Here is a 144,179-nt window from a genome sequence, read left to right on the forward strand (position 1 = left end):
TTTTTGATATTTAGTACATCATTACTTTCTGTGATAAGACTCTTAAGTATTAAAGCATTAACTGTTATAAGTATTATAACTTCTTCTTTGGATACATGGATTGATTTAATGCTAGATATTGAAGTGTTGATAGTCGAGTATAGAACAATAGAACATATTATCAATATAAATGATGAATGATATAAATAATATTATTATGATAATATGTAAAGTTCCACTCGCTAGTCGCTATGAAAAAGTGAGAGATTACCTTTTTATAAGAACGTATTACGCGGAGCTGCAATAACTATAACCGCAGACGTTCAACAACAAAATATTATAAGTAACGAGATTGAAGTACAGAAATAAACAAATTTTGTACACCAATTAAATAATCAAAAATGTAGTATATTATTGTTACAAATATATATTATTATTATAAGCAATTTCGAATTAAATTAATTTTATATTATTTCATTTATTGAATACAAATTTTGATGTCACAAACGTATTTTTAATAATGAGCTTATTTATTTATTAAGTTTTTAATTAAGGTATACAATAAAAATTAGAAGCATGATAATATTATAAGACTCGTACAACAGTAAATTATTATCTATTAGTTGATATGTAGCGAATTTTCCACAGAAATGTCCAAAGCTCACGATGTAACAGTATTTCATTTTTTTTACTTCTTTTTTCTTATTTTTTTACTCGTTCGAGTACGAGTATATCCCTTCTTCTAGTGGAAGATAATCGTAATCAAAAGGTTCTTCATCCACTTTCATATTTCCTTAAAATACAAACATATATATTATTTTAATATTTTTTTAGTAATATAATTCATAATACTATAATTATAATGAGATTAGATCTAAAACTTTTTAAAATTATATGTGTATGATATTGAAGATTACGGGCTATGCATTTTTCAGTCCAACTTTTCTTAGTAAGAATAAAGCTATGAATTGCACATAATCCTAAGTTACGATATTACTCATAATCATGTATAAATAAAATGAATATAATTCCAATAATTAATACAAAAAAGGCATGTGAGAGTCGCTCTGGTGTACATTAGGTATTGGGCGAGTCACTAATTAGGCAATAGCGAAAAACGATTAAGAACGGAGACAGCCGGTCAGCTTATTAAGTATATTTTAATGATATGTCATTATATTCAAAAGTAATACGGTATAGGTTGATTTATTTTTTCCGAAAACATATAGTAATTATTATATTATTATTTATCAGTATTTAATTATTGTAATATATTTTTATTTTTTACCGTATTAAATTATTGTTACTGACTTTTGAGTTAATAATACTTTACTTTAAGACAGTAAAACAGTGTTAATAGTATAAATAAATAACATCTCAACATTAATCTACATAATATTTTGGAAATTTCATTGCGTATAGTAAAATGTATAATTTCATAAAAGTGTTAAGTCCCCACGAATAGCACGAATAATGTTTTTAAATTATAACAAAATAATTAACATCGTTAAAATACGTATAATTTCGTCCAAATTTGAACTTAAATAAATGTAAAAAAAAAGCCTGTATCTATGTTATTTTATAATTTGTACAGAGATATGAGAACAGCTTATAAAAAACCATGTATTAAATTTTCAAGAATTTTGAACAACAGAATAATTTTTTATTGACATTTATAGCAAAAATAAAAATAATTAAAGATTTGAATATTTTAAATTGTCTATAAATAATAGTAGAATAATAATAGTAGAATATAATAATAATAAGATAAATACTTAGTAATACATTAAATCAAGATTATACAAGATTAAAAATTTAAAATAAGATTACAAGGTTTATAAGGTTTTCAATCTTTCAATTTTAAATCTTTTAATTTTTAAGTAATTTACACGTAATATTTAAGTTGCTTTTTAAATACAATTACTAAATTATTTTTTGCTATATATACATATTTATTTATTTTTAATACATTTTAAGAACTAATTGATTATTTATTTCAATAAATTGTAAATAACTGGGTCAATTTTCTGATAGTATCATTTGTGTTAAATAGCTAATTATGACAAAAATGTTTTATTTTTAATAAGTAGTAATTTTGTTTCGAATCATAGTTATTTATTTGGTTATAGTTATTTAAAATAGCCAAATAATAATGTATTTTAATAATTATTGTCTTTTGTGGTTTTTAAATAAAAATTTTACATAATTAATAATTCCATATTGTTGATCGTTATTATATTAATTTAATGTATTGACCACATAATTATTAAGCTTTGCAATAATATATTTTTATTTTTTTTAAATAAATTTTAATTGAAATGAAGTTACTTTTTTTAACAATATTAAAATTTCCAAATAAAAAAAAGTAATAGAATAATCTAATTAAAATTGTTAAACATAATTCGTAATGTAATTTAATTACTAAAATGAAAAGTAACTTCCCCATCCCCAATATTGTTTGATACCTAAATCTACAGACTACAAGTGTTGTACCTATATAATAATATATTTCAATGGAATGCTATTATATTATTATATCAGTGCGTTTTGAATCAAAATAACACATTGTTACGGCCAGAAAAGATACTATTGTAATGCTTCCACCTGCAGAACAAATATGTACCCTAAACGTGCAGTTTTTCAAAAAGAGAAATCGGGCGTATACCTTATTATACGATATTATAAAACGGTTCGAGTCTTCGAGTATATTATATTATTATCTGCAGTGGGTCACAAGATTTTTAAGCGACGACCCCAAATATCATTATTTCGATGAGATACCTACAACTCAACCAAAACATTTATTTTATGTACAGAGTGTACCGCGAGAGGATTACCCATTGCAATATTTCCTGAAATAATTGAGATATCAAAATTATGTTTTTTTTAAAAGATTCACAGGGACAAAGACTACAAGTATTTCATATTTTAATACAATTTAATGTTTTAATGTTTTCAAAAGAAATCGAAGTTAGTCATCACTTTGTAGAGTTTCTGAAAAAGTTGACTTTTCGACATTTTATTTTCATAAACATCGTGATTTTTAATACATTTTTTTATTTTTGAGAATATTTTTGTATTATTATACATATAATTTATTTATATTTTTATATTTTTTTAAATGATTAAATGAAAAAATATTTTTTAACTTTTTACCAAAACATTAAATTAAAATATAAAATACTTGTATACTACGGTGCCTATGAGTCTAAAAAAAAAAACAAAATTATAATATTTCCATTATTTCAGGAGTTATGACAATGGGTAAATTCTCGCACGGGACACTGTAAATATACCGTCATATATATTCATAATATATTTTATAATATGTTCATATTATACACTAAAGTTATACAAGAAATTCCTTGGCCAGTTAATATTAGTAAGCCAATAACAATTATGTGTATAGAAATCAAGAAAATCGTATTAAACTATAAGATATATATAAGATATAACGGATATGAAGAGTCAAAAGTTGGTTTTCCTCAATGCATAGGACCTTTTACTAAGACCCCGCAGTATTAATAATTGTATTCGTGTACATCAAAGTAATCGTAAATTTTATTAATTTGAAATTTTTTTTGTTTATTACAAACATATTTTTACAATAATAATAATTAATATTTAGTTCTTAAATATTGTAATACTTTTTTTTTTTAGACCAATATTAGTAATTAAATCTTTATATTTACCGAAATCAACTAATATGTTGGCTGCTTCGTCGTTGGTTGTAGGGTTGTCTTTTTTCATATATTCAATGTATTTTCTAAGAGCTACAAGTTGCTGATTTTTATGCTTTAGTGTCTTTTCTAATCTTCTTACTTCCTTTTTCTTGAGGTCCAGTTGTCTAACCAATCTAAAATTGGCCATGACCAACGGTCTACTTGAAACATCATGAAGAACATTGTTGTCAAAAGCAGCCAATACAAAAGGTTCCATATTTTCTAAACAAAATATAAGTACCTATGAAACGTTAAAAATTTTAAATGCATTAAGAGTATACGTAGTACCCGCGTGTGTTGTCTCCGTCTTACATACATACGACATAACAAATGTTCATTCGCCAGTTTCAATAATGTGCTGTTAGTTTTGGTATATGAGTGAATTGATCTATTATACAATTTAAAGGTAAGATAATTATCTATAGGGCCCCGCGTAAGATTTTATTTATATTATTATTTTTAAGTAAGTTATAGTCATTTTAAAATATACAATTTCAAAAAGATCATAAACTTACATAATAATAATAATTATAATAATATCAATAAAAGACTTCGCAGGGCCCTAAATAATTATCTTAGCTTTAAATTGTATAATAGGTCAATTCACTCTTATATCAAAATTAACAGCACACTATTGAATTGGTGAATAAACACTTGCTATGTCGTACGTGTGTAAGACGGAGACAACGCATATTATGGGTATTACATCCTCTTAAAAATAACAAGATTTTCTATTAAAGTAATATTAATAATAACAAATTAAAATAAATTATAACCAACTCAAATTTTTTTCTCTATAGTTATTATAATACTAGGAACTGCTGCTTTTGTTAATATTCTATATTTTGTATTTCCGAGAAATCAATGTGGATCAAAATGTCGATTTTTAATACTGTTAATATCCAAACTATTTTCTCTGAATAGCAGGAAATTTGTTAAAAATCAACAATTATGAATTTATTCCACAATAATAAAAAATATTTATTGAAATTAACAATAAAATATAAAATAATATGGCGGTGACCTGTGAAAAGCAATATTCTTTAGTTTTTTCAAATATTTTTTTGATTTACTACTCACCAAATTACTCGATATTTTAAACAAATTAAACGTATATCACATAAAATACCGTACTGACCCAACGCTCGGCGATATACTAAACATATATATTAATAAACGAGGTATCGCAATTATTATAATGCACAACCAAAGTGATAATGTAAATCAATAAATTACAGGTTTTCCGCAAGACCGCACCAGACAAATGTCGACAAGCAACTGATCGGCGGAGACGTTCGAGTTCGATATCTGACCGTGCACGCACTGCACAGTACAACAATCAGAACGATGGGCACGCGGCCGCACAGGACGGCGGCTGGAATCGGTCGGCCGTTATATATGTAGTGTAGCGCCTGTACAGTAGGACAACAACTTGAACTGGACAGTATTACTATGTATATTACATGTATATACCACATGGACCAAAAAGGACGTGTGGGTAATCGGGTTTGGCGGGGTGATGGTGCAGATCACCCAAAATGTTGGTTGCCCCGCTACTCCGCGCACGCCCACCCGAGATTTCAAGGTTTCAAACGCTATCTATACTGTTTCCCAATATTGAGAATAACAGTCTACGTAAATATATATATGTTATTTATCCATTATTTATCCACAGAGGGCGTTAAACGTGTCGTATAAAATATGAAACTAATTTTTATACGCGTTGTCGTGTACCTATAACAACCACGGACGTATATAAAATAATATGTCCCAGTCGTTCGTGTGTCGTTCGTATATGTTAACAACAAATATGTGCCAGAACTTATATGTATTTAATATAATTACCTACTCTTTGTGTGGGAGTACGAATAGTGTCACTAGTAATATTATTATGCTCGTAGTTTGGATATAGCACGCTAGGATTTCTATAACAGGAGTCTCGGGAGCTTTCTCGTGTCCACGCATTAAAGCTCGATAAGCTCGTGATTGAAGTGTATTAGGAATTCCGGTTTAAAAATTCCTATTAACTAAGACTCGTAATGAAAATCAATAATGCTCTTTTTCCTTCCACAACTCTGAATTCAAATTTATCTCTCTTAAAATTTATTAGCTTTAGTAACTAGGATCTATCGTTTTAGTTTTAATTATTGTTAATTTTCTCTATAAGCCGAAAAACTGTATAATTTAGCAATAATGATTGCTTATAATTATATTGTATCTTAGGTCTCATCCCGTTAAGAATTATTAAAAAAGGCGTGTAAGTATCGGTTCCATTCTGCTGTACATTGGTGTAACAGGTGTCAAGTAACCTACACTATTATATAACCATTTATGATTCTGAACGAAAACGGTCCATCAGTCTACATTTCGATCACCAAGTGATATGTTTTTTTGATACCTATTAAAATCATTTATTTTACTTATAGTGTATCATATAGTAGGTTGACATAAATATTTCCAAAAACATTGTATTTATTATATTATTAATATTTAATAATTATAATAATATGAATTTATACCATAATATATCAATTAATATAACTCAAAATGTTATAACAATTTTCTATAAATACCGTAAAACAGTAAAATAGATTTAAAATGCCTATAAAAAGATTAAATTTAAAAAAAAAATCAAAAATGTAATTGCGTATAGTAAAATTCATAATTGGCAATATAAAAAACACCATAAAAGTTTAATAAAAAGTTTATAATATATAATATAATTTATTTATTATATAGAAAAATATTGTGCTTATGTATTTTCTTAATACTTTTATTCAGATTTAAGAAAAACTTATGTACAATCTTTTTTTACATTTTAAAGAATTTTAACACTGTGAATGATTTTTTATACACATTACAAACAAACAAAAAATTGAAAATGTTCTTATCAATTATTACTCAAAAAGAATTAAACAATATTGAACATTTTATTGAAATAATGAAAATGATAATATACACATTTGGTGAAAATTTCAAATATCTATTATTAGTATTTTTTTTTAAACAAATAAAATATATAACAATTATTGATTGAGGAGAAATAATATTTTATGGGTAAATATCAAATGTCGTAAACCTTGAACTAAAAATGTTCATAAAAATTGAATTAATTTTCCGGTAAAATTTTAATACATAGGTTAAAAACTAATAAAGAATTTTGTATTACATTTTTAAATCTTTTAGTTATAAAAACAAATTTTTATGAATTTTATTAAAATTCTAATTTTAAATGCTTGTAAAAAATATCGCGACTATAAATTTTCAATATTTTTTAATTGAGAAATAAACAACTTATAGAAGATTTTTCTATCTTTTCGAGTAATAAAAATGCCTCGGTTTAAAAATAAGAGTAGTTTCCGATAGCAAAGTAGATCTATAGTTTATACTTCAAGAACCAGAAGTAAAAAATACTCTTTTTTATAAATGAGATAAATTAAAAAAAGATAAGTAAATGAGTACCGCTCTTCCGTACATTATAGGTGTCGTATGGGTCACTATTACAAATTATAGGCGTGTTAAATTCAAAAAATAAATAATATAAACCCATAATGATAAAGTCAATACATTCATCACTGGACTCATCAGAATCTAATATACAAACAGAAATTGTTACGCAAATCCACGTTTCGACAATATCGATTTTGTTTTTTAGTGCACTATCGAAAACGAATTACTGTAGATATTTTAAAAGTTTAAGTTATCGATAAAATATCTCGACTATTTTCAAAAATCTAAAGGCATGACAAATAGTTTTTTTCTATAATTGTTGATAAAAAAATATTCACTTGATCAAAATTCTTGAAAATTTAATACAAGATTCCACATAAATTTTTCTTATGCCGTTATAAAAATATTTTGAAATTACATATCTACAATATTTTTTTTATATGCGTTTGAAGTTAGAATTTGGACAATTTGGTCAATAAAATTCGTAAAAATTATTGTTTTTATACTAAATAATTAAAAATTGAATAAAAGGTTTTTTATAAGTTGTTCAATCTATATACGAAAAACATTCAACCAGAAAGCCAATTCAATTTTTCATAAGCATTTCTAGTTCAAATATTTATTACATATATTCATCTGTAAAATAGTTATTTCTCCTCAACCAATTTTTAATTATTTATTTACCTATTTCAAAACAAAAAAATAATAATAAATACTTGTAACTTTCAACATATGTTTAAGTAATAACTGATAAGAAATTTTCAACTTTTTTTTTCGTTTGAAATGTCGATAAAAATTTTTTGTCGTGTCCAAATACTTGAAAAATTAAAAAAATATCCCACATAAGTCGTTCTTATACTTTTAAACAAATATTTAAAATACATAATCACAGTATTTTATATATATATATATATATATATTTGAAGTTATGATTATATTATTATTATTATATTATATATTATATACGATTTTAAGAATGATTATATATAAATATATAAGATATTATAATATGGTAAAAATATTAATAAGTTTTAATAATAGGTACGAATAACAAATAAATCCAATATTTTTGAAAACAATTATCTCAACCTACCGTAGTAATAAAAGTGAAATAAATGGCTTATAGCTATGTACTTATTTCAAAAAATATATAACATGAAAATATATAGTTTGTGTATAGGCTGACAGTTCGTCGAAGTTTAAAATCGTAATGTGCGGTACCCACTTTTTTTTGTATTTCCTAATTATTTTGAAAAAAACCAAACATCATGAACTAAGTAATCTAATTTGGATGTCTAGAATTTTTAAATTTAGCTCCCATCGGTAAAATTAAAATTCAATTTGTTATCTGCAACTATACACGTCCAAACTTTCAAAGTTGAAAATTGTAGCATTTTCGACTACTTTCGATATATAAACATCAAATACAAAAAATCCACATCATTGTAAAATTATTATATTTATCGCTCCACTCAGACTCTTAAATATAATTATTAACTATCTTGATTTAAATGTTGTGATATTTTCATAAAATTTGTTCTTTACTAATGATGAAGTTATTAGAAAAATATTTACAGTTTAAGTAACTAAAATATCATTTGTTACCATAAGCCTCGGTGGCGCAGTAGGCAGCGCGTAAGTCTCATAATCTTAAGGTCGTGAGTTCGATCCTCGCCTGGGGCAAAATTTTTTTGCAGTTTTTTTATATATAATTTACCTCTCCCAGGGAATTCGACTTTAAAATGTAATTCAAAATAATTCAAAAATAATATAGAAATTAATAAATACCGAGCGAACATATTATAACGCATAACAATAATGTATTACAGACAGTTTTTAGTCAATTATGATATAAATTTAAAAATTTTAATGCAAAATACATTTTAATATAATTAATCACTACTAATACTCCGTCTAAATATTCTTGCAATAATAATGAATTGTACAAGAATTATTTTCATTGACTTTAACAAATAATATAAAGTATAAAAGTACTTATATTATATTATTCAGTGTTATATTTTATTTTAATTATTATATTATTTATATTAATATGATAATTTTGGATCCACATAGAAATTCTTGTAAGTAATTTTGGTACTCATATCTATTATGTAAAGTAAACGCCGAAACGGATTTATATGCTCATAAAACTTAAGTGATATAATTTAAACAATTATGATAATAATATTATCATGTTATATCAGTAGCGTACCGATAGGATGGCATGACGGGCAATGCGCCACGGGTCAGTGACTCTAGAGAGCCCATCAAGAATAAATGTCATGAATCCAAAAACAGATTACTATTATAGTGAAACTTATAATTACAATGATCTTTTAAAAAAAATGCATATACGTACTCGTAAAACGAAATTGATTGAAAATAAAATTAATTTAATATTTTAATGACTGATCAGTGATCATGATTATATTTATAGCTTATATTTTGTTTATTACTTATAAGCCCGTCGACCGTTGGTGATAATATTATAATATTATTATTATTATATTTTTTATATTAATAATAATAATAATAATTGTGGAACGGACAACGAAATGCACCGAAATCGCATATCACTGGAAGCCATGCGTATGCATTTATATTTAGAATTTCAGATACTAGATCATAGATATTCCAGGAAAAAGTAGCCGCCGTTGTTACTCGATGTGTTTTTGATTTATTTTGTTATATAATATGACATGTCATTGACTGATTCCGACTTCGTGTTCTGCCGTGAATCAGATATAATCGTATTCGTATTCGTTAAACGACTTTTCTTTTGTTTTAATTCAAAAATGAATATCAAAGTAGTTTCTTGAAATATTTCGTTAACATTATCTACAAATAGTATAATTTTCTAAATATTTTAACTTATTTTTAGTTATTTGTAAACGTTTTAAAATTTTAATTTTTTTTTCTTTAAATGACAAAATTATTTATCACTAAGTCAACTTTTTTTTTAAACGTAATACAAGATCCCTTATAATTAGTTCATCTATAGGACAAATAATTTGAAAAATATGTAAACAAAATTATTTTACTTTCACGTATATTATTATGAATTTAACTATTCGCAATGACATTTTCAAAATATGTAAGTAGATTAATTTTAATATAATAGTGTCTATATATATATTTTATACCACGAACCTATTCACGCTGATTTAGGGTAAAGTGGTATTGACTCAAAAGTTAATAACAACTATTTTATAATAATAGATAGGTATAAATTAAACATTATTATTATAATTAATGTAATATTTTTGGAATTGAATCAAGCTATCGGCTATACCGCAATACTACTAGTAAAATAAATTACATTAATAAAAATTGAAAAAAACATTTTATGAAATAGTATGTTACTACTACTCACTACTCAGTACTCGACATTTAAAAAAATTAGTATTCAAACGTTATTTTACTATAAGAATATAAGATATTCATATATAATATTATGTGGTTATAAGGTTATTACTTGTTAGTTGTTATATAAAAAAAAAAAACTTAATAAGAATGAATAAAAAATAAATTACCTGAAGGTTTAATTTTTCTTCATCACGGAATTACTTCGAAAAATCTGAAAATGTTAAGTAATATTATACTAAATCTTTTACTGTACAGACGGTGCGTATGTCATTCCGTAATCTAACAGTCAAATAGGTATGTATATGTTATTAATAATAAAATCTAACCAGAATATCAGATAAAATAAGGTAATTGACCCCCGTATAAGCGAGTGATGACACAAAAAAAAAAACCAAAACACATTAACATTATTATACAACCAATACATTCAACGCTCAGAATCTAAAATAATACCTATAGTACCCAAGTCCCGTTAACCTGGCTGACTTGAATTTCAGAGATTAAGTAGTGAACCGTTTTCGGGTTCAAATATTAAAATTAGTATATTATTATTAAATATTATTATTGTACTTATAATAAACTTACATTTTTTAAACTAATATTTTAATTATTATTACTTTTGATAATCCACTTTTAGTTTTCATGTTGTTATTATGAAATGTTTATACGATATTGCAACCGCACTTAATAAAGAAGCGTTAATACGTATAATTAATCATTTTTACAGATTACCGTAGCTCGTAGGTACTTACAAAAGTATACAAACACAAACGATAAGCGTGTTACGTAACTTTTACTCGACGTATATTCGCGTTATAGACCATAGTAATAGAATGATTTAAGTTTTTACGATAAATGTTTTTTTTTTAATTATAAAAAAATAGCGGAAATAGCGTTATTAGTAATTATAACGTTTGAATACGTAATTATTAAACTTCATAGGCTCATAGACAAAAATTGGGCTTGTATATTTAAATATTTTACATATTTTTTGTTTACTTAATTAGCAATTATAATGAAGAACTATGTATACATTTTTAAGCTTTTTATTGAAAATATCTAAGTAAGTATTGAATATTCTCGTTTTTCTCAATGCCACAATTGAGGGGTAGAAATCCATAACGTACTATTGTCAAAATTGACAAAAACGATATCGATTTTTATAAAAAAAAACGTCGACAAATCGATTGATGTTGTCAGAATAGACTAAAACGTACTATTTCCCATGGTAAAAGAATAGGTACCAATCATTAACTATACCAAAACAAACTATTTCCATAAATTATTCTAAAACGTATTTTTTTTTTATGTTATGTCAAAACGTACTATTGCCCGTGTTGTAGGTATAGAGAAATAAAATAGTTAATCCAAAACGTACTGAAATATAATTTTAAATTTATAATATTAAATTATTATCACAATCATTAAGTTTGAAATTAAATTAAAAATATAATCCTAGATTATTAAACACATTTGAATCGTTTTTAATAGAAATACTATATATTATTAAATACATAATTTAAAAAAACATCCTTGTCTAAAATGACTTGTCAATTTTATGAAAGTCATGAAGTTACTAAAAGTTGGTGTCATGAAAAGGTTTAAAAATCTTCAGAACATCAGTCAAGTCGATATTCTGCCTAAACAAAATCATGTTAAGTTAGCAAAAAAGGAAAATAAATTGTTTTAAATACCAATGGTTTCTGAGGAATTTTATAATGATATCTTTCAAAATGTAAATAATAATAATATTGAAAATGACGATGGCGGGGTTTATGAAGAAGACCCTTATTAAATAAGAATTTTCATTATTTTTATTGAATTTATTATTTAAGAATTAATAATAAATTAAATTAGCTGAATCACAATTCAAATCATAACATAAATTATCCAAATCATATGATTAACTGTATTTTATATACATTTCAGGCAATGCAAAAAAGTAAAAACCATTTAAATATGTATACCAAAACTATAGTCATTGATTTAAATATCTACTTATTATTCATAAACTTAAGATCAATATTATTTTATTGTAATATAATATTATATGAGTTATTAACTACCAATGATCATAAAAAAACGTAAAAATTTTAAAACAATAAAATAATTAATAATATTTTTATTTTGGAAAAAACATATTTTGGAGTAAATTTTAATATTATATATACATTTTATAGTGCTTCAGTTAATTGACACTGGTTATAGAAAAGGAGATACAGAAAATCGCTTCTCTGGAAAAATCAGTATTTTGGCAATAGTACGTTTTGTATTTCCACCCTTCAATTATTTTAACATTACTCTTAATAATCCATTCTCGATCACCCAAAGTTAAAGTACCGTCGTGTACCAAATTTCTATCTGAAACCCGCGATCAAAATGTAAGATTTAAATATTTTTTCTGCTCCAAGAAGTGCGTATTTAGACACTCACAAAATAAATAAATAAATAAATAACACATTGTAAAATCATTATACTTTTTTTGGTCCGTGCACTTGTGTATTTACACATATAGGTGCCTAAAAAATTAACATTTACTCTTCTGAGAGAACATATTTCGTTTTCTATGGTACTTCAAACATGTAGGTACTATACACTACTGCAGCCACTACGCTCCTCGCCTCGCGTCCTTCGACTCGTGTTCACACAAACCCACTCCGAGCGGTGTGCCGTCCGAGACGAGACGCGATCGCTCGAGTGGACACCCAACGGTACTCGCGTTTACTCGCGCCCCATCAATATCATTACTATTACTATTATTATTATTATACCGTCTGATCGTAAGGATCGTAAGCTACGCCCAAAATCGATATTACGTTACCAGGAGCCCATGATACGGATCGTCGCCGTCGATCGCCGGCGGCCGGTGAACCCGTACCTGTTCTGTTACAATCGGTCCACTCGTCGTCCTCCGATAATAATAATAATAATAATAATAATATTATGACACTCGCGCGCTCGCGTTTACCCCCCCCCCCCCGCGCCGCCGCCTCGCCTACACGTCGTCACGACCACAGTGGTGGGATCGTAAAGGGATCGCGTAAGCAACGCCCAAAATCGATATCGTGTCAACAGGGGCCCATGGGTACGCGGGTCGTCACCGTCGATCGCGGGCGGCCTGGCCAACTCGTACCTGTCCGGTAAATTCGGTCCACTCGTCCTCCGATAATAGTAATAATTATTGAGACACTCGCGCGCTCGCGTTTACCCCCGCGCCGCCGCCTCGCCTATGTGCCGTCGCGATCACCGAGATCGGACCGTAAGCAACGCCCAAAATCGATATCGTGTCAACAGGGGCCCATGGGTACGCGGGTCGTCACCGTCGATCGCGGGCGGCCGGCGAACTCGTACCTGTTCTGGTCCATCGGTCCACCGATAATAGTAATAACTATTGAGACACTCGCGCACTCGCGTGTATGCTACGCCCAAAAACGATATCGCGTCATCAGGAGCCCATGCTACGCCGTCCGTCGCCGTCGAATTCGTTTGTTCTGTAAAATCTGTCCACAATGTCGCCGAACGATTATTATGATGGCGACGCGGCTGCACGGTCTTGCGGGAGCTGCGGGAGAAGGCTATTCATAGGCCCCGTGTACCCGAAGCGACGGATGACGGTTAGTGTTTTTTTAATAATTTTTTCACCGGCAGTTCAACGATTCAACGAAACAATGTCAACATTCGAATTGCACGATATTATGAAAAGCAAAACCTAACAATGCGTTTTTAAATCAAATTAATTTGTAAATTTTCGTTACTTTCACGTATGGGTAGTACTAAAACTGTCTTTTGGCTTATTTTAACCAATACCCAGTATACCGATGAATTCAGGGGCGTATTTAAGGGAGGGGAACATGGGGCCCGTGCTTCCCCCATTCACCGTATTTCATGTTATAATTTTTATTATACGCGAAATTTTACAATTCTATGCCCCATGTACGCAAATTTGAACTTTTTGTTTGTGCCCCCCCCCCTTAAGAAATTTCTAAATACGCCCATGCCGATGATTGTACCTACATCAACACACTATCTATGATGCGCAAGTGTTATTAGTTTATGATGACAATGGTCGCCATACTACAATCGCATAACGCGTTATTTTGAATTTTAAAAGACTAAAATATAATTTTTAACAAGATTATATAATATCTATAAATAATTGTTTAAATTTTTATATTTTTTTTCGAATGCAGCGTTACATAAAAATTTGTTAACCGAAATAACTGATAGGCATTAATGTTACATAATAGCATCTCTATTCATTTTGGTTCAAATGTTTTTTTCTTATCGCTTAGAAGCTTCTGTGCGAGTTAAAACCATCGTTTCTCTCTACGCTGGCCAAAAATTGTATACCTATATTTGTTTAGTGAAGATAAGAATAACGTATATATATGTTTAATTTACATACAACGGAAATTTAAAATTATTATTTAATATTATACCTTTATAATCATTATTCATTACACAGTCAATAAGCAATCATACAATGTAATAACAAAAAAAAATATCGTGTATTAAGTATATAGGTATGTCAATCAGTAATTTTGTATTATTATGTATGATTATATATTGTTTTGAGTTTAATTAAACCATTTAAATATACAAAATAACAAAATTATTTATAATTTTTTGGATGTGAAAATTCAACTGTATTAAATCAATATTAAAATTTTACTTTAATTTTGTTCAACTTAAACATTTTATCGTTTCAATGTATCACATTCTATAATTTCACATATAAATGATAATCTATGTATTTAATAATTAATGTAAACAGATAAGATAATGCTCTAATGGCTTTCGTATCTATAGAGTTTCCTGTATAATAATTTGTTTAACATAATACAATAAAAATGATAAAATAGGTAGGTACCATTTAAAAACGAGGTATTTATTCAGTTAACCATTATACATATTTAAACTTCTGTTTGATTAATATTTAATAGACTAAAGTTCAACGCATTGTTAACAATGTTAACAGACATTTTACTTCATAAGTGAAAAAAAAATTATAGAATATTATGTTGTAGACCGGAAGATCAATATTCAATTAATTGATGATAAATTATTATTATTCGTCAAATGTCAATGTCATCAAATTAAACTTCAAACGTGCATAAAAATGTAATTGATTTTACTCAAAACATTTTTTTTTAAATTTAAGTAAAAATAATTTATGAAGAAAATCATTTTACATCTTCAAGCAATAAGGGAATGGATCACTATTATGGTTGTGTTAAATTTGAATTCAATGATATATCATTGTATACAAAAAAAAGATTCCGAGTGGAGACTGTTTGTAAACCTACAGAAAATGATAATATAAATGCTGGCGAACATTTCAAATTTTTATGGTGAATAATTTTTGGATTAGTTATTACCTATAGAGTATAGGTATAATAAAATAAAGAAATACATTTTATCAAAAACTGATTCACGTAAAAATTCTTGTTTCTCCTACATTTTTTTTCCGAATATTGAGAAAATTACTGAAAATTTTACCATAAATTACAAAAAAAAAAAATATTATTTTTCACCATTTGTCAATTATTAAGTATAATATGAAAACACATATTATACAGTAGAAGACCTTTGATCCGAACTTGGTGGGACCGGACTCTATCTGGATTATTGAAAGTCCGGCTTAAACAGAACGACGTTTTGTTTTAATTTATATACTATTAGATAATTCCAATTTCGCAAAGGTACAGTTTTGCTATAAATAAGTACATATGTACTTAAGAATATATGTATCAATTATGTATCAATAATATACATCTTATAGTAGGTATATAACAATTGATATAAATCATTTTTATATAATATTTATGTGTAATGTATATATAAGTACTAAAGTACGAATTATAAATTGTCCGGATTATCCGGATGTCTGGACCATAGCGATGACCGGATAAATGAGATTCTACTGTAATATTGTTTTGTAAATTTGCCTTAATTTTTTTTATATAATTATGATAAGTTCTGAAAAAAACTACTATATAAACTATGAATTATCATTGACAAATGACGAATATTCATCAAATTTCTAAATACTAAATAATATTGCAATGATGTTTACCTATATTATAATAATAATTATTGTACACATATCTTGCTTAAAACACTTATTATAACGACGAAAATACTTACATCTTATCAGAATTATTTGATGAATACTCCAAACTGTATCGGCCTCGCTATCATAAATGACTAATTAATAGGTACATTAAATGATGAAAATTAAAACATTTTTTTATTCCAAACCGTGATGATGAACACAATAATAAAAAAATGGGTATTTACGCGCACACGTCATATTATGTAAAATCAACACATTATCGGAGCGCTAATGTCTCATAATCAATAAATAATATATATTAATATTATATTATACTACTAATTTACTGATTGTATGATTCTATGTAACATATGGTACCTGATTAGTAAGTCTATAATTATCTATTTATTTAAATGAATACATTATTATGATATAAGCCAAGTGCCAACCAACTAATCAGAACGTTGAAAACAGCTCCAAAAGGTTGATTAATGATCCACAAAATAAAAAGTTATACAATATAATTGTAATAATAAAATATCATTTATAATTCTTTATTGTTATTTTGAACAAATAATATAATAAAAGTAAATTTTACTTTTGCTCTATATATGATGTGTATAACTGATTTTATTTCATGTTTTTGAATTTAGATAAATTATTTGTCAATGGATTATTATGTTTTTATGGGGTTTTATGAAATTGTTGAGGTTAATAAGTGAATCGACCAAAATATAGTTAAGCGTTGATTGATTGTTATTTCGTTTTGTATACATTAGTCAAAAGGAATGATGTAATTCAAAAACACCGTTATCGTCCATCTACTCAACCAAATGTATTAGTTCTTAACCGGTTATAGGTATTTAGGTTCTATTATTTTGGATGTTCGTTTATTGAAAAAAAAAATAATTTACATATTATTTGAATTACAAAAAAATGTAAAACTTTTAAAATAAATTCAATGCGCAGGTAAATCCATCCTAATTCCCAGTGGACACTGTCGTCGAGTGCTACAGCCTATTTTATTATATCATATCATCGTATACGATTAGAAAAAAAAACAATTCTAAAATCTGAGTAATCGCGCATAATATTATATGTATATTGTTTAAATACAAACCACTACAATACTGTTTTACCTATACCTATGACCTATACCGACGGCCGACCAATACTTTTGACCTATACCCCATTGCATCATGTCGATAAACAATCATATTGTGTATATATATGTATAATATATACATAGAATACTAATTTCAATAAGAGCTAATGATTTCCGATTAACGCTGTACCGTTTTCAAATCTTCCAAACGTACTCGTTACACAGTGTTCGTATTATTATTATATAGGTACACTGACCGCTAGGCGGTGTTGAGAGAACTCGAACCTTCGAAACACGTTATTCATACTCGCGGTGCTGTCAGTGGCGTTCAGTCCAGCACTCCAGCTCTGATCGTTTCACCAGTATACTCGACAGGGATCGTTTTGGACTTAGTTCTGGTTTGGTATGTATACTCATTTTATTGCCGTTATTATAATACTCTATTATTATAGATTATATAGAAAAATACAAGACATTTTGTTGTAATTTCGAATAGTATACGTACATATTATTATATAGAGACGTATATACGTATATAGGAGACATTTTAATTGCTATTTAAATCTAAATTACTCAACTAAATTGTATTTTATAATGAACTATTATTACGAGGAAACAGTATTTGCAGTAATATTGAAACGGCAAAACATCCCGCTAGGTATATAATATATTATTATTTACTCTAAAAGTTTAAAACCTATTAGACTCGTTGAATTTACATCGGCATTGTATTAATTACGTCGGTTGGCTTTATAATACAGTAAAACGATTTCAAAGGGACTAAAGCAGCAACAAGTTTTTGGAAAGTAGTATATATATATATATATATATAGACATTAACGTGTACTTAGTATATTTTTTAGAAATTTACTAGAAAACAATTTAATTTGTATTTAATATATGTATGTTTTTAATTAGTAAAACAATCAAACTATACCTATTTAATATTTATTTTCGATACAAGTTTGAACTTTGAAGTTACGTTATTAAAATTCGTTTGTCGAATTATTAGCAGTATACGAAATGATTCCATGTATAGTAGTATTTCAATAGACGGTATCACTTGCTTACTTCGGGTTAATGTATATTCCACCGGCACAATTTTTCCACCCGTGAAAAACGTGTAGATTCCACCGATATTAAATTCTGAGCTGTAAAAATAAATGTAAATTCCACCGATATTATTTTCGATTCGTTTAATTTAAACTTTATAAGTCGAAATTAAATTTGATCACCTATAATGAAACGCCATTTCTTTTCCAATTTAAAGCTAAAATTAGTCAAGTTACACAATGTGATCAATATTAGAGACCGCAGTGCTGTTCAAATTTTGTAATTTTATGTAAATTAAATTGAATGTTCAATATTATAATGGCCCTCTAAATCGTTGAAATAATATGAAATATATTTGTTTTACTTTATTATATGCTACATTTCTTAAAACATTTTAAATACCCAGATTAAATAAAATATAAATAGTAAATAATATGTTTTTTAATAACTTTGAAAATCATTTTATAATAATTTTAATGTGAATAAATATAAATAAATTAGTAATAACTAGACAAAACGAGAGAATATTCTTGTAAAAAATGTAGGTGATGAGTGGGATAGTATATTTCTATATAATAAATAAATGTCCTCTTGTGTGATATTTGAAACTAATAAGATGTGAAAAATGCAAGTATGCTTCTAAAGTTTATATAAAAAGACATGATCAATATTCAATGTATATGCATGATGTTTGAGTTTTATTATTTTAGGTTGTGAAAATAAATACGGATATGTCGATGCAAAGGGAATACATATAACTAAGAAAACGTTTTGTTTATTCCAAGTTATAGATATTAAATTATTTTCTATTGTCTGTTGATAAAAAATCATTTTTTCATAACTTGTTGAGGTTATCAAGACATTGATAAGTATTTAGTTTCACGCTTCCTTTGAAACATTTTCTCATTTTTAGTTTTTAATAATTTAACGTATTACATAACACGCAATACTGATCAAAGAAACACGAGTAAACTTCTATGGACTTGTAACTGTGTACATATTAGTAAATGCTATACTATTTCATATATAATTAAATGGCATACTTTCAAGAGGATGTCAGCACACTTAAGCGTAATATTAGCAAATTTGTGTTTAGCAGAACCACCAACCATATATTGTTAGCTTTGTTTTAGAGTGAATTAATCTACTAAGAAACTTTAAATATTAGTCTTCTTGTGTTGGCTTTTTTACGATATTTAAATTTTTTTTAAAGTTATATGAGTATGTAAAATGTTACAATTTATAGATGATAATATACCTCGCTTTAAAATTTAAATATTGTAAAAACCGATATAAAAACACCGTGTTTTTAACGTTAATTTTGATAACAGGTCAATAGTCTTAAAACATAAAACTAACAACAAGAGGTTTATTGTACTGAATATAAATTTGCCATATTATTATGCGTGAGTTAAAGAGTGAAAATAAGCAGTGCGCTGACAACCTCTTATGATTATCATTGTCGATAAAGTCTAAAATGAGATAAACTTCTTCGATATAATAATAATTGTATTATTCCTAAACGACTGGGTCATTCAATTTTAATAATCTAAAATAATAATAATTTTTTTTTTCATAAACTCATTTTAAAATAAGTGATAAAATAAATATATACAAATACTAAACACCCCCTCTATAGACCTTCAAACACTAATTCGTATTATACACAGAATTTAATACCTGTGAAGTTCAACATTTTTTCAAAATCGAAAAATGTATCAGCGGAATTTACATATATAATAATTAATAACTAATAAGTCAGACTCTGAAATCGACTATTTGAAAATCGGTTGAATATACATGCGTCTGCTGACTTCGTACATTGTTTTTTAAACAGTTTTGGTTTTCCAGGTAAGTAATATAACATTTTCCACATTTTTGAAGTGTCATAAAAAACAATAATACAGTGTCATCTCAATTTAAATTTGCAAAATAAATTATACAATGCAATGACAAATTTGACATAAATGTTAAATTTATTAAATCTTTATATTATGTAGTTAATGTCTGTAAAAAAAATTCAAATATAGCTGTCAAGACGAATTTAAAAAAAATGACGACACAGTAAAAAATGACAAAATGAAAAACGTTAAATGTGATTTTATTTAAAAAATTTAATATTATTTTAAGCACGTTAAAATATTAAAAATATAAAAATCACAAATATAATTTTTTAGTTAATTAAAATGTTAAAAAGAGAGAAAATAGCTAATTACTTTGCTATTCTGTATTTTGTCGAGTATACAGTCATTGAGAAAGTCACTGTAATGTACCTATGTGATTTTTAAACTTAAATTTTTCTCACAAACTATTCTAATGTCGTAAAAATGTGTAAAAAAAAATGTACACATTTTTGGTAAAATGTTGAAACAAATCAGTTTTTAAAAATTTATTTATGTTATAGTAGTTTCAATTCACGCATTATAGGTGCGTACAACGATATAGTACCTATATAGTACTATATAGTAATTTTGTAAGCAATTCAAGTACACGCAGTGTATTGGATCGCTTCAAAAGTAACAAAAATAATAACAAATTGTATACATAAATATTATGTTATAGTACATAGCAAAAGAAAGTTAATATTATGTATAATAATTATAATAACTAATAAATATATTGTAAAATTAATAACTAATTTTTGTTTTATTCGTTATCCCCACTTTTCACAAAAGGTTCATTTTTAAGGGAATATTATACTTATTATTAAATAAAATTCCATATTATTTTTACAGTTTTATAAAAATGTTCATTTTAAATTTAATTTGTACTTAGTGGACAATTTTCAACGTTCACTGGAATACCATAACTAAAATGTTGTAAAAAAATTCTTGATTTTATCTTATCAATGAAAGTATGCCCTTCATATAGTTGAGTCAAATTATTATTATAATATTACTTAATAATTATGTTTTTAATACGATACAATACTGCAACTTTTTTGCTAATAAATGCAGATCACCATCAATATTAATTGTTAAAACATTTAACATTTAGTTTTAACATATTTTGATTATACACATATTACAAGAACTATAGTATATTGTCACCAATTCGCTTCATTCTAACATGTTTAGATTTTTCCTATAAGTTTGTAGTGTTTGTACATATGTTTAATATTATGTCCTACGAGTATAGTTTATACTAGGTATTAAATATTTAAATGACAAACAGTTTTAATAAAAAAATCATATTTATTATTTTAGAAGAACAGATTAGCTAACAATTATTCTTAAATTTAGATCTGCTTGAAATTTTAAAATATGATTATCTTTATAGGTCATTTCACCACGTTTGAGTTGTTTTAGGGGCAGTTAACCGATTGCGCTTTAAACATTTGACAATACCTGAGGAAAACTTATTAGTTAGTTATACATTTTATAATTTTATAAGAAATGAATACATTAACCAACTTTTTTTGGAAGTATTAATATATAATATAATTTAAATAAATACATAGGTAATTTCTTTTCTTCACATTTAATTAATTATTTTACTTACGTGATCAAATGCGTGTAATAATAATAACGTTTCATAAAATTCCCGAAACAGTTATAAAATATATTATAGCCAGTCACTTTGACCATTAATCAATTGATCAATACATACATTTTTAATTTTCAAGAATTTTTGTGTGTATATTGTTTGTAATAATGTTGATTACAAGTGTAATTGGTATACTGACCCTAAAATATAAGGAGCACAATTTTGGTATACACTGGCCCTTTGTTTTAGGCACAATCGGTCCTTCCCCGTTTTAGGTTTTCTTTAAAGTATTCCGATGTAGAAGTTATTGATAATAAATGATTACTAGTCATTAGAACCGATTAAAATATATAAATATTTAATATTAAATAGGTGTAAAAAATGTAAAACCAAGTAGATTGAAAGTTAAAAAAAAAAATTTAGTTAAAAGTTTAAACCACATTTTTATTCAATTTTTTTAAGTATACACTTTTCAGATAGTATGAAATATTTGTTTGAATCCAATTGGAAATTTGATGATGATTGATAACAATTGTGATGTAACACTAATCATCTATATTATAGTAACAACCCTACGCATATTTGCTATGTTACGCAAGTAATATTAGACAAGTATTCTATGACAACATGTCACGAGGGTGGAGCGAGCGCACTCAATTGACCGACGACCGAGCAAGGACGCGTGAAATACATTTTATAAATCGTTTATTAAAATTTCAGATTGAAATATCAAATTACTTGTTTGAAATTCATTTTTTTTATTTTTTATCTGTTTTAACTTATTTTTATTTTTACGACTCAGTTGTTGTAATACAATGTTTTAGATACTGAGCGTATTAGTGAATAAAACATTTGTCTTACAATGAGTGATTTTGTTTTTTGTATGTGAGATCACCATTATGAAGTAATAAAAAATAAACTTCATAATGAACGAATATTTCCACTGTATGCAGATAAATCGGACATGCATATGTCATAAACCTACAACAGGTGGTTCACCTACAGGTGATTCACGTATAGGCTATAAGTGGTTCATTACGTCGTGGTAACGCTTTCCGTGTCGCACAAATTTATAGAATACCCAAGCTATAAGACAATAAGACACAAATACATAATACACATGTCAAAAATTATTAAGTATAATATTTTGAGTGGGTTTTGGTAGCAAATTGGATGTAGTAGGTATTTGGGAAGGGAGAAAACTGAGTTTCAAAATCGATTTTGTTCTTTTTTAATTAAAAATAAATAACCCTAGACTACATTTTTGACGCAATTTTGCATTAATATCTTGACATGATACAATTTTTGATCTTTTTGTGTTATTTTAATTTTTTATAGATATTTGACATTTTCTATTTTTTTTTTTTTATTTTATTAATTTATTTATGATAACATTTTTTTTTTTGGAACATCATTACCGTATTTATATTTTACTATTGTAATATACATACATATTCTAGGCCCTAGACGACTAGATACATGTGTCAACATACATTCATTGTGTATTATCACAGCGTCTCGCCATATAGATATAACTTTATTTTGATTACTTATAAAAATGTATAATTATTATAACAATATAATCTTTTGACGTGTTACAAATTCGTGTGCCAAAACAACCTCCTATTATCGCTTGTACCGTGTATTGCTACCAGGTCATCGGTAAAGCAAATATATTACATTTTATTTAAATATTATTTAAATTGTAAACGGTATTACTAAGTGTCTTGTCTAATATTATTAATTTATACTGATCAGACCACATTTTAAGATTTTTTATTTAAATTTCGTACAATCAACATTTAAGATTTATGACATTTTAAATATTTGAACCAAATTTGAAATTTATAGGAGCTGGAAAACGAAGTTTGAAAAATGAACTTGGCCGATTAGACATAAGACATAGTTCATATTAGTTTTCATAAATATCAAAACTGTTACCTATTGGATTCTGAACGGATTGTTGACTGTATTAATTTAACAATGATGTGTCTTTTTCTGTCTGTCATAGTGTCATCACCTTTGGGGACAATTAAAAAATACTACACTTTTCGACTTATTTGGAAGTTTCTAGTACCTAGCAAAATCGGATCTATAGTTGATACTCTGGGTACTTTATTATTATTTCTTATGCGTGGCATTATTTTCAAATATTTTAACTCACTTTTATCTATTTATAGACGATTGCAATTTTCATATATATTTTTTTAGCTTTCTTTATATTAATATACTGATAAAACATTTATCGCTAGACTAAAATCTTTGAAAATTTACAAGTATTTTGTAGTAAAAATGTTATAGTCTTCATTTTATTTTATATCAATGGTTTAATAACATAATTTAATGTTCATTATAAGTAGGTTATACTGGAACTAAAAAATCTAAAAAATATACAATTACTATTAGTTTTTATAGATATTTGTAGTTAAAATTTTAACAAAATTACATATTTTAACAATAAAACACGACAACAATTTCACCTGTATTATGAATTTTCAATATATGCAATGGCATTTTCAAAATATGCAGATTTATTTGAAATTTTTAAGAAGTTATCTATTTTTATATAAATAAATATAGCTGTAAATCTGTAAATCATAAAATATAACCAAATAGTGTAAACATTTTTTTTTACAAAATTAAAGTATATTTTATTAAAATTATGTTCATTAATAATTGAGCATACAATGATATTAAAATGAGTTAAAAATAGGAAGTAAAAAAATATCAAAAAAATCAAAAAACATACAATTAAATATACATATGTACTTCGTGATAATATAGTCTGACAAGACCGTCTCTACTCAAGTGTATGTACAATGATATTGATGTATAATATCATAAATATATTAATATGATACTTCATAATCATAACAGTTCTATTTTAATATCAGTTTAGTTCATGCTTGATAATATAATTCTACAGTATAAAAATCGAGTGTATTTATCACTTATTAATGGTTAAAATGATTATTAATTATTTTTATTTTTCCCGCTCTTACAGTTGCGAGTTTCTTGACTTTCTGTGAAATGGACAATAAACGCAAGCAGAAAGCCACTCAAACTCATACTGATGTCGACTGCAACGAAATTCAGTCGAAAAAACCTAATATTACAGGTACAGGAATACGTTAAATTTTTCAATCCGTTATTATATCATACCGCGATTTAATAGCTCTGTAAACTTAGATAAATCGAAATTCTTAACAGTCGTAATTTGTTTCATTTCTACCTTTACTATATAGTCAATCGAAAATCAACCTTGATAATATCAAAACACACTTTATTATGTTTATCAGTCATCACTGATATATAGGAAAAAACAGCTTCAACTTTTTGTTATGCATGCGCAGAGGCGTTTTTAACGGGGAGGAGCAAGGGGGCATTTGCCCCCAGGCGGCAAAATTTTAAAATATATCATAGGCGGCATTCAGTACCTACAAATTTCTCCTACATTTATTGATTTTTTCGTCATTTATAAATTTCTCAATCAGTGATTAAACATTTTATAAATATTAATATGTATACAGATTTAAATAAATTAAATTCAAATAAAATTAATACGTAAAAATATAAAATAAAAAACATATACAGTCGAAACTCGATGGGCGAGGACGGACTTACGGTTATAATAATTGTAGTTAACTTATTATACTATTAACTATTGTTAATAATAGTTCTTGGTAAGGTATTAGCGATCCCGCATTATTGTAAATTCATGAAAATCTAGAATCTAGATACAAGTGATACGATGCAAGTACGCATTTTCATTTTTCCAGTCGTGGTAAATTATTAATTTATTTTTGAAAATCATTTACAAATAACAAAATTATCAATATATTATTATGGTAATTGCTTAGTAGTTAGTGGAGAGTAGACAGTTTGTTGTCATACTACAAATTATATTGTTATTTTTCTGTATTGAAGAGAGTAAAAAATTATTTAAGATCATCATTAGCAAATGAAAAATTGTCAACACTATTCATTTGAATTTTTATGTATTGAAAAAAGTAATATTTAGAAAGAAATGGATTGAGAAAACGATATTTATAAATTCACTACAAAAAAAGTTATGAGAAAAGGGTAATTTAAAAAAAAATAGTTTGAATTCCTAAAAGGCTTGAAAATTTGTATACATATTATTATTTATTTCTACGGTTTATGTTTTATATTATTTTTTAGAATAAAGTGTAATAATTTGTTGTTTTTATGTTAAATTTTATTAATTTATCATAGTGCTTTAAATTTTATATTTAATTTATGAGAAATTTTTCGAAATGATCAATTGTTTTATTTATTAAATATATAGCCTTTATAGCATATTTTTTGTAACAAGTTGTTTTTATTAGTTTTCATAACAACCTATCAAAATATAGATTATATTTTATATGATTGATTTAATTATATAGTATGTAAGTACGTAATTGATTACATAGATATATAAATGCTAAATATCACCTCCCAACACCTATATATTGTGTCCAAGGAGAAAAAGTATCTTTACTGTATTCATTTAATCAGTATATTATACCAGTATTTTTAATGATTGATATAGTGGTTATGGGGTGACAAAATATGTGTGCCACTGTCAGGGGCGGAGTGGGATCTAATTTCAGGTCTGGAAAATAAATTTTGCCGGCCCATTTGTTCATCAGCTAATTGTTTCAGAGGCTAACATGTAGACATAAACTTGAAAAAAATTATATAGTATACTTTGATCTATAAAATATAACTTATAAAAATAACAAATACATTTTTTATTTTAATATTTTCATTTAATATTTTATAAATAAAAGAAATATATACATGGAAATGTCACAAAGTGTACTTTAATATTTAAAAACTATAAGAGTAATATAGAAAATAATTTGGATTTTTCACCAACTGTATTTATAATCCTATTATTATTATCCAAACTGTATAGAGTTTGTTTTTCAATCGCCATCAACATGAATGTAACTTGAACGCCAAGTGTTAGGTTGTCATTGAATTTCATAAACGGTTTTGTAAATATTTTAAAGTAAAAAATGACCTTTCACAGGCCTTTTTGGATTACTGGCAAAGTTAGTAAATACTGATAAGCATACTACATACGAATATACGATTCAATTCTATAATTAAAATTTAAAATTGACACGATAGACCGATAGATAGGAACTTTCGGGAATCGAGCGGCACCATAGAATATGCGCTGCACTCGCTATTCGTGCAGTCGTATTTACGAATAAGTGGAAATATCATAGATGACAATAAATTATCGACATTCGATATTTCATAATATATTTATATATTTCATAAATCATGATATCAAATTGATACGATAACATCACGTACACTGGTACACTTCATTTTAAGACTAAGATTTGTTTGCGTAATAAAGCTCATTAAAATATATACTAATTTTGTTACCTATTTCATGAAATAAATATTTTTTTTTTTAATGTCGTGGGTCCGGCCCATATAATATCCGTCAGTACCGGTCCATCTGGAAATCCGGATGGGCTACTCCGCCCCTGGGCCCCCTGGTGACATTAAACCTTAACACGGCGCACTGTGCGTGCATATTAACGAAAACCTGATTTATAATATAAATCTATCGATATTAGTGATAATTAAGACATTATTATTGATTAGTAATTATATTATATTAATTATTATGATATTCTACAGAAAATACGTTTAGTGTACTGTCGCTTAATTTAACTAATAATCAAGGGAGTTTGCCAACAATTGTTTTAAATATGATCAATCCGGAACAAATCACTGCACACGCGCGTCATACACGGTTAAACGACTACACGGTACGCGAAGTAAGTATCATGAGGAGATAGTGAGACGTGTTTGTAAAAATAATGATAATTTATGAATTATGATTATAGTTTATAGTTTCAAATTGTAGGTCCGTCAGCCTGGCACTCCGGAAAAATTAACCCTTTTTTCGGGGCTAAATCTTGTGTTACAAATTCTAATTTTTGCGTTACAAATTGTTACAAATTAGGCACTAATTATCTAAATAGGTTTGAGTTCAAAATTTTGAATTCCGGGTGCCAGGCTGACGGACCTTCAAATTGTTTTTTATTTTTATTTTTTAACATTGTTCAGTTTAGAGATTAAGTTAGATTCTATACACACGATACGTCGATACATATCTACCTATATAATAGTATTGACTATTGAATCGTATAAACATTACACATTTATACATTCAATTCATAAACTCGAATATATTTTATTATTTTTATTTCAATTACTATTTTTTGTTTAAATTTCAAATGTAATTATAGACCAACTTGGAAAAATCAATAAGATCGACTGTAATTACTTCGGTTAGTCTGCAGGATAATGGATACAGATATTACTGGACTCAAGAAAACGAAAAAATAAACGATAACACTTCAAAGGTATTATCATATTGAAAATCTACAAATTCTGTACTATTTAATGATATGTTGTTTTTTTGTTGAAATTAGTAATTATCTATGTTTTATTTTATACGTAAACTAATCTGAAAATATTTTAAACGTGATTTATAGTCTACCGCCTGTAATAATACGACTAACGTTATCGCCTGTAATTGTGTTATTTGTGATCCAAGTGAATATTATTCGGATGATTCAGTAAGCACAATAGATAGCTCTGACACTACCGAGCAAACCGATTTGTTTCAGTACAGCGATGATGAAATAAACATGGTGTGTATTAATTTTATTGAATAAAAATAAGTGTAGTACTGTGAATATTTATTATTTGAAATATTATGCGTTACTACATTCCAATGTTTTTATATTTATTAAATTATTATTTATTTTATTTTGTTTTAATTTTTAATTTGATTAGACTGACTCAGAGTGTTCGGACGAATCAATAAGATCTACTGTGATTACTTCAGTTAGCCAACAGGAAATTAATGGTATCCGTTCAAAGGTGTGGTGATGTATTATACATTTATATACTCGTATTTTGTAAAACTACAAATTTAACACTATTTAATGATATATATATATATATATATTTCTTTTTTGCTGAAGTTATCTATTACGTTACATATTATGTAAACTAATCGGAAAATATTCTAAACGTAATTTTTAGTTTACCGCTTGCAATAATTATGATCCTAATGAATATTATTCGGATGGTGAAGTTCAACAAACAGATGACTTTGGAACCGCTAAATGTTTAGATACGTTTAACTGCAGCGATCATGAAATGAACACCGTGCGTATTATTCTTTTTTAATATCAATAAATGTATAAGTGTAAATATTAAAAAAAATTAAGAGTATGTATGTCCAGTGTCCACATTCTAGTGTTGATATTATTACCATAATAACATAATTATTATTTTTTAAATTTTACGTCTTATTAGACTAGCTCAGAGTGCTCCGACGAATCAATTAGATCAACTATATCTCAGCAGGATAATGACTATAACTACTATGACTCGGCCGAAAACGTCGAGGAGATGAATGACACACGTCCAGAGGTATATTGCAAATCTACAAATTCTAAATTACATATTTTTTTTACAAAAATTATTTAATACGTTAGATTAATAGAACAATTTTAGTTTTGAATTGTATACAAGTCAAGTCAATATATAAATAAATTTAATTAGTTTAATAATTTCAAATATGAAAATACATTTAATAGGTAAACTCTGTATGATGTGTATCATACATATTTATTTACGTAAACTAATCAGAAAATATTTTAAACATGATTTATAGTTTACCATTAGTAATAATACAACAAATGATGTTGCTTGTAAACGTGACGACCTCGGTGAAAATTATACGAATTATGAAGTAAAAATAGCAAATTGCTTTACCACCAACGACAAACAACATTCGATGACCAATTCGTTACAGTGCAGCAATGATGAAAAAAACACAGCAGTGCGTATTATTCTTATTTAATAGAAATAATTGTAAAACGTGTACGAATATTTAAAAAAAAACCATGTTTGACAACACTCTCGTGCTGAAATTATAATTATTATTATTATTTTTTGATTAGTCGAGCTCGAACAAAATAATGGCGTCTACTATACTTACGTCGGTTAGACAGCAGAAGAATGGACGATGCGTTTACGTGACTGAATACGACAAGGAGATGAATGAAATCCGTTCAGAAGTGTATAATATCGTAAACCCAAAATTTGTAAGCACACTATTTCATCATAATCTATGCAGTTTTTTTTTATTGAAATTTTAAATTCGATTTTATAGATAAGCCCAGACGAACAGTCGTTTATACTTACTCCGGCTGATCCGCATCTGAATAATGGATACAACGAAGAACGCCGTACTCAGCAACCTTCCGCATCATGCGAGTACCACAAAGATCCCGAAGTACTAATATGCACATTAATTCCAGACAATATACTTCCAAAGAACACGCCCAATGACGATGACGAAACCCATCCAAAGGTGTATACTAACCTATAATAGGTATATATTGCATATTATTTGATATTAGATATTTATTATTTGGATGTAAATATAAAATACTACATTCGTAAGTTCAATCATTGAGTGTTTATATGTGCGTACATGTTCACTAACCTATAAGGAGAATAGGTAGAATAATTGACTTGATAATATTACTTAATTGAGATGCTGCAAAGCGATGACGTAGCTATAGGTATGCCCATTTTCGCCCTAAAGGGGATTTGATACTGACCTTTTTCAATAGGAGTTTAATATAGACGTTTTTCTAAGTGCGTTCGTGTGTATCGTTTAAATGTGTGTTTAAATGAATAATGAATATTGAATATTATCTTTACCACTATCATATTGCACGTGTGTGTGTAAAAGAAATAGCGATGCGCCTCTACTATATAGTGCACGAACATATCAAAATAACTTTGAAAGTACATCAATGATCAATATTATATTTATTTTGGTTGTTTTTTTCAAAACTATCATTCATTTGCTAATCGTATAAACTAACTAACCGATTAACGCGATGATATTTCTGAATACATGTTTAAATAAATTCGTTGACATTATAACCTTTTTAAATTAATATTATTAAAATTCTAAAATTCTTAATATTTAACATTCATAAATCTTATTTTGAAATGTTTCCAGAAGTTTTTAAAGGAGGGGGTTAACCATACGATGCTGTATCCTATAGGTACCTACCACCTTACAAGTTAAACAAATATAAATATATTATAGGTAATAACTAACAGGGTAAAAAGAAATGTATTTCTTAATACGATTTAACTGACCTTTAAAAAGATTAATATAACTTAGAATTAAGAGTGATCCCTCGCTTCAATACCTAGTCATAATAATTATTATAAGTATTAAGTATTGATTATTATTTATAATTATTTTATGTATTAAACATTACGAGTATAGGTATTAGGTATTATACTACTATAGTACTATAGAACTTAGTTCATAATATCGATTAATAATAAATAATTATAATTTATAGGTACCTACAATGAAGACCATTTGATGTTTAAGTATACGATTGGTGGACTCTTAACCAAAGTCCGAAGTCATCATTACAAATTTGACTAAAACTTTCTGAAAAGCAAATAAGAAAGATAAAAATAACAAATTAGCTTAGTGTGTTTACTATTTAATTAGTTTCAAATTAGTATTTATAGTTATATTAATAACGTAATGAAGCGTTACATTATTTATGTTTACAGTTTACAAAATATATTTTTATTTATCTGTAAACGTGTTGTTCATAGATTAATATAATTAAAATAAGTATTATTATATTTGCTTATTGACTACATTGGTCTATGTTTACGTTTTATTCATATGTTTAAAGTTTTTTAGACTTAAGATATTAACTTTTAAAACTAATAAAAATCATCCTGAACTTGGGTTCACACATTTTTATACATTCTACTTATTTAGTAAATAGTAAAACAGAATCAAAGCTGCGTGTATTAAATATTATTGTCTTAAAAAAAATGTAGATACCTGTGATGGGTTTTCAATATTAACCATAGTATTTCTGGATTGTTCCACTCAATCCACTCGTAGTATCGAGTAATAGATTAATCGTTATTAATGTTTATTACGTTTTTGGGGAAAATATATGCATTATTTTGAACAATGGCCTTTCATAAATCGGTGCAGCACGTTTGGGCATTTTTACCTGTTTAGTATTCAAAATCCACACAACGTTTGAGCACTAAAATGTAAAATGTATATACGTTTGTTTAAAAAGTATATAAAATATGTACATACATGCATAATATATGTATACATATATATATATATCAAAATCATACAGGTAGATAACATACTATATATAGGTGTAAGTATATACTGTATATCTGTATGTACCTTTAATCCAGCGCGACGGTAGTGGCGCGAAGCTAAGTAAAAAAAAAAAGCGAAGCGGTCACTACCGTAGTACATTACACGAGCACGATAATAATAACCGCCTTCGGGACTTCCTACGATAATAAATATTATAGTAGAAAACAATAAAATGCGTATTCACAGACGTTATCGAAAATATCGAATATCTATTTATCTGTAATTTCCAAAGTAGTATTAATAGTGTAACAAACAAAATGCAATAAGTCCTATCCATATTTATTTCACCATAAGTCCATATCAGACAATCAGTCCGTAGTCGCTTGTCGAGTGTGTAGTGCCGTAGTCGCTCAAATATTCTTACCATGAACTCCATGGATGATATATTTGTAACAAAACGAGGAAGACGATGTGTTCTGATACAGGGATATAAGCTAAGTGAAAATAAAACCGAACTTTTCACTTCAGATGTACAAATCGTAACGTAACAGCAATCATTGGTGAGAATCTTGATTTAATAATTTCACAAAAAAAATGATCACAATCATCCGGCCACTTCTGAAAATATTTTAAATCGATAAAAAATAATGTCTACACTTAAACGAAAGGCCATTGATGATGTGTTTACTAAACCAAACAAAATAATCAGAAAAGTACTTGTTGTACTTCGTGTTTATTTACCACGAGTATAAATAACTTACGTATTTTATAACACTTTGTAGCTACATTATTTTATATTTTTAATTACTTATATTACTTTATTATTTACATCATATCATATTACTTATATTATTTTGATTAATTTGATTATATGTATATTTGTATATGTATATATATATATATATATATTATTCATGTATGTACATATTTCATATACTTTTTAAACAATACACATATACAATATACATTTTACGTTTTAATGCACAAACGTGGTATCATTTTAGGGATATAGAGTGCCCAAACGTGTTGTGATTTTGTGCTCAAACGTGTCGCAATTTGGGATAAAATGCCTAAACGTGTTGTAGCCTCATAAATATAGCAAATAAAATTTCTTATTCGTACATATATAATATACGATACGTATATATGAAGCCGTGAACGGGGCCCGGTTAAATGCTGGAAAAGGGCTGTCCCATCTGCGGCGTAATTTTTTTGACAGCGAAAATAAAAATTTCTAATGTATTATAATGTTTGGGAAATATATTGTTAATTAATAATTATTGAATAACTTGCATGACAAATAACAATAGAAATAATATTATATTATATTATACCTCCTATCCGCAGCTATTACATCAGTGATATTATTATAGCACTCGGACCGACACACTTCTATTTTCGTTCATTTAATTTTTGGGTATAAAATATATTAAATAAAATATTTTTACAGTAGCACACACTAACACATATTATAATTCATAATCATTAAATTAGATTATTAAATTTTGTATTAATAGTTTCAAATGGTTTATTTATTTTGTATGTACACTATCGAGTAATATAATTGTTGTTGCTCAAATTTGGACGAAATTACATGTTTTAATAATTAATAACAAATAAGTAATAACAATGCTAATTATTTAGTTATAAATGTTATAATTCAAAAACATTATTCGTGGGACTGAAAACTTTTAACCCGTCGTTGGTGTCGCTAATATTTTTACACCGTTAGTATCGTGTTAGCGTTTCGCTCACATATTAAATACACGTGTGAGCATACAAATATACCATTGGTACATTGGTACAGTCAAATGTCAATATTAGACTGCTATAGTATAATAATATAATAAGATAATAATTATTTTATTAACAAGATAATAAAGTATAAACCGCAAATAAAATCAATATAATTATAAAATATACGGTAAGGCGATCAGTGACGGGCGAGTACAACGCTATAACTAATATATAACTAATATATTATAATATTTGAATATGTCTGGTTGTGATTTGTGATCCTCGAGGAGTTTGTAATAACTTTAGGCACAGGGCGAACGCCAACCAGAGTGTAAATATTTTCGGATGCTATTTGGGTAGTATAAAACTACGACAAATAAATAAACCGAGAAACGAATATACGGGCAATATAAACTACAGTTTTATTCGGAAGTAAAAAAAAAAATTCGAAAATATAAATTAATTAACGGTTGTCTATAAATATATATCGGGTAATAGAAATATTTTTCGTCGGACATTGTATTTTAATAACTTATTATAATATATTAACAGAGTGTAAACTATTACAGATTGAAACGAGTGTTGACTGCAAACTGACACGAACACAAAGCTGCTGATCGACACTCAAAAAATCCAATTCTGCTAAAACATCATACGATAATAATAATAATAAATATAATCGCATAGTGAGTAGTATATTTCATCTAAATATTTAGCTGATATACCTAGGCAAAGCCGCATCGCTGCTTTCGTCGAAAAAAAAACTGAATAATACTTAACACACTATATTATTGTTTCAAACAAACGTTTTAAGCTGTCGGCTAACACACTATTAGATCAATCGTACGATCTTATCGAGGTTTATATACGACTTATTTAAATGTCAATAATAATAACTGTACTGTGATAATATCGTTACAAATTTGTACTAATTTAATAAAATAAATATGATCAAATTAATCATAGCCATAAAATTATGAGTCATTAAACAAATATATAGTCGATAATTGAATGTAAAATAAATATACAATTATACTTCGGCTTTCTATTATTATACTTCTGTTTGTTGTAGACATAAAATCGTGTACTATGCAACAATGGGTGTTCAAGCACTCTTCTTTAACACAAGCTGCAAAAACTAGGAGCGTAAACAATTGGCTTATACGACGGTACCACGGCCTAACATTAGATTGCGGCGATGTGGAGTACACGGAAATAGAAAAATATTTCAATCGATGATCAAATACAACACAATTTACGTCAAAGGTTTGCAGAAAAATACAATTATTAGTGAGTTTATGCCTTATGCCAACGTCATCAACGTGGAAGACCTATAATGTGTCCTCGTACAGATAACTTGGCTTATGACAATACACTACCTCGATGTATTTTACACACGGAATTTAATACTACCAAATGTACATTTGTATTAAAAAAATGGTTTATAAATAATACTTAAAATTTTAATGCATACCCAATATATTTGTATTATTTAATAAACAATAATAATATTTTAACATTGGCCTTTTTTTTTTTTTTGCTTTATTTAAGTATTGGTAGACATTATAAAATACTTATATCCGGTCTCGATTATCATTTCAGTCAACTCTACGTCCCCGTATAAATTTAGAAATATTAAAAACTATTTTAAAATAATTGCATTTTATAGCTTACTCTAGTCTATAATGACCGTGGGCTAAAGTGTGCACTTTATTACACTTAATTTTTGAAATTTTTACTATTACATTTCTAGTTACTTTGTGTAAATCGAGTAACCTCATTAATCGTGTTATATGAGTTATACCTATTGAGATACGTATATCCATATAATGGGTTTTTAAATGTATAATGATAAAATATTTTGTAATTAATATACTGTCTTATTGATGTAAGTAATTGAAATAAAAAACAATATCATATATATTTGTCTATGTACTAATTTCGTTGATATTATATATTGTTTCCGTGTAATAAAATAGGATAGTTATTGTTGGTAACTGTTGGTAATTTTAAACCTGCAGTATTTTATATTTGGTTAAAATCATACAAATGAATAATTAAGTTGTTAAAAATTTGAGTTATTTATATTTAACAGAATTTAAGAAAGGGGTAAATACAATGGAATTATTAATTTGACACAGGCCACGCCGTACAGGAATTAAAGTTATAATTTTATTATCCATGACCTTTATAATATTATATTCAGATTGTATTGATTTATATTTCTTCGGCAATTAATTAAAAAAAAAAAAATTATCTTAAGAACAAATCAACGAAAAAATACTACAAAATATGTAATTACATAAATGTCATTATATACACAATTTAATCGCCCTCTATATATTAACTAATTAATTGACATTTTATGTACATGACGTATAGCGATGGTATTTTAACCAATTATAACAAAAATTAAAATTCTTGAACTAATTGTTTTCCTTTAAAATTAATTTGAATGATTTTAGATTTAAATATCATGTTCAACGCTTAGAATTTATATAAAATAAACATATTTAGCAAGTCCCATAGTGGCATAGGTTGATAGGCTACTATATATTACTTACTAATTACTGTTTAACACATAATATATGGTTGTTATAAATGAGTTACCAAATAACTAACATTGTTTTATTTGATATGAATATAGTGTAATATTTGTTCTGTATTTTAGATATGGTCAATAACTGTGTTATAATAATCTGTGCAGTTAAAATTGTACATATAGTATATAGTATAATAAGAAGGCACGTAAATCCACAGTATTTAGAGTGTTATGCCTTGGTTTTCATTGGAATATGCATGTATATAATTACAAAAATAAATATACCTATAATACCTATACCTATATATATAATATCTGATTTAAAATCAAAACAAAATATTCTAATAAAGTTATTTAAGTTCATAAATGGCATTAATATATTTATAAATATTTATAAGTACAATTAATCACAACAAATATCTAAATAAATTAGTTCATTGGTATCATAGATTCTAATATTCTATCCCAAAAGTCCTGTATTACCCTTAATATCTCCACGGTAAAACAATATATCTACTTTAACGTTTCAGTTCAGAAAAATAATAAGTATTAGTATTGAGTAAAAGTATTAAAAAAATATGTATAATAAAAATAGAAGTTTGCGTATGATTTAACAGCGTAATATTTAGTTACACGTTACTGATTTTCAAAATATAATTTTAACTCTTAATGCTAATGTAGACATTGTCGATTATTGAAATATGAAATTTCAAGTACATCAAAAGCAAAACATATTTTGTGTATATTATTATGTAGCCAATGAAGGTATCATTAGGCTTAGCCCCCCCACCCAAAAAAAAGCCCACCAAGCCCCCTCAAACATAACAATTTTGTAGTTTCATTTATATTTATTATATTAAAAAACAAGAAATATAACACATAATAATTTTTATATTATAAGTTTGTTTGTATAATATTTTATACAAAAATTAAAATTATAAGCTGGAACACTGTCCTATAATAATTTGTTTTATCGTCTGTCGAATAAAACAAAATATATAAAATTATATTAATTTGGAAATACAATATTATTATGTAATATAAATTACTTCAATATCAATATTAAAAAAAAATATGGGTACCTATTATGAAACGTATTATTTAATGATGTAGGCTGACAAACCATCTCTGCTCAAAACAATTGTTCGAGGATACAATGATATATCATCGAATTCAAAATTAATACATCCATCCATCACACAGTGATCCGCTTAATGTAAGTATATGTACAGTAAGTACAGTAAGTACTGTACAACAAAGCAGTAGCCATTACCTACTTCCCCATATTTTTTTTTTATACCTATTATAATAATAACTATTTTTATTAATGAAAAATTTGATTATTGAATTAAAAAGTTCAAATGATAATTATAGACCCTAGTTCAAAATTCTAAGTTTTAATTTGCTTTTAAACACGTTATTATTTAACTTATATACTCGTAATTTATTCTTGTTCGCTATTAAATAATTTGTGTAAATATAATTTTAGTCTTAATTCTATAAAAATATGGTATAATATATTGTAATATATTGTATTATTTTACTTTTACATTTTACTTTTTTAGCAAACCATGGATACCTTTTCATTAATATCATCTTTTGGAGGATAGTCAGGCGTAATAAACTAAATAATTGTTCGTATGATAAATATCATTAGCACACATAAATAATCAATATTAACCGTCGAATCTTTGATTGTCAATATTCTGTATTAATTTATAAATAAATGCAATAATTTAGATCTGTATGCCTGTAATATTACAGAGTTATAAAAAAAATGTGTATGATGATGAAGTAAAAATAGTTATGATCTGCAAAATCGATACCATACACTACGCTTATAGCTCAGCTCCCAGCCATAACCTTTTCAAAATGAGATCCATTTTTTTCACTTTTAAGCATATATTATGGAACCAAAACATTAGGTGTAAAATTATAATTTTTTTTTTACGTTTTTTTTCAGCCGGTATATTATATACAATATTTATGTTTATAGTCACTGATAACATCTAAAATTTAATTTAAAGAATTACATTTTTAAATAATTTTTACTTGTTAATTTATATTTATACAATAAATACTTACCTATACTGTATAAAATTTTCATAAATATCGTATCATTTGTATCATATAATGTAAAGTATAATTTTATTTATTTTAAATTGTAGGTACAACTATTTGTATTTTTATTCATTATTCAAATTATTTCATTTACTTTTACTACAATTTAATATGAACCATCATTGATATATTTTATTTGTAAATAGGTACTCAAAAATGTGTAATCATGATGAGTATATTCAATTTAAGTCTTAACCTAACCTTAATAAACTAGTAACTACTTATAATAGTTATAATATAGGTAGTGATGTATAGTTGTCAAACTATAAGTTATGTACTTAATACTTAGATATATCTATAATACATTATTAATGATTACTACATTCAATATGTCGACATAAGTATAGTTCTGAATATTATGATTACAATAAATATAACTACAACGGAATCTTATAAAGTTATAAATAATAAATATTTTAAACGATTACAATAATCAGTTGCTGTGATTTTATTAATTTTAAAATTTTTCCAATTATTTAATTTAACCTTCAAAACGAATTAAAATTGAAATCATATTTGGATAAGGTAATTCATACTATTCATAGTATTACTTGTTTGTTGTCAAGAATGTAGCAACTACTAGTTTCTTGTATGGTATGTTTCTTATCCTATTATTTAACATAAAACAAATACTAAAAATGTAATCATATTAATTTTATTGATTAATATATTTGTAACTAAAATATTATTACGTAGGTAACCAAAAAAAAAAAAAGTGTACCATATAAATATTTTTCTTAACTAGTGAATATGTTTACAAAAAAAAAAAAGTTTTTTTGTTAAATCGTGCGTCGTAACATTAATCTTTCTCAAAATATTTTACTCATAGGGACCGAATAAACAAACTTTTATAGCTCATATTTTGATTTATATAAAATAACAATTATTTTTAACGCGTTCGATAATTCAAATAACAATTCTATCACATTAACGATGGACCTGTTTGTTATTTTTTACTTTGTATCCGCCGTCATATCATTGGTGCTGTTCCTTTTATATCTAGATTCTGGGAAATCCGACAACGACAAAAAGACTCTGTGGTCGAGACTAGAGCTAATGAGAGACGAAGGCATATTTAAAAACAAACCCGCGCCACTGTCCAAGGATGTGATATATGCTATGATGCAGAGGGGAATTTATTCATTAGACACTGACGTTCAAACGTACAACGATGGCGGCGAGGTCCACCGGTGGACGCGCGAGCTGCTCGAAAATTCGCGTTATAAGCTGGAAGAAAATCAACCGAATATTTTGACGTATAAGAATATGGCCAACAATTTTTTAGAAAACGTCGAAAGGGAAATCGAAGAATTCGAGGTTATTGTCTTTATTTTATTAATAACAGGTATTATTTTTAACAATACATAATATATGATGCCTGTTATAATACTATATTATCGTAAATTATGGCCGTGTATTTGAAAACAAAATAATTAAAGAGTTGACAATATAGATAATTAAATTCCCTAATTTTAGGGGAATCGTATAGCTTTGTAGGCGTGTGTTTAAGAGGGCGTCACACCCGCATGCGTTGTCTCTGTCTTACAACAGTACCTATACGTAACATGGCAAATTCACGCTCAGCAGATCACGTCTAGTGATCTTAAACTAGTTCCGTCAGTTTAATAATTAGAGTGAATCCGACCTATTATGAGACTCGATGGTAAGAAAATGATCTGTGTTTGTATGTTGGTTTTTTACGATAGTTCAATTTTTAGCGAGTTATGCGTATATAACATGGCGTAAATTAAAAATGCTCATAACCCACTTAAAAACTTAATACTCGTAAAAAACCAACATACAAACACAGATAATGTTCTTACCAGCAAGTTTCATAATAGGTCGATTCACTCTAAATTTTAAACTAACGGAGCTAAACGTGATCTGCTGAACATAAATTTGTAATGTTACGTACTTGTAAGACGGAGACAACACATGCGGGTGTTAGACAGTAGCCTATTACAGTGGCGTACATTCAAATTTGCTCTGGGAGGGGTTTAAAAAAAAAAACTAACACTAAAACCTTCTCTTTAAAACTACCCATTTTTCTAACAATCAAACACATAACACGTAAAAAAAAGATTGAATTTTCGATTGTTTTTTTTTCAGCCATGATTACTATTTATTTTACCTTCAAAACCTAAAATATATCGAATGATAATGATGAATGATGATAAAACATTATTAATTGCCTATATATTATGATATAATATTATTGTTATCGGCGATCGACGATGCACGACGCCGTCATTTCGGGAAAAAATAAATACCAATACTAAAATCTAAAATCTAAGACTACTATACTTAAAAATACAATATATACTATATGTGTATGCATATTAACTTTACTGATAAAAAAAAAAAAAATCATTAACTTGCCCATTCTTGTGTGTTTATGATTAATTTTAATATTTTAAATTTTAATGTTTAATGTTTTCTTAATAAACAATTTTAATGTTATAAACTCTAACTAATCTTATCTAAATACTTACCTATGATTTATGGAGTTTAATGAATAGTTATTAGTTTTTGACATAAACTTCTCCAACGGCAGAATAAAACAGAATGAACGAAAAATTCATAATTTTATTAAACGAAAATGTTTAACATGAATACATGATCATTTACGATAGTGCTATAAAAATAGAATCCATTTCACCGTATTATTGTTCACGCGAAATTTTACGATTATAACGTAATCGGTTTTTTCTCCGTTGTCCGATCGAGTCGGTCGAGATAACGACAATATTAATATGTATTTTTGTCTGCACGCAACTAACTGTGTACAATCAAAATTTTTATGACATTTAATGTCTATTTTGATTGATATATGGCACCCATAATTTCGTTATAAAATCTTTTTTCGTTGTTGGTAAAGTATAGTGTATACTCAATAGTCATATTATTATTATTCATCAATAATATCAATTTTTTTTGGTCCTAGGGGGGGGGTTTGAACCTGACCCTCCCCCCCGTATGTACGCCACTGGTGGCCTATTATTATATAATATAATACATTTTCGGAGTAGTTATTCTCAAGGAGTTGGGTCTTTGTATATAGTAATGATTATCTGCTTTTAGAACGAGAAACACAACAGAATGTAAACAAATAGGAAAAAACTGTATTTCATTATATTTATATCATACCTGCTTAAATTGTAATGGGTACGCTGATAATAGACATAAAATAAAAATCATGTACTTACATTATATTATTCATCTATTATTATATATTTTACTATGTGTACGTTACGGCAAAAGTACAAATACCGGTAAAACCTAGGATACACATAATAGTGTTTGGTCAAAGCCCGCGAATGATTTTCGTAGTCCGGACTTTTACAAACGAGGTTTGGTAAATCTTAGGATAAACGACGCGTTGCAGCGTTGGTAAAAGTCAGATATTTTTTTACCAATTATGTGATATATTTTCCATTGCTTTATACTCGTGTATACAAATAATAATTATTATTTTAGAGATTACACCATTTAAAAGTTCATAAAACTGTCGTTTAAGTGATGTAAATATTATATAATTAATAATAATATAAATGTGTGTACCTACCTATATAATATACTAGTAGGTGATATAGCTAATGTAGTACCCAATATAATAAATATTATTTTTATGTACAAGTATAAAGCATGGGAAAACATATCAAATAATTGGTAAAAAATTCACTACTTATACTAACACTGCAGGTTGTTTATCTTAATTTTTAAGATTTACCAAATCTCGTTTATAAAAGTCCAAACTACGAAAATCGTTCGGGCTTTGACCAAACACTATTATGTGTATCCTAGGTACATATACATATACATATAATAATATATATATATATATATGTCGCTCGTATTTAAGTGTGTATGTAATATATTATTTTTACATCGCCTTTAATTATAATTATTTATATTAACATAAAGGATAATCTTTGCAAACTGAACAACGATTTGGAACAGATTATTGAGGCGCATCAATCCATAAAACATGAAATCGATAAACAATTGTGCCAGGGCACAGAGAAGAACGTAGTAGTTCGCGACGACTGCAACCGCTCCTGGATACCACCAGTGTCATCCTTTCAATGCCCCATAATTGCAGACAGCCAAGGTGAAGACAATTTCCTGGCCACGTTAGATCGATTTGAAAAGGAAAGAGGAATAGCATAAGTCTTTATTAATTGTAAAAAATTCGAATTTAAATACATGACCGATTTTAAGAGGATGTCAGCGCAGTATTGTTTTCTCTGTTTTCCGAGTACAACATAGATAAAAAGTATTCACGCAAAATTATTTTTTCTTATGTTTTTTTAGAAATCTAAGAGTAAAATTACTTACCATAAATATTTAAAAAAATAATATTTTTAGAATATGGGTTATTGATGTCTAAATATTATCATAAAACAATTAAATATTCATTTAAATTTGCATACAAATAAAATAATAAGTAAATAAAAACTGATACATCAAATCCTCAAAAATATTATCCTCTATAATTTACGTAATAGGTGATTTTACTTTAAAAACGAAAAAATTGATCTTTGTAAATGCGTTTTATTTATGTTGCCCGTGGATCTGGGAGAGAAAACCAATACTATGTTAGCATCCTATTAATAGCTTAATAACTTTGATGCTTTTAATTTAATAATTGATAATATTTATTATTTAATACAATTATACATCTTAAATTTAATAATTTAATATGTTATCAATTTATCATTATTACATTTAATTATAAACATATTAGAAATAGTAATACAACGACGAGATCCTCGAAGGCTCGAAAATAGAATTCTGATATTTTATTGACGGAAAAGTTGTGTCCTATAGTAAGTTACACGTCACAGCTAGTGACTATAATATGTAACATAATATGGCTATAATGTGTCTATAATATGTAACATAGACTATAGAGAGTATAGAGTATTAACTAATAGTACTATAGTTACTTTATAGTCTATACCACGTATTACGTATATACCTCATATTATATTTTACATTGCAAGCCCGCAACACGTTTTATTAAATATTATTTTGATTTTAATTTATTTGAAATTTCTATCAATAATACGTTTGATTTATCACATAATTTTTATAGTTTGTATATAATATTGTAAAAAAAAATATTTATATACAGTCATACGTCACTCGATTTCAGAGGATATTCCACATTTCCACATTAAAGATGTGAAATATATTGAAGCATACATCAAATGCTATATTAGCAGAAAATATTTTGTACTCACACCGTTATCAGCAATCTTTTTCAAAGTTAACTCTATCTCCACTGCTGGACTGCTGTGCTATTATTTTGGGCCCAACACAAGTTTTCTTAGTGGGACCCAGACGCCGCCAGTATTCATATGTATATGAAATAAAAAAAAATAAATAAATAAATAACATAGGTATAGGAGTTTTAATGTTTGAATTAAAAAAATAGGTATTTCAAAATAATTACCAGTTGATATAAAATATGTCATATCTTGCATTGAACTACAGATTTGTTCTATAGTAAATTTTTGCTTTCACAATCCCTGGCTCTCCTTCAAAAAATTTAATAAATTATCCATATTTTCTCCAAAAACTGTTTTGAAATTTCAGTATTTTTATAGAAAATTTGAAAATCTATATCGACCTAGAATAAAATTGTCAGTAATATTTTTTTTTAGTTAGAACAAACAATACTTCAACATATGTTTTATTATTTTATAACGATAAAAATTATAGACATGTAAATTAGTTTTTCTGTTATTTTCAAAGCCTATACGAAAAACGATTCTGAACGGAGATGATTTGTCAGTAAATGATAATTAGCAGGATTTATCATATTATTACCTATATTTAAATTGTAGTATATCGTTATTTTACGCGATTTCGTAAAAAATTAAATTTCTTAAGCTCATAAAATTTTTTCTTTATCGACGCTACAATTTTTTTTTTACGGTTACTTGAAGGAAAACTTATGGATAACCTAGTATTGGATTTTTGAAACTTAAGTATAAATCACAAAAATTTTATGAATTTTCAACTTCAAAATTCCTTGCAAATTTTCGCGATTTTGATATATTATGTAAATATTTGAACTTTAAATGCTTATAAACAAAAATTGTGACTAACGATTTTTGGTTTTTTTTTACTACGATAAGTACAACAACTTATAATAAACCTTGTATTAAAGTTTAAAGATTTTTTGGATAGCCAAATTTTTTTTATCGGCATTTTAAGAAAAAAAACTTAGAAAAGTCTAAAATTTCAATTGTCTATAAGTAGCTTAAAAAATGTCAAAATATTTTGAACATTTTATCGTAAAGAGATAACGCTAATGTAAACATTTGGTGAAAATTTCAAGTATTTACAATGATTCGTTTTTGAGTTACAGCAAAATCAAAATATCGATTTAGTCAAAAAGTGGTTATGCGTAAAAATTCCCGTTTTTCCGTAATTTTTTCAGGGTTTTTCCCGACGCTTTTGAAAACTAATGGAAATTTTCCTTTTCAAAGAGGGGCTGAAGTCAAAAATCGAAGCATTATTACTACTCCAAAAAGTGATGACAGACAGAAAAATCAAAAAAAAAAATCAATACATTCATCACTCCGTTCAGAATTTAAAACTCATCGTCTCGCCCTCCAAAATATTGTCATCTTTTAATTTTATTATAGGTACATTTACTCTAAGACCAAAATTGAGCTAGTTCTACTCAGACTGCGTAAATGCGTTTTGTTTATGTCGTACGTACGTGTAAGACGGAGTCAAACGTCATGCAGGTGCGACGTCCTCTTAACGTTCTTTGTGAAAACATAATACCTATAGAAGTAATACTTTCGTATACTTTTCGATCTTATGATATTCCTTATTTTAAATATCAAAACCTTTATTTTTTTTTTTACAACTATATATTTACTAATATTTTGTAAAATGTAAAAGCTAAATTATTATTTTAAACATAATAATGTTTATTAATCTAATAATATATTTGATCGAAATAATAAAAAAAAAAGTTTCATTTTATAAATTCAATTTATTAAATTATTACTTAAATATATTGTAAATTCTACCAACCGAATGTTTTATTATAAATACATTATTTATTAATTTCTTAATATTTTTGTATAACTAATAAAATTAATATTATTTCATTTATTTCAATAAATTTATGTTTATTAAAAATTGATAATTACGTATGGTGATATTTGGTTCAGTTTAAGACAAGTTATCCGATTACTATAATACTATTAAACAAAACAAAACAAACAATATAAAAATAAGTGTTTTTCAATCTCCAAAGATATTACCCTTACTCTTTAGGTAAGTGTAAAATATGTATTATACCATATAACATAATCTATATTAATAACCGTGCTGCAAAAAATACTTATGCGAAGTGCCTATTTCAATAAACGATTATATTATAATTAGTAATGGCTTTTTATTTTTTTTTCGTAACAAAAGTTACAGGAACATAAAGTAGACGTAGGCGTGAACATACATAATATAATAGTAGGTGGATTTAGGATGATGTAGAACGACAGAACATATAGTTAGTACTTAGTAGTTACTCTGTACTGATCCATACATACACAGGTTACGGGTAATGGGTTTTGGGTAATATAACTTACTTACTTACATTACATTACCTACGAACATAAATAAAACAAAATAACAATAAATTAAGGAGATGTAGGTAATATTTCGTAAACAAATAACTTGTAGTACTGGTGGATTGAAAGTTCACATTACTATGTATACGCTGCAAAATATTACTATTTTAATATGAAAAATTATACAATTACAATATTGATATCATTAAAATGTATATAGGTATAGGTGTTTTAAATGCAGATTAAAGCGTCTTATTTCATCAAAATCAAATATTAATATACATATTATTGATTTTAATAATTCTACATTACTTCGTTTACTCAATTAATTGCTACGGAAATCGAATTTTTCACGCCAAAATGTTTACCTATTTCATTCAGGAATGTCATTATTTATTTACATTCAACATTGATATAAGTAGTTTTGTATCTTTTCACGGGGGACATTTATTCTGATTTCGCATTCGGTTGGTATGTTTATGTTTGTACGAATCAATTAAAATATATTTTTTTTTTAACAGAACGCTAGCTGATTTTATTTACTTTTAATTCACGATAAAACGCAAAATCATTTTATTAATACCTAGTGGTTTATTTAGTAAGTTAGTCTTAATGTATCGGTACGCACATCAATTTTACGAGATGTACAATATTTATAACGGGCCGTGGACTGTGGTTAAAAATGTTTTAATAATTCCCGTTCGAAAATAATATTATAACGTACGTGGGCGCGTCTGCGTAGCAACATCTGCGTCGCAACCGGTGGTTGTTTGGCCGAGCGCACAGCTGATTTCGGTAGATACATTATTTCAGAGTGTGCGGCGCGCGGCGGTAGAGAGAGTCTACCGATTTGTCTTCTCGTCCTTGCCGCCGCGGATAAAAATATTACAAAAACTTAAACATAACCTACAAATAATGTCAATATTTTTTTGGTTCGCGGACGAAATTACGTCGCGGGCGCGCGACGAGCGTTAAACAGCCGACCGCTCGGACCGATGCGAAAATTCACGTTCGCCGTGCGGTTGGTTACACCGATCGCCAGCCGTCGTCGCGTGCCCGCCAAATCGGGAAAATCAGCAAATTGCGTTTCGAGCGCGGCGGGTAACTCAAACGTCGTATACGATATCACATATTTGTATAGAATATGATTATACCTAAACTCTACAGGTTGCTCACCGATACGCATTGCTCACGCTGTGCATACTCCAACTCGCCGGACGTCCCGGTGGTTTGGCATTTGCCAATATTTATGTCAGTCGCTGCCATTGAATAAACGTAAGAGTTTACGGTCCGCGGTTATCTCCGAGCGCCAGGCCGCGGACAAGCATACAGTGATAATAATATAATATATTCGTAATTCGTTTACGATTTGTGTACCTATTATTTTAGTGCCAATACGCGGACATTGCACCGTGGATTCGGTTTTCGCAGTACCCCTCACGAAAAGGACAGCGATGGACCAAGTTCAAATAAACGCGTGAGATATCAATGATTAATTAATTACACAGTTATTGTATCGGATAATTTTACCATCGCTCGCATGAATCTGTCAAATCCTATCTAGACAGGATATTTTATTAGACCCGTCTAATAAAAATAATAATAATAATAATATTGTCGTTCACCAATTGATTTTATGTCGATATTTGATTGTTATAGATATAAGCTTTTGTTGAAAAACGCCCGATGTACTTCATTTAGTACCAATTTAAAAATGATGTTTGAAGACGCCATTGAAATCCGTAAGTATTATTAGACCATATCTATATCTATTGTGTTATAATGCTCTGACAATTCTTTGATTTCAGTTGTTAGTACAAAAATTTGTTTACCGGTTTCTCGAGAGGTACTTAATAGTTTTGTCACAGAAATCGTGCCCGCTTTAAAAGATAAACTGGCACTCCATTTGGCTAATTTCATACTGGATAAAGTAAGACTTTTTTTTCCACGTACCTACTTAATTTGTTTAAATTACCATTTCATTCAATTATTAGATAAGTCATAGGAAAACATATTTTGATCAAGTAGTAGCCAGCACATATCTATATTTATATAGGTTATTAAATATAAAGGAAAAAATTGGAAAGAAGGACTCCAGAAGCTGATCTGTATTCCACTTGAATCGGAACAAATGTATTTATTTTATTTTTAATAGATAGTTTATTACAATTTATATTAATTTGTATATAATTTTTAGACAATTTTCAATGGAATTAAAAATGGAAATATTTATTAGAATTGTACATTTTTATTTGGAAGAAAATAATCCAAATCTAGCAGAATTTTATATTGTTAAAGCTGCAAAAATACAGGTTTGATTTATTCAAATAATTAATAAAGTTTGCATCCTTATGTATGTGGTTTATCAATGTGTTTTATTTATAACTTGATTATAGAAATAGGTATGGGTAGTGGTAGGAAGATGTGATCAATTTTGTTGCTATTGATTTATTTATTTATAGTGGTGATGGATTATCAAAACATTTTTACAATACTGTTATATTGTCATCGTTAGTTTAAATTTTAATATAATTTTCTCATCATTGACAACTTACTGGGCGAGTGTAATTGCAAAATTATTTAATTTAACTAAATAAAGAGGTCGTAATAATGGAATATTTTAATATATTTGAAAAGTGGTGGGTTTTGTTTAAATAATGTTTGTATTTAAGTTGTATAAATCTTTTTTGCTTAGTCTATCAAATTCATTAAGAACTATATCTGATGATAGTATTGATTTTACTATTATTATTTTTTTTTTTGGTAGTCTTGACTTTTTTTTAGCTTTTATAAGTTTAAAAATGTCTCTTATTTACCTCACTGTAATTATGAAATTTATAACTATTATTTTTAGTAGTTTATAAGTAAACAGAAAAGTAAGTGTTACATAAAACATATTTTAAGAGCTTGATAGCTGATATGTATTTTTGCTTTTTCAGCGTTACACACTATAATTGTGTTCTTGTTGATACATTTTCAATTATTAACACATTGACTCCGAATGTATCATAGATATGGTATATAAGTATTTTTATGGACGTTAGTAGTTGCACTTTGTTATTTTTAGAGCACAGATTTTTAAGCACTAAAAAGTATTAAAATATGCCATATAATATGTAGTAAAAATCATGAAAATATACAAAAAAAAATTTTTTCAAAATAATTTATGGTAAAAAGATGCATTTTTATTTGATTTACAAATTTAACAACTTATAAAAATTAATAAAGTTACTTAATGAATTTTGCTGTGTACTGTATTTTTTTTTTCATTAAAAAATAATTCTAAAATATATTTATTATTTTGATTTTAGGGTGACTTAATGTTTGATTCTAGTGGCTAAAGGTGACATGAATAAAAAAGGTTGAAAATCACTGCCCTAATTTTACCAATAAATTTATAGTAAAATATGTTACATTAGTAGACCATATACACAATAATCATATTTAAAATTATCTAATTAAATAATATTTCCAAAATTGTATTTATTTTTATTCTTCTAGTTTCTATTAGACAGTGCAAATCTTAGGATTTGGTATAAAGTGTATCATGCACGCGTATTAGATCATCGTCACATGTTTATTGAGGCTGCACGTGAATATTATGAAGCGTCTCATATAAATAATCTAAATCAGTGTTTCCCAACTTCTTTTACTCACGGAACCTTTACAGGAGCTTGAACATTTTGTGGAACCCCCCATATCATTTTTGGAGTTATTCTATGTTAGAATCATAATTCAAATCAAAAATATTATTAATTCATTTATATTTTCCCAAATTTCTCACGGAACCCTTGGCACCGGCTGACGGAACCCTTAGGTTCTGCGGAACACCAGTTGGGAAACACTGATCTAGATGCAATGGTACACTTAACATTATTGAAAGCTGCTTTTGCATGTACAGTACTATCTCCATCTAGTAAGATACATGAGCAATACGGTTTATATAATATTATTCATCTATGTACTTTGTATTAGATTATGCACGATCCAAAATGTTAAAAACATTTTATGATGAAGACATGCAATGCTGAACATGTTACCTGTTCCAATTTTAAAAAACTTTGCCTGGGTCATCTAATTCAACCAGACGATATTGAACTTATACGAGAACTCCTTTTGCCATATCATAAGGAAATAATAACAGACAATTGTAATTATCTACAATAGAATATATTATTTAATATCTAAATATGTGTTACATGTCTAAATATCTTACAGCATTATCTTTATTGGCTGAAACTTTAATTGAACATAACATTTTTGCGGTCAGTAAACTGTATAAATATATTAAAATGAAGTATTTAATATATTTATGGAAAATTGAAAAAATAGCAAGAAGAATGGTTTCTGAAGAACGTATCAAAGGTTGTTTAATTGATAACATTGGCGGTTTTATTTACTTTAGATGCTGTAAGTTTTATGTTTGTGCTATTCCAGTGTTTTCCAACCTTTTTGTAATGGTGACCCACAAATTTACTGTTTGTTGGGTATGCAACCTCCACTAAAAAGAAGTTGTCTAGGTTTTTTTTTATATATTATTATCAATATAGTTGCCAAATTAGCTTAAAAACGCCACAAGTTGTAACCCATAGGTTGGGAAACACTATTATTCCATGTTCTATAATCCTTTTATATTTTTTTTGTTTATAGCCCAAAATGTGGACAATTCAATATCAACTTTTAATATCAAATTTGACTCTGTGCGCTGTCATGAAAATGCTATTATTCAAATCATGTTTACTAACTCGCGAATGTAATAAGTATTCTGATAATCAAACGTCATAATAAATTAATAAAGTAATACGATAATACTTTTCTAAATTATGTTTGTTACAATTAATTTTTAAACCTTTGTAAAAAAAATTAGGTATATATAAGTGATCATAATTGATATGTAACTAATTAATAAAAAAAAAAAATGAAACTTATTAAGCTCATAAGAAAAAGTATTTAAATCTATGAATATTGTATCTTAGTTCTTTAGTTAAGTATTAATCAAACGTTTTAAATATATTATTACAATATCCTTTACAGTGACTTAGTGAAGACTAAGTATGTTTAGTTGAAACTCATAGATGTAACTATGAATCCCCACTCAATGATCGGTTTCACTATGGTAGGGTACACGTCTAGTGGTGTATTGCTAAAAATATTCGGGGGTATATGCCTTCTAGATCTTGGGTGTCAATGATATACCTATAACATTGAATCAAAAAAATTTTTTTCTCGCTTCGCTCGAATTAACTAACAATCTGTATTCTAATTATCAGTACCTATCACTTTGATCAAAGATAACTTAAAAAAAATTGTACAGTCTAAGAAATTAGAATGGTTACTAACTACCAATAACTTAGTGATTAGTGCACTAATTATGATTGCTAGAGCCCGGAACTTGATGCATTTGCATCTTTTTTTCTAACCATTACATTCGAGACTCGTCTTTACAGAAATTTAATTCATGAAATATAGAATTTAATAGTACAGTTTAAATTTTGTATTTTTAGGGAATTTTATGCTTTAAGGTCATTTTTATAGTATTTTTAGTGCATTTTATTCATTTTTGAAAATTATAACAAGTATACGGGGCTATACGGCCGTATACCCACGTATCGTCGTTTATTTAGAGAGTATACGCTAAACAAAAAAATTGAGAAGTAAGTATATGCCGTATACCCTCCAATACACCACTGGTATACGTAGAGATGCTCAGACTAGGTTAGGTCATCTAGGTCTTTATCAGACCTTAGTGTGTTTTATCGCTGAAGAGTGTAGGGCTTTATGTTGAGAAGTTTGAGATCTAACCTATTTTTTGTATTTGTAATTAGTGTATGTGGTACTTAAGACAATAAATCACAATGTGAGAGGTATACAAATTCCTTAATTCAGCAGTTTCCAACCCATGGGCCGCGGACCATATAATATCAACATTACTAACATATATTTAAAATAATATTATTATATATCTAATTATATTTTATATATTATATACATACGTTTATAGGTATTCTATTAGTCATTGATTGTTCTCAAAGATTTTTTTACAAAATTGGTGATCCACACAACTAAAGGGTTGGGAACCGCTACCTTAATTTATGATGATTATATTAACTGTCGATTAACTGTAGGAATAAATTTATTTTATTTTAATTATTTTTACTAGTATCAAATAAAGGTATAATTATATTTTCATGTGAATTTAACCTAGTTAGGTTACATATATACTGTAGAAATACAATAATTTTATAATTATTAAATAAGCAATGCATTTTTAATAATTTACCCTTCACTTTTATTGATCTTAACCATTTTTAGCATAGGTGACTTGAAAGGGTTTTACAAAAACCACTAATATTTCTTCAAAACAATTAAAACCTGTGTATTATATCTGTATTACAAGATATTTACATATATATTTTGAAAAAAAAATACATGCATTTTATTAGAAATATCAATAAAATGAACTTAAATAGCCTTTAAAATAATGTATTAATTTATTTTTCTTTCAAATAACTACAATTCAATCTTAAGTATTTCAAACTTAACAAATTAAATATATTATTTATTTGTATCAGTTGTATTTTTTACAAATAATTTATACATTTAACTTTCTTCCAGAAATTAAAAAAAAAAAACTGTGGGTGTATTCCAACTCCAAAATGTATTGTAGTATTATAATAATATGTAAAGACTGGATTTAGCATAAAATGTGTATTACTATTTTCAACATTAAATATACGCAGTCAATGAGTATCTATAAATCATTACTTGACTTAATGGCAAACCCAGGATTTTAGTACAGTGAATCAGCCTCACTTACGAGAGGCCACTGTGTAAAAGGTTTAACCAACTATGCATCACTAAGTCACTCGCTGCGCTCGCCATTTACCTTATTTATATAAATTTTAATACCAACATTTAATATAACTATAAGAGATAAGACACAAGTCACAACTAAGTTTTAAGTAAATATTATAACTTACTTACAAGCTTGGGTATTATTAATTAATTGTTATTTTTATTTGTTGCTCTAAAACTGATATTTCATTAACAAATTTACTTGAAATATTTAATTAATTTTAAGTATTTCAGATTTTGAGAAGGATTTATTATATACATATTATTATTTTATTAATTGTATACATATAGTTGTAGTATATTTATTTTATTTTAGTTTTCAATAACTGTTTTCATTCTCACAGTAGAAGGTAGTTCTAAATTCTAATCCAATACAAAAATAATTCATGTACAAAGTTATATTTTTATTATAAAAATAAAAGTATAGTAAAGAATATTACAGTAATTTTCTGTGCTTTTTCATTAATGCAAATGTACTTATTACGTTATTAAAATTGGTTATTTGTGCTATGTTGCTTTCTAGGCTCAATGTTGCTAAATCATAGTTGAGCAAAGGTATATTTTAAGAAGTTTTAGCCGGCTAAAACGCATACGGTCTACGCTACTTATTATACGCATGATTTTGTACTCAATATTTATACTTCAATACCCAGTCTTTGCGTCTTTCTATACATCATTATATATTTATACATTTATAACTATATATTTTATAGAAATGTTCTTGAGTTTGTGTACATTTTATAAATTATTATTATTTAATATTATTTCATTTTTGATTATTATTGTGTTGTCCATATTTATGTAGCTTGTAATTTTGAGGGGCCATATTTTACTGAGAAAAAAACTGTGGGTCATCTGATCTACCACTGGGTCCGCCCCTGACTTGACTGATTAAATATAAAAAATTAAAAATTATCATATTTTAACAAAAATACTCCTCACGGTCCATAAATTGAGTTTATTTTGAAAATAAATTGAGTTCTAAAATGTAAGTAAAAACTTGGAAGATGAAGCAAAATGCATTCAAAATTGTAAATCAATTTTAAATAAAATAAATGTGAGCTATGATCCTGCTTACATTAAAGCACATTTTTCATGTATTGTTGAAAATATCAAAAAGCTTCAAAATTCAAATTTGTCATTTGTAAACTCGTTAAACGTTTTAAAACAAGTGGAAAATTCTATCAAAGAACTTCCTTTAATAGAGAAAATATTACAATAATTAAAATAAAATGTAAAAATGTTTTTGATAAAAATAAAGAACTAATAGTTTTTAAAGATATTTCGAAAATACTTCAAGGTGACAGCAGTAATTCGAACAATTTGTCTGTTCCAAATTATTCACAGAATATATTAGCAAATTTTAAATATAAGTAAATAATTACTTATTGCTCATGTAAGATTAGATAAATATTAAAATAGTAGTTTTAGGCATTTAAGAGGACATTATACCCGCATGTATTGTCTCTGTCTTACTAATGTAGATCATACCAAATTTTCATTCAGCAGAACACATTTTGTTATGTTAGCTTTAATATTAGAGTAAATTCTAACTTAAATATCAAACTTAAAGGTAATAATGTTATCTAAGGCATCTCAAAGGCTTTTATTGGTATTTTAATTTATAAGCGAGTTACAAGCATTTTAAAGTTTTAATATTTTACATAACCATAGCTCACTTAAAAATTAAGATATCAATAAAAGCCTATGAAATGCCCTAATAATATTCTTACCTTTAAATTTGATAAATTTACTCTAATATTAAAGCTAACATCACAAAATGTATTCTGTTGAACGAAAAATGGTTATGATCTACATTAGTAAGACAAAGACAACACATGAGGGTATAACGTCCTCTAACACCATTTTATATTTAGTTTTGTTTAAATTTAGTTCTAAAATGTTAGGTGGTTAAGATAATATTATCAGATTATCTGCTTTATAGTATAAATATTTATAATTTACATTCTTTAGAACAATTACAGTGTCATCTGTAAAACATTACATCAGAATCAATTTCATATATTATAATATATACAATATATATATATTATAGTGTATAATATAATATAATAATACTATACTTATTGGTAATTTATCTTTCTAGTGTAGAAATTAAATGTTAACTTAGACTACCGTCAATACGCTTTATCGGGTATAAGATTTACATCATTGTATTTCCATCTTTAAAAGTTATTATAATATTGTTATACATCTACAATAATGTTTTGTATCCTTATGTGCTAGCAAAAATATTATTTTGATTATTTTCCCTATAAGATCATGTTTTTAAAATTGTATTTCTAAAAGTTAATTTTAACTATCAAATTCACATTATATAATAATACATAATATAATATATATTATAATGTAAAAATGATCATGTATTACAATAGTTATGTTGTTTATAATTTAATTATGTCATTTTTCAATACTTAATAACCACATTTATGTGTTACTATTTTATAATCTATTTAAAATAATCATAATTTTACAGATAATTTGTATACTTAAGTAACAAAAATAATTTTTTTATTTTTATGAATTCTTTATAGTAACTTGTACCTTATTACAATTAATAATAATAATAAAATTGTACATTATAAAACTCCCTAAAAGCTATGCTTCTGCTCAATTTATTGAGTACCTTGTTCAGCCTTGACCATATACATACTGTTTTCCTTTCAACCTATATATTATAATAATATGTAGCCTTATGGCTAATAGACAATTTAAATACATATTTTAATTGGCACCGTATTTTTGACGTACTATTATGTCTGTGTAATAAAAATAACAAATGTCAATTCTAAACCTTTCATTCGTCATGTAAAATTTATTTTAGTTTTGGTATAAACACTAAAGAAATAATAGTGCAATTAGTGCAATTTGATTAATATAATATTTATCATACCTAAAGCTTTTTCAAGTGCACACGGACATAGTATGGTTTAACTGTACACAACTTCTCAAGACTAGAAAATTCATGTGGTTATAATTTGTAAAATTGTATTGCTTCCTGTAAAATAATTATATAATTCATTTATGGCATACAATGAGAAATTTTATCAAAATATTACATTAGTGTCATTTAAAAATGTACAAATTTCAGTTTATTTTTGATTATTTTTTAACAACAGGTACAGAGTAAATATTATTAAATAATTTATATAAATGAAAAAAAAAATAATAATAATAATAATAATGTCTTATAATAACAACTTATCATGATTCTCAAATTGAAAAAGTATTCACATTATTTTTTTTTTTTAGATAGGTACTTTGGTACATAAGATCTTTTTGAACCCTGTGATGCCTTTTTAGGACGCCCAACTCTACGACGTGTAACACTACCCTCTTTTTGTAAATGCGACACATCTGTAGCAACTGTTTGGGATATATTATTATATTTCTCATGGAATTTAATTGTAGCTTCAGTGTACAATTTTGAAGCATGTTCTGATGATAGGTAACTTATTTCAACTTGACGCTTCCACTTCATAAAGTATACTATTTCGCCATTAAAGTTACAAGCTCCTATGATTTCTTCTGGTTCTAGCGCTTTAGCAAGTGCAAAATCAAGTCCAACAGCTAGTTCATATTCAAATCTATCATAATCAAACACAATATTGTATGGTTTTAATGCTTCAACCCTGTGAACATTCCATTATGGAACAAAACTTTATAAAAATATGTAAAAGTAAACAAGCAAAATAATAATAATAATAATAATTGGAATTAAGTTATTCAAAGTACTAAATATTTAAAAAAATATATATATACATTTGTTGTCACAATGTCAACAACTATAAAAAATATTCCTTTCATCACATATAAGTTCAAGAGACTGCTACACCCACATGCGGTGTGTCTCTGTTCTTACAAACGCATTGAGCATAGAAGAGTTAAATGGATTATTTAAAACAGGGATGGCAAATCCATGGCACGCGAAAATTTTTACTATTATATAATATAATATAGTATTATAGTTTATAGGTAATAGGTAAAAATATTTTGAGCATACGGCTTTTATCGGTCATTAACGATTATTCTTATCTGTAGATAAAATTCATTAGAAATGAAAGCCATTAGAAAAACTCAACTTAAAAGTGTTAGAATGGTTGAATTTAGATGATTTTGAAATGCAGCTTGTAGATTTTCAGTCGAGTACCATACGGAAAGAAAAATTCGTTATACTGAGAAATGAATTAGAAGAAATTCAGCGTGATAGGGCGATAGGCAAATCAGTCGTAAACATAGGGGACAAGATTTTGAAAGTGTGGAATGAAATTCCAAAAGATTATTCCACTTTAAAAATAGTAGCATTAGCTGTTTTGTCTATTTTTTCTTCAACTTATTCATGCGAGTCACTATTTTCAGAAATGAATTTTATAAAATCTGATTAAAGAAACCGACTAACTGATAAATGCAGTGCCGCATGTACTTTATTAAAAGTTACAAATTATAAACCAAATATCAATAAATTGGCATCAAGTGTTCAACAACAAAAATCACATCAAAAAAAATAATTAACAAAGCAATATTATTATAATTTATTATTATTATGTACCTAAACTAACCTTTTTATACATTAATTATATAATCGAATTATAATATAACAAAATATAATTTTTTTCATGGCACGCTCTAAAAAAAAAAAAAAAAAAAATGTAATTTTGGGCACGCAGTGTTCAAAAGGTTTGCCATCCCTGATTTAAAACAAACAATTTGCTATGCTATATATTTTTAAGATATGGAGACAATGCATTCAGATTTAACGTTCTCTTAAAATATTTATTTGAAACTATAAAAAATATACTATTTTTCTCACTGTAAAAGCAGAACATCATCTACCGAATAAAATAAAAATAAAAATATTATTATTTTGTACAATAATCGTCTATAACCATGTTTTTAATAACAATATCAAAAATATAGAAAATAAGTTATCAACTAAGACAAACACTCTGAATCTGTAATCAGTGTTATTTGTCATCAATAGTGCCAAAAAAAGTTCTTTTTGAGGCAATTACCTATAAAATGTATAATAGGTAGATATGTGATAAATGTAAAAAATACAGAAATATGTAATAAAATATAAGAATTTTGTTTTTGCAATAAAAATATTATTTAAAGGACAAAAAATTGATATTTTAGGTAGATGGATCCTTAATTTTTTATCTTGTATCAAGTTTAAGAATTGTTGAGTACATCACTGCCTATAAATATTATATAATCAATATATATATACGAGGTGTACCTGGTCTATTTAACAAATATAGTAACATTTGTAATGGAAGTTTGTTAAATAGTCTTGGTACACCTTATATATATATTATGTTCTTGTTTTCTATATGTTTATTGTTTATTATTAGTATTATATATTAGTATATTACTATATCTATCAATATTAAAATATTATCTTGTACTAACAATTTACTCTACTAAAAGATTTTCTTTTAATCTGTTTATTATAAAAAGAGAAATAAAAATTTAATTATATTATTATTATTAAAAACTGGATTTATATGCATTTTAAATTATAAAATATAAAATATGCATGCAAACATGCACTAAAAAAGTCAAAATATTCGGTACTTTCCTGTTATATGAGACTACGGCTATTTTCGCGACTACCTCCCAAGATTACCTCCGTTATATAAGACTACCACGCTTGTTTTGTGAAAACCATGTGAAACACCACAATCCTGTTATCTAAGACTACCAAAATTTGCACACTTTCCTATTATCACAGTATACCTTAGTTTTATTTAATATTTATATTTGTATAATACACCTGCATATTTAATTCTTTGATATTTTTTTAATCAGTAGGTATTGTTGGGATGGTTATATTCAAATTACATATACAAAAAAAAAGGATTTAAATACCCAGTAATCATTTGTAATGTATAATGTATACCTATGTATTACACAACACGTGCTACATATATGGCATAGGGTCACTAAAAACAATAAAATAATAATTATAATAAATACAAAAATAATAGTGGTAAAAAATGGTAAATCCACAAATAAAATAATAAATCATGATTGCCACATTTATGAATTATATATAAAAAAAAGGTAATAATATTAGTGTCGTATAATCATTTTAGATGTTTTTACATCAAAAAACTTTTGTATCATAAATTGTTCTCTATTTTGAATATCGATGTGTTAAAATGGCTGTAACATAAATTTTGAATCACCCTGTGTATATATATATATAATAATACTATAATAGATAATATAATAAATGTGAATTGCTACGCTAGAACGCAGCGCGTGGATATCGTACAGCTAATTGTGTTAGTCGCGATAAAGGAGGTAATCTTGGGTGGTAGTCATGAAAATAGCTGTAGTCTCGTATAACAGGAAAGTACCAAATATTCAAGAAAAAAAATGCATAACATGCAAAATAAAATTTCAATTTTTATTAAATTTTATAATTGATTTTAATTTTGCAGTAATAATTATTTAAATTTTCCTAAACAAAAAGTATAAAATGTATAATATAGCAAATATGCAATACAAAAATGTAATTTGTTAAATTGTAATTTAATTTTTAATCATTAGGTAATACATTGTGAAAAATATTTTATTAAAATTAAATAATAGATACCTACATTGGTGATATAAATAGGAAAAAAGTACGATTTAATGTAGTATGTTAATTTGAAAAACAATAACTTATCAAAGTATGTTCCATGTTTATTTCTGTATATTATTGAAAATTTTTAAAACCTCACCAGAAATATTGTAAAAAAAAATAATTGATGCCAGTTTTGAATTTGGAATTTTGGATATTTTAAAAATTAATTGGTAAATTAAAAAATAATTTTTAGTAAAAATACACATGCACTCAAACTATACTTAACTTGGCTACAACGTAATTCTTAATAACAAAAATTGTCTTGTATAAATGTATAGCAGTAGTTGTAATAATGTACCTACTTATGTTGTTCAGATATTTGATCAACAAGAATAGATAAAATAGGTAAAGCCATGTTCCACTATTATACAACTCATACAACCAACCTATATGGAAGTTTAGTAACTTATTTTTATCGTCTGAATATTCTTTGAGACGTAAAATATTTGATATTATATAAACATTCCTATAATCTGTTTTTTTTTGCTCAACTCTTTTGTGGATCGTTAGGTATATATTTGTACAGTTTTTTGTTAAAATGCAAAAATATTCAGAATATGCACTAACGTCAGAATATGTAAAAAATATGCAATATGGAATTTTGATATTTAATCAATCAATTAATAATTTGTGGACACTCTTTGACTGCATGTATATGATGTTGAAAATAACAACATGCATTTTATGAAAAATCCGGTCTTTAATTATTATAGGTATAATTTATTCATAGGAGGAAGGAGATAAAATGATGCAATTTATCTTCCCACAAACTCTTTAAAATCAGACACAAGAAGTATTGCAATACTTTTCATCGAGCTTTTCATGCCATGTTATACTATATTAAGCTATATGTCAATCTGGCACTATGGCCTACTCGACTACCCGTCAATAACACAGTTTTCTTTATTGGGTGGTCTATAACCAAAGAAGAAAATATATATTTAAATCACTAATAAGTTGTGACTCGGGTTCCAAATCAATTTGTAAACATTAAACGTTGTCGAGGACTTGTAATAATTGAAATCTAGTTTATTAGCATATTAATATATACATAACATTCAAATAAATATTTACTTTCTTTTACTTTCATACACACAAATATAAACTAGATTTTTATAACACTTAACTGAGATTTTTATAAGCTAACAATATTTAGAAACTTTAAATTGCATGTTCAATGAAGAAAATCATCATTCAATTAAAAAACAAGAATAAAATTACTAAGTTAAAATCTTCCAGCAATGAAATTAAAGTAATTACTATTGTAATAGTAATTTAAATTTATTTAATTAAGTAATTTTGTTTATGTTTAATAAGTACAATTTATTTTTTACAATAAAGAGTATAATTGTGTGTTATATGAAAATATGTCTACCTCCTAATTTTATTGTTAAAAAGTATTATGAATATCGTTGATTACCAATAACATTTTTTTTTTTTTAAAATTATTATAATAACAAATAGGTAGTTTCAAAAGTAACAAATTAAACGTGCGGCAGTGTAGTGGCGCGACGCGATCTGGCACGCGTTATCACACATAACAACATTATTATGATTTATAACAACTGATATCAAACATATGGCAACAGACAGACGGCAATGCTATCTTTACTAAACGCGCGCGTTTTCGGTCGTCGCAACGAAGAGAGAAACTGGTCGTCACCGTCACCACACGGGAAATGCTTCCGAACGATAACGAAAACGCCAATAACGGGAGCGAATAGAGAGAACTGACGCAATTGCGTCGCCGCCGGTCGTGGGGCAACGGCGATGGCTAAAAAGCGCATTTACAAATACGATAACCCGTAGCCGAGTCTAATACGTCCTGTACCGACGAAAACACGAAAAATACATTTAAATCGGGCGTACGTACCGTGTGTATTACATGTATATTATCATAAAGTGCTTACCCCGGAAACACCATCCATCTGCTGCGTTTGCGTTTCGCTTCTTCGTCCCCGTCGAGATGTTTGCATTTCGTCGTCGCGCTCGACATTGCGACGCCGTGTGCAGGCTGCTGCGATAGAGCGCACGAGTTAGATAACATAGACACTGCTCGATCGCGGATAATACTCTGTGACCGCGGCGACTGTATAACTGTTGAACTCGTCGAGCGGTATCGTACGGCGACGCGACGTTATCTGTATTATTATTATTACGTCGACGACTTATCAACGGACGGCCAAGAGGTGCACGAGCAGCTGCACTGCTGCTGCAGTTTATCGGAGGGAACTTGGGAAACGCGCGAAACGACGCGATGACGTTACAATTATTATTATTTATTATTGTTCACGACAGGGTATGTCGCGTAATCGTTTCTACTAACGCCGGCGCATCGGCGTAGGTTAAGAGCGCGGAACACGTTCGCACACGGAGGCTACGGCGGAGTAGCGGAGATAACGTGTGACGACCGGAAATGGCGGAAATCCGGGGGTAAATGGGTACGTGCGTGCGGTCAACGCGAAATGCCGCGACGGACGACAACGACCGATTTGTACACCACCCGACGGGGTTATACGATAATATAATATTATCGGCGAACGTTTGTGGATCGACCAAACGACAAAGTCGGTCGAGTGCGTATTTCTCTGTATGAAAAAATAAAAAGGTGTGGACTTGCGCGACTGGGCGAGGAAGGCGAAGCTCTCGTGATTCTAACGCTATTTTGATTTTTATACGAAAGTGCGATACCGCCAGCTGAGAGAGAGACCAGTGGCGTCATTTCAGTTTTCAATAGAGGGGAGGCAAAGGTTTTGACCAGCCCGAATGGGTAAAATAAAACCGCTCGCAAACAAATAATATCTACTTACATTTTTATCGAATTACCATTCCCACCTCACTTATTCATAATTATACTTAATAAGATTTTTTTTTTACTCTAATTGTTACAAGCCTTTTTAATAACTGGGTAATAACATAATTTGCAAATATATGATAGTAGGTTTTTTATTAATTAAGAAAAATATAATTAATTTATTAAAGGATATATTCTTTTTTCAATCTAAAAGATAGGTACATAAAATCGAATTTAGAAATTAATATTATCTTAAGTTATATTCATTTTTTATTTTTTATTGCTTGATAACTGGTTCAGGTTTTGTTTGTTTATTAAACACTTCAGTAATTGTTTTTGATTTTTGGGCGATTTGCTGTAGTTTTATTTTTTTTTTGCACGATGGTTTTTAGCCGCACCGTCAATTTCTTTTTTTTTTAATTAATGTTTTGTCCATATCAAAATAATAATGAAAACACACGTCACGAAAAATATTAATATATGTAGAATAAGCGGTTACTGAAACTGAACTAAATTAACAAAATAATAGTTTACTGTGAATGGTGAATTGTGATACACGACTGTCGCAAGTTAAGAAGTCTGAGGACTGATAAATAGGAGTGTCAATCGATTGTTATTTTTAGAATTTGTAGATTTTAAAAATAATACTATACGGGATTATGATCTTAATTATGATTTATTATTATTGTTGTGTTGTGCGTACAACAATAATATTGTGTTCCTACTTCCTTTTTCTTCTTAAAACACAAACACACACCACACACGTACACACAAAACATACATGCACGTCCCGCATGCGTCTAAATATAAATTTATTCCAACTATCAATTAATTATATGTGTATCATTGTGACAAAAGACAATAATTTTTTAGTAGTTAGACTGTAAAATATTTTCTGAAAATATTATAAAAATAATTACGTTTATTCACTAATAAAATATAATAATGGTTAAATGGCAAAAACCGGACACCGGCCCATAGAGCTGCTTTTAAAATCAGACAGCAGCAAATGCCCGCCTTGCCTCCCTCAAATGACGCCACTGAAAGAGACGTCTTCACGACGACGACGGTACGTTAACACCACACCGGTTGCCGTGTAACGTGTACCTGACTTGGTGTTACGAGTTTATCAGAGTTTAAATTGTTTTTGGATCGCGACACAGTAAAGTTGACAGTTCGTTCGATCACACGGGTGACAGGCGACTTTTCAAATTACTAAAATATAATTTTTCGTTTTCATCGACATTACATACAATCGATGATTGATCACTGAATTCGGTCCGCAATAATAAAAATAAAATAATTAACCGACAAGACCGATACCGACGTTAATCGCAATTCGCAGCACAGTCATTCAGTCTCTCATTTAATCGCTTTTAGATATAATATCTTTGTATCTGTTTCTTTATCGCTCGGAGCGAGTGAAAACCGCAGTGTCTCTCTGCGTTGGCCGAAAAGCGAATGTTTAGTGAAGATAAGAATACCATAATATTATTAATATTCATTATTATTAGAGCGGTGTAACATCATAATATTATTATATACCCTTATAATCACTGTTCGGACGCGGATATGCTTCCCGCAACCAGGTCAACCGCCGGTCCCCCTAAGGTGGTGCGACTGTAAAGCGAAAGTTCGCAAAGTTGTCAACGCCGCCGCCTCGTCGCGCGTCGCAGCCTACACCACAGTGACCGGTTGTCCGTCGTTTGTTCTCTTCTTTTTCGGCGTTCGGAGTGTTCGGACTTCGCGGAGCCTTTCCGCGCGTCCTTCCTCGCTCCGCACCGCAACACAGCGTGTGTGTGCCATCTTTTGACGTGACCGTTTCGAGTGCAAGTGCAGTGGCGTGTTTACAGAGTAGGCCGACTAGGCCCGGGCCCAACCAATTTTTATTTGACTGTTTGGTTTTTTTTTTTTATTAAAAATGAAAACGATACTATTAAAATATATTGCTATTATTAATATTTATTATTGAATATTATTATCATACCCATATCCCATACGATAGGACAAATCATCCCTAATAAGCAGTAATAGTTGTAAACACACTCACACGCTACAGAACAAAACTGGCCTACCCAATTATTTTGTTCGTCGACGAACCCTTTCGTTCGTTTTATTCGCGATATTACGGCGTGATAGCTGTGTTAATTAGTTCGACCCCGTTCGAACGATACGTTTTTTTCGCCAACGACAAATCGCACAAACCGCGTGGTTTCCGTCACGCGAATAATAACGATTTGAAAATTCGCGTAAACTATCGACTACATATATTCGCGCATCCGACGTATATTGTATGCATGTCGCCGTAATCCGTCGATTTAAGCCGCCGCCGTTTTCGTGTGTGCCGCTTCCGCCCTAGTCGCGATCGTCATAAGGCGTGTCGTCTCAAGTCGCTGTCCGGCTGTCGCCTTGCCAGCGTGCAGGACCCCGTTCAGCAGCCTTTTCAAGCAACCAATCATCATCGTGTCACTTTTTCAGTCGTCGTGGTCACGGGTAACGTCGGTCTAGTTTTTTTTATATAAATTGTAAGTCCCCTTTTATGTGTTAAATTATTTATTATTATATATTTTTGTATATTTCGGGCGCCCGATATTAATTATTATTATTAGTCATTGTATATGTCATTATATTTATTATTTATTATAATAATTGTGTGCGCATGGCGCTGTAAATCGTCTATATACATTATTGTGACACCAACCGGTGGGTAACCTTATTTCCAACACCCCGCAAGTCGCGGTCGACAATCGCCGTCTTCGTAGGAGCGGTCGCGGCGCAACATTTTCGGTATCGGAGCGTGGTTTTCCGACCTTAGTAGGGGGTTCGGTAGCGGTGTGTTGGTTTGTGTTTTTCCCTGGTATTTTGGTGCTGAGTACAGTGCTTGGGTGTTCACCGGACGTTGACATTTATTGGTGCGTTTTTGGAGCCTTATAGGTGTATTAGTTGATCAGCCTTCCCCGTGGATGATTATTATTTTTATAATTTAGGTACTGTTAAATTAAATTAATTTAATGTGTGATGCGCGCTTAGTGCAGATAGTATAGCTCAGTGGTACTTAACCTTTTTTGGTTCAGCATCCCTTTTATCGTAATAACTAACTGCTAACGCCCCCCTCCCTCATGCAAAATCAAATTTTCTTCCTATATATAGGTATTTTTATTTATTTATTCGTTCATCAGTTATTCATTCACTATTATAAACAAGACTTTTTTTCCTATTTTTACACATAAAATCCGATTAGATAACATTCCGTATGAAGTTGTATAGCGTATTCAATTACTACTATCATTCTGATTTCACGTTCAATTATTCGTAGTGTCAGTATATGATATTGAACAATTTTATTATTTTTAATCTCCTAGTTTTAAAAAGCTCACCGCCCCCTCAATGCTATACTATAGCTGATGGTAATCGGTAAAAATATCCACGGACAAAATATTCAAACCAAAATATCCAAGGACAAAATATCCAACGGTCAAAATATTCAAATGTATCCGTTTTTCCGAAAATAAGTGCATTACACTTTATTTTCTAATAAATCTAATAAAATATAAATATACTATATTATAATACATAAATTAATAAAATAATATAAAATAAAATGTAAAATAATCTTATTTTTTAATAAAATGAATAATTAATTTATAAAGAAAATAAGTGCATTACACTTTACTTGCTAATAAAATTAGCTCAAATACTCAAATAGTATAAGCATTTTGACAAGAAAAATAAAATTTTATAAATAAAAAAATGTATAATATAATAAAAAAGGATCTAATAAAATATAAATATATTATATTATAATACTTAAATTACGTTAATAGTAATAATATCACAAAATATACTGTACACACATTAGTCAAATAATATAAAATAATTTGTTTTTATAAATACAGTATACTATACACACAATAAAATTAAATATTAAATAATTTGCTAAAAAAATAAGTTTTTAAATTCGGTCCCCTGGAGTTCGTTGTAACCGTATTTTACTGTATTATAATACATAAATTACGTTAATAGTAATAATATCACAAAATATACTGAACACACATTAGTCAAATAATATAAAATAATTTGTTTTGATAAATACAGTATACACACAATAGTCAAATAATAAAATAATACAAAATAAAATGTCAAATAATTGTTTTTATATATACAGTATACTAAAATAATAATTAAAAATTTAGAAAATGTTTTTAAAAATGTATTGGTAAAAATGCCAGGCTGTCTAGCATGCCACAAAAATGTGAAAATTCTTCATTTGATCTATATAATTGCTCAAGACCTAACTGTTGTATTTTTCTGTGTGTACTCTGGCAGAGATGAAAAAAGCATCCCTGGATTTGCACATCTTCCCCAATAACAGTTTTTATGGAATTTATAACTGCCTTTTCAAAGTCCACATTAATAATTTGTGGGTCTGGAAACAATTTTTTTTCGGCGCATTTATGTATTATAATTTGAAACATATTTTCGTAACTTGATTCGGTTTTGTTTTTGAGTAAAATGAAAGCGGCAGTTATAAAAACACTATTTATTTTAACGCGAATGACATACAATTGTTGAAATATTACTGGAGCCATTGAAAAATTTCCATCCATATACCAGGTCGAAGCTTCAGTTAAATATTTCAAACCATTATCTGTTGCAAAAATAATTATCCGGTCAGTTTTGTCAGTCCCGTTATCGTGCAACAAAAAGTGTGTTGACTTGTCACCCAAATAACACCATTCATCCTCTATAACTAACTCACTGAGACAATTAGGATTTATTGGATTAGTTTTAGATTTTTGTCTTCTTAATCTTCTTTTTACAGTGTCTTCGGCTGGCATCAGAGCTTTTGTGTTATGGTCCACTTTTGCTACAACTTCGGAAAATATTTGTCCCGGCTTTTTTTCACTATTTTTAGCAAGTTGAATCATTTCATTCACATATTTTGTTACATTAATTTTCTCTGTATTTTTGATTAATTTTACGCACTACCTGGATATTGTCGACACGAATTAAAATATATAATATTTTAATTCGTGATTGTCTATATATTCAGTAAGTTAGTACGTATACGCGACGGCCGTTAGTTATGATATCGTCGATATCTATATCTAGAGTCTAGACTACACCTAATTAGTCGTGTCGGCTGCAGCATTGATATCTCCGATATATTAATTGCACTAACGTTAGTAGGTACGTTACGTAATTGCGCCCGTCGTTGAAGTGATATCGCCGATATATCATTATTATTATTTATTATTCGTGCCGGTCGCTGTGAAATATTTTATATAACATTTTGTGTTTATCCGTTCACTCCGGTTGTTTATACCATGTCGTTATTTAATTCGTAAGAATATTTATTCGGTTGTTGTTGTCCATAAAAGTGTAGTGTGGCATCCGCTACCATGGCCGAAGATGAACAGCGTCTCCGTCGTCTTACGAGATTATTGCAATTGAATACTCTGAAGCGCGCGACTGTGATCTCGCAAATTCGAAGTATACATGATATGACATTACGTGTCGGTACCGATAATAGTTTAGCTCCCCTATACTCCCTTTATATTGCTGATCTATAAGCTAGGTTAGTTAATTCCATGACGTAGAAATATATCATAATAATATAATTTTGATTTTGGTATTATTTTTTTTTTTAAGAAGTTAAATTTTAATAAGGTAAACAATAATGCACGAGCATCTATAATAATAATTATTTTTATTATTATATATTACTTACCGAGTCATTGTCACAGGTATTTTTACTGTACATTATTTTTCATCATCTCTTCATAAAAGTCAACAAGCATGAGTCTTGACTCGATTGGTCTAGTTGCACTGTCCTCGGTCTTCCTGACCTGATATTATATAACATCATTCTCTTCGACTAAATGTCCGGTGACAGCTTCTGGCTCGAGATTTCTAGCGAATCCGTTGAACGTCACACCACGTTCAAATGGTGTGCGCGCGGTTCTCGTTGCTGTGAACAGTAAAATTTGAACGTGATTACTGTTGCCCTATTCTTCATTTTCTTCGAAACTATAATTGATTTACACAATGATTTTAATAACTTAAAATAGTATTTCAGAATTTTTTTTTCATAATCTCAAGTATATTTATGTGCTTAAGATACAAGATGGTGTGATTTAAAATTGAATATATCTTGTTTTTGCATACATATTATAAATTATTATTTAGTAAAATTATTGACTTCGCGACTCACATTGTATTGCCGCGCAAACCAAATTTTACGAAATTGACTAATATGTATTTATATTTACTAAATAAAAACTAAAAAGTATATCAAAATTATAATCACATTACGTATATTTATTGTGCCATCGTTGGCACCTGGTGACTTGTCATGCCGACCCGCGAGTGCTTACCGCGCTTATTAGTTATTTCACGTTGATTTTGGATCGTATTGCTTCGATCGGTGTTACATAGTATTATAACAAACTGTTCGTTATGTGTGAGATTTGATGCCAAGCGTGTACAGCCGTTAAGGGACTCGCTATTGCCGTGAACTTGAGCTCAAAAGACGTAAAGTTTTGACAAAATTAAAGTTAGTTTAAGATGTCCGATTTGTCGACCGACGCTTTTCTAGCCGCGTTCGATCGTCTTATTGCCCGTCGAGGTTTACCGATGTTCTCGGACTGCGGCACTAATTTCGTCAGGGCTGATAATAAATTACGCGCTTATTCACAGCCCGGGAGACCGGGCCGCTATCGCAAATTCGCGTGCTATCTGCGAGTGCATTTCTATCCGCCTATAGTGCCCACACTCCGGAGTCTTGTGGGAAGCGGTGGTGCGATCGACGAAACGACTTTTAATACGAGTCATAGGAACACATATCTTCACGTACGAAGAGTTAACGACTAAATTAGCGCGCGTATAGAGGCCGTTCTAAACTCGGGTCCGCTCACGCCCGCCTCGACGGACCCGCATGACCTCGAGTGTTTGACTCCTAGTCATTTTTTAATAGGTCAACCGCTCCTCGCCGTTCCGCCTAGATCAGGTCCAGAGTCATCCGCTAGTAGTCTGTCCGACCGATGGAAGTTAATGGACCAGTGCCATCAGTCCTTTTGGCGCCGTTGGTCCTCTGAGTATTAAGCCACGTTACAGGAGAGGTCCAAGTGGACGACGGGTGTCCCCAATGTTAAAATAGACGATATTATCGTGGTAGTAGACAACCAAAATCCGCCGCTAATGTGGCGACTCGGCCGTATAGTAGAGTTGTTTCCCGGTACTGACGGTCATGTTTGTGTCCGACCAGTGGTCAAACTCGTGCTGTTACACACCAAGTAACGCACATTCTGTCGCACTAGGTACCAGCTAGGATCACTGTAGGTACAACGCGTGCTGAAAATATCAGCGCATCGCTCCAATCCATCAATTTTTTAAATTTTTTTATACTGGGCGCGCTCACCTGCAATTAAGGTGTTGCCAAACGCTTAGTGTTGGCTTTGGGTGCTCCATGGGCTGATATATATATATATATATTATATTGTTTTTTATATATTATTAATTATTTTATATTTTTTTCATGTTGAACCATATGTTTGTGTATTTTTTTTTTGTATTATTTATATTATAGTATTTTATCTATTTGTTGGTTGAATTTTGTTATGTTTAAATAAATGTATACCACTGACTCACATGTATTGATGATCGACTGAGGCAATATCAAGATTTCACCTTCAGCAGGGACCTTGTGCATCCGTCCGCTACATATATTCAGTGATGCGAAGCATTACGGGGGGAGGATGTTCGAACGCGGATATGCTTCACACCACCCGGTCAACCGGTCCCCCTAAGATGGTCCGACTGTAAGGCGAAAGTTCGCAAAGTTGTCAACGCCACTGCTTCGTCGCGCGTCGCAGCCTACACCACTGACCGGTTGTTCGTCGTTGTTCTCTTCTTTTTCGGCGTTCGGAGTGTTCGGACTTCGCGGAGCCTTTCCGCGCGTACTTCCTCGCCGCACGGCTACACAGCGTGTGTGTGCCATCTTTTGACGTGACCGTTTCGAGTGCCAATGTCGTGCCTCGACAAACGCTTTCGTTCGTTTTATCGGTTTTCACGTCATTCGCGATATTACGGCGTGATCGCTGTGTTAATTAGTTCGACCCCGTTCGAACGATACGTTTTTTCCCCAACGACAAGTCGCACAAACCGAGTGGTTTCCGCGGTCCGACGTCGTCATCGTCACGCGAATAGTCAAGTAATAAATTCGCGTTATTCGCGATAGTACAGCGTGATCGCTGTGCGTTTAATTAGTTCGAACGACACGTTTCGTCGCCTACGATAAGTCGTTCAAACCGTGTGGTTTCGAGTGTTCGCGATCCGACGTATGAATGTCGCCGTAATCCGTCGATTTAAGCCGCCGCCGTTTTCGTTGGTGTCGCTTCCGCCCTAGTCGCGATTATCATAAGGCGTGTCGTTTCAAGTGTCAAGTCGCTGTCGCCTTGCCAACGTGCAGGACCCCCTTCAGCAGCATTTTCATACGCAACCAATCATCATCGTGTCACGTTTGCAGTCGTCGTGGTCAGGGGTAACGTCGGTCGCTTGTCTTTTTATATAAATTGTAAGTCCCCTTTTATGGACGGAGCATTTATGTGCCAAATTATTTATTATTATATATTTTTGTATATTTCGGGCGCCCAATATTAATTATTATTATTAGTCATTGTATATATCATTATATTTATTATTTATTATAATTGTGTGCGCATGGCGCTGTAAATCGTCTAAATATATTATTGTGACACCAACCGGTGGGTAACCTTATTTCCAACACCCCGCAAGTCGCGGTCGACAACCACCATCCTCGTAGGAGCGGTCTCGGCGCAACAATCACTAACATAGCAACATTCAATTAGCAATTTATTATATGTAATGATAAGAGAAAAATTAAGTCCAATTTAAAGTCGTGCATTAGTACCTACCTACGTACTTATCAGTAATATTGTGTCATATTATATGTATTATGTATAATTTACAATTTTTAATTGGTTTTCCAAGTTTAATTGTACCATTTAAACATAATATAAACAAAAAAAAAATTGTAACATATCAAAAGTGAGTAGGTATAAATGGCATAATATTATGTAACCATAATAATTATAATTTGTAATTTTTCGATATATTTGGGTACCTTTTATTTTTTTCTTCTACGTGTTTATGTAAATGCGTATACTATTGTTATTACTCGATAAAAATATAATATATTATACTCGTATTAAAAGTCATGTAGATTGTAGGTATATTAAAACATTAAATTGTATTCTGGTAATACAGGATGTTTCTTTTAAAGTACGACACTTATTATTTTAAAAAATTATCAAAAATATTCTACAGTCTACACTGCAGCATACATTATTTCCGTCTTACAAATGCATAACATAGGAAATTTACTTATAAATATCTCCATCGACCTTCATGCGTATTTTTATAATTGTCAAGTTTAATAATGTTTTTATTCTTTTTAATTGATACATACATTTTTAATTTCATGTTCCGTAGTAGAATTTTATTGAGTGTATTTCGAAACGTAAACATCGAATTTAATTACGATAAGTTTTATATAGTTATGAGTTATGAGTGTTATGACATTTATTTAATGTTAAGGTACACCGCAATACGTCACTCAACTTCTCCACTCGTTTAGACTTTAAATACTTAAAACTGATTAATTACTTTTTTATTGCTATTGAATTATAATGTGATATGATTGTAAATTGAATTTTATGATAAAATAAAATAAACATTAAACAGTTTTGAAAAATTTATTATAACATTAATAAACCTATTTCAAGTCAACCAACTTAAAATTTGGTAGTTTTTCACATTTATATAGAATATAAACAATATTATTGTAATAATATTAAAGGAATATATTACCTATGTGTAATCTATTAAAGAACTTTATAATATTTGTTATGTACTTACTTTAAATGTGTTTTGGTCAATTAGCGGAAGATTAACAATTTCCCGATGTTCAATTTTAATTTTAAATTGACATAATATGTATTGAGTAATTTCTATTTTTTCCTTGTAATATTGATAATTTATATATACCTATTATAGTTTTCGTTTATTTAAATCTGACAAAAAATTATTTATATTTTTTTTAAATAAAAATAATTTGCTGTGTAGTTAAAAGTTTTGACAAATGCAGATTTGTAGACAACAGTCATAAAAGTTCAAAATCTTCAGCTAGGATTTTAACACAAATATGAAATAACTCAATTTTAAATTTATTCATAATTTATTATTCTTTATAAACCTAAGTTTATTATTAAGTCGAAATATTCGTTAGAGTAAAATTATCATTTATTTTTAGGGAATCATCAATACTACTAGCACACTTAATAATAATAATAATATTGTTTTATCATTTATTATTATACCTTTTTATATTTAATTAAAAATGTTCGTAAAATTATTTTATTACTCCTATTTTTTTAATTTATTTTTTAACATAACCTACCTACTATACCAGTACCCGAGTAGCAATTTTCATGTTCAATGTCGGTTTCCAATTACCGTGTTAAAATTACGGTGCATACACTGTTTATGAACCGATAATTGAACTTACAACGGTTCACTAAAAGTGTTAACCATTTTGAATAACTAAAATATTTTTAAATAATTCAATGTCAGTTATTCAGACCTTGTACGGCGCTTATTAGTCCAGTCATTTAAGCTCCAAAATCGGTGTTTTGAGGAATTAAATCGGAAAGTTTGGTTATAGGCTCTTGATTAACCAAAAAAAAGTCGCCATCCCTCTGAGGTCCTGAAGTCTCCGTCATCTTGGATTTTATGTGCGATTTTTCAGTTTTTTTAAATTATCTTTGAAAATCCTAATTTTATCTCAAAAATACCTCTATACAAAAATGTAGCTGACAAAATTCTGAACAAATATGGTTTCATTATTTTTTTTTTGTAACTTAAATAGGTGAAGAGCAAAATTTATCCATATGTTATAACTTATAAAATTAGGCGCGGCGAGCTATAATACTATAATATACACTATACAGGATGCGAGTTAGCGCCGGGTAAGTTCTAACGTGTCGCAGGAAGTACTAATATTAAATGACACAAAATGTACGAAATTTGTTGGCACTATATTTACTAAAATTAATAGGTATTATTCTTATTTTTTTTTTATTGTGTCACAAAGTATGAACAATTTTAATAGTGTGTCGCCATAATACAAAGGTTGAGAAACACTGCACTATAAAACACAATATTTACGTTTATATATATATATTAACATATTAGTATATTATAGATAAACATTATTATTTATATACATTATATTATAATCATATTATACGTGCACCATTATATGATTATTATATTTAGTAAAATAATAAAATATAAATATAATTACAAAAGTAAAATTAAAACCACGATAGCGATAATCAAGAATGGACTGCAACCAATATTTTCATGGAAAGAACCAGCGTCAAAATGTATTTTAGAAAAAATTACAGGTGCGTGTATAAAAAAATGTGGAGCAGCTGCGACTGCAGAAAATATGGATTTGAAATGTTCTGCTGCATACAAAACATGGTCTGATTCTTTCATGTTTAAATTATGAACAACAAATTATTGAAGACGAGTCCGATGATAATTCAAATGATGACGAGGATGAAATAATATTTCATCCAAACGTAAAAAATGAATTATTTAATGTATTATAATATAAATAATAAATTAGAATAATAATATTAATAATAAAAAAAAAATGTGAACAGAGTAATTTACACTAAAAAATATTGTGTTAATTCTGTAAAATATTCAATGTACCTATATGTCCTATAAAATGTTATAAAATAATATTTATATTTTAATAAATAATATGCGGTGCACATATAATATGATTATAATTAATAATATTTAAATTATTTATAATATAGTGTATATCAATAATAATGTGTATCTGTAAAATGTTAATATAATATATAAAAAACGTAAATATTGCGTTTTCTAATGGACACGAGTGCGGCACTATATAATTATATAGTATTATAACTCGCCACGCCTAATATTATAAGTTATAACTTATAACATATGGATAAATTTTGCTTTTAACCTATTTAAGCTACAAAAAAAAAAAATAATGAAACCATATTTGTTCAGAATTTTGTCAGCTACATTTTTGTATAGAGGTATTTTTGAGATAAAATTAGGATTTTCAGAGATAATTTAAAAAAACTGAAAAATCGCACATAAAATCCAAGATAGCGGACACTTCCGGACCTCGGAGGGATGGCAAATTTTATTGGTTAATCAGGAGCCTATAACCAAACTTTTTGCAAAGTTTCAAAACTTTCCGATTTAATTCCTCAAAAAGTCGTTAAATGACTGGAGTATATAGTGTGCTGTAAAACTGATACAAGTAAATGGTGCTATGAAAATGTTCATACATATTCATTTAGTTAAAAGCTTGTGTTACTGCAGTACCGTGCCATAAACGGTTCTATGACCGTACTTAATAACATTGTTGCTCAGTGCCTGGTCAGTGTTATCGGCAATTTATGTTCAATAATAGAATATACAAAATTGAAAATAATAGTCGCTTATATTGTAATATATATTTATATAATATATATATTATGCAATTGGTGGCAACTAATAATAATATTAGGTTTTAGATCACTGGCTTATTAATATCCAATCGCTGTGCCGTCAACTATTTTAATCGCCAACAATTAAATACAGTAGAACCCGTTTAAGACGATTTCCCGGCTAATAAGCTCATTTTTACGAGGCCCTTGATTTTGACAGCATTTAACATGACGTAATTAACAATGGATAATACGCTCTATGTTCTCGGATAAGACTTCGTCTTCAGGGGCGGATTTAAGGCACTGCGAACTATGCGGCCGCATAGGGCTGCAAAATTATGTTGAATATTTATTTTGATTTTGTAAAATTAGGTACATAATTTACTAATGAACTACTACATTTTCGTACTCATCAAATTACAAGTTTGAATGAAAAGAAAATTACACCATTATTACTATTTCTTGTAATTTATGAACGTAATATCATTGCGAATATATACTATATATACTCAATGGTAATATGAAGGATCTATATCCAAATATTGAAATTGCCCTTTGAATATTTGTCTCAACACCAGCTACTCATTGTACTGCCGAATGTTCGTTTTCTATGTTAAAAAGAATGAAAAATTATTTACGATCAACCATGTCGCAAGAAAGATTAAATTCCTTGGCCATATTAACTATAGAAAGGGATTTAACGTTATCATTAGAGTATGAAGACATTATTGATGACTTCTCAAGAATTAAATCTAGAAAAAAACCTATGTAAACTGCAAAAATTAACTATGAATTAAAAATTAAAATATAAAAAAATAAAATAAAATGTATTAAATTAATTAAAATATATTTTTATAATTATGTTTTTCTTATAAATGTTGTTACCAAAAAAAAAATATACAGATGTTATATTTGAACCAAAATTTTTTTTAGTGTACTTAAATGCATATTAGGTATTGAAAAATTAATTTATTTGAGGATATTATATTAAATAGTAAGTTTTTTTTGGATAGGGACGGAAAATTGTTAAATCCGCCTCTGCTCGTCTTGTCAATGATGTTATTATGTTAATATAAAAATACATTGTATATACATATATCCATGATGGCATGATATTATTGAAATTTTAAATCCTAATTTATCACTAATGGTACACTTATTTTGCATATAATATATTTTGTACTTTTATTATTTAAATATACAATTAATAGAAGTGTGAAACAATATGCTTTTGTATTAATTAGGTACCTATACTATTACATTATTTGGTACTATTACTACTATTATTAAGAGTACATAAATTCCATGCAACAAAAAACATATAAGTAACAGACAACAGTACCTATATATTATATTGTAATTCAGTATAGTAATTATAATTTAGTATAATTTAATATAGTATAGCCCATAGATTATCAAGTTTTTGTTTCAACTAATATATTTAGGTACCTATATGGGCTATATGTATTTATTTGTTTATGATAATTTCAATAGATTAGTGCACTAATAATGGATATTATATTTCACTTATAGAAATGTAAAATGTTTAATAGAATTACCTATACCACTTACCATAGAGTCGGTATAAAATATTGTAAGGGGTGACTATATATATATATTAGATAGATTCAAAAAAAAACTGAGCGTTCCAGACCATAATGTTTTATAGGTACTTATACATGCATATTATATTTGAATCATAAATAATTGTTCCATTTTTTTGTATTTGTGTAATAATTACAATTTTAAAGAAACAGTATTTATAATCTATGTTTGCCCCTAATTTAACTATAGAAATACTGCATAAAGTGGGTACCTATTGCCTATTTAAATTATTATCAGTAACTATTAGTTAAAGAAGTTCAATCAAATATGTAGTATATAACAGATAAACTAGGATTCTAGTGTACAGGAAAATGATTTAATTGTAAACCTACCTAAGGTACCTACAACACCTATTGGAAAGTCATGTAATATTATAATTTATTTTTAATCTATATTATAAACTAAATAGAAAATTGAAAAAAATACTGCTATACCAATTGAATTCAATATTAATATGGATGACAAAATAAGCTCTAATAGCATTAGAAAAGGCAAGTTACTTTATATAATTATGTAATTCAATTATTTTTTATGTATTTTTTATTAGTAATAGTAACTAATTTTATTTGAAACTTAATTTAGAATTATTTGGCCACAATTCAAATGAATATGAAGAATTAATAAAAAGTTTAGATGATAATAGAACTTTAACAGAGTTCATTTTTGAGGCTCAAAATTTTATGGAAGGATCTACTAACTGTAATAATTCAAGTCTTGTTGAAAACACAGAAAATGGTTTGTCTGAATATTAAAATTTTTAATTTGCATTATTATATATTGCCAACTATAATTTTATTTTCAGAAAATTGTTGTCAAAATATTACTGAGTTCAAGTCTATTTTAAAATTAAACAACAAATCTGTAGAATTTAAATTAAAACAATTTATGACTCAAATTTTTATGCTGAATAACTCAAATACCAGGATCTGCTGTGCTTTTAAAACCATGGATCAAAAAATTCAAATGATAATGAAGTCAAATGACAAGACAAGATCCTTGGCGTTACCTATACCTGTGTGGCTGTGTTGCTCTCATCGTTGGTTGGTTTATTACCAACCAAATGAATTGATGAGGCGGATGCAGTAGAAATACTTTTGGCGGATAACAAAGATAGGTTAAAAAACGAAGAAGAATTGGTGAGTAAAAATAACAATCGTAAAATTCTATATAAATTGAAAAATAGGTACATATAATATTTAATATAAATTATAATATCTGTACTTGAATTACAGGTATATAAGCATTAAAGAATTTTTAAGTATAGTTATATATTATAATTTATTATTAATTTTCACTATATATTAATTGTATGTTTAATTTATATAAAAGAATATATAAATATATATATATATATAGGTATACAGTACGTTAAATCAGGATTTACTTATTGCGATAACTTCTGGTATGATGGAGATACCTGTTACAATTATAGTTTTTTTTATAAGATTTATTGACAAGTACTACAAATATTTCATACTTAAATTTTGTTTTAATTTTTTCGAAACAAATTGAAAGTATAGTTTTAAAAAGTTTATTTTTTATCCCTTTAATCTATTGATTTTTAATCATTTTTTTTAGTAAATACTATAGGTATGATAGCAAAAATCCAATTTTGTTCGGTTAGCACATGCTTTACTATGAGTTATGGGTAATGTCTAAATCCTATTGTGGGACATCTTATATTTGGACGTCCATAATATATTTATATATATTATTTAAATGCTATATATATATATAACTGATATTATACTGTACTTATTTATATATAACATTATATAATATAAAGGTTTAATTTTATATGAAACTGAATATTTTCAAACATTAATTAACAATTATATTTTGATTTGTATGTTTACAGAAATCATATCTTTACATAAAAGCAATGAACACAAGCGCGCCCGCAGGATAAAATCCCACCCGTGGCAAGATAAAAATTCTAAAACCAAATCAAAGAGGTTATTTTAAATTTTAAAATATTTCTAGTGTCTTCATTTTAAAATAGCATAACCTACATAGAAAAAAAACATTATGTTATACTTCATAAATGAATCTCAATAAAATTATGTTATAATTATTATGCGTGGCATTAAATTAACAATAGTTTTAAAAAATTCCCAGTTGGGGCAATGGCCCCTAAGCCCCCTCCTGTGGGCGCCCTTGAATGAACACGTCTTCATTGAGTGCTGCGATAGGGCAGATAGTTAATTCTTGTTTTGAATACCACATTTTAGCATTGTTTAGTTAGAAAGGGAAAACTAAACGTTTATTCATAGCATTAAAATTATATTCAGTTATTTATGGTGAGTTGAGCAATGTTTATTTTTATTTATTCTTTACTAGTTTATTTTCATATAGATACTGTAGCAATAAGTGACAATTTTAATTTTTGTAATTTAAAATATCATTAGAAATTAAAAACTGAAAATTTTTCCTCTAATTTAAGTGTTTATTATGTTTCAGAAGCTTTATCTGGTTTACGAACATCTCCATTAGAAAAACAAGAGTTCGACAAAGTTACTGACAACTATATTCGACATGCCATTAAAAAATACACTAATACACCAGTTTGAAATTAATTTAAATGAACACAAATAAGGTTTTCTGTAAAAAAAGAAAATGTATTATTATTGTTAAGCAAAGTGTGTTCTTTAACTAACATTATATTATATGTAAATAATTCACTTATTGCTAACAAAGTTGTTAGTTTTTATTTTATTGATATTAATAATGGTTTTATTAATATTAGTTTTTTATTATTTTATGTCAATTAAAAAGTTTTGATATTATATAAATATTATGTTTTATTTATTACAGTATAGTGTGTGGATTAGGTAATATAGGTTCAATCAATAGAGAATCCAATTTTTTAGAGTAGCCTGGATAGTGTTTATAATGCAGAAACACTAAAATGAATTGTGTATTCATTTTTTTATGGAAGCTTATTAGCATTTGTATGAGACTAAGTATCCTGGCCCCTACTATTTGTTTCTATGTCTATAAATGAATAATTACACATTTATAAAAAAATTAAATTCAATAAAGTAATTTATTACAGTTATATCATTTAATTTTACACAATTTGTGTTCAGTGCTGTGATTCTTAACTGAACCGTTAAAACATGAATGGTGCACAGTATAGAATAAGATAACTTCTAGATACAACACGCTTATAACACTGACCTACGCATCAATTGAGCACAGTGTTACACATGTAAAAAATCGGTACTCAAATGGAAAAAAAACACCATGCCCTGAACCACAAATGCACGGAGTTCAACACATACACTTTAATAATATTTTAACCATCTCTGCACTTGAATTGCTACTCGGGTAAGTACTACCTATATCAATATTACAAAAAAAAAATATACTAAATTTATTATTAATTTTTTAAGTAACTTTTTCTAAAATCTTTTATTATTAATAAATTTATATTTTATATACCTATTCAAAAATTTACGTAAAAACCGTAGTTTTTAAAAATGAATTATTCTTACATTGTACGACAGTTGTATTTTGGTCGCGTGACAGGAAACAAAGTCTTGCTATTTATATAATATGTTGCGTTCCAGTGTTATTAAATATTTTTGTTGCATAATAATTTTTTGCAACATTTATAAAACACATTCGATAGGGGTCAAGAGTGAGTTTAGTGTGAATTCAAAATGCCTAAATCGCTAATAAACGTATCTATATAATTATATGTATACTACTCAGTAATTACTTGCAAGTTGCGATGCGACGAACCAGTGACGTATGTGGTCATTAATCGCCTTTTATACTTTAGAATTAAGACTAAATCAATTGTCGAAATAATCCGATAAATTCGTTATTTATTTTAGTTTTCTGTGCCGTTAACACCGTTAACATCTTTACTACAACTATAGTATTTACAGCCGTGCTGATAACGAAAAGAAAACATCAACAAACTCATTGATAAAACTCACGAATTGTAAAACCTATATTGATAACGTTGTTCAACGGCGTAGTCCTCAACGGCGTTCATCTACTTTCTCTTTTGTCGAAAGCGATAGTTTTTTTAAGCTGCTATGCGAGCCACTACCTACCGTCGTTTCCCTTTCCGTTTGCGTTGCCGGCTTGCCGCACAAAGTATACCCGGCATGTCCTACAGTTGTAAGCATGTTATATCCACGTGTTCATTATCAATGAGGAAAATATATTGATTTACGGCACAGCTGCGAGAGACACGAGAATCGCACGACATTTACTCGCGCGCAAAATATGTTATAAACGCTATCATTATAGCGCGTAACATCGAAAACTACTGCCAGTCGTCGTAACTTTACAGTCTACTCGGCAAAAACCAAAAAAATGCGCCAACACTTGGTGAAATGCATTTGACTTTTCGGCTGTTGTTACACGGTTATCCCGCACAGACGTATTTATATAATATAGCGGTTGTTAATCTTATTAAAGCTTTAAAATACCGTAACTACTCGGCGACGGTCATTCGCACTGAACGACAATACTCCAACGAGTAGTGGACAAAGCGTTCGAAATAGTCGTTGTAAAAAGCGTAGACGAAAAACGAGTTCAAGGCGCCCGGTACTACGTCACGTTTCTCGTTAATACTCTCCATGGCAATAATTTTCCTTTCTCGTAGAATCGACCAAAATGGCAAATTTTTTTTTTTTTAATTTATAGAGGAAAATTTTCTATAGCCCGTTTCTTGATATATTAATTTCAAACTGTATAATAATATATATTTTAAATTAAATAAAAATAGGGTTCATTGAGAACTGTAGAATGTTTTCTTCTGTTGATAAAAAAAAATGTATTTAATGAAAATCCAATAATTTTACGAGGCCTAAGAACCAATTTTTTTTTACCATTTTCATTCCCTAAATAAGTATCAGACTATAGTCTTATAGATTAGTTAAAATAGTACTACCTCATATCCTACTAAAGGAAGATAAAATATAGAGCGTATAGAAAACTATACACGAGTATACTGACTATACTGATCTACATAGACATCTAAAAAGTTAAATATAATGTAAAATTGTATATTTGTATAACATAATATAATTAATAACACAGTCAGATTAAATCATGAATAAATACAAGTCAATATATTTTAAATTATCTATAGTTAGAACACTTAACATATATAACATTATTAATACAATATGGTTTACAAAGATACAGAATTGGCACTCATAATCATGTTCGTGAACCTGAAAAAACTTTAAACAATAAATTAATTATCATCATTATTAACAAAGTAGGTATAATCAGGCCCGGATTAAGAACCAATGGGCCATGGGGGCCTACCAAAAAAAAATATAATATAATCTTATATTTTTCCTAATTGATAAAACTACTTTTACAAATTAAAAATTGTATTCTTAATTTTTTTTATTCCTTATATATAATCTAATTATCAAATTTCTACTTTAGTCATTAGTGAATAATATTATTAATACCTGTAGTAATTGATAAACATTACAAGATGGTTCTAAGTTATAATCAGAGACGAAAGGGCATTTTCTAAACGGACACGTATAAAAAACAATTACAGAAGTACTTTAACACAAGAAAATTTAAATTCTCTAATGAAGTTATCACGAGAAAAGATATTTTTGAATTTACCGACTGATGAGACTATCAAAAAATTAGTTTTTTGTTTTTAACATATTAAATAGGTATATCACTTAATGTAATTATATTTAAGATAGATAACAATAAATAAATTGAAGGAACAATAGTTTTAATTTTATTAAATTTTTATTTTTGTTGAAATACAAAAAAATTGATCTAATAAAAAAAACTGATCTGTTAAAAAATTTAAATTATGAACCACAAAGAGGTATAATATATGAAAATATAAATGTGCGTATGAAACTCCTTAAGCATGGATAAATAATTAATAATGTATTATTATTATTATTAATTTAACAGTTAATTCCATGTCGTAGAAATCTATCATAATAACATAGTTTTTATTTATTATTATTTTTTTTTAAGAAGTTTAATTTCAATAAGGTTAAACAACAATGCACGAGCATATATAATAATAATTATTTTTATTATTATATATGACTTACCGAGTCATTTGTCACAGGCATTTTTAGTGTCCATTATTTTTTATCATCTCTTCATAAAAGTCGAGAAGCATGAGTGGCCTGTAACTTCGCATGAGGCTTGACTCGATCGGTCTAGATGCACTGTTCTCGGACCACCTGACCTGATATAATATAGTACCATTTTCGACCAAATGTCCCGTGACAGCGTCTGGCTCGAGATGTCTAGCAAATCCGTTGAACGTCATACCAACGTTAAATGGTGTACGGTCATCGTTGCTGTGAACAGTAAAAATTGAACGTGGTTACTGGGTAGTTTTACATGCGTAATAAAGACGACGACTAAAGAAGGAAAAAACGAGCACGCGCACCGGAACAGTCCCGGGGATCGGAAGCACGGACCATGGAGCACACGCACACGTTTCTAGTCATTATATTATTTCGTTATCACCGTCGTCGTTGTTATTAGTTATAATACACTTTATCGTTACTGTATTACTGTACCTTGTTTGTGGCCTATTGCGCCCTCTTCTAGCGACGTTCCTACCGCGAACGGCGTTCGCTATCACTCCAGGCGAGGGTTGCGGTTCATCCATGTCCATGGGTTCGGGCGTTTCCGAAACGGACACGCCGGTTGGTTCCACCATTATCGACGTCGGAGTCTCGAACACTTCCTCTGACCTTAACCCAACGGAAATATGGTTGTGATAATTTGCAGCATTGGGCATGATCAACAATGATCTAGAGAGCAAACATTTTTAGCCGTACCTACCTGCGTAAAGTTCCAGAGGTGCAAATGCGACAAGTCCGTGAGGCCGAAAGACTGTATATAGTGACACGGAGAACGAGATAAGTGATAAGAGTGGACAACTGTCGTATGGCCGAAGTGCCGTGTGCCGACCGACGATGCCGAGCGCCGTTCGATAGGCGGCCGACACGATCGGCGAAACGTAGATGTCGCCACCGTCGACCGCGTGGCGATGGTGAATCGGCGGCAGTGACGCTAATGCGGCGGAAGGGTTATGGTTTGATCTGACAATACATCGCTAGCGCCGCCTCTACAGGTATATCAATCTCGGTCGACATACGATATCCGCAATAATAATAATATGACCGACTACGCGATTTAAAAACGAAAACGAAATTATTTTTTTCACTCACAAATGAAACTATTATTATGCCCATCGTACACTGCAATAAAATTATGTTCTCCGGTCGTCGTATACTATTCGTTTAATACAGGGCCGTCGTTAAGGGTAGGCAGCGCTGGCATGTGCCTAGGGCCTCGCGCTTGTAGGGGCCTCGCAATTCGCACTTCATAACAAAATATTATTCATAATAATACATTTTTTAGCTTTGAATTTTATTATTTTTTTAATGCAATGATTATAATATGTATAATGTATATTTGTAATTTGTATGATGAAAAATATTATGCTGTCGGGTTTTAATTTATATTGGGCATTGTAGTGTATTTAATTTTAATGCAGTACCCATCTAAATCATTATATTTTTTAGTTTATTATTATCGTTGTAGACGTCTTGTGGCCTACCGCTCACCCTCCTTCCAGTGCCACTTCAAGATAACATAATAATATTATCGCTAACCAGTACGGCAATACGCCGTGCTGTATGCACGTAGATATTAATAGCTATTAGCTATAGAATAGCTTTATATATATTTTTTATATTTGTTTATTATGGTATAATATAAATTATTTTTTTTATACATACATGAAAGAAGATGTCCTAAATGACTTACCATAATCAACTTTGAGTAATCATTTGTTGGATTTAATTCTACAGAGATATTATAATATTATAATAGGTATAATTACACATTTTTGGTCATATAGACGTAGGTAAATAGTCAGAGGGCTATGCTCCTTAAATGTTAAACGCTATTCACGCTTTTGATTTCCATAGTATTATTACTATTATTGATAGGAAATTTTATTGGTTTTATCCTACAATAAATTAAAGGGCCGCACATTTCGTAATTTAGATATTGCCTAAGGCCTTGCAAATCGTAACGACGGCCCTGGTTTAATACATGCAATATTGATGTCGTTATTCTACAACTGCGTTTATACGATATAAATATATATCAAATATGTCAATAATCAATAATACACATCCTTTTTTGATTGTCGTCGATCGATGATTATTTGTATACCTACTCTAATGTGTCGAAAGAAAGTTGATTCTTCTCTTTCATTTCGGTAGGCTTGAAAACTAAAATATTTAAAAATATCAGAGCGATCCGCGGTGGGAGGGCGCCCACCGTTATTAGAACCGGTGTCAAGAGGACGTTACACTCGCACGTGCCATCTCCGGCCTACAAAATATAGACAACTAAGACCTTGGCAAATTTTTATTCGGAAATGTTAATGTTGTGCAGTTCTCTATTAATTCGAATCGACTCGCAATGAAAGATTTACAGACAAGAATATTATCCGCTTTCTCTCTCGTTGAAATGTTATGACATTTTATGTTTTAAGCGAGTTATGAGCAATTATTTACATATTCATAGTTCACTTAGAAATTAAAATATCTTTAGAAACCAATGAAAGAAACGTTAACCAACGATACATTCACGTTAATGTTATACCAAATTGGTACTGCTGTACGTAAAATGTGTTAGTCAACTAGATACTGAACTATTTATTCTCTCACTCTCACTCTCTCACTCTCTGACCCGCGTCATAATATTATAAAACATTTAGGTACGACAATTACACATATAAACAGATACTCAATATTATAACAGTAATAGGAGTTCCTACGCTTTATATCAATCTTCATATTTTAGCATTGCTGTAGATTTTTATTCTAATAAACTATGCTCTTTTGTAATCGATATAATATAGCTAGTATTATATTACTATAATAATTAGAAATTTGAATTGTTCAAATAATAATTATTATAATAAGCAAAAAATTACACTTTTATAGTTCTTTTTAAATCAAAATTCTATGTATTCCAATATTGCATCGTATAATGGATAAATAGTTAATATATAAACGGTTTAAATTATTTACTGCAACGACACAATTGAAGGTTGTTAAATACAAATAAACGTGGCATATAAAATAGTTATCCATAATTTGCTTGCATGCAATACATTTTCCGTTAAAACGTTTGGCCATAGGTATACCGTGACATACCTGTTGGTTGTTATCGCCCGTAAAACGTCATGTTGCTATATAATAATTATTACGTAGTCGCTCCAACTATAGTCGGAATTGGAAAAATAAAATCGAAACGAATAATCGGCCTGATAGTTGATATACATAATATTTCCATAATATATATCAACACATTAAATTATACGTATAACTATTCGTATTTACAGCGATTCGGAGCCATTTTTATCATTAACGCCTTAAAAAAAAAAAAAAGAATTAAACATTCTCAACATAATTACCTTTGTAATTAATCAGCTTGGACTTTTACCTATTTTAGCAGATATACACGAACACGAGTAATTAACTACTTGGTATTTTTGAAAATGTTAATAGATGGATTAATGGATATATAATATATATTAATAATTGTTCAATTAATTTAATCAAATTATGATTGTATACCGAAATAGGCCTACCTATTGGTTAATTCAGAAAATATATTTGAATGCGTCATAAAGTCTACTTACTTGAAAACTTACAAAACTTTTAAGTTTTTTAATTTAAAAATACTTATTATATTGAAAAGCAAAAATGTTTTTAAAATATCAGTTTTTAATAAATTACGTATCGAATTAAAAAAAGTTTTAAGAAATGTGATCGAATAAATAGGTAGTTAATACAATTAGCAAACGGTTGGTATTTAAAAAAAAAATAAAAATAGTAATTTATTTTCGTGTAGTGCCGTGATTGACATTCTATGTATGCATGGGGGCGTATAATGATCACATAATAAAAATTTAAGTCGCACATATTGACACGACGTGCAAGAACCCGCTTGGAAAATTTCCAATGTCAACTTTGAATGTTTATATAAGTTATTTTTCGATATTGGTTAAGAGGACACCATATCCGCATGTGTTGTTTCTATCTTACTAACGTATATCATAACAAATTTTCGTTCAGTAGAATGCATTTTGTGACGTTAGCTTTAATATTAGAGTAAATTTACCTATTATAAAATTTAAAGGTAAGAATATTATCTAGACAATGACATATGCTTTTAATGATATTATTATTTTAATGCGAGTTAAAGCTATGTAAAATATTACAACTTTAAAATGTCCATAACTCACTTTAAAATGATAATATCATTAAAAGCATATGTCATTGTCTAGATAATATTTTTACCTTTAAATTTTATAATAGGTAAATTTACTGTAATATTAAAGCTAACGTCATAAAATGCATTCTACTGAACGAAAATTTGTTATGATGTACGTTAGTAAGACAGAGACAACACATACGAGTATGGCGTGCAATAAAGATCCTAAATACCAATATACTTACCATTCGTCACGAGCTCTCATGAGTCACGAAGTAGATAACTAATTACCGATGAGCGTCCCTAATATTATACACAATATACTTCTTATCGCGCGACTTCAACAAAATATTTTAGTTTCAGTGAATATGAATGGGACAATAAGACACGATTGCGATAACAATTAATACTGTAGTCGTGTAGTGTAGATGTTTATTTAAACGGTTCAAAAATCGAGTATAATAATTCAAGGATTTCAATGTCGTCTGAACTGTCGGCTGTCGTTAATATTTCGGGCTTAATGCTATAACATTCTTTATTCGATCGATATATTTTCGTAAAAACGATTTCAAATCGTCTATAAATATAAATTGCAATTGTTAATAGTGTTATAAAAAATACTTTGTATAACATAATTTGAAGGAAATTCCGAAGTCTGTTTTAAAATAAACCATAGCGGGCCAACTGTTGGTGAAAAAATATTTCTATTTATAATATTTTGAGGAAATTTAATATTGCTGCAGTGTAGGTATTAGAAAATCATTGTCGTGATAAAAATAATTTATATTCATAATTATTACTTTTTAAGATTTGCTACATAGACACGCGGGCTCATATGTATGATTTAGATTTTAGTATGTGTGTGTGTGTCTGTGTGTGTGTGTGTGTGTGTGTGCGCGCGCGCACGCTCGCGTGTTTGTTGTGTAAACTGCATTACTGCAGTAAAGGAACAAAATATAATAAATTAATAATATTAGACTTATACATTTCTACTCGGAATATGCCTATATTTTATATTATTAAATACGAGCTATTATATTATATTATATTGTATATTTTTCTGTCAACATTGAACAACAATCGATTTTTTATTTTTACGTTATAATATCAGCATTCGTGTAATATGACAAGTAATGATCAAAACAAAATGTTAGGTACGCTAAACTCCCCAATCCGACTATAAATAATATGAAAGTTTCCGTTAATATTTTGAAAAACATTTTTCGGACAATTAAATACAATTTAAAGTTGCATACAAAATAGGTAGGTACTCATCACAAAATCATAGCAAACAACAATTTAATATAAAATTTGAATCACAAAGCCAACTAAAGTATTATATTACAATTTATTATAAACTAGAATACTAGATTTTACTAGTAATGCTATGATTATTAGTATTATCAAAATTGTTTGTGTTTGTAGTTCACATCAAAGACAATTTTAACTTTGCAAATATGCAATTAATAACAATATTTATTGTTATGAATAATTGCATTTATTGTAAGATGTAGGTTATATAGTCGATCTAGAAACTAGAAATATGAAATACGGGAAGTTAATTTTTTTATAAAAAAAATACAATTTTAATAAATACGTAAGATAATAGTGACAGGGCCGGCGGCAGGTACTCGTCCGGACCGATATCCTGTCCCACCGTGTGCCATTACAGTGCGAGGGGGAGGGGGGGGGTGTCGACGGTGTCGTGTCGTCGTTGGACGTGGTGACGGTTGATAAGGTGCGGTGCGGTCGCTGCGGTGTCTGTACTTTGTACCGGCGGCCGTTGCGTACCGTGTCAATAGTTAGTTATAAATTATAATCATAGACATATATCATTTATGTCTATATGGTTATAATACATTATATTCTCAAATGATAAATGTGAACAATTGTTATCAATATTCCAATAAGAGCAATAAATATTATCTTTACATTTTTAATGTATAGATATTAATATGAATTAAATATTACACATCCAAAGGTGGGTGACTAAAGCATAATAACGCGCCTTTCCTTGAATTCGTAGGTACCTGAATATGGATAGGTCATAGGTACACGGTACTCCATAATATTATATTAAATAAACATTGTATACAAGTCAATAATCGACAATTGAATAATAATAATAATAATGTAATTTATATGAAATAATTTAATAAATATTTAAGTATACAAGTCGACGAAATGAGACGGCGGTAAAATGGGAGTATATTGGCAGTAAAACGGTACAGCGACCAAACAAATAAATTCTTATTGTGAAGAGGATTTTGGGACAATAGACACTATTCGTTTGCGTTCTTTCACTCACACTCTCATTCACTCTCTCTCTCTCTCTCGACCTCACTCTCACTCTTATCCTCACTCTCACTCTCACTCCGTTTTTTCTCTCTCTTTGGCCCATACGAAAAATGGAAAAAACACAATCGCGCAGTTATTATTTTTTTATGTTTCTGAGTCATCATTGAGTAAATTACCCATTTAAATTAATAGAGTAATAGAGATTAATATTTTTTTCGTTTAAATATTTTTTTACAAAGTTAAAAAACAAATAATATTCATTTGGATGTAAGTTTTTTTTTAATTTTTAAAATAGAACACAAAGTCTGAAAGTCGATGGTATTTAAATATAAAACTAATATATGTCAAAACCTCAATAATTTTATTCTCCATAATTATTGCAGTATATAATTTTACTATAAGATTAATCAAACATAGATAAATAATTATTATACGTGAATAGATTTTGACGATTTTGTCCGTGTTGTGCGTGGGTCTGAGAGAAAACATACATTATTGCGGCGTCACTCTGATACCTATAGACAGTGGTCGGAAACCTTTTTGGATTCTCGAGACACATTCCAAAAATAAAAAAAATTCACGGGCCGAACAAAAAAAATGTATATTCTTAAATTATTTACTATGAAAAAAAAAATACTGTCTAAAACTTTAAAGTGAAATGAAAATGAAATGTATAAAAAAAAATTTCGTTGTTCTAAAATTTAAAGCGGTCCGTATACAATAGTGACGCATGCCAGATGTGGCCCAAATTACAACGAATTAAAAAGAAATGTAGCCCGCGAAAGTCCCAAAAGGTTGACGACTACTGATTTAAGCCAAAGAAAATTTTTCTAATTGAATGGTCCCTTAATATTGAATAAATAGTTAACTACCAACTAAAAACTAACCATTATAACTATTATTGCACTTAAGCCCTATAGTAAGTAGTTCATAGACCGTTGAGATTATATTTATTATTATATATTACTGCAGTGTCAAAACGCAATAATTGTGTAGTTGTGATAAAAATGGTAATAGTTTTTAAAAAATAATTTAGGCAGTGGAAATCAGCTTGCGAACGAAGCGATCGTTTTTTTTTTTTGATGTTATCTATATATTATCCGTATTTTTCTTTCTCTATACTTATAGAAATTCCAAATTAAGTCACATAATATAACAGATGTTGCAGACTGCAGTAAGAATATTATAAATATAGTTAATATAATATATAGTATAATATAAACGACCGTACAGTGAGATGTTTTTAAGAAGATGGCTAAGCATTAATATTCTACTCAACAATATGATGTATCGTTATTCGTCGTATTAAATTGTCACGTTTCGACCGTTGTCCGTTAACCTGCGGCAGAGTACAGACGTATTATGTGTTCCGGCAATCGGGATCACGGCGGGATAAACCTTATATAATATAGGTTCCACAAGCAATTGTAAAATTCACTAGAATACCGTTTGAATAAAAAGGTGTAATGAAAAGGTCTAATATAAAATCACTTTTATTTTCTTACTTACAATGGGTATGTGGACCACCGCCAGTGTTAGGGCCTTGTCGCATATATACGCTAACGTGTGTTGCAACGGCATATGTCGAAATTTCTAAAGTAGATATATTGGTTTCTATTGCGTCGTATGATTTTATACTTGTCTTAATGTGATTTTCTTTTCCGGCGGAGTCTGAGCAAAAAAAAAAGGTACTTATTGTATGGCCATATTTGACATGGGTTATAGGACCTATAATGTCAGCATTTTTCAACAACACATCTCGGAACTCACAAGCCAAAAAAATAAGGTACTGCGGGTCGGCGACAATACCGCTCATACAATTGTATATACAATATATATGTTGTATATATAGTTTAAACTAACCCAAATACGCGCAACGATACAGCGTATAGTCGTTCAGTTTACAATACTGCAGGTCGTCTTTCCACTAGCTATAAGACATTTTCTCCAAAATCAATATATAAATATATAAATATTTGTAGGTAATTTTTCGTAAATTCCGTTATTACTTATTCTTGTATTATTTAGTTTATTATTATATTTAGTATTTAAAACACATTGGTTACAAAATATATGTGAATGTTTTACAAGTCAAGATATTTCGAATTGCTTTGTATCCGTGAGCCATCTTATTTAAATGATAAATATTATCAAGTTAAAAATTAAATTGGTAAAAATAATTTCAACCACCCAAACGAGTTAAATGATTGTCGTTCAAAAATGGATTTTTGAGTTTTTGGTCAAAATCATTATTACGCATTCACTCAAACACGGACACAGACCGTGCCACTGCAATGTCTATAGCAGCTTAAATTATAGCCCATATAATGACGAAAAAAATTATACCACTAGCTAGGTAGCGGTTACTTTGTACTATATTATTATTATAGGTATACATAAAGTATATATTAATATATATATATATATATAGTTATATACCTAAATGTTAAGTGTACATAATGTAAACTATTAAAATGTAAAAATTAAATATAAATAAAGTATATTTATTAAATACGTTATAAAATATAGTATGTTACTATTGGTCAAAATAATCAGTTTAAATCAATAAAAAATGCGTACAATATAAATATAAATAAAAAATAATATCGAAAAAAAATCTGTCAAAAACGAGAAAAAATGTTAAAACCGACATGTATTATAATATTACATGGGATTTAAAAATGATTGAATATTTATGAATTATTTGTGTTTGGGTGCTGGTTAGTGGTTACATAAAGTCAATAGCTTATCATTATCACCAGCATTAGATTTTTGCTTCTTGTATAGTCTATCGACATCACATTCGTCTAATTGTATTTCCCGCAACACTGTCCAAAAACTCGGAGAATGTATAAATACTTAGATTTACCAAATAATATTTAAACTTAATAACATTTTAAATTATATTTTATATTATATATACATATGTATATACTTTATGTACATGTACGAAGTGTCCGGGTTCTGCAATGAACCTTTTTACCCGGTCCATATAGTGTGTCCGCGTTTAGCACTTTTAATGCTCGACCGTACAAAGTGACCTCGAACCCAATAGGTAGCTATAAACTGTACGCGAATTGTTACGGTGATTTTAAATATTGTGAGTGACGACACGTATTCTTCCGCCGCAGCCGCGGTCAATGGTCATATATTTTATACAGGTATACAGGTACATTATACATTATATATTATTTATACACGTATATTATACACGCGATAATATTTATCCGTTTTTGGTTAAACGAAAAATAACTACTAAAGAACTTATTTTTATTTTTTTTTTTTGAATGAACTAATCAAATGTATTAAAGACTTTAAGTATCTCATAGTTTTATTCTATTCGTATAACGATATCACATTTTGATTTAATATAAAATATAATTAATTTAATAACAATTACCTATATATTATAAATTATATAATATACTATATACACCGCTGTCATAAAAATACTGCTATTATTATAGCTTATTTTTCAATTTTATATCCAATTTTCATTTTTTATAACAATATAGTTATGTACAGTTATTTATTGTTAAAACCAAAAACGAATAAATATTACCGTGTATTATGCGTATGACAGCCGCAGTACCGCCGCGGTCTAACCAAACCAAGACTCGAAAACTGATAGTCACAAACAAATTTTAGTTGTAAGTATATCGTTATGCTAGTTAGAATGTATTCTATTATTTATTATGGTAATAAAAAAAAATTATTGATTTTTCGATTTTTATGGTCCTTTAAATTAGTTTTAGTTAAACCTTATCAATATCATGTTAAAGACTTGGTATAGGTACTCTATTTTGAATTAAAGGACATCACCATACTAAAAAAAAAAGTTTGCTTAGATTTGAAGTATTCAAGTATTGTCATTATCTAAGAAATATGGTGTGGGTCTCGCACTTAAAAACTAATTATTCAATGAGATACGGGCATTTGAAAATATGCGTTTGACGTCATAGAGCCGCGAAGTCGGAACAGCGGCGTATGTTTTACGTGCAAAAGTGTCTAGATTATCGCAACGATTTCAATCGTTAAATATAATATTTTTAAATTTTTTTTTATGTAACCTTAAGTGTTTTTTGGTTTTTACAGCACTGATGTGATTATAAGTTTTTATATAATTTTTAGTTTTTTTATAGTAAATAAAACTATTATAGTCAATTTGGTTAAATTTGGTTTGCGCTTCAATACAAAGCGAGCCGCCGCGAAGTCAATAGTTGCATGTATAATAATCTATAATATGTATGCAATAACAAGATATATTCAATTTTAAATCACACCATCGTCTTGAGCACATAAATATACTCGGGATTACGAAAAAAAATTCTGAAATACAATTTTAAGTTATTACAATCATCGTGTAAATCAAACTACTTTTACATGAATATCATACGCGAAGTGGCTGAACAGTGGTGGTCGGCTTCTATGATGTCTCGCGGCTATTCGTCAACTCTCATCATCTAGTTGAATAATCATTATTTTAACTTCGGATTTTTACCAAAACTTTTTTCGTTGTGTTGACTCCAGTAATCAATAATACGCCAATAAACTTAAAATAAAAAAATAAAAATTAGTGTTGTGATGTCCTATATTCACGATGGTGAAGTCATCGAATACAATGAAATCCGCTAATAATACATACATTTATGTCTAATAATAGCGAACACTTCCAAATGATGGACAAAATGTACTAAGTACTAAAAAGCTATGACGTCGATCATACAGGAACCAATTACTATATAGTATATCTAACCTTAGTGTTTCCAATTTAGTCAAAATAATAACGTCCGTCATTCAATTAATGTATTACAATAACAATAATGATTTAATTTTAAATTATAAATGACGATTATCGTCAGTCGCGTGTCAACTATACTCATAAGTATTATCACCACTCGCGTCGATTGATTTAGAGGCGGCACGGTGGGCATAATTATGTCCCAGTCTGATTTTGTAAACAGCCTGACGATAAAATCGAAATAATTTAAAAATATATGTAATCCAACAACGACCGAGTTATATTATTGTAATTATAGGTATTCCGATTTACATGCGACGTTATAGGGCCCGCCGTGGTGCGGCCAATCGGGGTCAGTTCGCGGCGAATTGAGATGACGTCTTCGTCGTACCTACTCGCGGTTTTCTCCGTCAGGTCCGCGCGTCTTACCAACGCGTAACGCATCAGAATATTATGTACGTCTTGTGATTTCTGGAGCACTCCCCTAATGGCCCTAATTATTACGGTTATTACATCATCCATTTAATGTTTGACTAGGACCAGATAATTTATTTTCATTTTTCGATGAACTAACACAAGTTGGACACGGCCAGGATAACAATTATAGTATATTAGTGCCTACCTACTGTATATTATAATATACAGTCTAAAAATCGAGATTGTTTATATTTTATACGCCTTGCCTATGTCTTACGTGTAAAAGTAGTTTGATTTACACAATGATTTTAATAACTTTACTTTGTACATTTTTAAAATGATTTTAATAATCATTAAATAGTTTTAAAAATATTCTTATAAAATAAATCCTTCTTATTATTACAATTTGTTATAAATATATATTTGTGTCTTAAATCTCAAATTGGAGATGGACTATATAATATATATACAAAATAAGTATTTTATATAATTTAATATAGCATTGTAATGTATATTTAATATATCATTATTAATTAATTAATTATATATAATTTATTTTAACATTTAAGTATTTGACTGTACCAATTATTTACAATTTAATTTAACATTTACATTTAGTTCAGCTGAATAAAATAATTCTATTTAACTTATTGGCCGTGTATATGAAAACCAAGTATCTACAACAATAAAAATCAAATAATCTAATTTATTTTATTTTAATCACATTATAAGTATAAGACATTTAAAATCTCATTATCCACTGTAAGCACTTAACAAGCGCTTTACTTTCCCTCTTCGATCTATACGCATACGCTACATAGATAAAACACGATCACATAAAATCATTTTATGCGTTTACTGTTTATGAATATTGTCCTAGAATAAAATCGTTCGTTTAAAAAATTATGGAAATGCTATTTTTGAGGATATAATATTGCGATTTGTTTAAATATGTATGTCTCAAAACAGTCAAAACAGACTTAAGTTATGAGTCATTGTTAATGCACTACAATATAATAAAACGTATAATGATATATTATGATTGAACTTCGGACGGCTAATTACCACACTACTAGAAATACAAATAAAACCGATAAACTAATATATTAAATTTGTCATTAAATTGTTAATCAATAGGCTTATATTTTGTATACAGATACCAACGTATTGTGTGACAATACAATTATTCTGTATGTGGTTTTAGTTACGGATATATACAATTTAATCGATAAGTATAGATACTATACTCGCCAGTACTCGATAAAAAAAAAAATCAAAAGGTAGGTGATTTGAATTAAGTAATAAAATTTGATCTTGGTTCTGCAGTATAAGACGGGTTGGACAGTATATAATTTATACAAAATATAGAAATAAGGCCACTTCAACCGATAGAAAAAAAAACACTCGATAAGATGAGATCATGGGTTGAATACGGTTAATGAAATATTTTTTATTTTAACTCCATATCAAATATCCTAAACTATTTTCTGCCACAGCACATTATTCTAAGTCGCGACACACTCTATATAAACATTGTCAACTTACATACAATAAGTACTTAATGACAGGAACACTTCTCTATTATTAATTAGTCAACATACTACTTACAGTGTTTTTTTTATAAATATAATAATATATATTAAACAAAGTGATTCAAAATTTATGTTATAGCCATGTTATCTTATAAATATAAAATATTCATAAAAGAGAAAAATGTTGAACAAGAGAGTTTTTTTATTTAAAAATATCTAAAATTATTATTCATTTTTATATTTTTTTACAATATTTTAGGGGATGGTAAACTAGAAATATAGACGGAAACCAATATTTTATTATTGCAATCACATTGTAATTATTAATTGAGATAGTGTATTTTGATACATAAAAATCGAAATTCGGACGAGTGGTTTATGAGTTATATGTATTTTAAGTTTATATAAGCAGAGTATTAGTCGGACCATAATTTTACTGGATATCCTCGTTCCACTGTTCATCAAAACTTTAAATACTTATAAAATTATAATTTATAATCTATTCGTCCAAATTTCTTCGATTTTTATGTATCGAAATATTCTGAAAAAATTCTTTACAAATTATTGCAAAAAAAGTGTAGGTTCCTATTTTAATTTCTAAAGTTGACCCACACCTCCCCTAAAATGTTGTAAAATTATAAAAATAAATAATTAATTTAGATATGTCTAAATAGAAAAAAACTTACTTTCCTTTTAAACATTTTTCTCTATTATAAGTATTTATATGACAAAATCATTGAAAAATATACATTTTTTAATCACACTGTAAGATATTATTTTTATATAATGTAATCCCATGGGGCGTGTGTAAATTTGGGTGTGTTGGGTGTGTGATGTTTATCATAACGAATAATCACGATTGACAATCGATGTACATATAGGTACTCCAGACAGGTATAGTATAGTTAATGGTTTTTCTTAGTCCAAGACTGGCCATGTACTTATTGTGTTATTTATTTTTACTCGTTATTACTAAAATGACCGGTGTATAATAGGGAGTAGAGACTAATGGTCAATATAATGTTTTCGTAGTTTTTTTTTATACATATTCGACGCGTTTAATAGACACAGAAAAATATTTTTTCGATGTAGAAAAAGATACGTAGATCTATTTAATTTTTTTCGAAGAATTTCTGGGTGTTAAATAAAATTGAAATATTTTTATTTAAACAAAAATAACATTAATTATTGTTCATTCGGATTTACGTTGAAATATAGTTAGGTTTATTTATATCAGCTATCAGGTAAACATCTATCCATTCTATCCTATATATACGAGTAGCACATTAAAATTCCTAAAATTCCTACTTTCAACAAAACGACTCAGACGAGACTAATAATTATTAAAACGTAATTAATTTTAAATTATCCGTCTATACCTACCACAAAATCATACTGTTCTTCAGTAGTAAAAATAATTATGACTATAATAATGGCTAGGACTTCTACGATAATCTCCTATGTTAGCTACACGTTATAACTGATTATTTATAAACCTATAAATTCATTTTACACGTATAACCGTGTACCGACGAACCGAAAAGTCAAAAGTCAGTCAGCAGGTTCTAGGTCACTTTGTACGGTCGAGCATCAAAAGTGCGAATCGCGGACACTTTGTACTATTATATACATAAAGTAATATACAATATACATATGTATACATTATTAAATACAATTTTATTAAAATTGTTATTAAGTTTAAATATTATCTGGTAAATCTAAGTATCTTATACATTCTCCGAGTTTTTGGACAGTTTTGCGGGCAATACAATTATTGGACGAATGTGTCAATAGGCTACATAAGAATCAAAAATCTAATTCTAGTGAAAATAATAAGCTATTGATTTTATGTAACCAGCACCAAAACAAAGAAATAGTTTTGAATTTTTAAATTCCATATAATATTATACTTATACATGCCGGTTATACTATATTTTATAACGTTTTTAATAAATTTACTATTTATATTTAATTTTTACATTTTAATAATTTACATTATATACACATAACATTTAGGTATATTACTATATACATTATATGTTCTTTATGTATATAATAGTACAAAGTGTCCGCGTTATGAAATTTAAACAATAAACTGTACAAAGTGACCGCTTACCCAGTCAGCACAGTCAATGTCAATTCGATTGCATAAACGGCACTATGGGACGACTTACAATAAAATTTATTTAAATTTCCAACCACGCGTAGTTCGATATTTAAACGCATACAACCCGTTTGCTTTTATAACAATAATAATAATAATTTAATAGTAAATAATTTTTCGTTTGCCGCAGCATGAATATTAGTTATTTATTTGTTTCCACTGCAGTAATAAATCCAATGTATACACGCTAGCAATAATAATAACGATGACAGCTTATTGTCTAATAACATAATAATTCAGAATAGAAATATTATGATATTTAAGTATTTAACCGATAACCTTACGAAATCGTATCGAATATAAGTTAGTCAACGGTTTACAGATTTTTAGTATATACTTCGCGTATTATAATAAAGGGTAGTATACTAAAACTGAGACAACCTCAGTTTATTATTATTATTTATAATACTCTAATTTTTAGTGGTACACAACACGAATCGACGTCGATCAATCGTTATTTCGTTCTGAACGTCCACCACGAACACGACAAGTTTCAGTTTCATTCATTGCAGTCAACATTTTTTCACTACGCGTTTTTTAAACGTGGAATTATATTCAAACTACCGACGGCGGATAAAAAAGTTGGAACACTATAGTGGGTGAGTGATGAAATTATAATCATAAAATATTTAAAAATAAAATATAAATATTTTATAAAAAATATAGTACCTATAGAATATATTATATATCATATAAATATATTATGTATTGTATTATAAGGTATTTATATTTTGTTTCAGTGGTCGTTGGTAGGTATAGGTATTCAACCAATTGGCAATTATACCTAAAGTTCAACTTATTTTATATTATTATTTCAAGTATTATTAGTTTTACATAAATATTATAACTATTCTATCACTTATTTTTTGTTTAATTATCGATTATTGGAATTATGCTAGTTATTGTTCGTTATCCATCATCATAAAACGTCACGATAATGTATCGGATAACAGCTTTATAGTATTAAATTTCTGTAGTAAAATTTCCTTACCTTTTCATTTAAAATATTAGATACTTAATATAAATTGTAGGTAAATTTATTATTTTATCTTAATATTAATACAGTAAAACTTTTAATACCAGACACTCTTTCTGGAATTGTGTCCGTTAAGAGAGAAATTTTAATGTTTTGATTTAATTTCATCGTTGTACAATTTTATACGCCTGTACGTCAAAAACACGGAAAACATATCCCCAAATTGAGAAGGGAGGGCGATGTCTATGTGCCTATTATAGTATTACTGCTTTATTAAGACTAAAATCTCGTCACTATACGCTGATGTGTATTTTCTTTACTTTATTTACATTTAGTGATTGGTAGACGTATGTTTAGTAAAACGATATTCATACATATATTGTATTAAACTACTTCTCAGTTCTTATACCTACACCAAAGTCCACCAAAAGTTATCAATTATTGTGAATTTGTCTCCGGACTTATATAAAAAATATATATATACTTGACTATTCGTTCAAGCATTTACACACAATATACAATTATATTCGTCATTTAATATTTTAGTGTTATTTTTAAATAGTCAATAGTATTGATGTATTCTTATACATTTTGACTAGTTGCACTTATGTTAATCATAAGCTTAACTCACGCGTCACAGTTATAACTCTTATAAAGTGTAAACAGGTTATGACTAACTCGTATAAAGAAACTGTATAAATGACTTAATTTTGGAAGTAGTTTATTACCAAAAAAATAGTTATTCCATCACTATTTCGAGAAGCTTCTTTACTAATTTTTTTTTAAAATTAAATTTGTTTACATATAGTTTTAACTATTTATTACCGAGTAACTTCAATTGTAGTAAAACTAATAATATTAAACTCTTCGCGAAATGTATTGCTATGAATTATAATTTAAAATAACTTGAAATTGTATTGTATCTATAAGTATGTTAATTATGGATTAACTATGGGTTTAAAGGTTTCCCTATAGCTTTGATTTAAACAGTAACAATAATTCAAGTATTAATATTGTCGTCTCCACTCGAGATCTACGTATTATTCGTAAATTAATAAATGGTTATTATAGTAAGTATAGGGTTTAACAAAGTACCGTCGAATGCTCCACTTGAGCGCAAATATACATGTCAATAACTCGATAACAATATAAAATACACTTAAGAAATTTTACGGAAACTTTGTTATTGTTTTGACAAAATTAAAGTTAGTAAACAAATTTTATTTTTATTTTGAAAAATAGATTTGTATTCAGCAGAAAATATCTATAGATTGTAATATTGTATGGAACATTTTTAACTTTTAATTTAATACAAATAATACAATTAAGATTTTATAAAATCAATAGGTATCTTAATGTTTATAATTAATAATTATAATTCAAAATTAAATAAAATTACATTTTCGAAGTGTTCTATAAATAATAATAATGGTCTTTAAATATTTTTCAGCTGCAGAATAAAAATGTTTTTTTCATAATTGAAATCGGCTACATAAACTAACTTAATTTTGACCAAACATTTTATCTTTTTCACTAAACTTGACGAAATTAGCGAGGTTCTCTTAAATTAATCTGGTTTTTTAAAAGTTATTATGTGATGCTTTAGTTGAATTTTTTATTTAAAATTTTTTTGTATATTTGGTAGTTAAAAAAAAAATTTAGGGAAGAAATATAAAACATGTTTAACAACATGTTAAACTATTTATTTTCTAAGACAGCATATTATATTATATTATTACAGTTATTAACTCATCACTTATAGAATTATAATTTATAGGGCGAATTTAACTCATTTAAAATATCTTAAAAATGCAGTATACAAGTACAATTATTAAATACAGATAAATCCCCCCAAAAATGCACTCAATTAATGTATTAATACATATAAATCTTAAAAATAATTGTAATATATAAAATACACTATAAATTTATTAAATAATCATAATTTAAAAATATATAAAAATCTATTGCGTAAAGTATTTTAAATTCGGTATAATTATTAATGAAATACGGCATGTAAAATATTTATATTAGATGAAAATTAAAAAAAAAAAAGCGTAAAAAATTTTAAGCGACCAATGTCAGTAAAAAATATAGAAAAGGTATGAAAACAGTGAAAAAATAACGAAAACTTTAAAAATGTAAAGAATTGCAATATCAAATTTTATAAAACCAACCTAATAAATTTATCTTTCAGCATAAAATTTAAAATTATGAACTCCCTTTTTGATTTTTAAGGGCTTCCAGGCTTAATAATAAATGAAATACAATATGTTATATGTTCAATATAATTTTCATATTCTGCATAAATATAAAAAGTCTATACATTTAAACATTTTGAAAAGAATATACTTCTAAGGCAGAAAATATCATGTCTAGTGCTAAACAGTAATTAAATTAAATTACAAAACCACAAAAATACTAAAATTATAGATTTTATCTATCTTTTATTGTATTATGGGAGACTACCGTCGATAATGAGCCAATGAGGTATCAGCGGTATCGCTATGGGTACCCGCATACAGAAGCCCTGTACCTGTGGCGTTAAATTCCTAAATTCGCTACTGTTGAGAATGTTGGCAGCTACGCTATATTATAATATACTATAATATATAAAATCTATATATCCTTTGCAATTTCAAGCATACGCTGTTGGTTGTTCTCCGGCCTTAAACGGCTTAAACTTTAATTTCAAACCTAAATTAATGGCATAAAAATAAGTTACATTTATATAAAAATATATTTATGTACATTGGATAATATATGACAAAGGTCATAAGCGTATATTAATATGAAATGATTATTTTATAAAATTATGTACGATAATTCGTATGCTATGAAAAATGATTTTATTTACCTATTATTATTATTATTAAGTAAATATAATCGTCCTTCGATAATACGGAATATATTATATTATAAATATAATTATATTTTAAAATAAAACCATATAAGTTAATATTTAATAAGTAAATATATTATTCTGAGAATTTTCATTTTTATTATCATTGGTTAAACTTATATCAAGCGACATAGTTTACATTATGCATAAATTATGTAGTCATTAGTGGATAATTACATGGTTTACAGTTATTCATAAATATGTCGAAAATGATACTTTTCAGTTGTCCCAAGAGGTATAGGTACAATGTTGACACGGTACGCAACGGTCGCCGGTACAATGTACAGGCACCGCAGCGACCGGTCTATACGGGACTTATCAACCGCCACCACGGGCAACGACGACACGACACCAGAGTTGGGCAAAATATTATCTAGATAATTATTCGAATAAATACTTATTCGAATGATTTTTTTTAAATTATTCGAATAATTTTAAAATATGATTATTCGAATAAAAAGTTATTCGAATAATTTTCAAACATAATGCTTATATAAAATACAAAAATATATTGTAGGATGATTTATATTTATTTTTATACTATACTATAGCAAGTGATTATTCTATTACAAACTACTCATTATTTCAAAAAGTATTGATGTTTTTGATACTATATTTTTACGTGGTTTCTAGTTGTGAAATTAGAACGGTTAACAACTAGAAACCACGCAAAAGCACAGGGTGGGACGGGAAGACAAGTCGGTCCGGAGTCCGGACGAGTATCGGCCGCCGGCCGTCTCGCTCTCTAGCGTGAACCGTTTTACCGACAGCCGACAACGGCGCCTAGTCGTAAGGCCGCGTAAAGCATAATATTGTGTATTCTCTTTTAAGTCGTCTGACATAGTGACATTCGACAACTAGCTATTGCGTGTACCGTTGTTTATCATCATCAATAAAAATACATCGTACAAATAGTGAATTTCGTGTTGTTCTTTTATACTGACCGGCTCACCGCGGACTCGCCGAGTAGACGTGTCAATGTACAATATGTATACATTGTACATACATTATTATTTATTTTATTTAATTAATTAAAAATCATGCATATTGTAATATTATATTAACTGAATATGAATTTTTATTAATAGATTCTCAAGTACAATCAAATATAGATAGTTTTTTTTACTTTATTTTATTTAAATTTAATTTATATATACATATTATGAATATGAACTCATCAATAAAAAAAAAGAAAAAAAATGTTTTATGAAATTAACCGGTTAATAGAATCAAAATGATCTGAACCAATGTGCGAAACTCACTGTATTTTGTTATTTATCAATTTATTGTATTTATTGTATTTGAATACACGGAGTGGTCAGATTGCAAATCTATACAACTTATACAGTTGTATAGAGAAAAATGGGTTATCTAAGATCCACTCAATAAAAATTATAAAAAATATTTAAAAAAAATTGACGATTAGGAAAAAATTGCAACCGAGATGAATACAGATTTGACCAATGTTAAAAAAAAAATGGAAAGTCTTCTAGGGTCTTATCGTCGAGAACGACAAAGGGAAGAAACATCTCATTGTTCGTAGCCGTTGGTACGGCCGTGTATACGGTGGATAGTGGATACGCACACACACACACACACACACACACACACACACACACACACACACACACACACACACACACACACACACACACACACGCACACGCACATACACACACACACAAACACACGCTCACAAAATCATTGCCCATCATTATTATACATTATTTAAACGAAAAATATCCGTTTTTTTTATGATTGCGTACCCAAACGATATCGCACAGGCGGTATAGTTTGAGTATAATTTTATCGATCTGACGGAAGTTGTGAAATAATGTAATAATTAATAATCATATCTACTGTAATGGTTATATTATACATAAAAATTAAATTATTTCAAAATCAATGATTCATAGTTTTGGTATTTTTTTTATCAATTCGAAATGGCATCGAACAAAATGTGTACTTTGACTGCGGTCATTAAATCAAAAATATAAATAATATAATCTTTGTTTGTTTTACTACCTATTTAAATTGTCATATGGAGGTTTGTGTTCTGTTATCTGGCAACGTTTTTACCGAGGTGAGTCAGTTTATTATTCCTTCAAATTTAACGATAATAAAATGCCGTGGTTCAATAATGGAACAAATAACAATCATACTGTTCACAGTATATTTAAACAATAAAACAAAATATAATAGTCGTATGTTTAAACATTGGAATGGCTACGAATATTACTATCTATCTATACATCCGATAAACTTTGTATTTATTTAATATCATAATGATTCATAATATATATCATTTTATAATATATAAGATAATCTAAAATAATGTTCGTAAATTGAAATAAATAACACGTACGGTTAAAATACAAAATATAAGCCGATTGATTAACAATTTAATGACAAATTTAATATATTAGTTTATCGGTTTTATTTGTATTTCTAACGATGTGGTAATTAGCCGTCCGAAGTTCAATCATAATATAACATTATACGTTTTATTATATTGTAGTGCATTAACAATGACTCATACCTTAATACAACCAGAAATATTCTAAGCCCATTAAGCCCCCTGATCTAAATAACGATTTTACAGTAAAACCACAGAATACATTTTATCACATCAATATTCAATACACAACGTCAGTATTTTTTTGATAATCACAATTGTGATTTGTGCAAAATTTGAACGTTAAGTACATAGAAAAAAAGAATCGCGGACAAAAAGTCGGATTCAATTTTTATAGACGGACAAAAAGTCCGAAAATACAAAATATTTTATATACCTAATTAATATTTGTTTTAAAAAATTAATAATGTACACATATCATTATATTTTTATATAACTAACAAAAATATAACGGAAAGCCATGAGATTATGATATACTATTTTTTTTTTTTAGTTTTAGTTGAGATTGACGTGTTTAAATTTTTATAAATAAAAAAAAAATTCTTTGTTTGTTAAAATTATTTAGTTATAAATAAATGTTGATATTGTTGTTCTAATATGTTGTATAATAAATTATGTAAATATTAATGAAAATAAGAAAATGGAAAAAAATAAAATAATATATGTATAATGTCTACAAACATTTTTAAATATTTAAATTTTTAAAATAAATATTAATTATATAAAATATTTTGTATTTTCGGACTTTTTGTCCGACTATAAAAACTGAATCCGGACTTTTTGACCGATTACCAGAAAAAAAGTATGATTTTGTTTTTGTTTTGTCCATAAATAAATGGATTTATATAGGTTATTATAAATATTTATTACTATTAAAACACGAAATTGTTATTAATATTATATAAGTACGATTATAATTATAAATAACTTAATAATTATAAGAACTATTTAAAACCGTGAATCGTATATAATATAAACACAAAACCTGATAACAATTTATATTATACACATTTTAAAGCTAATACCATTGATTTTAGAATATTTTAATATCAATGCTAAAACATATAATTATTTCACTAAAAAGTTTTTAGTAAAAACTCCTAATGGTACCTAATGGTACCTAATAAGTTGCTCATAGGTACCGTAAGTAACACAATAATATAAAAAAAGTTTTATAGATATAATATTCAGACGCGAATTTTTAAGTAAATACATCATTTTATTGATTTTATTTTCTTAATTCTGATTAAAAAAAATAATGCTTTATATTATATACCTCTAAATAAAATAAAAGTATTAATTATTATTTATTACAATTATATTACATTTAAACATAAAAAATAAATAAATACTTATTTTGACTTTCTTAATACATAAAAAATCTGCGCCGAGTAAAATGAGTAAGTATAATTTTTTGTTTGCAAATTATATACATTTAGTGATGTATGTATTATATAATATATTTTGCTTATTTTCTATTAATTTATTGACCTTTTTAATTCCGTTATTTCTCAAATTAATATAATATGTAATATTTTATAACACTTAATCATTTTTAAAATAATATAAAAATTTAAAAAAAAGGAATGCATCATACATACATAAGTACTATTCAATAATGTGTAAAATCGGTTTTTGAACGACTTCATTTCGTTCTATTATTTACTAGTATAAATGTGTTTATCTGTCGTTTTTTCGTGATTTATAATTTAAAAGACATCACAACAATAATTTTTTTTTTTTCTAATTTTAAGTTTATTTATGGATAATTGTAGTCAACCCAATGAAAAACCTTTTGGTATAAATCCGAAGTTAAAAAAATAATTATTCGACGAGAAAATGAGAGTTGATGAATAGCCGCGTGACGTCATTGAGCCGACGACTGGGCAAACGCGCGCCTATGTTATACGTGTAAAAGTAGTTACCTCGTAAAACCGCGAGTAGGTACGTTATCTCAATTCGCCGCGAACCGACCACGATCGGCCGCACCACGGCGGGCCCTATAACGTCACATGTAAATCGGAATACCTATAATTACAATAATATAACTCGGTCGTTGTTGGATTACATATATTTTTAAATTATTTCGATTTTATCGTCAGGCTGTTTACAAAATCAGACTGGGACATATTATGCCCACCGTGCCGCCCCTAAATCAATCGACGCGAGTGGTGTATAAATAATACTTATGAGTATAGTTGACACGCAACTGACGATAATCGTCATTTATAATTTAAAATTAAATCATTATTGTTATTGTAATACATTAATTGAATGACGGACGTTATTATTTGACTAAATTGGAAACACTAAGGTTAGATATACTATAGTACCTAATAGGTTCCTGTATGATCGACGTCATAGCTTTTTAGTACTTAGTACATTTTGTCCACCATTTGGAAGTGTTCGTTATTATTAGACATAAATGTATGTATTATTAGCAGATTTCATTGTATTCGATGACTTCGCCATCGTGAATATAGGACATCAAAACAGTAATTTTTATTTTTTTATTTTAAGTTTATGGCGTATTATTGATTACTGGAGTCAACACAACGAAAAACGTTTTGGTAAAAATCCGAAGTTAAAATAATGATTATTCAACGAGATAATGAGAGTTGACGAATAGCCGCGTGACGTCATAGAGAATAGAGCCGACCACCGAACAGCCGCCTCGCGTATGATATACGTGTATAAGTAGTTTGATTTACACAATTATTTTAATAACTTAAAATAGTATTTCAGAATTTTTTAAAGTATATATTTTTAATAGTTAAAATTTTATTTTCATAAACCCAAGTATATTTATGTGCTTAAGACGAAGGTGTGATTTAAAATTGAATATATATTGTTATTGCATACATATTATAAATTATAATTTAGAAAAATTATTGAGTTCGCGACTCGCGTTGTATTGCCGCGCAAACCAAAATGTACGTAACTGACTAGTTTTATCTACTAAAACAAAAAATAAAAAGTATATCAAAATTATAATCACACCAGTGTCATAAACACAAAAACACTTAAAGTAACATAAAAAAAAAAAATTTAAAAATATTATATATTTAACGATTGAAATCGTTGTGTTAATCTAGACCTTTTTGCACGTAAAACAGGCCGCTGTTCCGACTTCGGCTGTAGGACGTCACACGCATATTTTCAAACGCCCGTGTCTCATTGAATAATTAGTGTTTAAGTGCGAGACCCACACCATATTTCTTAGATAATGACATACTTTAAATCTAAGCAAATTTGTTTTTAGTGTTCTTAATGGTTTTTAGCCTATTGATGATCGCTTTTAGTTGAAAAGTATATTATAGTGAAAACACACTCATTTCCCAAATGACATCCGCTATTAGGAGGTGTCCACTATATGAAAGGTTTCACTGTATTGTCTGTATACCACTATACTATACTATTAATAATAATGAACTCTGGAATAAGACGTTTTAATTGATTTACTTTGGAATTTCATCGCCCGACAATAATTTGACCTTCGGTTAATAACCCACATTGTGCCGCATATCCGAAAATTTACATGAGCTAAAGACCCACCTTTCGCATGGGTTATATTGTTATGCACCTTATAATCTACTAAAATGTGTATGTATATAAGACGTATTTTGTGCGTCGCCACTAAAGAAAGACCTGAGTAAACTGGCGCCAAATCGATTCTGCAGTACATCGACAAAAACATTTAATTTAATTTATTTAATATTAATAGATTGTGCTGTATAGTGGTAATAATGACAGTATATTGTGTAGGTATACGATACGACATTTTTTTTTCAACAGCTATTGTGATATATTTTCAGCAGTTATTTTGTAAAACCGGACGAACCCAACAACCGTCGTCGTTTGTGGCTCTGAACACGGTCAGTGGTCATTGTTAATAAGTACCTACACAATTGTGAAATTCCTTATTGTTTTCTATTAAGATTCACTCTCGATGGTAGAGAATAACATTTTGAAGTCCATCGTTAATAGTTTGATTTTAGAAATTGTTATAAACATTTGTAGTAGGTACTAATTTGACAAAATTAGTCTAAATTATACGAATATTTGTAAATTATTTTACGGTTAATAATGTATAGTGCAGTTTAATTTTCATGTAGCTAAAACTTATACGTTTAATAAAAGGTTTCTTACAGTAGTTTTTACTGTGACCGTAAAATGTGAAAAATATATAAACATATTGCTAACCCAATTTTTTTCATAGACATTTCAAGTTTAATTTTAATGAAATTAACAAATAATAATAATTTTAGTTATTTTATAGTAATTTAAAATATTATTCACGCAGGAATAATTGAAACTCTATATATCTATTATCAGATTAGGAGGACGATCGGAATAGTTTTTCGCGTGAATTATCATTAATTAATTTTATTACTTAATTCAAATTTAATACATACATAAGTATAATTTACGAAATGACAAGTTACACTTGACGTCTGAATACCACTTTACATCAGTGCAATCACGAATTTTCCACCCTTTTTATACTTGAATAATGTTTTTATTGCCGTTTATGGTATGGATCGGTGGACTATATGGGCTACGTACGAGTCGATTATCGAGTACCTATTTACCTACACCGATACCGTTAATTTGCGGATTAAATTTCACCAGGTGCAAACGGCGCGGCTCCAGCCCCCTCCCCCTAAGAACATTATAATACATATTATATTTTTTGTTATAATGTTTTGTAATAAGTATGACTTGGTCCCCCTTAACCTGACCTGGGTGCAAAGCGTAAACATATCATAACAATAACAATTCAATCAAAAACATTATCAAACAATTCAATTAAACAATAAAATAGAATTATATTTTAATAGCATTTTGATTTTTGAATTGTGTTTATATTTCAGCAGGTTTGCGCATATCTTTGCACATGCTATATATTGACAGGAGGTGCAGATGCATTGTCGTGGACCCCTATATTTACTCCACTGGATATACAATAACAATAAGAAATAAAACTTGGGAATCGACTAATATACATATATGGATAGATTAGGTATTAGGTATGCATCTCATAAAAAAGTTCACAGTTATAATTTTTATCTTACTTGAACATGTCTTAAATTCAGTAGGTAAACCTACATTTTATTGCATACCTATTATTAATAATAAGAATATGCATTTATGCAATAACAAAATAAAAATAAAATTAAAATTGAAAAATTTATATACCAGTATTTTGGCATGCATTATACTGTTATAGATGTTATTAAAAATTAAATATGCAAGTTAACTTAAAATAAATACATTTTTATCAATTATATATTATTATTTATTATTGAGAATGTATGCATATATTTAAAAATGTACCTGTACCGGGTAAGTACCTACTTATATAAATTTTAATTATGACTGAAATACCTAGTCTTAAAAATTATTTATTTGTAAATGAAATTAATGCGTTTAATAAGAATATTAATTACTATATAATAGTATAATAAAATCAGTGATCTCACCATTGATTAATTTTATATTTTTATTTGTGTAAAGTTTATCATTTTTTGTATTATTCTTAGTAAATTTAATGTAAAATAATAAAATGTTACTCACCTTTTTTAATTAATATAATTTAATTGCTTATCACTTCATTACTTTAATTTAAATACTTCTATAATAGTATATTAATATATAAGAACAATGAAAGATTTAAAATAAATACTTCTTTATATAGGTAGGTACTTGCTTGTTTCTTTAATATAGGGATAATCTATTCATCAAGCCATGTATTACATAATTATTAATTATTATTATCAACTATTATAAAATATAATTTAAAAGTCAAGTTGCATAAAAGAATTTGTAAATATGAAAATTTTTAAACACATTATTCATGTTAGTTTTAATTTATTAAATAACTGAATTTACAAATCAGACGTTTTAAATTTGAAGTTATTAGAAGTAATTTTAATTTTTAAATATGAATAATAATGAATAAAATAATTTTTTTTAATCCTTTTATTGTTGAACGGTAATCATGAACATCGACAACTGTCATCTCCCGAGGAATAAGTAGCATTAATATTCTAAAAAAAGGCAATAGTCAAAAAGTGATTACAGACGTGAATCTCTATCCCAATTTCTATTTATACCTATGGCCTATGGGTCTGACGCTCATATTAATGGATCGCTCTAAACTGTGTCCAATTTTAAAGGTAAATTAAGCATAGAGATATTTTTATTAAATAAATATGTTCAGACTAAGACTGACAATAGAATTGTATCAAAAAATAATAATGTAATATTGGTAGGATTAAAAATATCGATTTTGCTGTTTTTCGTTTATCATTAAATGGGTATTTGTTATCGTCCTCCATAAATAAAATAGGTAAATAATATAATAAATAAATAAATAATTTATTATTAATCAGAAAATGTATCATAATTATAAATTAAAAAAATTATATTAATACATTTTTATGATAATATAATTATTTTTAAATAAATTAAAAAATATATATACTTATATAATAATATAATATTATTATCATTAAAATTAATTTTTCTTATTGGTTTGAACAAAGTATATAAGTAATAAAATAACGAAACTCAGCAACGTACTAATATGTTATGATATAGTATGTAGTTTTCTCATTTCTTAAAATATATCATCTATCACGAGCTTACGCGATAATTTTGTAGGAACGATAACGGGATATTAATACAACTAAATTATTTAACTGATAGAAACGTACAAAGTCTAACTATGAGTAATTTTTAACCCAACTCGATCACTGTTATTTTTGAGATATATTTAAGAAATATTTATTTATTTTTAATATTTTATTTTTGCGCTTTTATCTCATTACTGAGCACCTGAGGTATAAATCGCAAAACAAATTTACACTTTTGGTCTATCGAATAAATAGACGATTTGCACTTTTGAATTATACCGAGACCAATAATTGATAGACCGTAATCAGTAACTAGTAAGTAACCTTTTTTATTGAGTGACCGTAATTAGTAGGTAACCTTTTTGTTGTTTGACCGCAACTATAGTAAACACCGAAAAAGCTGTACGCGTGCAGTGGCAGATTTAACGGGGAAAAAATGGACATTTGCCGCCTGGGCCCCAACACAAAAGGCCCCCCGTACCCAGTGTCCCAGTCCTCAGTTCTCACTTATTTTCATTTCAAGAAAAATTGTCAAATATAATTAGATATTTCTTAAGTTTTTGAAGTTTTGGATTGTAACACATCAAGTAATAATTGGTATAACATATATAATAATACTGTGTAATACATTCGTACTCGTACGTATTACCTATTATTACAGTCAAATCCACACAACGGCATCATTATAACTATTTTTGTTCATATTATTTCATTACCTAACTAGTTTAATAGTTTTTTAAGATCTGAGAGAAGGTGGGGGTAAAGTTCTCCACGAGTTAGTATTCACGACAATTAAAAATTATTGGACCCTTTATATAATATACCGCTAAGGCTTTTTTCCTTAAATCCGCCACTGTATGCGTGTAATATGTTATGCTTCCTATAACCGTAGTTATTTTTATTTCATTTCATTTTATTGCGGAAAAGTGCATTTAACGATTTAACTATTTGAGTCATTATAAGATACATAACACATAACGGTTGTACAAAATGTTTGCTAAATAGCCATTATGGCATTATGATAAGTGATAAATATCCACCACAAGACCCACTATACGTTAACTTACTTTTAGATAATATTATATTATTTTAGTCAATGCTGTGTCTGTATCGTGTCAGCGTACCTATATGTGTTTTTTCGTTGCGAGTTTTATTTCGTATTTTTTTATTTTAATAATAATATATATTGAATAAATCGATGCGCTATTCGTATGGGTATTTGATAGCTAATAATGCGGATTTTCTCCAAGAGTGAAACTTGATGCCAGAACTTGGTAGTTAGGGCCATGAATTATTGGTATTTGTTGTAAAAATATTGATGGGATTCTAGAACGACGATTTTTTAAAGTGGAAAAAAGAGATAAAGCAATTTTATTATACCAATAAAAGAAAAGAAGAACGGCGGTGGTCCATTAATATGCAACACCGACATGACTTATAAGAAGTACTTAATGTGTATATTTTCTTATGAATTAAGAGGATGCCAGCGTAGTATGTTATCTCTCTCTAACCCACGCGCAACATAGCAAATTTTACGTTCACAAAAATGACAATAACCATATTAATTTCTCAAATTATAGTGAAATGACTTATTATAAAATTTAAAGTTAAAAACATTATCTCGGGCATCTCCTAAGCGTTTTATTATATTTTTATTTTAAAGCGAGTTATGAGTATTTTAAAATTGTAAATTGTTTATACATCTTAAAAAACTCATAACTCGGTTTAAAATAAAAATATAATAAAACGCTTGAAAGTTGCCCGAGATAATGTTCTTAACTTTAAATTTTATAATAAGTCATTTAACTCTAATTTGAGAAATTAATATGGTTATAGTCATTTTTGTGAACGTAAAATTTGCCATGTTGCGCGTGTGTTAGAGAGACATAACAAATACTACGCTGGCATCCTGCAGTTAAGCATAGGCGAAACCGCGAAACTACGGGTCAGGCCATGGCAGGCCTGATACTGACTAATAATTCGTATATATTATATATTTTAATAATTATTTAGGCATTGTAAATAATATATGTATTATAATGTAAACGTGTAAATTTCAAATTTGTACGTTTTATATAATACTATTATAATATAATATATAGTATATAGGTACAAGTGAGGATTATATAATATAACATAATAAAGTGATTTTTATAAAATGCCTCTAATAGTGTATTTATTTAAAATCGAGAGGACGCCATGTGTTGTCTCTGTCTTACTATAACGTACATCATAACAAATTTTCGTTCAGCAGAATACATTTAGTGATGTTAGCTTTAATATTAGAGTAAATTTATCTATTATCACATTTCAAGGTAAGAATGTCATCTAGACAAAGACATATGCTTTTAATGATATTATGATTTTAAAGTGAGTTACAGCTACGTAAAATATAACAACATTAAAATGTTCATAACAATCATAACGCATTTTAAAATGATAATATCAATAAAATCATATGTCAGTGTCTAGATAATATTCTTACCTTTAAAATTGATAATAGGTAATGTTACTCTAATATAAAGATAAATGCACAAAATGTGTTCTGCTGAATGAAAATTTGTCGTGTATATGGTAATAAGAAAGAGACAACATATGCGAGTATGGCGTCATCTTAAGAACTGGCGGACCGCGAAGATTTTTTTACGGTTCTATAAGTCACTTTGAACGGTCGAGCATTAAAAGTATACGAAACGCGGACACTGTATGGTCGGGAAAAAATGTTCATTGTAGAGAACCCGAACACTTTGTACATATAGATAGAGTATATACACCTATATGTATATATTATATAAAATTTAATTAAAAATGTTATTAAGTTTAAATATTATTTGGTAAATCTAAGTATTTTATATATTTTCCGAGTTTTTGGAGAGTTTTGCGGGCAATATAATTGGACGAATGCACGAATGTGACAATAGACTACATAAGATTATTTATTATAATTATTATCAAATACAAGACCTTATTAATATTTATTTAATTTTAATTAAAATGGTCACTGACACACGCTCTTGTCTGTTCGGTGTTTCCCTCGAGTTTTCCCAATATTATTATTTTATAATTAGCCTTTAGACTTGGCATCATTGTTTTATTCCGTATTTGTTAACAATGACGTTTTGTCTGTTGTCTCTCAATTAAAATGTTATTCAATAAAATTGTCGAAATTAAACAAATTTAATTTTTTCCAAAATCGCGACTCACCAAATCAAAAACCATCAGTAAAACTGTGACAGTAATAGTTCTGTATAATTTATACCCGATATCTGTAGCCATAACTGTTATTAAAACCATAGAAGTCAAATATTACTTTATATTTTATTTTTATTTCATATTGCATTTTAATGGTTTATAACTACTAATTTTTTATATTTAATTGTATATAATTATTCAACTATTTATTTTTTATTTTACTATAACACGTCGCCAACGAGTAATTCAGCTATATACTGTAATATTATGACAGTTTTAGACAGGTAGGTGTAATTTTAAATCAAATCACTATAATATAGAGTACGATTACATGTTCAATTATACAACATTAAAAAGAAAAGATAACAATTTTGTTCCCTATAAAATTCTTAATAGGTATTTTTGCTCTAAAACCATTTTTTAGTAGTTTTGTTTGTTCTAGTAAACCTGTTTTTACCTACTGCTAAAAATTACGAGTACCTATAGCGTCCTCTTAATATTATTAATATTAATATACATAATATAAAGTATACATCGTACATTTTCGGCGATGCGTGTGACGTCATTGACGAATTGCAACTACGTCGATATTGTAGTCGTACCTGAAAATTGATGGGGTTATTATATATTGGTCGGGTTTTGGTACATTGTAACTGTGTATACTTAAAAACGGGACAAACGAAAAAGCGTGGGAGTTATATTAAAATAAAGAAAAACATTAATAACAATAACAATTTAATAATAAAAATTATTTAAGCGTGCCGCGAGCGATATGGCTTGAAGGCTGAGAGTAGAATTTGTTTATAGCCCTTTTTAAATTTTAAATATATATATAGGTATTTTATTATTATATATATATAATATAAGTATATGGCTTAATAAATGATTGTGATTAGAACTATCATATATTATATATATGATATATCTTTTACAAAACATTTTTTAATAAAAAATTATTTATTTGTTTTTGAACGTAAAGAACAAAAAATATTAGTAACAATTGTTAAATATATCCTTTTAAAATATAGGGGCTAACATATTTTTCACCCCCCCCCACACCTATTTAAAAGTAGATATTATTTTATACATAGGAAATTCGATTATTAAGATTAAATTTAAATTTAAATTTATATTAATTATTAATCCACTGGTGAATAAAAATATTTAAAATTTAAAATGATTATTATACAATATAACATACAACACTGTTATTTGGTTTCATTTTTTTATGGTTTCATATTTATTTGGTTAATTATAATTAAATAAGTTAGAACCAAACAGACGTGTAGAGTTAATTACTTACTACCTGTATATTCCTAACATTTTTACGGATAGGTAAAAATTTAGACTTTAGAATGCTGACATTTAATATTGTAAAAATATCAACATGCATATTATAATTTATATATAATATGAACAACTGAAATAATGACAAATTATATTGAAAACGTTTTAAAGTTCAATAAGATATAAAAATGTCTTATGTGCAATGGTATACATACAAATAGGTACGCCAGGTAATCCAATTTAGCACTTTTTTTCGCCCATCCCGTGGCCTAATTTCCTAATTTATATCACTACCTAATAATTTATGTATTTATATAATATATAATGTACAAAGTTCGCTAAATCCCTATAGACGTCACTAAACAGCACCATATTTTCATTAATATTAAACAATTATAATATATAGTATTGTGCTATGTCGCTATGTGACTTAGTTTCTCACAATAACAAAATGCTCCCCCTCTCGCCAATAATTTTCTAAATCATTTTACATTTTAACGTCAAAAAAAAAAATCATTAATTTATACAACTTAATTTCCTGAAACGTTTGGCTGGTTACTATAGTAATGAGTATAGTGTCCATCGACAAAAATACATATGTAGTACATATGTAGATATGAATAGTGGTATGTATTCATATTGTTTTGTGATGCATATTCATTAAAAATATAAAACCTAAGGACCTCAGCACCAAAAGTTCAATACGGACGTTTCGGTGAAATAACAATTCGACGATATCCATTTCAGGGCATGACCGTATCGGAGAAAATTATAATAAAGAAAAAAATAATTATAATGTAAAATCATATTGTATAATATTAAAATGAATACCACAGTTATTTATTTAAAATCATCAATACATAACTAGTTAAAATATTTACAATTATTTATAGACACATTCAATACATAAAAAATACATAATTATCACAGTATTAAGTTTAATTACAAAGTTATATACAATTATTATAAAAACACGAAACTCGTATCTTGCACGTGACCTGAAAAAACATTAAACAATAAATTAATAATCTTCTTAAAAAATAGGTATTATCATGCCCGGATTAAGGAGAAATGGGGGCCTAAAAAAAAAGAACACAATCTTATATTTTGCCTTATTGATAAAACTACTTTAGCAAACTAAAAATTATATTCTTGATTTTTTTTTTCTCTTACATAGTCTAATTATCAAATTTTGACTAGTCATTTGTGTATAATATTATTAAGACATATGATTATTGATAAATGTTACAAGATATTATAAGTTATAACTAGGTACCTAAAATATTAAAAATAATATTAAAAAAAACATTAAATACTGAAAACACAAAATAAAAATTATAAGGTAGTTAAACTAATTCTAATCTTTAAACAATTATTCAGTCATATTTAATCTATATATTCTATATGCCATGGTTATATTGTCTAAATGTTTAATTATATTTTATATGTATGATTGTATCAAATAGTTATATGCCTAAATTTCAAATTTATATGAAATCAAAAAAATAATAATAGTAATAACATGTTTTAAATAATAAAAATAAAAACTAATTTTTTGTTATGAGTAGACATTAACATGAGAAATATTTTTGTATTTTTTAATAAACCATTACATTTTTTATAAGGTATAATCCAGGCCTGCAGGGTATATGAAAATAAAAATATGCGATGAAACTTCTTAAGCGTGGATAAATAATTAATAATGTATTATTATTAATTTAACAGCTAATTCCATGACATAGAACTATATCGTAATAATAAAATTTTTATTTATTATTTATTTTTTTTAAGAAATTTTATTTCGATAAGGTTAAACAATATTGTACGCTCATCTATAATTTATTGTTATTTTTATTATTATCTATAACTTACCGAGCCATTAGTTTTGTGGATTTTGCGGATTTAAAATCATCGATTCGTGAAAATCCACGAGCATCAGCGGCCTGAACAGTCTAATCACGCTCGATTCGATTAGCCTGATCCTATCGCTGTCGTTGATCCATTTCACCTTGTACAACAGCGTACCATTTTCATCGATAGAATATCCTAGTATTTCTTGGAGCTCAAGATTCCTGGCGAACCCGTTAAATGTAATTCCGCGTTCGAATGGCGTGAGGTTGCGGTTCTCGGTTCTGTGAACAGTAAAAATTGAACGTTGTTAGTTGTACATGCGTAATTATGATAACGACATGAAGGGAAAAACGAGCACGCGCACCGAAACAGTCCCGGTGATCGGGAGCATGGGCCGTGAAACACGCGCACTTGTTTTTTATCACCATATCATTTCGTTATCACTGTCATTGTTGTTATTATTTATAATACACTTAATCGTTATTGTAATACTGTACCTTGTGGTTCCACTAATGCGCCCTCTTCTCGCTACATTTCTACCGCGATTACGAGCGGCTTCCGCATGCCTAATCTCCATCGGTGTCGGGACGAAAAGCCGGGTCGGCTGCTCCGAGGGTTCTTCTTCTTCTGACGTATATTCTGACGAAACGGACATCAGGTCGGCGTCTTCAGACCACGTTTCCGTGTCGTCGTCGTCGTCGTCGTCTAGGCCAAGGTTCATATTTATTTCCCATCGCGTGAACTCTTCCGATTGTCGTAGCTGTTCTTCGAATTCATCGTTTGTCGGATACGGCAAGTCGCCCATATCATCATCAAATGGATGACTTATGCGATATTCTGGCATTTTGAATGATGTTCTTAAAATTTGTTAAACGGAACGTTAAAGCAAAAAGTATAAGTCGTAGGCAAGGTATTGAAGAAAACGTGACAAGAACACAAGACTGCAGGCTGTCGACTGACGATGCCGCGCGCCGTTCGATGGGCGACATACGCGACCGGCGAAACGTAGGTGTCGCGATCGTCGCCCGCGTGGTGGTGGGATTCGGCGGCGCGGCAGTTACGTTAATATGTAGTTGGAGGGGCAATGGTTCGCAGGCTGGCCACGAGGGCTCCCGACGACAATACTTGGCTACCGGCGCCTCTACAGGTACCGGTTTCGGTTTACATACAATAATATCCGCAATAACAATATGTCCGACTGGGTCCAAACGTCATTTAAAAACGAAAACGATAGTATTTTTTTTTTCACTCACAAATAAAAATATTGTGCCCGTCCAGTCACGGCAATAAAATTATGAACTCCGGTCGTCGTACACTATTCTCGCGGTTTAATAGCTATATATATATATATCGATATCATTCTACTATATACAACTTCGTTTATACGTATATACACTATACTATATATATATATCAATAGTATATTATATATATTATCTGTATATATCGTTTTGGATCGCGTCGTCGATCGATAATTGTTTGTAGACTTTAATGTGTGGAAAAACTCGATTCCTCTATTTTATTTCGGTTGACTCGAACACTATAATGATTAAAAATATCAGAGCAATCCGGTGGGAAGGAGGCGCCTATACCGATATCAGAACCCGGCACCTTTTACGTGTTAAGAGGACGCGTTACACCCGCACGTGACCCTCCGGCCTAGAAAATATAGACGATGACCGTCGACTAGGGCCACGACAAATTTTTATTCGGCGATTTTAATATGTTGCGCTGTTCATTTTAATATTAGGTCGTATTGGCTCATAATGAACACTTATAAATACGAATATTATCCGCGTTCTCCCGTTGATATTTTATGACCGAGTTATGAGCAATTATTTACACATACCTACTCGTAATTCATCTAAAAATTAAAATGTCTTAAAAAATCAACGAAAGAAATTTTAACAAACTATATATATTCACGGCAATATTATATCAAATTGGAACTGTTGAACGTAAAATAATGTCGGTATTAAGACGCTAATAAGACGAAGGTCGGAGATAAAACAATATGTCAGTGAACTATTTGTTCTCTCTCTCTCTCTCTCTCTCTCTGACTCGCGGCATAATATTATAAAACATTTAAGAACAACAATATTTTTATTTATAAAATAAACAGATACTTAATTATAACAGTAAGGACTAAAGAGTTTCTACGCTTTATGTATCTTCATAAATTTAGCATCGTTGTAGATTTTTATTCTAATAAATTGCTCTTTTGTAATCAACATAATATTAATATAACTTGTATTTTATTACTAATAATAAACAATTTGAATTATTCAAATCATTATTATAACAAGTAAGAAAATATATTTTTATAATCTTTTTAAATCAAAATTCTATATATATTCCAATATTCCATCGTGTAATGGATGAATAGTTAATTTATAAACGGTTTTAATTTATTGATTGCAACGAAACAATTGAAGGTTGTTTATAAACAATAAAATAATAATATTAATTAATATAAATAAACATTACTAAAATATAAAATGTTTATCCATCATTTGTTCGCATGCAAGATGCAATATACATTTTACGTTTTACTTTAAAAACTTTTGGCCTTTCTAGATACATAATATAACGTCATACCGATGACATACCTGTTGATTGTGATCACCCGTAAAACGTCATGTAGCCATATAATAATTATTATGTATAGTAGTGACGGGTCGAACTGTTCGAATCTCGAACCGAACCGAACCGAACCCTTGATGTTCGGTTCGGTTCGAAATTCGAACTCGGCACGAAAAAAATTCGAACCGAACTATCAAACATCTTTTACTGTTCGAAAATCGAACTTGAAAATATTTGTCGAACCTGACTTACTGACCACGATAGTTCAGAGACCAAATATTTGTACAATTCTTCAAAATTTATTTAAAAAAAATAAAAATTGATAATCATTTTTTAGAAATAATTAGACTATTGGCGATAGAAAGTTATAAACTGTAACAGGCACCTTATGTATCATTTATAATAATAATGATAAAAAATATTGAGTTCGAGTTCGAGTTCGACTTAAAATGATTCTAGGTTCGTTTCGGTTCGGTTCGGTAGAAAATATGAAGGTTCGGTTCGGTTCGAGTTCGAAAAAATAATTTAAAGTTCGGTTCAAGTTCGGTTCGATTTAAAAAATCAGAGTTCGACTCATCACTAATGTATAGTCGCTTTAACGAGTCGGAACTGGAAATAATAATATCTAAATAAATAAACGGCCTAATACAAATATTAAATTATGCACAAAACATATATTTGAATGCGTTATAAAATGTACCTACTTGATAAGTTACTTAAATTTTGAGTTTCTGAAATTAGAAATATTCATAATATTGAAATGCAAAAATGTTTTCAAAATATCAATTTTTAAATAAATTACGTATCGAATTAAAAAAGTTTTAAGAAATGTGATCGAAGAAATAGTAGTAGCAATTTCCAAAAGATTGGTACTTATATAAAAAAAAAAAATATTAATTTATTTTGGTGTAGTGTCGTGTTTGACGTTCCGTGTATGCATGGGGGAGTAATAATCACCTACCAAGTACGTCGCACATATTGACACGACGCGCAAGAACCCACTTGGAAGTTGGAAAATTTCCAATACTGAACTTCTTGTATTAAAAATTGTATGACAAATTATGTAAATTATTATTATTTCCTCTAATTTATTAAACAGTCATTATTGAATACTCCCGAAATTCCAAATTTGAATTTTTTAAGTTATTTCACGATGCTATACACTCAAGATTTCTACGTTATACCTAAAAAAATAGAAATAATCTTGCCGTCAAATCATAAGTTATGGCGTGCAATAAAGATCCTGAATACCATTTGTTGCGACTCCTCGTGAGTCGAGAAGTGGACGTTAGTAGTCGGTAATTACCGATGAGCATATTTCTTATTGTACGTTTCGAATAAAATATTTTATTTTCAGTGAATATGAATGGGACAAGACACGATTGCGATAACAATTAATACTGTAGTAGGTATACGGTATACTTATACGGTTCAAAAATCGAGTATAATAATAGAACGATTTTATGAACTCCGAACTGTAGACGGTCGTTAATATTTTCGGTTTAATGAAATAAAATTCTTTATTCCATCAATATATTTTCGTAAAAACGATTTTAAATAGCCTATAAAAATATATTGTAAATTTTAAGTCTTAAAAGAAATACTTTGTCTATTATAATTTGAAGGAAATTCCTACGTCTGTTTTAAAATGCAACATAGCGGGCCATCTGTTGATGAAAAAATATTTTTATTTATATTATTTTGAGAAAATTTAATATTGCTGCAGTGTAGGTATTAGAAAATCATTGTCATGATAATAATAATTTATATTCATAGTTATTACTTTTATAGATTTGTTACATAGGCACGCGGGCTCGTATGTATGATTTAGTGTGAGTGGTGTGTGTGTGTGTGTGTGTGTGTAAGCGCGCTACTCGCGGACGCACGTAAAATATCGGAATGTACCATATTTTTGCAGTGATTTAATATTACACTGCTTAGTAGCGTTAGTGTAACGTAGAATATGGAGTCCGGGAGAATACGGTCTCGCATAATACGGTCCGAAAAATATTTTATTTCGGATTTATACTGTCGAGGACTATACTTTTTTCCGAATATATACGGTCCGTTGGAATACATTCCGAGATATTACGGCTCCCCATACAAAATTAGGTACTCATCACAAAATCATAGCAAAAAACAATTTAAAATAAAATTTCAATCACAAAGCCAACTGAAGTATTTTATTACAATTTATTATAAACTAGAATTATTAGATAGTATATAATATACATTAGCAGTGTTGTATTATTATTAGTATTATCAAAATTGTTTGTGTTTGTAATCCACATCAAAGACAATTTTAACTATGCAACAATAATTTATGTATATAAATAATGTATATAATAATTTATTTATGTATTTATTATGAATAATTGTATTTAATGTAAATGTAGGTAATATAGTGGATCTCGAAACAGTAAAAATATGAAATACGGTAAACGGACAGTTTGTACTATCTATTGTTTTTAGTTGCATATCGGGGACACTTTGTATGGTGATAAAAAATTGGTAAAATTCAATCGCGGACGTTTTGTACGGTATTTAAACGGTGGTGTTTTTATATTGTATGTGTTTGCATATTTTGAATAAAATGTATAATATTGCATTTATTGAATAAAATGAATATTAGGTACTGCGAAAAACTCATGTTTAGTATATTTCGTAATTAATATTTATAATTTAATATTAATATTACGTATTTAATTCTAGCCCCGCTGATTAAAGTATAAAACTTGGTTTTTTTGAAAAACATAAATTTTAAATTTTAAATATTTAATTAAAATTTTAATTAAATATATATAAGATAATAGTGACATGGTCGACGGTAGGTACTCGCCCGGACCGATTTGTCACACGTCGTGCCTTTGCGGGGTGGGGTAAAGTCGACGGTGTCGTGTCGTCGTAGTCATCAACGATGAGGTGTAAATCCGATCGCTGTGATGTCTGTACTTTGTACCGGCGACCGTTGCGTACATTGTCAATAGTTAGTTATACTGCATTATATTCTTAAATGATAAATATTAAAAATTATTATCAATAATTCGATAGGAACAATAATTATTATCTTTACATTTTAATATATATACGTCAAAATCTCAACAATGTGTGTGAATTTTTGAGTGTATATGTGCGTGTGCGTGTGTGTGTATTGTGTGTAAACGAACAAAATATAATAAATTGATAATATTATTATACTTATACATTTATACTCAAAACATGCCTTTATTGTTGTGTTATATATTTTTAAATACGAGTCATTATACATTGTGTATTATTTATGTATATTGTTGTGTATTCTTCTATCGATATTGAACAACAGTCGATTTATTTATCTTTATGTTATTGAACTACAGACGATTAGTGTGACGTCATGTACGTTATTAATCTTTATCAACATTTCATTTTGGATCCAAACAAAAATCGGCGATTGTAAACTGCGCCCAAGATACAGGTAAACACAAAATCACCCATGTAAACTGCGCCCGAGTTTTTATCAAGTGTAAAAAGGTGACATGTAAACTGCGCCCGGGTAAAATTACAGGTAAAATATTTAATTCGTCACAAATTTATAATATGAATAATAAAAAATGAGATATAATTAAAAAAATTAAAAAATGTTTTTAAAAATGCTCTGCAAGTTTTGACCGTACATCGCCACTTAACCTCACCCGAACTTAGAGGCCGATTAATTTTACGAAATTTAAAATTATAAATAATTTTTAAGCATTTTTCGCGCTGCGACATGAATTGTTCAGCCATCGTGACTTTACTGATTAAAATGAATACGATAGGTACAGTAACAAGCAGAACTATACCGGAAGTAGTGATAACCATCAGTTGTCAGTTTTAGTATTACTGCAATATAGATATTCGATAACGTGTTGGTATTTCTTGACGAAAATAAAATTTCTATAATATACTTGTAAAAGTACACAATCGTCAAACATAAAGCCTTAATAAGTCAAAATTTAATAAGTTTATAAGTCGGGCGCAGTTTACACTATACCTTTTTAACATAGATAAAAATTCGGGCGCAGTTTACACTATACCTTTTTAACGTAGATAAAATTTCGGGCGCAGTTTACAAAAAAAAAAGATCATTTGGGCGCAGTTTACGTATGCCCACAAAAATAATAGACATTTGAATTTTTAAAAATCATATGATAAACTTATTTGTTTCGTCTTACTTTGAAATTAGGAACGAAGAGATAAAATGAATACAAACAATATTATTTTATAATATAACTGAAAAAAAAATACTGCAGCCCATTTGCCGTGCTGTTATCGTGTTGCCGCGACGAATATCCGCCCGGTCGACTACATGCGGTGTGGGTATCAGTGTTATGACATTTAAACACTAATTAGTAATTATTATTCAATGAATTACAGGCGTTTGAAAATATACGTGTGACGTCATAGAGCCGAAGTTGGAACGGCGGCGTATCTTTTACGTACAAAAGTGTCTAGATTAATACCCACAATTTCAATCAATAAATATAATATTTATTAAAAATTTTTTCATACAACCATAAGAGTTTTTTTGTGTTTAAAACACTGGTGTAATTATAATTTTGATACACTTTCTAATTTTTTTATTGTAGATAAAAATATTATAGTCAATATTGTTAAATTTGGTTTGCGCGGCAATACGACGCCAGTCGCGAACTCATTAATTGTACTAAATTATAATTCATAATAATATGTATACAACAACAAGATATACTCAATTTTAAATCACGCCATCATCGTCTTAGTAGGCATTATTATTATTATAAATAATTGCATTTATTGTAAGATGTAGGTAATATAATAGTGGATCCAGAAACTAGAAATATGTAATACGGGGATTTAATTTTTTTTACAAAAAAATATAATTTTAATAAATATGTAAGATAATATTGTTAGTTATAATACATTATATACTCAAATGATAAATATGAAAATTATTATCAATATGCGTAGTTATTAATATTTTTACATTTTAAATATTAAAATTAAATATTACACTTCCAAAAGTGGCTGGCTATAAAGCATCTTAACCCGCCTTCCCTCGGATCCGTACTTGAATATTATATAGGTAGGTCTTAGGTACACAGTACACCACAATATCATATACGTTCTATATATACAAGTCAATGATCGACAATCGAATAATAATAATGTAATTAAATGAAATAATAATATAATAAAGATCTGGAAAGTAAACACTATTCGACGAAATGATACGGCGGCAAAGTGGGAATAAATTGCCAGTAGAATGGTACCGAGTGGCAGCTCGTGGCGTGGACGACGGGACAATCGCACCACTCACTAAACTTAATTAAAAGAAGAATATTTATTTTATTTATATTCTTAATTCTATATTTTCAAAAAATTAATTTTGATTAAAACCGGAATTTTTAAATTTCTAGTATATTTTGTCGTATGCGAACATTCAATTTGTTTCCCTCAGATACCAGGAGCATGCAAAAACGAGCAGTCGGCAGCGTCGTCCAAAAGTAATTCTGAACACGTACAATGTACATTGTAACCGATAGCACTGCAATCGTATGCGTTCTCTCACTCTCACTCTCTCTTTCACGTCTCACTCACTCGTTCACGTCTCACTCACCTCTCTCTCTATCTGGCCCATGCGTAACATGGACACAACACAATCATCCAAAGTAATTATTTTTTATGTTTTTAAGTCATCATTGAGTAAATTACCTATTAAAAACGTTTGGAGTAATAGAGATTAATATTTTTTTTGTTCAAATATTTACCTACAACGTTATAGAACAAATTTATATTCATTTGGATGTACAGCGTTATTTTTAACATTTTAATACAAAGCCTGAAAGTCAAATGATATTTAAATGTAACTAATACGTCAAACCCTCGACAGTTTTAGTTAGTACCTTATTTTGTTGGCTTATATTATCCGAGAAATTTTGTTTAAAAATGCTGCCGATAGGTCCTATATATACTACCCGTATCAAATCTGAACGCATGTAAACTGCGTCACAAGTACCTTTTTTTTTTTAGTGCGAACACCGCCAGAAAAAAAAATCATGTAACGGTATAAAATCAAACGAAGCAATAGAAATCAATATCTACTTTGGAAATTTCGAGGTATTGTGTCATCGCAACCGATGTTAATGTACTTATATGGCAGGGACTCGGGAACACTGGCGGAAGTCCATATACCGTATACTCATTGTGTGTAAGAAAATAAAACTGGCAGAGTTTTTATATTATGGATATTTTCATTACGTTTTTGAAAAAACGGTATTCTAGCGTTATTTACAATTACTTGCCGAATCTATATCGCAAGAATATGAGCTATAATCCCGATTTCCGGTACACAACAGATAAAACGGACAACAGTCGGTGGTCAAAACGTGACAATTTAATGTGATGATTTACGATACGTACTATATTGGCTATATTGTTGAGTCAAATAATAATGCTTAAGGTACGGTTTCCCTGCAACATCAAAGAGTGGAACAGCACGTCCAGACGCCTACATGTCCAGACCTGTAGATGCGGCGTCTGGTTGCTGCAGGGAAACCGTGCCTTTGGCAATCTTCTTATAAACCACTCACTTTACGGTCATTTATATTGAACTATATTATATTAACTACTGTATATATATAATATTCTTACTGCAACATTATATACCTATATATGCTGCAGTATTATGTAGCTTATAATTTGGAATTTCTGCGTAGAGGCAGAAAAAATGTGTGACCAATATAGTCCTCAGATGAAATACGCATTATATGGATAACAGAAAAAATAATAATACTCAATAATAGATTGCATTTAAATATACGTATAATATAGGCAAGTTGCGATAATATAATATTATACTTTGTTCCTTCACACACACACACACACACACACACACACACACAAGCGCGCGCGTGCACACACACATTCATTGACACAATCGGAAGTGTCAACGGTCGTCTGAGGTTTAGAGTTCATAAAATACAAACGATCTCGATTTTTAGACTGTATATAATATATAGTAGGTACTACTATACTGCATTAATTGTTATCACGGCCGTGGTGTCCAACTTCATTGGCGTGTTCAATCATCGAAAAATAAAACTAAATTATTTGGACCTAGTCACACAGGATGACGACGATGATGTAATAATAAGGGCCATTAGGGGTGTTTCAGAAATCACAAAACGTATTATGTATATAGTATTTTGTTGATACGCGTTGTTAAGACGCGCGGACCTGACGGAGAAAACAAGACGCAGGTAGTAGCTGGTACGATGAAGACGTCAATCTCAATTCGCCGCGAACCGATCGGCCGCACCACGGGCCGTATATCGTCGCATGTAAATCGGAATAATAATATTATAATTATATAACTCGGTTGTTGTTGGATTAATTGTATTTTTAAATTATTTCGTTTAATTGTTAGGCTGTTTAGAAAATCAGACTGGGACATATTATGCCTATACTATGTCGACCCTCATCCAATCGGCGCAAGTGGTGTAGGTAATAAAATAATAAGTTTTATAAACATTATAAGAAGGTTACATGCAACTGACGAACAACAATAATTTTTTTTTTTTAATTTTAAGTTTATTTGTGTGTTATTGTAGACAACCCAATGAAAAACCTTTTGGTAAATGAATAGCCGCGTGACGTCATAGAGCCGATGACCGAGCAACCGCCTATATTTTACTTGTAAAAGTATAGTTTGATTTACACAATGGTTTTTATAACTTTAAATAATATTTCACAATTATTAATTTTGTTATCTATTTATAGTATATTGAATAAATTATGCATTTTGATTGTTATTATTATTTTTATTTTTACCGTAACATGTAGGACGTATTTGTATTACTATCGAGCACTGTATACCACCGATATATTGTATTTTTACTGAAAATAAAGATATATAGATAATGTCGAAAATATCGAAACATTAAACATAATTTCTATACTGAAATTATATATTATACGTACTCGTGTACTCGCTAAAAATATTCGTATGAAGTATATCAAAAAATTCTGCCAAAAAAATTTACCTATAATTTAATTTTTAATTTTTATTAAATATTTTTATATATAAATATATGTTTTTACATTTTTTTAACTTTTAAATTTAATTCACAATAATACGATAGTAGGTATATTCTTTTTTTATATAATAAATTTTTATAATTTACTTAGTTTTCACCAACACATTTTTAACCATACCTCTTTTGAGACAGTCTGTATGAAGTGAAGAGGAATTTGTGTTATTTTTATAACGGAAGCCGTTTGAGAATTTACTTTTTTGTGAAACGGGAGCCGTTTAGGAAAATTGGAGCCGAATGGGCTACGTCCAATAAAATAATATACCATTTTCCATTTGTCACCATTCACCGTATACACACCGCATACTCAACATTTATCAACCGTATTCCTAATAAAGTATAAAATGAATATTTTTTTCATGTATATGCATTTCTTTATAAATATTGTAATGAGTATACGCGGAGTATACGACTCCCGCATATACACGCCCCTGGTCATATGACAACATAGCATGTTTTAAGACGGCGTTTTACCTAAATTGCAAATGGTCAAATAAAACAGTATTAATGTATTAGTATTTGACACAATATACTTTAATTTTTTGTATAAATAGTTGCTGTTTTTCTATGCATGTTAATAAGTTAATTATAATGTTTAACAATTATTAAATTGTTAAATTAAATTATTAAATTAAATTGATTTTGTATTGAAATTATTGGGATAAAAATACAAATTTTTTCGTATTTTTTCTTTTGTTTGTTTCGCAAACCAGTCTTTACAAAGAACATCAAATTATTTTTTCTTAATACAACCACAAAAAAAAATTATACGCTAAATAAATATATTCACCACTAAGAATCTAAATAAATATATAAAATGTTTAGCATAAATTATGATTAACATTTGAAAGTCGAACTCAGTTAGATTAGCGAAATATTAATGTTTATTAAAATAATTGTCTATGGGAATCATGATTATCACTAAGTTAGGCCGTAATTAGAGTACACGTCATATGCGTATAAAGTTTATATCGATTAGTTATGAATATCATTCATTTTCATTGCTAAAATTAATTAAAGAACGAATATATATAAATGTACATCAGTCGTTATCGTATTTATATATTTATAGTATATTATAGGTTATATATATTTAAGTTGTCTATCAACGTACAGAAATATTCATTGTTTATTTAAATTAAATTAATTGAAAACCTATTTGGATATTGTTGTTTCTAAGATATCCTGTGATTGTATGTTATTTAATATTTAATAGCACATGTATCTATGTACCTATCAAAATTAATAATAAATTACTATATTATAACATGGAAATAAGAAAATGCTATTTCGATTTACTTATTGGAGTATTACTAATTAAAATAATAATTATAATAGTATTATTAATTTTTAATCAAACTTTAAATAAGTTATGGAAATACTTAATAATAAATGTTAATGAATGTATGTCTATCATTATAATATTAAAAATCATCAAATACAAGTTAAAACTATAAAGAAAGCATAATATATTCCAAATATCTGCAGTGATATTCCAATTTGACCTACAATTAGGTTTCTAGATAATTATACCCAATTATGTACAAAATGTATTTATGCATGAAAATAGTATGCTATAAAACAAATGACCTAAAACTTGAAACGTCGATCAATTCAAACTATTCAGAGTATCAAATTTATGAAAATAGCATAATACGTACAATCACAACATGATTTCATAAATTATAATATATTTTAATAAGCACCTATGCAGTTAGCTATTCCGTAAAACACTTACATTTTTTATTTCCATGTATGCAAACACTTATAAATTTAGTTAAATTATACATACCACAATAGTTGTATAATATAATAAGTATTTAAAGTTCAAATTTTTACGAAATTTATCAAAATCGCAAAATTTTGCAAGAACCGTTGAAGATGAAAATCCGAAAATTTTTTTTGCTTTTTACACGAGGTGAAAAACCACAATACAAGTATATCCATAAGCTCTCCATTATGAACTGATCGTATGAAATATTTTTTTTTTTTTAAATCAAGTAAAAAAATGATAAGTAGATTAAAATTTAAATAATGTAATAATAATAATAATAAAAATAATAATAATAATAATGATAATAATGTAATATACTTTATAATTATTATCATAGACTGACAGATCTTGTCCGTTCAAAATCGTTTTATTATACAATTATACCTGTCATTGTATTCAAATTTAACACATACTTTATAATGACTGTACTTTGGGAGTTAAAAGTAAAATATTTCCAGTCGTTTTTAAAAACGCCAGGGAATGCCCTAAAAAAGTAACAAAAAAACGAAAATGTTTAAGCATAATCATTTTTTGACATAATCGATTTTTTGATTTTGCTGTAACTCAAAAACGAATCATTGTAAATTTTAAATGTATAAATTAGCGTTATCTAATTACGATTAAATTTTAAAAATATTTTGACATTTTTTAAGCTGTTTATAGACAATTGAAATATTCGATTTTTGTAAGTTTTTTTTTTTGACTAAACAAAATTCTCCATCAATTTAATCTCCATCACTATTATATACATATCCACTTATTTTTTTTTAGTTTTAGCTTAGTTGAAGAGCTTATAAATAAAATAAAATTCATTGTTTATTGAAATGTATTTAATTAAAAATACTTTTTGATATTGTTGTTGCTAAGATATCCTGTGACTGTATGTTACCTAATATTTAAAAATACATGTATCTACGTACCTATTAAAGTTAATAATAAATTACTATACTAAAAAATGAAAAAAAGAATATGCTGTTTTGATTTACTTATTGGAGTATTAATAATTAAAATAATAATTATAATAGTATTATTAATTTTTAATCAAAACTTAAATAAGTTATGGAAATACTTAATAATAAATGTTAATGAATGTATGTCTATCATTATAATATTAAAAATCATAAAATACAAGTTAAAACTATAAAGAAAGCATAATATATTCCCCTTTAAATATCTGCTGTGATATTCCAATTTGAGCTACAATTAGGTTTCTAGATAATTATATACTCAAATATGTACAAAATGCATTAATCGAATTAAATTTATAATAATCCACGACCTTTATAATATTATACTCAGATTGAATTGATTTATATTTCTTCGTCGATTAATTAAAAAAAAAAAAAATTATCTTAAGAAAAAATCAAGGAATAAATACTACAAAATAAGTAATTTCTAATTAAATAAATGTAATTTATGTAGACAATTTAATCTTCCTCTATATTAACCAATTAATTGACACTAAATTTGCATGTATCACGATGGTATTTTAACCAATTATAACAAAAATTATAATTCTTGAATTAATTGTTTTTCTTTAAAATTTATTTGTATGATATTATATTTAAATCTCATGATTATAGATAATTGATGTGAAATATCTAATGGGGCGGTACGCAGCCGAAGCTCGACAAAAAATAAATATTAATAATAATAATAATTAAATAATAATAATAATAATAATTATCAACATTATTACAAAAAGTAAATTGTTGATGTTTCACATCTGGCAGGCGTCCCTCGACGGCTCAATTTGTTTATGTAAAATTGACATATTTAGCAAATCCCAATATGGCATAGGCTTATAGGCGTTCGCACGGGGGGTTCCGGGTATGCCTGGGCACTTCCGACATGTAATTGGGGCCCTTAAATTTAAGTCATATAGCATATATATGGGTCCGTATTTTAACTAATGTTACTAGAATATAAATGGTGTTTTTTCTAAAATATGTGGTAAAAAAAATTATGTTTCGGGATAAAAAAAATAATACAACGTAAAATATTTTAAATTTGCTTGGTAAAACTTATTATTATTATAACAGCTAGATTATGTTATTGACTAAAAAAGTAAAAATAATAAATAAATATTGAAATTATCTTGAAAATAAATTTTAGATTCAACTATCTAATGAAATATTATATAATTTGGTTTTAGTAATTCCACTGATAAATATGTGATATAATGTAAGTAATGTTTATTCATGGATTATAATTAATTGAATTATATGTACATGTATTGTTAAGAGAGGGTCTGAATTGAGAAAAGAGCCCGAAAAAATTACAGGCACCCCCTGAAATTCAGGTCTTCGCACGCCTATGCATAGGCTCTATATATTGCTTACTAATTTATTATTGTTTAACAGTTTAACACATAATATAATATGATTAATAAATAAATATTACCAAAAAACTAACATGGTTTTATTGAATATTGATATAGTGTGATATTTGTTCTGTTTTTCAGATTTGGTCCTATATAGTGGCACTATATATTACTTATTACTAATTATTGTTTAACAATATAAAACAATATAATGAATAAAAATAATATATAATAAATTTATATGACATCTATATCATATTAAATGTATTTATAAGTATTATTTTAAGTCGCTGTGATGAAAAATAAATAAAATCTTTAAGGGGCCTCGATAGGGTTTTTATTTAAAGGACAACATTTTACCGGTCTACTGTACCGCCTGTTACGTTATGCGTTTAATAAGAATTAATTATCTTAAGTGATTCTTATTACACGAATACAATATTATATCAACGACATTACGGTAGTCGATGCTGGTTTTTAACATACGTAAGTAATACAGTGTAATCGTAAATCATAAAATAAATACGAAAATAGACCTCTGCTGATCGGTGAGCGTCGATAGAAAAAGATGTATGATATTGTTTTTTATTTCAATAACACCAATAGGAATAAATAAATATTATACGAGTTACAATAAATTTAATTATGATATAATCATTATACATTTAAAAACCCATTATATGGATATACGTATCTCAATAGGTATAACTCATATAACACTATTAATGAGGTTACTCGATTTACACAAAGTAACTAGAAATGTAATAGTAAAAATTTCAAAAATTAAGTGTATTAAAGTGCACACTTTAGCCCACGGTCATTATAGACTAGAGTAAGCTATAAAATGCAATTATTTTAAAATAGTTTTTAATATTTCTAAATTTATACAAGTATGAAGGTTGACTGAAATGATAATTGAGAATAAAAATTAGTATTTTATAATACTTAACTATAACAACAAAAAAAAAGACCATTGTTAAAATATGATTATTGTTTATTAAATAATAAAAATACATTGAATATATAGGTACATTAAAATTTTAATAATTATTTATAAACCGTTTTTTTAATACAAATGCTTTATACAATGACCATTTGGTAGTATGGAATTCCTTGTGTAAAATACATCGAGGTAGTGTATTGTCATAAGCCAAGTTATCTGTACGAGGACACATTAGGTCTTCCATATTCATGACATTGGTGTAAGGCATGAACTCACTAATAATTGTATTTTTCTGCAAACCTTTAACGTAAATTGTGTTGTATTTGATCGATTGAAATATTTTTTCTATTTCCGTGTACTCCACATCGCCGCAATCTAATGTCAAGCCGTGGTACCGTCGTTTAAGCCAATTGTTTACGCTCCTACTTTTTGCATCTTGTGTTAAAGAAGAGTGCTTGAACACCCAATGTTGCATAGTACAAGATTTTATGTCCACAATAGACATCTCTTTAATTTTGTACTCACTTTTCACTCCAAGAACGTATTGGATATCCAAAATAGCGGAAGACATTGTAGTTCGTATAAAGATGTAGTAAATATTTTTTTCAGACCGTCTGCGATGTATAGTATTGATTTTTAAATTTTAATGATACGCACGGCTATATTTGAACACGTTAACTGTTACGTTTCCGTTTGTTCTTTTTGGATGATAATAGGTTTTTGATTTTCTTCAAGTAAACGCTCAAATTTAGGTAATTTAGACAAATGCGATTTGATCGACTGTTTGAGATTTTAAAAAAATTATTTGGTTTCACTATCCAGAGAACTTCCAAACACGTTAAAGTCTGTAGTACGACTAATGAGCACAATAATGTTTTTACATCGAGGGGATAAATCCAAATATTGTACGTAGACTCAAAACCCCTTCATTTTAATTTTTTATGTAAATAAATATAATTATTAAGAAGCCGGAGTATAATTATAATCGATATGTTAATCACACTTACTGTTGTATGATTAATTTACATTCAATAATCGACTATATATTTATTTAATGACTCATAAATTTAAAGTTGTACGAATTAGTACAAATTTGTAATGAAATTATCACAGTACAGTTATTATTGTTGACATTTTAATAAGTTGTATATAAACCTCGATAAGATCGTACGATTGATCTAATAGTGTGTTAGCCGACAGCTTAAAACGTTTGTTTGAAATTGAAATAATAATAGTGTATTAAGTTTTATTCAGTTTTTTTTTCTACGAAAGTAGCTACGCGGCTTTGTCTAGGTATATCATCTAAATATTTACATGAAATATACTACTCACTATACGATTATATTTATTATAATTATTATTATTGTATGATATTTTAGCAGAATTGGATTTTTGGAGTGTCGATCAGCAGCTTGCGTTCGTGTTTGTTTTGCAGTCAACACTCGTTTCAATCTGTAAGTTTACACTCTGTTAATCCTACCAAACATAGCTGTTATCGTGTAACGTAAAAACCGACTATAAATCTAGGTAAGATAATTATTATAAAATAATTAGGTGTCATAATATATATATATTTTAACCATATAATCATGTATTATTGAACATATAAAACTTTATTGTTATGTTATTTATTTTATATTTTTAAAATGTATTGTAATATTCAAATAATGATACACCTAATATTATTATATTATTTAATTTATATTTTTAAAATTTATGTGGGTTAATAACCTACACCTTTATCTAACCTATATAATCGGTATTTACGTTACACGATAACAGCTATATTTGGTAGTATTGCAATATTGACGATTTTATTATGATTATTTTTCATACTAGTAAAAGTAAATTTAAAAAAAAACGCCGCGCAAAAACACCCAAAGTGTCGAATAGCTGTGCGAAATGTCCGATTCCCTTAGAATCAAATGTTTATATTAGCATTATCTATTTATGATTAAATTTTCAAAATATTTTGATAATTTTTAAGCTATTTATAGACAATTGAAATATTCGATTTTTCTAAGTTTTATTTTTTTTAAATGACTATAAACTAAAATGGCTATCTAAAAAATCGATGATCGTTCTTCATAATTTTTGTTTATAAGCATTTAAAATTCAAATGTTTAAGAAATTTATCAAAATCGCGATACTTTGCAATGAATTTTAAAGTTGAAAAATCATAAATTTTTTGTGATTTATACCTTAGGTTAAAAAACGCAATACAAGGTTATCCATAAGTTTTCCATCAAGTAATTGTAAAAAAAAATTCCAGCTTCAATATAGAAAAAATATTAGTTATAAATTACTATATTATAAATAAAAAAAAGGAAATGCTGCTGTTTTGATTTACTTATTGGAGTATTACTAATTAAAATAATAATCATAATAGTATTATTAATTTTTTATCAAAATTTAAATAAGTTATGGAAATACTTAATATTAAATGTTAATGAATGAATGTCTATCATTATAAATTATAATATTAAAACCATTAAATAAAACAATAATAATAGTATAACATAGCATTTTATATTTAGTGAAATTCATACAAATGACTGATTGTGGTGTTAAAAATTTTAGTTATTTATATTTAACAGAATTTAAGACGGGGTAAATGTACTGGAATTATTAATTTGACACAGGCCATGCCGTACAGGAATTAAAGTTATAATAATCCATAACCTTTATAATATTATATTCAGATTGTAATCATATCATGATTTTTATCGAAATGTGAGTTACACTTACTACTGTATAATATATATTTTGCATTCAAATAGCAACTATAATTTATTTATTTTATGATTCATAACTTTATGGCCATGCTTAATTTGACCTTTTTTATTTTATTAAATTAGTATAAATTTTTCATGATATTATAACTGTACAGTTATAACAATATTAGGCACTGATTATTATCAATAACCATATTTTCGTGTAACCAAAAAAAATAAAATGTCGATGATGATTGACTAATATATGCGCAAATGAGTAATTGTTATCTACAAATATTAGTCAATCTCTAATCACGTCTTTATTATTGACATTTAAATAATTTTTATATAAACCTCGATACGATTGTACGATTGATGTTATACTGTGTAAGCCGACAGCCTAAAACGTTTGTTTGAAACAATAATAGTGTGTTAAGTATTATTCAGTTTTCTTTTTCGACGAAAGCAGCGACGCGGCGTTTTATAGGTATATCATCTAAATTTTTAGATGAATTATACTACTCACCATACGGTTATATTTATTATTATTAATATTGTATGATGTTTTAGCAGAGTTGGATTTTTAGAGTGTCGATCGGCAGCTCGAGTTCGTGTCCCCTTTGCATTCAACAGTCAACACTCGTTTCAATCCGTAAGTTTAATTTCTGTTATAATTTATTGAAATATATTATACGGCGAAAAATATTTTTATTACTCGATATATATTTATAGACAACTGTTAATTAATTTATATTTTCAATTTTACTTTTTAATTCTGAAAAATAATGTAGTTTATAGTATACGTTCTTGGTCACTCAAATCGTAAATAATATCAATTTAATTATTTTTTTGTATATTATATCCTTATTATTCAGTAGTATGATTTGTCATTTTTTTACGATACCAAAAAACCGGATTCACGACAATTCAGCGCGCTGAGACAATTGAGTGCAACATAAATATTAGGTTATTAGGTTTTTCATCGAATCAACTGCTGGTAATTGACCAGCAACCGCTTTAGTAACGTAACGTAAGGTTTTATATAAACCTCGATACGATCGTACGATTGATGTTATACTGTATTAGCCGACAGCCTAAAATGTTTGTTTGAAACAATAATAGTGTGTTAAGTATTATTCAGTTTTCTTATTCGACGAAAGCAGCGACTCGGCGTACTACTCACCATATGATTATATATATTATTATTAATATTGTATTTTTTAGCAGAATTGGATTTTTGGAGTGTCGATCCGCGTGTCATCACTCATTTCAACCTGTAAGTATACACTCTGTTAATTTATTATAATAAATTATTAAAATACAATGTCCTACAAAAAATATTTCTTTTCCGCGATATATATTTATAGATAATCATTAATTATTGTATATTTTCAAATTTTTTTTTCTAATTCCGATTAAAACTGTAGTTTATATTTCCGTATACGTTTATCGGTCCCTTTCAAATTGTACATAATATCAATTTATTTATTTATTAATTATTATTATTATTTATCTTAATTATTTCTGTATAACAATTTGAAAATAAATTGGTATTCATCATAGTTAAATGCTACCCGAAAAGCAAACATTTTCACTTTGGTTGGCTGTCGCCCTGTGCCTGAAGTTATTACAAACTCGACGAGGATCACAAAATAACTTTATGATTTGTGAAAAATAAACCAAACACATCCTTTATCAATTTGTACAACAACGTCGGTTATATGATCTGTTATTTCTGTTTGTCGTATACTCGTATACAATATGCTCAAGTTGAAAATAAATAAATAAGAATGTATATGTTTTATGTTTTAGTCAAACACCATGTCATCAAGACACAACGATAAATCTTCTTCTTCACGAGATCAAGATCATACAAAAAATAATAGCAAACACCAAACTGGCATGTCATCAAAATACAATGATCAATCGTCTACATCACGCGATAAAGATTATAAGAAATATAATAGCAAAAGTCAGATGGAGTCGGAAAAGTATAAAGCGCAATCTCCCAAACCAGCTAATAAACCGATTGCATTCGTGTCGCCCCAAAAGCGGGATGATATCAAACCAATGTTTCCCAAACCGTCTTCTCGTCGATACTAGCATTTAAGACTAAATGAATAGGTTGCACCTGATAACAATAATTGCAGGGTGTTTCCTTTTTATAAAACTATTAGGTACATAGTAATAAAAAAATTAAACATAATAAATATTTCTAATTATTGTGTCAGTTTAATTGTGAATTTATGTCGATTAAACGTACGATCGGTGGGTGGTATAAATTATTCGGTCTAGGACGATTTGGCGTTAGCTTTTTTGCCGCCGACTAATATTTTTATACACTTAAAATTCCAATTTGTTAAATATTACAATTAATTTGAAATGAAAACATAGTAAATAGTTAGTTATAAATATCTATTTGAAAAATTATTACAACATATAGTAAAATAGTTAATTAAAAAAAGTAATTCTAGCGGAGCTTTTCTATACATTTTACAATTTATTTTGTTAACTTGCAATTCAAATTAATTTATATAGTTGTTTTTAATATAATGAATATAAAATAAAATAAATGTAATAGTAAAAATTACATATTCTACAAAAAAACATATAATATATTTTATAATAACTTGTGAAAAATCACGTTCAAATAACGAATTTGGTTCAAATTTTAACTTTAAATCATTTACAATGCTAAAATTAATTTAAGAACGGATATATATAAATGTAGATAAGTCGTTATCGTATTAATATATTTATAGTATATTCTAGGTTATATATATATAAGTTGTTTCGGTAATACCGGTATACCAATTTGAGCTACTCTAAGTCTCTGTAGTATAAGTAAACGAATTTATTTTATGATTTTTTATTTCAAAAATAACAATTGTTATCTATTTATAGTATATTGAATAAATTATGCATTTTGATTGATATTATTTTTTTTATTTTTACTGTAACATGTAGGACGTATTTGTATTACTATCGAGCACTGTATACCACCGAAATATTGTATTTTTAAAATGTATAAAAACTTTTTACTGAAAATATAAAATATATTGATAATATCAAAAATATCGAAACATTGAACATAATTTCTATACTGAAATTATATATTATACGTACTCGTGTACTCCCTAAAAATATTCGTATGAAGTATATCAAAAAATTCTGCCAAAAAAAATTACCTATAATTTAATTTTTAATTTTTATTAAATATTTTTATATATAAAATATATATGTTTTAATATATATGTTCATTTTTTTAACTTTTAAATTTAATTCACAATAGTACGATAGTAGGTATATTCTTTTTTTATATAATAAAGTTTTGTAATTTACTTAGTTTTCACCAACACATTTTTAACCATACCTCTTTTGAGACAGTCTGTATGAAGTGAAGAGGAATTTGTGTTATTTTTATAATGGAAGGCGTTTGAGAATTTACTTTTTTGTGAAACAAGAGCCGTTTAGGAAAATTGGAGCCGAATGGGCTACGTCCAATAAAATAATATACCATTTTCCATTTGTCACCATTCACCGTATACACACCGCATACTCAACATTTATCATCCGTATTCCTAATAAAGTATAAAATGAATATTTTTTTCATGTATATGCATTTCTTTATAAATATTGTAATGAGTATACGCGGAGTATACGACTCCCGCATATACACGCCCCTGGTCATATGACAACATAGCATGTTTTAAGACGGCGTTTTACCTAAATTGCAAATGGTCAGATAAAACAGTATTAATGTATAAGTATTTGACACAATAAACTTTAATTTTTTGTATAAATAATTGCTGTCTTTCTATGCATGTTAACTATAATGTTTAACAATTATTAAATTGTTAAATTAAATTATTAAATTAAATTGATTTTGTATTGAAATTATTGGTATAAAAATACAAATTTTTTCGTATTTTTTCCTTTGTTTGTTTCGCAAACCAGTCTTTACGAAGAACATCAAATTATTTTTTCTTAATACAACCACAAAAAAAAAATTATACGCTAAATAAATATATTCACCACTAAGAATCTAAATAAATAAAGAAAAATTTAGAGCATAAATTATGATTAACATTTGAAAGTCGAACTCAGTTAGATTACCGAAATATTAATGTTTATTAAAATAATTGTCTATGGGAATCATGATTATCACTAAGTTAGGCCGTGATTAGAGTACACGTCATATTTATAATAATCCACGACCTTTATAATATTATACTCAGATTGAATTGATTTATATTTCTTCGTCGATTAATTAAAAAAAAAAACAATTATCTTACGAAAAAATCAAGGAATAAATACTACAAAATAAGTAATTACTAATTAAATAAATGTAATTTATGTAGACAATTTAATCGCCCTCTATATTAACCAATTAATTGACACTAAATTTGCATGTATCACGATGGTATTTTAACCAATTATAACAAAAATTATAATTCTTGAATTAATTGTTTTTCTTTAAAATTTATTTGTATGATATTATATTTAAATCTCATGATTATAGATTATTGATGTGAATTATCTAATGGGGCGGTACGAAGCCGAAGCTCGACAAAAAATAAATATTAATAATAATAATAATTAAATAATAATAATAATAATTATTATCAACATTATTACAAAAAGAAAATTGTTGATGTTTCACATCTGGCAGGCGTTCCTCGACGGCTCAATATGTTTATGTAAAATTGACATATTTAGCAAATCCCAATATGGCATAGGCTTATAGGCGTGCGCACGGGGGGTTCCGGGTATGCCTGGGCACTTCCGACATGTAATTGGGGCCCTTAAATTTAAGTCCTATAGCATATATATGGGTCCGTATTTTAACTAATGTTACTAGAATATAAATGGTATTTTTTCTAAAATATGTGAAAAAAAAATTATTTTTCGGGATAAAAAAAATAATACAACGTAAAATATTTTAAATTTGCTTGGTAAAACTTATTATGATTATAACAGCTAGATTATTTTATTGACTACAAAAGTAAAAATAATAAATAAATATTGAAATTATCTTGAAAATAAATTTTAAATTCAACTATCTAATGAAATATTATATAATTTGGTATTAGTAATACCACTGATAAATATGTGATATAATGTAAGTAATGTTTATTCGTGGATTATAATTAATTAAATTATATGTACATGTATTGTTAAGAGAGGGCCTGAATTGAGAAAAGAGCCCGAAAAAATTACAGGCACCCCCTGAAATTCAGGTCTTCACACGCCTATGCATAGGCTCTATATATTGCTTACTAATTTATTATTGTTTAACAGTTTAACACATAATATGATATGATTAATAAATAAATATTACCAAAAAACTAACATTGTTTTATTGAATATTGATATAGTGTGATATTTGTTCTGTTTTTCAGATTTGGTACTATATAGTGGCACTATATATTACTTATTACTAATTATTGTTTAACGTATAAAATAATATAATGAAAAAAAATAATATATAATAAACATAAATGACAATTATATCATATTAAATGTATTTATAAATATTATTTTAAGTCGCTGTGATGAAAAATAAATAAAATCTTTAAGGGGCCTCAATATGGTTTTTATTTAAAGGACAACATTTTACCGGTCTACTGTACCGCCTGTAAACCACCTTTGACCTTTAAATCTCATAGATCATAATATTATAAATTAAATGAGGTATTTGGTATATTAATGATTTTCAAGAGACAATAAAGTAAATAATAAAATATAATATAAAGTCAATTTTAATTTTTTTTTTCGCTAAAATATCCAGTACGTCTTCGGTGTTCGACTTAATGTCTCGATGCATTGATAACATCGTAGGTCCATTTAAGCGTTTCTATTAAGTATTTAAGATAGTAAAAGTTCATAATTATTATATAATTTACATTTTTACAAAAAAAATGATTGTAACTCGTATTATTATAATGGACATTTGTGTTGCACTGTTACTCAGCAAAGTAAACTGTTGTTATACAGTAGAGTGATATCCACTTGCCCACCTTTTTTATTTGATGTCATCTAATAATCGTTGTTTAAAATTAAAATGCATTACAATCAAAGTAATTTTCAGTTATGGTTAGAATCCAGCTTCACTATTATTGTTATTGGGGAAAAAAAACTATATGTAACAGACTTTAATTAAATACCAAACCTTTCATCATTGGAATACATTTTGTGTCTAAATTGAACCATGATAATACATTTGTCATGTTATTGAGGTTTTAATTAAATTAGTAATATGATCATTAAATTATAAAGGATATTATAATAATATGCAGTATTCCCTTTGTTGCATATTTAAATTAATTAAACAAAATTAACCATCTACCGGAAATATTTAAATGTTTTATACTATATAAATTGTACATACTTAATGTAAGTATTTTATGAAAGTACCTGGTAGGTCTGTAGTTAAACGGCGTAGAATGTCGAAGCAGTGGGTATTCGGAAAATTGACAAATGGGACTTTTGACACCCGAAGGTATTGCCGATATCGGACTTTTTGCACTCGAGCGATTACGATTACGATTAATATAATCGTGATTAGGTAAGTACCTATAGGCATTAGGTAATAGTTATTAGATACTAATTAGTAATTAGCGTCTGTAGTAGTGTAGTCTGTACTCAGTTATATTTTATGGAACATTTCATTCAATATGGACTCAGAATGTTCCATGTAAAAATTAGATACAATATTTGTTTTTGGACACATTATAAAAAACAATGAACAGCTGAAATATAAAATGTTTAAAATGTCCATCAAAATCATGGAGATTACATAAAATGAAAATTCTATCAATTACATAAATTAGTTTTTTTTTTGTAGCCTTTAATAAATCTCAACGTGCTCGTTACAAATCAAATATTTAAACAGAATATATTGTACCATAAAGTACAGCAACTTTACTTCAAACACGGACAAAAAAACCAAATATTGCATTGTGTAATAATTATGTAAAAATCAAAATCACTTTTAACTTCTAAATACATGTCATTCAATGTTAATCATTTATTATTTATTTTTGAATTTAATAACCTATATTTTAGTATGAAATATATTTGTGTTTAGTTATAAATTATGAGCTTATGTATTATACTATTATGCTACCTTAAAAACGCAGATAATATTCTGAAACACGTCGTTTTATAACTTTATACTTCTATACATCATTCGTTTTAAAACATATATTTTCGTTGATAAAAATAACGAAAAATGAATTTTGTATGTAATTAAATAAAATTATCTTGAACCCCAAATACAATTCATATCGAAATGATAGTGACTCAAATATTTATGGCTATAATTAATTTGAACATATTTATTTTATTAAATTACTACATAAATGTCAAAATATAATTTTCATGTAATCACAAAAATTGTTTCGAAAATGATTGAATAATACAAGCTCAAATGTGTAATTGTTATCTACCAATAATAGTCAATCTCCTACCACGTCGTTATTATTGATATTTAAATAAGTTTAATATAAACCTCAATATAATCGTACGATTGATGTTATACTGTGTTAGCCGATAGCTTAAAACGTTTATTTGAACAAATAATAGTGTGTTAAGTATAATTCAGTTTTCTTTTTCGACGAAAGCAGCGACGTGGCCTTTTATAGGTATATCATCTTAATTTTTAGATGAAATATACTACTCACCATACGATTATATTTATTATTATTAATATTGTATGATGTTTTAGCAGAATTGGATTTTCGGAGTGTCGTTCGGCAGCTCGAGTTCGTGTCCCCTTTGCAGTCAACAGTCAACACTCATTTCAATCTGTAAGTTTAATTTCTGTTAAAATTTACTAAAATACAATATACGGCGAAAAGTATTTCTATTAATCGATATATATTTATAGACAACCGTTAATTAATTTATATTTTCAATTTTGTTTTTAATTCCCCCCCAAAAAAGTGTAGTTTATATTGCCCATATATTTATTACATTTAGTAATTTCATTACTATAGGTACCTAAGTTTAAAGGATTTCCGTTATATTTTTTTTGGTTTGTTGTCCAACTTTTATCAACGGACTCTTTGTCCATGTATTTTTGTACGTGATTCAGCATATATAGGTTTATGAATATTATAATACATGTAGT

General features: G+C 28.0%; 3 protein-coding genes, 2 long non-coding RNA genes, 1 other non-coding gene and 1 pseudogene across 14 annotated transcripts; 5 read left to right on the forward strand and 2 right to left on the reverse strand.

The window, feature by feature from the left end:
• Window positions 1-437: 437 nt before the first annotated feature.
• LOC132927494 (uncharacterized) lies at window positions 438-62,733 on the reverse strand. Of its 4 annotated transcripts, XM_060992034.1 has the most exons (4): window positions 61,875-62,733; window positions 10,688-10,731; window positions 3,672-3,923; window positions 438-772 (listed from the first exon to the last, which is right to left on the reverse strand). In XM_060992034.1, exons 3-4 carry the CDS (start codon window positions 3,916-3,918, stop codon window positions 690-692), a joined length of 330 nt encoding a protein of 109 aa, XP_060848017.1. In that variant the 5' UTR covers window positions 3,919-3,923; window positions 10,688-10,731; window positions 61,875-62,733; the 3' UTR covers window positions 438-689. The 4 variants fall into 4 exon arrangements, with proteins under 4 accessions (XP_060848017.1, XP_060848016.1, XP_060848018.1 ...); XM_060992033.1 differs by lacking the exon at window positions 10,688-10,731 and having other exon boundaries at window positions 61,875-62,731; XM_060992035.1 differs by lacking the exons at window positions 10,688-10,731; window positions 61,875-62,733 and adding an exon at window positions 44,103-44,277.
• On the forward strand, window positions 8,762-8,834 carry Trnam-cau (transfer RNA methionine (anticodon CAU)). The gene has a single exon. It is a non-coding gene; the product is annotated as a tRNA-Met (tRNA).
• On the forward strand, window positions 32,810-35,555 carry LOC132927963 (uncharacterized). Its single transcript, XR_009661916.1, has 3 exons — window positions 32,810-33,016; window positions 34,763-34,879; window positions 35,266-35,555. It is a non-coding gene; the product is annotated as an uncharacterized LOC132927963 (long non-coding RNA).
• LOC132923822 (uncharacterized) lies at window positions 39,790-43,026 on the forward strand. The gene is made up of 2 exons (XM_060987798.1): window positions 39,790-40,173; window positions 42,781-43,026. Exons 1-2 carry the CDS (start codon window positions 39,790-39,792, stop codon window positions 43,024-43,026), a joined length of 630 nt encoding a protein of 209 aa, XP_060843781.1.
• On the forward strand, window positions 47,287-51,275 carry LOC132927840 (uncharacterized). Of its 6 annotated transcripts, none has more exons than XR_009661854.1 (10): window positions 47,287-47,729; window positions 47,844-47,931; window positions 48,114-48,196; window positions 48,263-48,384; window positions 48,449-48,587; window positions 48,652-48,766; window positions 49,956-50,370; window positions 50,430-50,604; window positions 50,673-50,864; window positions 51,105-51,275. It is a non-coding gene; the product is annotated as an uncharacterized LOC132927840 (long non-coding RNA). The 6 variants fall into 6 exon arrangements; XR_009661855.1 differs by having other exon boundaries at window positions 48,454-48,587; XR_009661853.1 differs by having other exon boundaries at window positions 47,287-47,785; window positions 48,263-48,587.
• Window positions 62,734-77,609: 14,876 nt separating the features above from the next.
• On the forward strand, window positions 77,610-79,510 carry LOC132924066 (uncharacterized; annotated as a pseudogene).
• Window positions 79,511-81,995: 2,485 nt separating this feature from the next.
• LOC132926691 (uncharacterized) lies at window positions 81,996-83,832 on the reverse strand. The gene is made up of 4 exons (XM_060991088.1): window positions 83,746-83,832; window positions 83,478-83,654; window positions 82,998-83,252; window positions 81,996-82,127 (listed from the first exon to the last, which is right to left on the reverse strand). The coding sequence occupies exons 2-3, from the start codon at window positions 83,618-83,620 to the stop codon at window positions 83,021-83,023; spliced, it is 375 nt and encodes a 124-aa protein (XP_060847071.1). The 5' UTR covers window positions 83,621-83,654; window positions 83,746-83,832; the 3' UTR covers window positions 81,996-82,127; window positions 82,998-83,020.
• Between the last annotated feature and the right edge of the window lie 60,347 nt (window positions 83,833-144,179).

The sequence above is a fragment of the Rhopalosiphum padi genome, chromosome 3 (genome assembly GCF_020882245.1).
Source record: "Rhopalosiphum padi isolate XX-2018 chromosome 3, ASM2088224v1, whole genome shotgun sequence".
Taxonomy (NCBI): Eukaryota; Metazoa; Arthropoda; class Insecta; order Hemiptera; family Aphididae; genus Rhopalosiphum; species Rhopalosiphum padi.

Bases quoted from the DNA above. Each gene is read 5' to 3' on its own strand.
- LOC132927494 (XM_060992032.1), bottom strand. From the start codon at position 62,011: ATGTTATCTAACTCGTGCGCTCTATCGCAGCAGCCTGCACACGGCGTC. The intron at 56,963-61,874 runs GTAAGCACTTTA...GAATGTTCACAG, and splicing joins AGATGGATGGTGTTTCCGGG to GGTTGAAGCATTAAAACCAT.
- LOC132926691 (XM_060991088.1), bottom strand. From the start codon at position 83,620: ATGGTGGAACCAACCGGCGTGTCCGTTTCGGAAACGCCCGAACCCATG. The intron at 83,253-83,477 runs GTACAGTAATAC...TACTGTTCACAG, and splicing joins CGCAATAGGCCACAAACAAG to CAACGATGACCGTACACCAT.
- LOC132923822 (XM_060987798.1), top strand. From the start codon at position 39,790: ATGGACCTGTTTGTTATTTTTTACTTTGTATCCGCCGTCATATCATTG. The intron at 40,174-42,780 runs GTTATTGTCTTT...ATTAACATAAAG, and splicing joins GGGAAATCGAAGAATTCGAG to GATAATCTTTGCAAACTGAA.